Source organism: Mustelus asterias, chromosome 16, assembly GCF_964213995.1.
Source record: "Mustelus asterias chromosome 16, sMusAst1.hap1.1, whole genome shotgun sequence".
In the NCBI taxonomy this organism is placed as follows: Eukaryota; Metazoa; Chordata; class Chondrichthyes; order Carcharhiniformes; family Triakidae; genus Mustelus; species Mustelus asterias.
In genome coordinates this window covers 61584414-61707604 of record NC_135816.1, presented here as the reverse complement: position 1 = coordinate 61707604, position 123191 = coordinate 61584414, and the positions used below count along the sequence as shown (strand labels likewise).

At 43.1% G+C, this 123191-nt stretch overlaps 1 protein-coding gene and 1 non-coding gene across 5 annotated transcripts; one reads left to right on the top strand and one right to left on the bottom strand.

The window, feature by feature from the left end:
• The first annotated feature begins 29102 nt into the window (after positions 1-29102).
• Positions 29103-103071, top strand: fam193b (family with sequence similarity 193 member B). 4 transcript variants are annotated; one of them, XM_078231175.1, is made up of 11 exons: positions 29103-29422; positions 47771-48001; positions 67156-67392; positions 77335-77440; positions 81667-82192; positions 83595-83787; positions 90624-90854; positions 92259-93399; positions 99283-99360; positions 99761-99842; positions 101864-103071. In XM_078231175.1, the coding sequence occupies exons 1-11, from the start codon at positions 29237-29239 to the stop codon at positions 101955-101957; spliced, it is 3105 nt and encodes a 1034-aa protein (XP_078087301.1). In that variant the 5' UTR covers positions 29103-29236; the 3' UTR covers positions 101958-103071. The 4 variants fall into 4 exon arrangements, with proteins under 4 accessions (XP_078087301.1, XP_078087300.1, XP_078087303.1 ...); XM_078231174.1 differs by having other exon boundaries at positions 29126-29422; positions 92256-93399; XM_078231177.1 differs by lacking the exon at positions 47771-48001 and having other exon boundaries at positions 29126-29422; positions 92256-93399.
• LOC144505680 (U6 spliceosomal RNA) lies at positions 43678-43786 on the bottom strand. The gene has a single exon (XR_013499835.1). It is a non-coding gene; the product is annotated as a U6 spliceosomal RNA (small nuclear RNA).
• Positions 103072-123191: the final 20120 nt, after the last annotated feature.

The window sequence follows — 123191 nt, the reverse complement described above, 5'->3', positions numbered from 1 at the left end:
CCCTGGATGACTCGGGATATTGAGGCCCTGGTCAAGAAGAAGAAAGAGGCACATGACGTGCATAGGCAGCTGGGATCAAGTGAATCTCTTGAAGAGTATAGTGGGTGTAGGAGTAGAGTTAAGAGAGAAATCAGGAGGGCAAAAAGGGTTCACGAAATTGTTTTGGCAGATAAGGCAAAGGAGAATCCAAAGAGCTTCTACAAATACATAAAGGGCAAAAGAGTAACAAGGGAGAGAGTAGGGCCTCTTAAGGATCAACAAGGTCATCTATGTGCAGATCCACAAGAGATGGGTGAGATCCGAAATAAATATTTCTCATCAGTATTTACTGTTGAGAAAAGCATGGATGTTAGGGAACTTAGGGAAATAAATAATGATGTCTTGAGGAGTGTACATATTACAGAGAAGGAGGTGCTGGAAGTCTTAAAGCGCAACAAGGTAGAGACATCTGCGGGACCTGATGAGGTATATCCCAGGATGTTGTGGGAGGCTAGGGAGGAAATTGCGGGTCCCCTAGCCGAGATATTTGAATCATCGATGGTCACGGGTGAGGTGCCTGAAGATTGGAGAGTGGCAAATGTTGTGCCTTTGTTTAAAAAGGGCTGCAGGGAAATGCCTGGGAACTATAGGCCAGTGAGCCTCACATCTGTGGTGGGTAAACTGTTGGAAGGTATTTTGAGAGATAGGATCTACAGGCATTTAGAGAGGCAAAGATTGATTAGGGACAGTCAGCATGGCTTTGTGAGTGGAAAATCATGTCTCACAAATTTGATTGAGTTTGTTGAAGAGGTAACCAAGAAGGTAGGTGAGGGCAGTGCAGTTGATGTTGTCTACATGGACTTTAGCAAGGCCTTTGATAAGGTACCGCATGGTAGTTTGTTGCATAAAGTTAAATCTCACGGGATCCAGGGTGAGGTATCTAAATGGATACAAAATTGGCTTCTTGACAGAAGCCAGAGGGTGGTTGTAGAGGGTTGTTTTTCAAACTGGAGGCCTGTGACCAGCAGTGTGCCTCAGGGATCAGTGCTGGGCCCACTGTTATTTGTCATTTATATTAATGATTTGGATGAGAATATAGGGGGCATGGTTAGTAAGTTTGCAGGTGAGACCAAGATTGGTGGCATAGTGGACAGTGAAGAAAGTTATCTCCAATTGCAACAGGATCTTGATCAATTGGGCCAGTGGGCTGACGAATGGCAGATGGCATTTAATTTAGACAAATGCGAGGTGATGCATTTTGGTAGATTGAACCAGGGCAGGACTTACTCAGTTAATGGTAGGGCATTGGGGAGAGTTACAGAACAAAGGGATCTAGGGGTACATGTTCATAGCTCCTTGAAAGTGGAGTCACAGGTGGACAGAGTGGTGAAGAAGGCATTCGGCATGCTTGGTTTCATCGGTCAGAACACTGAATACAGGAGTTGGGACGTCTTGTTGAAGTTGTACAAGACATTGGTAAGGCCACACTTGGAATACTGTGTGCAATTCTGGCCACCCTATTATAGAAAGGATATTATTAAACTAGAAAGAGTGCAGAAAAGATTTACTAGGATGCTACCAGGACTTGATGGATTGAGTTATAAGGAGAGGCTGAATAGACTGGGACTTTTTTCTCTGGAGCGTAGGAGGCTGGGGGGTGACCTTATAGAGGTCTATAAAATAATGAGGGGCATAGACAAGGTAGATAGTCAATATCTTTTCCCAAAGGTAGGGGAGTCTAAAACTAGAGGGCATAGGTTTAAGGTGAGAGGGGAGAGATACAAAAGTGTCCAGAGGGGCAATTCTTTCACACAGAGGGTGGTGAGTGTCTGGAACAAGCTGCCAGAGGTAGTAGTAGAGGCGGGTACAATTTTACGTTTTAAAAAGCATTTAGATAGTTATATGGATACAATGGGTATAGAGGGATATGGGCCAAATGCGGGCAATTGGGATTAGTTTAGGGGTTTTCAAAAAAAAGGGCGGCATGGACAAGTTGGGCCGAAGGGCCTGTTTCCATGCTGTAAACCTCTATGACTCTATGACTATGACTCACCAATTCCCCCCTTACCTTGTTCTCAGCTCTCTCAGAATATATATAGGATTCTAGTTATTCATGTTCTCCCTCAAACTCAGTATTGTCGTATGTGAATCATCAGAGGATACAAGCTCGCTGTTCAGGTCATCTTCCTGACCTTCTGGCTAACAGGTCCAATCCACTGGTGGTCTTCCTGTAGATATGAGTGTGCTTTTGTTTCTTCTCACTATTCCATTTTTAGTCTCTACAAGGAAAGATTGCACAAATGTGTGTGGAGTTTGCACATTCTCCTCGTGTCTGCGTGGGTTTCCTCCGGGTGCTCCGGTTTCCTCCCACAGTCCAAAGATGTGCAGGTTAGGTTGATTGGCCAGGTTAAAAATTGCCCCTTAGAGTCCTGGGATGCGTAGATTAGAGGGATTAGCGGGTAAATATGTGGGGGTAGGGCCTGGGTGGGATTGTGGTCGGTGCAGACTCGATGGGCCGAATGGCCTCCTTCTGCACTGTAGGGTTTCTATGATTTCTATGATATGTTTTTTCCCCAAAACCTGGCCTTTGCGATTTTAATAACAACATACTGACTCCCTGTGACTCTCGAGTGAGCTATGCACTCGATGGCATTGATTATAGTTTCTCATTTAATTTGCATGATACTCATCCTCGTTCTCCATTACTTTTTCTATAGTTGATGTCTTGAAGCATTGCACAAGTGTGCCAGGAAGTGTAGGAAGTTAAGTCTGTAATTGTCACCCATTAGAAGCTTGCATGGAGCCAGCCCAGCACGGATTGGTAGCTCAAAAGTGCCAAGTTCCTCGTGTCTTTTTTCTTTAACAAAGCTTTACCATTCTTACTCCTCTTTCAGCCTCCCCATTAGTTTGTTGTTATCATGTGGACAAACCCATAGCCTTCTGTGAACAACTTAAAACCTTCTTTGGCAAACTGTGGGCTATCATCTGAAATGACTAAAAATTCTCTTCGTAACACAATACAGCTTCCGAGGTGGGATCATGGAGGTGCTTAACCTCAATCCATCTGGAGTAACAGTCAACCACTATGAGGAATGTCTTCCCTATGAATGCAAAAATATCCATTCTAAGATGTTCCCAAGATCTGCTCACAGATGAAGATGGCATGAGTGGTTTTCTTCGGTCCTAGTGATGGATTGTGCAGATAATGCAGATTGAAATTGTTTCTTCTATGGATTTTGAGAGAGATCACTGGCCACCAAACAGAATTTCACACGCTGGCACCACACTTTGTAATGCCCAGGTGTCCCTCGTGTAATTGCTGAAGGATCTTGAGCCTGAGGACTTTCGGTATGACCAATCTGTCTTCATAAATCAGCAGATTGTCCATGACACTAAGTTGTCTTCATTGCTTGAGGGATTGCTTCAGGATCAAGGTTATTTGGAATGTATTCTGGCCAAACTTTGATGCAGTCCTCCTGAAGTTGAGCACATTTTTCATTTGCTTTTTGTGCCTTTTGAATTTTATTTTGTGTCTGTGTTGTTGCTGCTAGAAATTTTGTGGTCATTGAAGTATAGGACTTCGCGTCTTCAACAAAATTTATGTTCTCTTGTTCAGGCTTTTCAACAAGAGTCCGTGACAATGCATCTGCTGTTTTATGTTTTATTTAGTCATATTTGGCTGGAGCATAGAATCTCATCAATCTCAAATGAAATCTCTGCACTCTCGGTGTTTTCTTGGCTAATTCTTTAGCAGTTAATGACATAACCAATGATTTATAGTCTGTCTCAATGGTAAACTTTAGGCCTAAGCCATAGTCGGCAAACTTCTCAGAGTCCTATGTAGCCGTTAATGCTTTTTTTCCGATTAATGTGTATCTTAGTTCCATTTAAATCAAGTGACTGAAATGCATAGAACACTGGTCTGCATTTACCATCTCTGAGTCTGGAAGAGTGCTACTCCTAGTCCAGTTGATGATGCAACTGTGGCAGTTCTGGACCACAGTGAGCTAATATGTCTGGTGAAATGAGCATCTCCTTTATTCGCTTGAATGAAATTTGTTGATTTTCTTCTCAACACTGTACTTGGTCCTGCCTAAGCAATTGTCGCAGTCATTAATTTACATGTGCCAAATTAGGTAAGAGCTTTCCTATTCAGTTCATCATTTTCATGACGTGTTGAAGCTCAGTGACATTCTGATATGCCTTGGTTTTTTTTGAGAATCAACCCTGACGCCTGAAATGTGAACGATTGGTTGTGAGAACTCACATTTATTATTACGGATTAGTCCTGTTTCTTGCAAGCATTGCAACACTGCTCTCAGACTACTACCATGCTTTGATGTAATGTACCCGTGGATCAGGATGTCATCTATATGACTGACTTGTCATTGTTCTCTGAAAAACCTCTAGTCCTGATGTAATATCATAGGGTGGTCAATTGAAGCAGCATCTCCCAAATGGTGAGATGAATGTTGTTAGTAGTTTGAATTCCTTGTCCAAAGGTAGTTGCCAAAAATCACTGCTTGCATCTGATTTGGTAATTTGCTTTTTGCTTGCTTTGCCAGTCTCTTATCCACAAATGCAATGAGGTGGATCTCCCTTTCCACAGCTTTGTTCAACTGTGTGAAGCCAAAACAGATTCGCAGTGAGATGTTTTGTTTCAGTACTGGAACCATATCTGATGTAAAGTTTAGGGTTTTGATGTATAAAACCCTTCTGATTAAAACAAACTCTAAGGTCTGAATTTTTAATTTCTAACACTAGGGTCCTCAGTTGTGTTTGACCTACAAGGTAAAAATAACTTGCATTTGTGAATCAAGTAGAACTTATTAAGCAAGATTTCACACATACTTGACAACAAGCAGTGAAGACAACATGGAAGTTTTCATCTCTCAAGATCCCAGGAAATCTTTGTGTTGTCAGCACAGCCAATGTCCTCTTCTTTGTCTTTGCAGTGATGTTGAACTGTGTCCAGATGTGTCATAACCCACTGTGCAACGAGAATTACGATTTCTCAACTTTTATCCCCTGTCTCCCATTCTTCCTTCCTTTTTGGAAGTGGTTCAAATTCACTTATCTTATTGGCTACAGGACACAATTCATCTCACGTCACCCCACCTTTACAACAATCCCTGCTTTATGGTTCATAAACTCCCGAAGTTTACATTGCATCTCAAACAAATGCACATATCCTTCCAGCTACAGAGACACTATAAATAAGTCACATTCTCTTGTCAATATATCTTAACCCAAGCCCACATTACAGCAATTAAAATCAACAGTTAAGACCACTTCTTATCATAATGCAGAGAATAAAAGTTTCCTCTCTGGTACAGATTAATTAAACCATGCATCATTTGTTTAAACAGTATCATTCAAAGTTCACATTGTTATAGCCATTCCTTCAAACTGATTTAACAAGAATTGTATTTTGGCCCTTAAGACAGCTTCAGCTTGACTCAAATGAACTCCCTCATAAAGCAATAAAACATGTTTATTTCTTCACAAACATCTGTTTCTCCATTTCCCCAACCATGTTGACTGTTAATTGCCCAACAAGTCAAAACTGAACCATTTAATTTAAAACTGTGATTACAGAATAAAATCCATTGATATAACCATTGATAGGGCGGCACGGTAGCACAGTGGTTAGCACTGCTGCTTCACAGCTCCAGGGTCCCGGGTTCGATTCCCGGCTCGGGTCACTGTCTGTGTGGAGTTTGCACATTCTCCTCGTGTCTGCATGGGTTTCCTCCGGGTGCTCCGGTTTCCTCCCACAGTCCAAAGATGTGCGGGTTAGGTTGATTGGCCAGGTTAAAAATTGTCCCTGAGATGCGTAGTTAGAGGGATTAGCGGGTAAATATGTGGGGGTAGGGCCTGGGTGGGATTGTGGTCGGTGCAGACTCGATGGGCCGAATGGCCTCCTCCTGCACTGTAGGGTTTCTATGACTTCTATGACTTCTATAACAGATTCTAAATGTTTTTTGATGATCAGCCCTGATACCTGAAGCATGAATGCTCAGAAGTTTAATGGTTGGTTGTGAGAACTCAGATTTATTATTATAAGTTAGTCCTGTTTCTTGCAAGCATTGCAACACTGCTCTCTGCCACCATGCTGTGATGTAGTGTACCCGTGGATCAGGATGTCATCCATAGAGGCACAGACAGGCGGTTCTGTGGGCGTGAACGAGACTCCATGATGGTAGTCTGCCTTCCTGGTGCCGGGGTCCTGGATGTCTCTGAGCAGGTAGGAAGTATCCTAAAAAAGGCAGGTAACCAGACAGACGTCATTGTCCACATTGGTGCAAATGACGTAGGCAGAAAGAGCAGGGAGGTCCTGCGAGAGCAATTCAGGGAGTTGGGTAGTTGGCTAAAAAGCAGGGCCTCTAGGGTAGCGATCTCTGGACTACTCCCAGTGCCACGAGCTAGTGAGGCTAGGAACAGGGAGATTGTACAGCTGAACGCGTGGCTAAAGGACTGGTGCAGGAGGGAGGGTTTCAAATTCGTAGATCACTGGGAAGTCTTCAAGAGAGGATGGCACCTGTACAAGAAGGACGGGTTGCACCTAAACTGGAGGGGTATGAATATCCTAGCTGGGAATTTTGCTAGTGTGGTTCGGGTAGGTTTAAACTAATGTGGCAGGGGGGTGGGGATCAGAACATTGGTCAATAAGCATAGAGGCTGGGGACAAGGTTGGGGTCAAGACAAGGTTATCTCAGAGGAAGAGCATTTTGGGGGAGGATCTTGCATTGAAGCAGATGCTTCAATGCAAGGAGCGTCACGGGCAAGACAGACGAGCTTAGAGCCTTAATGCTTGCGCAGAACTTGGATGTGGTTGCAGTGACGATGGTATTTGCTACCAAATAAACCTGTTGGACTTTAACCTGGTGTTGTGAGACTTCTTACCGTGTTCACCCCAGTCCAACGCCGGCATCTCCACATCATGACTTCTATGGCTAAGCCAGTTCTCCACCCATCTAGCGAGCTCACCTTTTATCCCGTGAGATTTAACCTTTTGCACCAGCCTGCCATGAGGGACCTTGTCAAATGCTTTACTAAAATCCATATAGGCAACATCCACGGTCCTTCCCTCGTCAATCGTTTTTGTCACCTCCTCAAAAAACTCAACCAAATTTGTGAGGCATGACCTCCCTCGTACAAAACCATGCTGTCTATCGCTAATGAGATTATTCAGTTCTAAATGCGCATATATCCTATCTCTAAGAATCTTCTCCAACAACTACCCTACCACGGACGTCAAGCTCACTGGCCTATAATTACCCGGGTTATCCTTGCAACCCTTCTTGAATAACGGGACCACATTTGCTATCCTCCAATCCTCTGGGACCTCACCTGTGTCCAGTGAAGAGACAAAAATTTCTGTTAGAGGCCCAGCAATTGCATCTCTCGCCTCCCTGAGGAGTCTAGGATAGATGCCATCCAGCCCTGGGGATTTGTCTGTCTTAATGTTTCCTAAAAATCCTAACACTTCCTCCCTTGTAATTGAGATTTTTTCTAACGGGTCAACTCTCTGAGACACTATCAGTCAACATGTCCCTCTCCTTTGTGAATACTGATGCAAAGTATTCGTTTAGGAAGTCACCTATTTCCTTTGGTTCTAAGCATAATTCCCCTCCTTTGTCCCGGAGAGGTCTGATTCTTTCCCTAACAACCCCCTTGTTCCTAACATATGTATAAAATGCCTTAGGATTCTCCTTAATCCTGTCTGCCAAGGACATTTTGTGACCCCTTTTTGCCCTTCTAAGTCCCTGTTTGAGTTCTTTTCTACTTTCTCTGTTTTCCTCCAGTGCTCCATCTGTTTTTAGCTGCCTGGACCTCATGCATGCCTCTTTTTTCTTTTTGATTAGACCCACAATTTCACTGGTTATCCACGGCTCTCGAATCCTACCTTTCCTATCCTTCCTCTTTACAGGCACATGCCTGTCCTGCAGTCCTATCAACTGCTCCTTAAAAGACTCCCACATGTCAGATGTGGATTTACCCTCGAACAGCCTCTCCCAATCAACAGCCACCAAATCCTGCCTAATCCGGCTGTAGTTAGCCTTCCCCCAATTCAGCACCTTACCCATAGGACAACACTCAGCGGTACAGAGGGTGGACAATATGGAAGGGTCAGGTAACGAGTCACTGTGGGTGGACCTCAGAAACAGGAAGGACGCAGTCACTATGCTGGGGGTATACTACAGGCCTCCCAACAGCCCACGGGAAGTTGAGGAACGGATATGTAAGGAGATTCTGGACAGGTGCAGAAAAAATAGGGTTGTTGTAGTGGGAGACTTTAATTTCCCTCACATAGTGCAAAGGGACTTGGGAGTCCTAGTCCAGGATTCTCTAAAGGTAAACTTGCAGGTTGAGTCCGTAATTAAGAAAGCAAATGTAATGTTGTCATTTATCTCAAGAGGCTTGGAATACAAAAGCAGGGATGTACTTCTGAGGCTTTATAAAGCACTGGTTAGGCCCCATTTGGAGTACTGTGAGCAATTTTGGGCCCCACACCTCAGGAAGGACATACTGGCACTGGAGCGGGTCCAGCGGAGATTCACACGGATGATCCCAGGAATGGTAGGCCTGACATACGATGAACGTCTGAGGATCGTGGGATTATATTCATTGGAGTTTAGGAGGTTGAGGGGAGATCTGATAGAAACTTACAAGATAATGAACGGCTTAGATAGGATGGACGTAGGGAAGTTGTTTCCATTAACAGGGGAGACTAGGACGCGGGGGCACAGCCTTAGAATAAAAGGGAGTCACTTTAGAACAGAGATGAGGAGAAATTTCTTCAGCCAGAGAGTGGTGGGTCTGTGGAATTCATTGCCACAGAGGGCTGTGGAGGCCGAGACGTTGAGCGTCTTCAAGACAGAAATTGATAAATTCTTGATTTCTCGAGGAATTAAGGGCTATGGGGAGAGAGCGGGTAAATGGAGTTGAAATCAACCATGATTGAATGGTGGAGTGGACTCGATGGGCCGAATGGCCTTACTTCCGCTCCTATGTCTTATGGTCTTATGGTCTTATAGACTGGAAATCGCTTAGGGCTGGGGGCCTGGACAGGGAAGAATTTATAAAATGCGTACAGGAAGGTTCTTTGGAACAATATGTTGACAGTCCAACTAGAGAGGGGGCTGTACTGGACCTAGTACTGGGGAATGAGCCCGGTCAGGTCATCAAAGTTGCAGTAGGGGAACATGTGACAAATAGTGACCACAATTCTGTAAACTTTAGGATAGTAATGGAAAAAGATTGCCCAGACCTTCCACCAAACAGAGGAAGAGTAGGAAAGCAGTGCAGGGGTCCCCTGCAGTCATCTCTCTCCAAAACAGATATACCTTTTTCGATACTGTTGGGGGAGATGGCTCACCAGGGGAAGGTGGCAGCAACCAGGTTCATGGCACCGTGGCTGGCTCTGCTGCACAGAAGGGCAGGAAAAAGAGTGGCAGAGATATAGTGATAGGGGATTCAATTATATGGGGAATAGATAGATGTTTCTCTGGATGTAAACGAGACTCTAGGATGGTATGTTGCCTCCCTGGTGCAAGGGTCAAGGATGTCTCAGAGTGGCTGCATGGTATTCTGGCGGGGGAGGATGAACAGCCAGCTGCCGTGGTGCATATAGGCGATAGAGGCAAAAAACAGGATGAGGTCCTACAAGCTGAATTTAGGGAGTTAGGAATTAAACTAAAAAGTAGGACCTCAAAGATAGTAATCTCAGGATTGCTACCAGTGCCACGTGCTGGACAGAGTAGGAATGTCAGGATAGCTAAGATGAATAGATGGCTTGAGGAATGGTGCAAGAGGGAGGGATTCAAATTCCTGGGATGTTGGAACCGGTTCTGTTGGAGGTGGGACCAGTACAAATTGGATGGTCTGCACCTGAGCAGAACTGGAACCAATGTCCAAGGGGGTGTGTTTGCTAGTGCTGTTGGGGAGGGTTTAAACTAATATAGCAGGGGGATGGGAACTGATGCAGGAAGTCAGATGAAAGTAAAGTGGGGACAGAAACAAAAGCCAGTAAGGGGAAAAGTGGAAGGCAGAGAAGCCAAAGACAAAAATCAAAATGAACAACATTACCTCATAATTCTCAGAGAGCAATAAATGCCAAAAAAACAAGCCTGGAGGCTCTGTGTCTCAATGTGAGGAGCATTTGTAATAAGGTGGATGAATTAACTGCGCAGATAGTCATTAACGGATATGATGTAATTGGGATCACGGAGACCTGGCTCCAGGGTAACCAGGGATGGAAACTCAACATCTAGGGGTATTCACTATTCAGGAAAGATAGACGGAAAAGAAAGGGGGTGGGATAGCGTTGCTGGTTAAAGAAGGGATTAATGCAATAATAAGGAAGGATATTAGCCTGGACGATGTGGAATCTGTATGGGTGGAGCTGTGGAACACCAAAGGACAAAAAACGCTAGTAGGTGTTGTGTATAGACCACCAAACAGGAGTAGTGATGTTGGAGATGGCATCAAGCAGGAAATTAGAGATGTGTGCAATAAGGGTAGAGCACTTAGTATGGGTGACTTCAATTGGCATATTGATTGGGCTCACCAAACTGGTAGCAATGTGATGGAGGAGGTTTTCTTGGAATGTATAAGGGATAGTTTTCTCGACCAATATGTCGAGGAACCAACTAGAGAGCAAGCCGTCCTTGACTGGGTATTGTGTAATGAGAGAGGATTAATTAGCAAGCTTGTGGTATGAGATCCTTTGGGGAAGAGTGACCATAGTATGGTAGAATTCTTCATTCAGGTGGAGAGTGACACATTTAAGTTTGAGACTAGGGTCCTGAACTTCAGGAAAGCTAACTTTGATGGTATGAGACGTACATTGGCTAGAATAAGCTGGCAAAGGATACTTGAGGGGTTGAAAATGCTTGAGGGGATAGGCAATGGCAGACGTTTAAAGAACACATGGATGAAATTCAACAACTGTACATCCCTGTCTGGCGTAAGAGTAAAATGGGAAAAGTGGCTCATCCATGGCTAATGAGGGAAATCAGGGATAATGTTAAAGCCAAAGAGGAGGCATATAAATTAGCCAGAAAAGGCTGCAAACCTGAGGACTGGGAGAAATTTAAAATCCAGCAGAGGAGGACAAAGGGTTTAATTCAGAAGGGGAAAATAGAATACGAGAGTAGGCTTGCAGAAAACATAACAACTGACTGCAAAACCTTCTATAGGTATGTAAAGAGAAAAGAACTGGTGAAGCCAAATGTAGATCCCTTACAGTCAGAATTCATAATGCCCAACAAAGAGATGGCAGACCAGCTGAACTTTGGATCTGTCTTCACTAAGGAGGGCACAAATAACCTTCTTTGGATCTGTCTTCACTAAGGAGGGCACAAATAACCTTCCAGAAATACTAGAGGACAGAGGGGCTAGCATGAAGGAGGAACTAAAAGAAATCCTTATTAGTCAGGAAATTGTATTGGAGTAATTGCTCGGATTAAAACCCGATAAGTCCCCAGGGCCAGATGTTCTGCATCCCAGAGTACTCAAGGAAGTGGCCGTAGAAATAGTGAACTTTGATCATTTTCCAGCATTTTATAGATGCCAGTGGATTGGAGGGTAGCTAATGTAACCCAACTTTTTAAAAAAGGAGGGAGAGAGAAAACCGGGAATTATAGACCGGTTAGCTTGACATCGGTGGTGGGGAAAATGATGGAGTCAATTATTAAGGATGCAATAACTGAGCATTTGGAAAGCAGTGACAGGATTGGTCCAAGTCAGCATGGATTCATTAAAGGAAAATCATGTTTGATAAATCTTCTGTAATTTTTTGAGGATGTGACCAGTAGAGTGGACAAGGGCGAACCAGTGGATGTTGTGTATCTGGACTTTCAAAAGGCTTTTGACAAGGTCCCACACAAGAGATTAGTGAGCAAAATTAAAGCTCATGGTATTGGGGGTAATGTATTAACTTGGACAGAGAACTGGTTGGAAGACAGGAAGCAGAGAGTTGGAATAAGTGGGTCCTTTTGAGAATGGCAGGCAGTGACTAGTGGGGTACCGCAGGGTTCAGTGCTGGGACCCCAGCTATTCACAATATACATTAATGATTTGGACAGAGGAATTGAATGCAATATCTCCAAATTTGCAGATGACACTAAGTTGGGTGGCAGTGCGTGCTGTGAGGAGGATGCTAAGAGGCTGCAGGGTGACTTGGACAAGCTGGCTGAGTGGGCAAATACTTGGCAAATGCAATGTAATGTGGATAAATGTGAGGTTATCCACTTAGGTGGCAAAAACAGGAAGGAAGATTATTATCCAAATGGTGGCAGTTTCAGAAAAGGGGAAGTGCAACGTTACCTGGGTGGCATGGTGGAACAGTCACTAAAGGTTGGCATGCAGGTACAGCAGGTAGTGAAGAAAGCTAATGGCATGGCTGGCCTTCATAGCAAGAGGATTTGAGTATAGGAGGAAAGATGTCTTGCTGCAGTTATACAGGGCCTTGGTGAAGTATTGTGTGCAGTTTTGGTCTCCTATTATGAGGAAGGACATTCTTGCTATTGAGGGAAGGTTCATCAGACTGATTCCTGGAATGGCAGGACTGACATATGAAGAGAGACTGGATCGACTGGGCTTGTACTCATCGGAATTTAGAAGAATAAGATGGGATTTCATAGAAACGTATAAAATCCTGATGGAACTGGACAGTCTAGATGCGGGAAGAACATTCCCGATCTTGAGAAAGTCCAGAACTAGGGATCACAGTCTCAGAATAAGGAGTAAGCCATTCAGGACTGAGATGGGGAAGAACCTATTCACTCAGAGAGTTGTGAACCTGTGGAATTTTCCACCACAGCAAGCTGTTGGGGCCAGTTTGTTAAATATATTCAAGAGGGAGCTCAATGTGGCCTTTGTGGCTAAAGGGATCAAGGTGTATGGAGTGCTAGCGGGAGTGGGATACTGAAAGTGCATGATCATATTGAATGGTGGTGAAGGCTTGAAGGGCCGAATGGCCTATTCCTGCACCTATTTTTTATGTTTCTAAATAAGTTTCAAAATTGCATGGTGAATTTCTTTGGTTTGCCTTGGCATCCCAATTCTTCTACTTTATAGAGGTGTTGTAAACCTGAGAAAGCACTTGGTTTTGGAACACATACAACTTTTCTGTGATTTATCTTCCTTTGTAACGAAATGTTACAGTCAATTGTCTCTTGACCTTCAGTTGAATGCCACCTGGAACATAAAGTTATATAGTTGATGGCTGGATGAAGTCTTGATTTAGCCATTGTTCTCTGTTTGAAAGAACTGAAACTCTCGCTCCAGTGTCTAATTTGAAATTTGTTTCATGTGCATTGATCATAATGTCTGTGCTCTGATAGTTCCCATTAAATCCTGTAATTTCTCCCAAAAATGGCACTTCAGTGAATTTTGCATTTTCAATTTCTTAAATGCTACTTGCTTTAATTGGTCCCTGTTTAAATTTCTGACTTGGAAGCTTTTTGCTGTTGCATACAGCTTTAAAATGTCCTCTCCTCTGGCACTCTGCATTTTTGGTATCACATTCTTAACGTTGATGCAGCTTTTACCTGCAGCAGCGAGAATACTGCATAATGGCGGTTACTCTTTCCCTGTGTTTGAGTGGGTGCACTGCTACTTCTACATACAAACATATAAATTAGGAGTAAGCCTCTTGCCCTCCAGCCTGCTCTGCCATCCAATGTGATCATGGCTGATCTAATTGTAACCCCAACCCCACATTCCTACCTACCCCTGATAACCTTTCACCCCCTTCATGGCACTGCCTTAAAAATATTCAAAGATTCCTTTTCCGTGTCCTACAAACTTTACTATCAATTACTTCTCTTCACAAGATTTCCCTGTCACCTTGAATAAATCTACAATTTTGCTTTCTCACTTCTTCCTGTCTTGTTAATTGCACAGCTTTTGATAGCATTAAATCATCCCTCAACTGTGGACAAACTGATAAAGTTTCCTTTAAGCTCCTACACAAATATAGTCCCAAATTAATTTCTTTCAGAGCTCCACATTCACAATTTTCAGTTAGTCGATATGAATCATTAATGAAGGAATCTACACTCTCTCGCAGTCTTTATGTATGTCTATTGAAAAGTTTAAAGTTTATTTATTAGTGTCACAAGGAACAAAGAAAATTACAGCACAGGAACAGCCCTTCAGCCCTCCAAGCCTGCACCAACCATGCTGCCCGACTTAACTAAAACCCCCTACCCTTCCGGGGACCATATCCCTCTATTCCCATCCTATTCATGCATTTGTCAAGACGCCCCTTAAAAGTCACTACCGTATCCGCTTCCACGACCTTCCCCGGCACCCTCTGTGTAAAAAATCTGCCTTGTACATCTTCTTTAAACTTTGCCCCTCGCACCTTAAACCTGTGTCCCCTAGTAATTGACTCTTCCACCCTGGGAAAAAGCGTCTGATTATCCATTTTGTCCATGCCTCTCATAATCTTGTAGACATGCCTCTCATAATCTTGTAGACAAGTAGGCTTACATTAATGCTGCAATGAAGTTACTGTGAAAATCCCCTGGTCACCACAATCCGATGCCTATTTGGGTACACTGGGGGAGAATTTAGCATGGCCAATGCACCCAACCAGCACATCTTTCAGACTGTGGGAGGAAACTGGAGTACTCGGAGGAAACCCATGCTGACAAGGGAAGAATGTGCAGACTTTCACAGACAGTGACCTGAACCAGGGTCCCTGGCGCTGTGAGGTAGCTGTGCTAACCATTCTGCCACCGTACTGCCCTATAACTTCACCCTTTGTATGATTGTGTTATTTCTAAGGCTGAAATTTGTTTCAAAAACTTTTATAACATCTTTATGTGACACCATTTCTTCACTTATACCCTGACAACCAATATGTTGTCTGCAATACTGCCCAAAAGAGTATTGTTCCTTGCTAAGCATCTCTACAAGTCTCAAAGTGGTTCTGTACCTGGAAAATCTACCACACCCGTTCTGTCACTTGTCGGTTTGATCTGGGCCTCCCATGTGTTCAACGGGTAAGATTTCCTCCGTGACTTTTCTTCACTCAAGCTTTTCTCTGAGTTCTGTTGGCATTTTTCCCATTCTGTCCTTCCATCGCTGTTGTTTTGCTTGCTGCTTTTGCTGGGCTTTATTTCTCAGTGTACAGATTTTTACTCTGTGCTCGTTCTGTTGTCTTTACCACTGCCACTGTGCGTTCTCATCATTCTGGGTCTTAGCTTGTCTTTGGTCAGGATCAACAAAGTCTGCTGGAGACAAGGATGTTGATAAACTTTACCTTTTACTGAACATTCTAAACAGAACAAAGCCTAGCATGAGGGTTCACATGGAACCATCCCTATTGTCATATGATCTTGCATCACTGATGACGTAAACTTTATTTACATAGTTAACATTAACCCTTTACACTCCATCGCCGTATGCCAATTTGACAGTCAACCCACATCATCCTTCTCCAGTGGCTCTCTTTCATTGACTAGCTGTTGTTATATTGTAAGGTACATATTTTTTAAAGCATAATATACATCTCCCAAACCTTCTCACTGTTTAAAAAGTGTACTTACTATGGGGAGGTGGTAGCCTACTGGTTAGACTATTAGTTCAGAAACTCAGCTAATGTTCTGGAGATCTGGGTTTGAATCCCGCCACAGCAGATGGTGGAATTTGAATTCAATAAAATAAATCTGGAATTAAGAATTTACTGATGACCATGAAACCATTGTCAATTGTTGGGAAAAACCCATCTGGTTCACTAATGTCCTTTAGGGAAGGAAATCTACCGTCCTTACCTGGTCTTGCTTGTGACTCCAGAGCCACAGCAATGTGGTTGACTCTCGACTGCTCTTTGAAATGGCCTAGCAAGCCACTCAGTTCAAGGGCAACTAGAGATGGGCAATAAATGCTGGCCAGCATTTATTGATCAATAAAGATGGCCCACAAATGAATAGAAAAAAACTATGGAAAAAATATGGAAAACTGATCAAGGAAATCAGAATTTAATGACCAGAAATTAAAGCACTGTGGTGGAGGGGAGGGGATGACAGTGACGTTGACGGGCATAGATTTTCATAACTAGATTATGTTTAACAATTCCTTGTACCAGAATTGAGCCTTAGAACTAGGTTATTAACTCGGCTACAGTTGAACTGAACTTCAAGGATTAAAGGCAAACTATTGTCTGAAAAACTGCTAAGTGGAAAGATTATGTTCAACCACACACCAGAAAGAGCAGCTGAATGTCTACCCTAGGAATGGTTGGAGCTCGAATGAGAGTGTGGTGGCACCTTTCACTGTTGAAGCTTGAAAATGGATTGGGAAAGCTGAGGTGAAAACTCAAAGTCTGGTGAGTGTTTTCAAGGGTTGAGGGAGCATTTAACTTTTGTTCTGCAGACTAAAGCAGCCTGTTCCAGCAATGAAGAGGTCTTTTTGACATCTGAGCTAGCTAGAAACAGTGAACTGCACAAAGCTGGATTCAGGCTAGTGCAATATTGGGTGGGCTGGAATCAGAAAGGAAATGTGCTTGCTGGTCAAAATAGGAGAGGAGAATCTTGGTGTAGCAGTAGCCCAGATCATTTTTGTGGAAAGCCCTCCTGGCTCCATTGAAAATAATTTAACATTTAGTTTGCTATAGCGTATTCTCACCTCTATCTCAGGTAAAGTTGGAAGCAGAGTGCACGATGCAGTTGTGTCATAAAATGGCAATAAAGGTCCGACACACATTATTGGACCTTGATGTGCATATTCAAAGAGGACTACTGACTGAAATAGGCAACATTTTGGCTGCCCACCAGATCCCTATAAAATTAGTGGCAGCCAGGACATTGTTTTAATCGGGTAGTGAGTCTTCTAAGTCTTTGAGGCCATTTCTGCCTCATTGACCGATTATGGCAAGTTATAATCGGCCCCAGTATGTGCAGAAAATATATGAAATTTTGATTGCTATTAATCAGTAACATATATATTTAAGGTAATGTAGAGAGGTGCGATTATAATTCAAATAGAATGAATTCACAAAATATATAAATGAAGGTCGATAATGGAATAGGTGTATAGTTGTGGGAATAAAGAAATTGAAAAGCAACAAAGGAAGAAAAACGTAAGCGATTGTTATAAACAACTACTGTTTGGAAAGATTGCCATTGGGCGATTTGGAATTTTCACAACTGTAATGAGCAAAAATAGCAAATGGGGAAATGTAAATGAAGGGAGCAGAGAGTAGAGAAGATGGTTGAGGTGACATTACTCAAAAGGAAGTCTGAAGAAACGAGAAAGAAAATGGAATATGCAGACCAATAACACGATAGAATTAAATTAGAAACAGCACACACAAAGGAAACAGTAAGAAGGACAGAAACAGAATAAATGCAAAAAAATGAAAAGAAAAGTAGGTTAGCTGGTTTGATAAACTATGCAGGTGAAATAATGAACCATAAAGCTGACAAGTCCATCAATCAAGATAGAAATGGGTGATTAAGAACCAACATGAAATTGCGTTAATGTGTATTAGAAAGCCTATCAAAGAAGTAAAGAGAGGAAGCAAAAGTCATATATAATGAATCAGTCACTTTGTTCATCAATATAAAAGGGCTAAAGAATAAAGTCTCCAAAAGAAATGATTTTGTGCATACATACGCCAATTATGGCAACCAGCTGGAAAACATATTCCACACCTAACAAATTACCATGTTTGTACAGAACTTCGATTGTAGTTCTGTGCAGGGATAATATTTTAGTAGCTAGTTTCAGTTTAACCTTATGACTAATTTCTAGCATTAATCTTGTACCCGAGGGCATTACTTCAATGATTAAATATGTTGAAAACAGATGATTGCATATAATTATTGCTGTTAAAAGAAAGTGCCTGCAACTAAGACCAATGGAGGAACTGAAGGACCAGCAGTATAATCTTTTTTATTACTTTCCAGAACATAATATTTAGGTCCAGAAATAGGCCATTTGGCCCAACCAGCATTTGACAGATTGATTCCAATTAACTGCAGCGAGAAATTTTTTGTCTATACATTTGGTGTAATAAAGTTATAAAACTATTCTTTATACATAAAATTATGATTTTGCTATATCTCTTGCAGAAATACAATCTCTCCCCCTGCTCCTTCAACGTATGTATACCATACATTCCAATAATTTCCTTGGTAACTTATTCCAGACCGTTTAGATGAAAGGTACAACTGACTTCTTACTTCAGCTTTCCAGGGCGCACGGTGGCACAGTGGTTAGCACTGCTGCCTCACAGAACCAGGACTCAACTTCAATTCTGGCCTTGGGTGACTATCTGTTGGGAGTTTGCACATTCTCCCCGTGTCTGTGTGGGTTTCCTCCAGGTGCTCCGGTTTCCTCCCACAGTCCAAAAGATGTGTGGGTTAGGTTGATTGACCATGCTATATTGACCCTCAGTGTCAGGGGGATTAGCAGGGTAAAATGGTGGGGTTACAGGGATAGGGCTTGGGTGGGATTGCTGGGTGCAGGCTCGATGGGTTGAATGGTCTCCTTCGGCACTGTGGGGATTCAATGATTCCTTTATATTCCCTGATTTTTGAGTACTTTGTTTTAATAAACAGTTTCATTTAAGGCAACAATGTTTATTTTGGTGGGAAATTAAATATGATTCTTAACTATTGAAGATTTTTGATTGACTAAATTTGAAACCGAGTAACAGAGTCCATTTGCTAGTTGTCTCCCAGATACGGTGTCCATTATAAGAATGCATATAGAGCTCTTCATTTATTGAAACACCTTCCAGCCTATAAACAAATTACCTTTTATCACTACTGGTGTGCTGAATTTGACACAACCCACTTTTAATTTAATATACTTATCTTCACGGATGAGGTTAGACCATCTGGAACTAAAACACAAACTGGAGTATATAACTTGTAACACCATAACAAAAACACCATCCTTGCAGACACCTGTGCAGACAGAAGGGTGGGAAGAGGCTTGTGTGCCCATAAACACAGTCATGGACCTATTGGGCTGAAAGCCCTGTTTCTGTGCTGTGAAATTATATAAGATATGGGCAGGCTACTAAAACTGATCTCCTTCAGTTCCTCGCTCTCATTAAACCCTGTGTTCCCCAACATTTCTGGTATCTTATTTGTGTCCTCCTTTGTGAAGGCAGAACCAAAGTATGTGTTCAGTTGGTCAGCCATTTCTTTGTTCCCCATTATAAATTCCCCTGTTTCTGACTGTAAGGGACCTACATCTGACTTCACCAATCTTTTTCTCCTTACATACCTATAGAAACTTTGCAATCAGTTTTTATATTCCCTGCAAGCTTACTCTTGTACTCTATTTTCCCCTTCTTATTCATTCCCTTGCTCCTCTGCTGAATTTTAAATTGCTCCCAATCCTCAGGTCTGTTGTTTTGCTTGGCCAATTTGTATGCCTTTCCCTTGGATCTAATACTATCTCTAATTTTCCTTGTAAATCATGGTTCGGCCACCTTTCCAGTTTTACTTTTGCGCCAGATAGGAATAAACAATTGTTACAGTTCACCCATGTGCTCCCAGGATGTTTGCTAATGCCTATCCACTGTCATCCCTTTAAATAATGTTTCCCAGTCTATCATAGCCAACTCGTGTCTCATATGATCGTAGTTTCCTTTATTAAGATTTGGGACCTTCGTCTCAGAATCAACTACATAATTCTCCATCTTGATGAAAAATTCTATCATGTTATGGTCATTCATGCCCAAGGGACCTCGTACAACTAGATTGCCAATTATTCCTTTCTCATTACACAATACCCAGTCTAGAATTGTCCACTCTCTAGTTGATTCCTCAACATATTGGTCCAGAAACCATCCTAGGAACACTCCAGGAATTCTTCCTCTCTGGTATTGTGTATAATTTGATTTGCCCAATCGATATGCAGATTAAAATCACCCATAATTACAGTTGTTCCTTTATCACATGCATCTCTAATTTCCTGTTTAATGTCATTCCCATCATCACTACTACAGTTTGGGGGTCTATTTACAACCCCTATTAATATTTTTTGCCCCTTGGTGTTTCTTAACTCTACCCATATAGATTCCACATTGTCAGAACTAACTAATATCCTTCCATGCCCACCATAAGAAGAAATATTTTTTAATGTCTTGCTGATAAGCCTAAATAATTATAATCACTGAATGGCTCGATAGGAGACATTGATGCATACATGGGGCTGGTTCATGTCCTCCTTTGCACTGATGTCCTTTTATAATGCCACAACCTAAATAGTGCATTCTCATTCAAGATACATGTCCTTCCTCCATCAGTACCATTACCAAAAGGGATTCGTAGAAGTCATAATCAGGAACAAATGAGCACTTTATCCAAATTATACTGCTTCTGCCATTCATTTGCCCACTCACTCAACTTGTCCCAATCACACTGAAGAATCTACAAAAAATTGGCAGGGTGTTGGGGTGGTGGTGTGATAGTGGCTGGGCATAAATATCAAAACATCCACAACTGTATGGCAGCAACTTTACAGGAAACTATCTAGAATATAGCGAATCGTCATTTGGAGCTGATACTTTCTAATCAATTTTCAAAGTGTTATAACACTGCTCAAATTTTCTACTTTCGAATTTTAATTGCGTTCTATGATAATTTAGGCTCATGAGCTGGTGATAGCAATAGATCATATGATGATCACCGGTGGAGAAAGTAGCTGAATTTGGCAATCTCGTATAGCACCATTGTGGCAGTCCAAAGTGCATATATTTGATTGCAGAGTTCTGTCTCTGAGATAGTGCTGTGGGGTAATAACAGATATTTTAAACCTGGCAACTAGCATCATAAAAACTACTTTACTGCCCTGATGCAGCGATTTATGACGACGTCAAACTAATTAATGGACATTACTGTAACAACTATAAAACTGGGCAGTTTTTCTTTTCCCTGGAGCCTAATGGGCCTGTGGGATAAGTTTTCAGCTCATGTGCTTAATCTGAATTCACAGTATGGCTGCAAATTTGAGCTTTGTAACACTGCTACAGGTGCCGGAACTTCTGAAATGTCACTCGCACTGTTTCCGGCCACTTAAAGCAAGTCATGGTTGTAAGGGTGCTATCACGGGCAGGGCATGGATACGCTGGAAGTATGCAAAACAGGCGGATCATAACATTGATAAGGTGCACAATCTGCCACCTTGGATTTTCCAGATCCTATTAATACTTTCTCTTAAATATGTTTTACAATTATGACATTTCTAAGATTATTACTTTTTGGAACCATATCCTTAAATGCCTGGTAAATGGGCGTGGTCATGCAACCTGCTTGACAGTAAGACTGGGGTTTGATTGTTACGGATCAAAAGAAGGCTTAATTTAAGCTTGTCCAACATTTTCACATGGGGAGGGGGCATATTTCAATTTTACTCACACTTGGCGCTGATGAGAACATTTCAGAAATACAAGGTTTGGCATAACATTGAACATGAACTTTTTGAAAAAAGCTGACATATGAAAAGAAACAGCTTGCTGAGCAAAAGAAAGTTACAACAATAATTAGATAATTTAAATAAATGAGTAATAAATAAGGACGACCAGTATTGAAGGGTGAGAGTGTGTCCAACTCATTCCCAGTCTGAGTGCTCCCTTGAGACTTTGAATCAGACACACACAATCCCCTCTCTCACACCCCCTCTCTCACACACATCTCTCTCCCTCAAACACACATTCTTCCTCACTCACCCATCCTCCGACTCACACCCCCCCCCCCCCCCCCCACCCCCCACCCTCCCTCACGGTGCACTAACATGGGTGCCCACCGAGATGAATGCGGCTGGAGCCAGGGGAAAGGGGCCAGAGTTGGGCCAGAGCACCGGGAGATGCAGGGAAGTGGCTGGAGCCACGAGAAAGCATGGCGAGTGAACGAACACCTCTGGTGCCCCAGAGTCTCCCTATCTTCACATAATCACTGTTCCTGTAATGACGTCCTGTTTCTCTCCCATGTTTGCTGCAAACATAGGAGTGAAACAGTCTGTGTTTGGAGGAGCGGTCCCTGCAGAAACCTTCAAACTTACTGACTCATCCAATTGGCATTTTCATCAATTGATCTTGGGGCCACATAGAGTCGCTTCATTCACAGGTTGCTGGTTGGGCAAGCCTGTCTCAGATTGTTTTACTGAGAAAAAGATGCTTGGAGACAATGGCAGTAGTCTCTGAGTTTACAATGAATCTCCCAAAATCCCAGAAATGTACTTAAGGTACCAGGTTGTAAACAGTTGTGCTTTAAATTGCACATTAATTTCAAAGATGAAAGAGAGTTAGGATGAAGGAGAGGTAGTAAATTGGATTAGACATTGGCTCAATGGAAGAAGCCAGAGAGTGGTAGTGGAGGATTGCTTCTCTGAGTGGAGGCCTGTGACTAGTGGTGTGCCACAGGGATCAGTGCTGGGTCCATTGTTGTTTGTCATCTATATCAATGATCTGGATGATAATGTGGTAAATTGGATCAGCAAATTTGCTGATGATACAAAGATTGGAGGTGTAGTGGACAGTGACAAAGGTTTTCAAAGCTTGCAGAGGGATTTGGACCAGATAGAAAAATGGGCTGAAAAATGGCAGATGGAGTTTAATGCAGACAAGTGTGAGGTGTTGGAAGGACAAACCAAGGTAGAACATACAAGGTAAATGGTAGGACACTGGAGTGCAGTAGAACAGAGGGATCTGGGAATACAGATACATAATTCCCTAAAAGTGGCGTCACAGGTAGATAGGGTCGTAAAGAGTGCTTTTGGTACATTGGCCTTTATAAATCAAAGTATTGAGTATAAGAGTTGGAATGTTATGGTGAGGTTGTATAAGACATTGGTGAGGCTGAATTTAGAGCATTGTGTGCAGTTTTGGTCACCTAATTACAGGAAGGATATTAATAAGGTTGAAAGAGTGCAGAGAAGGTTCACAAGGATGTTGCTGGGACTTGAGAAACTGAGTTATAGAGAAAGGTTGAATAGGTTAGGACTTTATTCCCTGGAGCATAGAAGAATGAGGAGAGATTTGATAGAGGTGTATAAAATTATGATGGGTATAGATAGAGTGAATGCAAGCAGGCTTTTCCCACTGAGCCTAGGGGAGAAAAAAACTAGAGGACATGGGTTAAGGGTGAAGGGGGAAAAGTTTAAAGGGAATATTAGGGGGGGTTCTTCACACAGAGCGTGGTGGGAGTGTGGAATGAGCTGCCAGATGAAGCGGTGAATGCGGGCTCACTTTTAACATTTAAGAAAAACTTGATCAGGTACATGGATGAGAGGGGTGTGGAAGGATATGGTCCAAGTGCAGGTCAGTGGGACTAGGCAGAAAAATGGTTCGGCACAGCCAAGAAGGGCCAAAAGGCCTGTTTCTGTGCTGTAATGTTCTATGGTTCTATAAAGGATAGCTAATTAGTATTTCTACCTGAATGCAAGATTAATGGGTTTCGCGTTGCCTTGGGGAACAGGACAGATAAAGCCATTTTTTGAGATCTGCTTACAGGCTTCCTTCCAAATCAATGAATATCACAGGTAAACAGCAGAGAGAAGACGTTGCTTGGCTTTGAGTCACCACAGCAGTGGCAGGATAGAGATGTTTCTTGTTGAAGAGATGCATACTGTAGCGATGTAAGGATTCTGGGACATGTATCTTGACATGGCCAGGGGAAGAAGAATCCTTGGAATAGGCTTTACTGCTGGATTTAAGAAACTCTTTGAAAAATTAGGGAGGTACCTGGAGACGGTTACCAATCGATGAAATGGGGATATGGGAATTCATTGAAAGCTGGAAGCAACTATAGACTGCTTGCTATAAGGACTGTAATTCTATGGGGTATGTGATCTGTGATAAATATAAAAGGACAATGCTCCTCTCTGTACTTTAAAGTATAAGTTGCCTACAAAAAGAAAATAGTATTTCGTCAATAGTGCTTTTAGTCATTTGTTACAGTAAATGTTTTAAAATGTGAAATCTTGCTTTACCATTCTTTCTGCTGGTAACTGGAAGTTCAAATCACATTTTTAAAGTTGTTGGTCGCTATGGAGATCCCAGCAGACGCCCAACTGAAAATACATTCCTTTGATCCCTCACCCACCTATTACTATTTAAAGGCTACACCAAGCAATTTTCAGGTGATGTATTTTTATATTTCTTTTGTTGCTGCAGAGTGAGTGGAAACGTTGTGTTGACTGTGGGAAATGTTTGGAAACATTTTTGGATTCACAGTGGAGTGGGGCTAGTCTTTGACGAAGGCCAGAAGAATTGGAAGGGTTGTCAGAGGAAAGACTGCTTTCAGCAGTGGGGATTATAGTTGCAGTTCCTCTTAGACTGCAGCACTGACAGTGAGAAGGAGCCTAGGCAGCAGAAAGAGCAAGTTGTGTGCTGAGAAGGAGGAGAGAAAATGTATCCAAAGATGTGCAGGTTAGGTTGACTGGCCATGCTAAATTGACCCTCCTGTCAGGGGGATTAGCAGGGTAAATATGTGGGGTTATGGGAATAAGGCCTGGGTGGGATTGTGGTCGGTGCAGACTCGATGGGCCGAATGGCCTCCTTCTGCACTGTAGGAATTCTATGGATTCTGTGAGGAGGAGGGCTCTCAATAGAAGGTTTTTTGCCCACCCAGGGTCTTCAGAGAACATTTCTCTGCCTCTACTTCAACCAGGAGCAGTGACCATGGTGGTTATGTTTCACCAAGGAGGTGGTTGCTGAATATTGTCACTTCGTACAACCAAGCCTACAGCTTTGAGGCCATCAAGATCACCATAGTTCTCAATTTCCATGTGAGAAAATGAGGCCTTATCAATATTTCACTGTTTGTGATTCAATACTGCATCAGGGAAGTGACAGAGGCCCAGTCGAGAAGGAGAGGAGCCTTCATTGACTTCTCCCTTACCAGGAAGAAGTGTGGCTTTGCAGTTAACAGGATTACCAATGGTACACCATTGGCTGAACATACATGATTCTGTGAGGTTCCCCTTCCCCCCCCCCTCTACTTCCTTGCCCCAGCTTGAGAAAATGTACCCCAACTTCAAGGCCTGCCATCCCATGAACGCACAATGATCATCCATCGAAACGCTACATCTGGTTCATGATGTCCTGTCTCTGCTGACGACCCCTCGACAGCACTGCATTGAGAGCCATGCTGCCTGCAGGAATGATGTAGAACAGACCATCAGCATCCAAAAATGGTTCTACTACCTGGACTATTTGGGAGAAGTCCTCCAGTACTTGCTGGAGCTGGTGTCCACCTCGGTATGCCGTTTTCTCTATAGTTTTACTCCCATCAAATTGCAACTCTTACGACAAGGCGTGTAGAAGACATTTTGGGAGAAGGAAGGAAGGAGGCATCAAATGCCACTTTGCTGTAGATGGATTGGCTGTGAGCATTTCAGCAATCCAAGAAATCTGCTAGGGCACAGATTGCTGGACTGCTGACAGAGTTTGCATCCCCCTTTGAATACTGGTATCTGCGACCATGCTGACAGGTTTCTGACCATGGCAACAAGCAGAGATCACATGATCTTATTCTGAACTTTAACTGCAGTACCCAGTCAGCAGGGGCTTCTGCTTGTGCTGCATTGGAAATGGAGACACCGCCTCGCAACATGTTTGATCCACAGTTTCCCCTCTTTTCAATCCAAAATTCTGTAATAAAAGACACTACTAGAAAACCATTCTATAATAAGTTCTTCCAACAACATTTCCAATAATACATACAAAACTGCACTATCCACCCTTGTTCATTCCTTTAGGGCTGCCCTGTCATATGTTTACCTCCTATGCAGTGCTCCTGCTGCAACTAAAGCTGGTGGAAGGCTGCAAAACCCATTGGAGGAAACTGTAGATGGCCTTGAAGAACAACTTTGAGTATCTCTGGACCTTGACCCAACTTCGGACTGCATCACCTTGCATGGCCAGAAGTGGTCTGGTCTTGTTGGCTGAAAGGCAACAGTAAAGTCACAGCAGTGGTGTGAGCACAAGTACTGTCATCCTGTGGGATGTCATCAGATCTTGCATCATCCAGCCTCTGCTTCTCTTCTGGGGGAGCGTTTCAGCAATCCAAGAAATCTGCTGGGGCACAGATTGCTGGACTGCTGACAGAGTTTGCATCCCCCTTTGAATACTGGTATCTGCGACCATGCTGACAGGTTTCTGACCATGGCAACAAGCAGAGATCACATGATCTTATTCTGAACTTGAACTGCAGTACCCAGTCAGCAGGGGCTTCGGCTTGTGCTGCGTTGGAAATGGAGACACCCACCTTCAGTCACTGCATCATGAGTTGGTTATTCCTTCACTGTTGCTGGGTCAAAATCCTGAAACTACCTTCCAAAGAGCACTGTGGGTGTACCTGCAGTGTTTCAAGAAGGCAGCTCAGCACCACCTTCACAAGGACAATTAGGGATGGGTAATAAATTCTGGCCTAGCCGGTGATGCTCATATCCCATGAAAGAATTTTAAAAAGAGAGTTTCCTGGAGCAGGTCTCATCTGTGACCTGGTCTTGTGGGAAGTTGTCATATGCATGGCCCTTACCACCTGTCCTGGTTGGAGCCAACTTGTGCCTGGTGACTCGCCACATGCTGATCCCATTGAATCCCTACAGTGCAGAAGAAGGCCATTTGGCCCATCAGGTCTGCACCGACTCTGTGAAGATCATAGTCAGCATTGATAGCTTGTATGTCTTATGAATGCTGTTCAGAGAGTCACGTCTGGTGATGATCCGGTCCAGCTGGTGCCAATGCCCTGCTCTTGGATGTCTCCAGGACGCGTCGCATGGTTTGTTCTGAAATAAGATATTAGTCACACAACTCATGGCAACAGCAAGGCTCAAGTAGTCTCTGTCCATTCTCATTTATCTTCCCCAAGCCATAATATCCAAGCCCACGGGCCATATGTCCAGATGTTCTGTCTTCAGAGATTCTGCTGATTGCAGTTTTACTCTCTTCTTGGAACTGATCTATCATCTGTTAGTGGAGCATGGATATCATGAGTTACCCCTGATCAATGGTAGAGATGTCAGTGAGAGTTGGTAAATGGTAGAGAGGTCAATGAGAGCACGCCCTCCATCCCGGACGAGCAGTCAGGTTCTGCATGGACCAGCTGGCGGGGTATTTGCAGACATCTTCAACCTCTTTTTACACCAATCTGAGGTCCCTACCTGCTTCAAGAAGATGACCATCATCCTGATACCAAAGAAAAGCCAGGCAGCGTGCCTTAATGACTATCATCCCATGGCTCTGACATCCATCATTATGAAGTGCTTCGAAAGGTTAGTCATGGAACAAGTCAATTCCTGCCTACCCGACTGCCTGAATCCACTACAGTTTGCCTATTGCCACAAGAGGTCCACAGCAGAAGCCATCTCCTTGACCCTACATTCAACCCTGGAACACCTAGATAACAAAGACACCTATGTCAGGCTCCTAGTCATAGACGACAGCTCAGCCTTTAAAGCCATTGTTCCTACGAGACCTGTGTCCAAACTTCGTGGCCTGAGGCTTGGCTCTGCCCTCTGCAACTGGATCCGAGACTTCCTAACCCACAGACTGCAGTCAGTGGGAAGAGGCAATAACACCTCCTCCACGATCACCCTCAATACTGGTTCTCCGCAAGGCTGTGTCCTCAGCTCCTTACTATTCTCCTTATACACTTATGACTGTGGCCAAATTCCCCTCCAACTCAATTTTCAAGTTTGCTGATGACACCACCGTTGTGGGTTGGATCCCAAACAATGACGAGACGGAGCACAGGAAAAAGATAGAGAATCGAGTGAACTGGTGCGACAATAATCTCTCCATCAATGTCAAGAAAATGAAGGAGATATTCGTCGACTTCAGGAAGCATAGAGGAGGTCATGCCCCTGTCCCCATCAATGGGGATGAAGTAGAAATGGTCGAGAGCTTCAAGTTTTTAGGTGTCCAGATCACCAACAAACTACTGGTCCCTCCGTGAGGGCGATATAGTCAAGAAAGTCCACCAACGCCTCCACTTTCTCAGGAGACCAAGGAAATTTGGCATGTCCACTACAACTCTCTCCAACTTCTACAGATGCACTATGGAGACATTATTTCTGGTTGTATCACAGCTTGATATGGTTCCTGCTCTGTCCAAGACCGCAAGAAACTACAAAGGCTCATGAATGAAGCCCACTCCATCACTCAAATCAGCCTTCCATCCATTGACTCTGTCTACACTTCCCGCTGCTTTGGAAAAGCAGCCAGCATAATCAAGGACCCCATGCACCCCCGACATACTCTCTCCCACCTTCTTCCGCCGGAAAAAAGATACAAAAGTTTGAGATCTCGTACCATCCGACTCAAAAACAGCTTTTTCCCTGCTGCCATCAGACTTTTGAATGGACCGACCTTGAATCAAGTTGATCTTTTTCTATACCCGAGCTATGACTGTAACACTATATTCTGCACTCTCTCCTTTCCTTCCCTATGTACGGTATGCTTTGTCTGGATAGCGTGCAAGAAACAATACTTTTCACTGTATACTAATACATGTGACTATAATAAATCAAATCAAAACATCAATTGCAGTTTCACGAGGATGCTGTCTGGTATATTGAAATAGGAATATTGACAAAGACTGGAAAAATTGGGGCTATATTTATTAGAACATTACAGATATCACGGAGTTTTATGATAGAAATCAAAAGAATGTGCAGGGCCGGTACAATCTTTTTGCTTCTTGGGGTGATGGTTGGCAGTTAATAACAAGGAGCAGTAGGGAACAAGTAGATTAAACATTTTAATAAGAGCACCGAGGCTGTGAGGCAGGAGAAACCTCTTGTGTAAGGCTGCAAAATCACTTCCAGTGTTAATGGGTGCAACTATTGTCAGTAATCAAGATTTGATGTGTGGCTTAACGGAAGAGGGAGATAAAGGACACGGGTAAACGTAATTCGGACGGAGAGGAAATGCCGACATGGACTAGTTTGTGTTGTAATGTCTGCATCTTCATGGCTGTGTGTGCTCAGTTTGAATCACTTGGCTCCATCCAGCTGCAGTTCGTGCCACCTGCTGCCTGTATGAAAGATGGCCGCTCCGCATTTGCCTGTGACACTTGGGACGCTTTTTTTTGCCTGCTTCCGGTTGACGTCCTGCCTGCCCCCCGTCCCCGTTCGCTGGGCGCCATATTGGATTGTGTTTCCCTGGAGCGCGAACGGTTTGTGGCGGAGCCGCGGGCGGAGAGAGAGGGAGAGGGAGCGGGAGTTAAACCCGGATCGCAGTGAATCGGGAGCGAGTAAAAAACCGGAGCCAGGGATGAGCTGCGCCGAGGAGAAACGCGTCGACGGCCGGAGGAAGAAGAACAAACGGGGGCCGGGGAACGGCGGCGCGGTCCCGGGAGAGAGCCGCAGCCCCAGTCCGGCGGAGGAAGCTCCGAGCCCGGCGCTGGGCGAGCAGCCGCGGGCGGGGATGGAGCCGGGCCCAGGCTGGAGCGGGGAGCAGGTAAAGAGCAGAGACCACCCCGCACTCCCGGGAAGGGGACCGTGTGTGTGTTTGGGATGGACTGTAGATTACGGCGGGCAGACCCAGCCGCCGCTGGGCCGCGGTTCAACATCATTTGAATTTTATTCCGCCGCTGTTTTTTTTTCTGGTGATGGGGAGAGTGGAGCTGGGTGGATGGTCGGGAGGTGGGGGAGGGAGGCAGAGGGTGGATCGGCTGCCTGAAGCTGGGGTCAGGTCCATATTGACTGATGGAGGAGAGAGCCCCCATCTCTACCTACTGCAAATGGAGACGATGCTGATCAACACGGCGCCGTCTAAACCATTTCACTGTCTGAAATCTGTTTTAATATTTACACACAAGAATTCCTTCAAGTGCTGTGTTTCTGACTATGGGTACTCACAACAGTGGCTAGCTGCTTCCCCTGTTTTTTAAAAAAGGTAATGGAAACTGAAACCGACTTCTTTGTTAGAAGGTGTGCCTTTCAACTTGTAAGATACACACAGACATGAGAGTCGGATGTTTTCTTTGGTCCACTTGGAGGGTTTATTGTCATCATTTTGACACGGGACTGTCTAGTTTTGAACCAGTGGAGTGTTTGGCTCCATTGGTGTGTGTTGGTAGTTCACTGTTGTCAATTCGTTATTGTGCAGGAGCAGAACTGTATCCTTGAGCAATCAGTTACTGAATGAATTGGACCCTTTCAGTTGTGGATTAGTTCTAGTGGAACTATGAATTTTGAGCTTTCTCAAGCGTATTGCTTTGGATTGACAACATGAGTAAAAATAAAAAGACAAAAGGTTGGAAATGGCACAGCAAATCCATCAGCATCTGAGACTGAAAGGTAGTTTAGGTGTTGGGCCTTCAGAGTTGAATCACTAATTTGAATGAAGATCTGCACTTAAATATTAACCATTTGTTCCTTCAGACATTGATTATTCATTCAGTGCTGTCAGATTCCAGAGTTTTAGTTTTGAATTTATAGCACACATTTTTCCCTCTGTTCACTATTAACATGGTAAATGGCATTCTAATGGACATTATCTGTCATCTAATAATTATTATAAATACTGTTGCTTATGGACAGTATGTAGTGCTACATGGTATCCGAATCCTATGATTTTGAAATTGTGTACAAAGCCTCCTTTGCTATAAATAGGGCCACGTATGGACCAGAAAAATATACGCTACTTCTTTGGATTGATTATCAATCTGATAAACTGGTTATTGGAATATATGAACATTTTTTCTTCAGCGTTGAGCAGTGGGAAGGGCCATGGATGGAATGCACCCAGTGTCTCATACTTGATCGCATGCACCCAAGACAATGTTTTACTAGTAGTTTCACTTGTCTCTGCCTCAGATGCTCCTTAAAATTCAGTTCTTTGACAAAGATTTTGATCACTACCCTGAAGTGACCGTGTGAGGTTTGGTGTTGAATTGTTTTTGATTAGGCTCCTGTTGAAGTGCTTGCGGATGTTTTGCTGCATTGAAAGTGCAATATGGTGGTGCATGGTGGCACAGTGGTTAGCAGTGTTGCCTCACAGTGCTAGGTATCCGGGTCCAATTCCGGCCTCGGGTGATTGTCTTGTGTAGAGTTTGCACGTTCTCCCTGTGTCTGCATGGGTTTCAACTGGGTGCTTCAGTTTCCTCCCACAGTCCAAAGATGTGCGGGTTAGGTTGATTGGCTATGCTAAATTGCCCCTTAGTGTCAGGGGAATTAGCAAGGTAAATATGTGGAGTTAAGAGGATAGGGCCTGTGTGGGATGTTGTCAGTGCAGGGCCAAATGGCCTCAAACGCTGCTTGGATTCGATGATTCTACATAAAAGCAAGTCAGTTTTCATACACTTTCTTTTGGGGTTTTGTCATTCAGTAAAGGAATATGTATTGCTTTACTGAATTTGGATGTTTGTCTGGTGCTGTGGCCATGCTCTGCACTTGACGGTGTGTCTGTAGTTGGGGAATGGTATTCTGCAAGTCAAATGTAACCAGCTTTGCGCTCTGTATTCTATTCTACACGAAAGTGACTGAAATAAAGCATGTATCAGGCACTTGCGCATGAGCTTCATGCCAAAAAAAGTTTGCTAGTTATTTCAGGTTGTCTGACGGTCAGATTTAGTCTGCTTCTGAATGCAGACAGTATTGTTGTGTGTTGACTTCTGGGAATCTAAATAAAATTTCTCTCTATTATGCATATAGAAATTTATCTTGTCCACTGAATAATTTCACTCCCACCTCCTTGATTTTTGAATTCCCTGTCAATCTCTTGGTTAGAAATCTATGATCCTGAGTTGTTGTATGCACAGAACTGATGTATGGCAGGATCATTGATGTAATTATATAGAAATTTGCTCCATATCAGGGTGGGTATGGTTTTTCATCTGGTGATGAGGACCAAATTGAGTTAGTATGACTCGGGTTGATTTTCAATCTCAACATGTGTATGCCGTATGTGTACTATAGTTAAGACAAGTGATCCGTCAAGGTGCAGTATCCTCCACTGTTCACGTAATCCGGTTTTTGCAGTATTCTTTCCCAGCAGCTTCTTCACTCAGTGGCATTTTAATCAGTGAGTGCTGTGGAGCTGTGTGCTTGCTGATTGTAAGTAACACCAGCTGGTTGCCACAGCAGCTGGTCTGGCAGATACAACATGTTTTATCCATACACTTTAATTCAAATCCTAATTTTAAAACAATGCTGTGGTTTGGAGTGTAGGTTAAGTTATGGTTTATTAATTGGAATATGAATTCCTCCTCTCTGCAGTCCAGTCATTGCTCTTCATTGTACCAACTGGTAACTTTCCTTAGGTTGGTGAAGTTTGAAGAGTGGCACTTCACCACAACAAGATTTGATTGAATTGGAAAAGCACCCAGTTAAAATGAGGCTGCTGGTGATTGGAGTGCTTAGCTAGCACTGACCTACATCTCCAAGAAGTGTGTGCTCCACAGCTGCCTTATTTTTTTGGCTTTATTGTGCCATTAATTTACCTGCCCATTCTGTTGGCCATTGTTCAGACCTTTGCCAGTGTTTGCCTGAGCTAGCTGTTGGAATCTGCATCACAGCAGCATTGCAAAGAATTGCCCAAGTTTTTTTTAATTATTTGGCTGTGTGGAGGAATCTGGCTTCTTACAAATTCTTATAGTTAAAAAGAGCTTGATCTCAAGCTGCTGTTGCTCTGCTGTTGCATCATGATTGGTGTCCCTATAAACAAGACATGTGTGGGTTTTGCTTAGTGATGGAATTGTGATACTGAGTTAGCCCGGGGCAAGTATGATGGCTGTATAGTTGATACCTGGTCAGCTGTACACAAATTGATTAGTTATCTCTTGTATTGGACTGGGCTGGTAACATCAAATCAGAGACCATGTTTGGTTCCACTACCTTTAATTCTGTTCGCAGAGATTGGTTTTAGTTCAGTAGTCAGTCTTTTTGGGAATTAATATTAAGCATGATCTTCGGGTAGTGAAAACATTTGCAAGAGATAAATGTGTGTTACTTTTTAAAACATTTGTTACAAAAGCTACATTATTCTAGGATACAATGGAATTGTTGCTTCGGAGTTTAGGGCTCTGCTCTCCTTTTAACTTTGAGCACCAAGCACACATGGTGGTTCCTGCAATATTGCTCGATCTAAACTTTTGTTTTTCTGCAAGGTTTTATTCTTCCAATGCCTTCTAAGACTTGCTAAAATATATACAGCCTGTGCGAAAGCATGGGATGGAAACATCTTTCTCGGGACTGGAGTGGTACAATGAGAGAAAGATCAGCATGTGTGGTCTATCGTGGTGACCCTATGGTTTTTATACACAAGCACGTTGTCTTTTTGCAACTTCTGAGAACCTGACTGAAGTCAGGAAATTGCTGAGGTCCTCTCACTTTACGGCATAACTTGTTTTTGCTTCAAAGCACCATGCCTTAATCCTGATGTGCATCTTGAAAACTAAACTGATCTTTGCAAAATGATTGCTGGCATCAGATCTGACATGCAAGAAAGGAAGTAATTTGGTATATTCTATTTATGTTATGTGTGGGGGTGTTTAATGATCAACAGGGGAGGGTGGAAAAAATAATTTGTCTTTCTTGCATACTTAGAAATAATCACCTGCAAGTAATTGTCTGAGCCAACTCAGTTTGGTTTAAGGATTCAAGAGAATAACAAATGGTCCTAACCATTAACTTATTTGGAAAGTGAAGATTTTATGAAAAAAAACATGCATAATTTAACCCCATGATATAAGCTCTGAAAAATGAGCTTTTCTACAATGCGAGGTGTTAGATTAATGGTTCATGAGTGATGCTCAACCCAAATCTGTTTCATGCTGTCATACAAATCTTTGGATTCTAAAAAGTATACTAGTACATTGGAGTTACAGCCTCCTTGTAGAGAGATCCGGTGACCTAATCTTGACTGCTGAATTGGCCCAGGTTTTTGGAGTACAAATGAATAATTTAAAAATTGGCCCAGTACTTTTTTTCTGATGGTTTGTAAATGTGTTTATAATCAGGGGTTTGTATGCAATATGAATTCAGATGTTCACACTTTGTTCACTGCCCAATGGTGGTCCATATTTTGAGTGATGGAGGAAAAGAGTGAATGAGATGTGGCATGTTGCAGCTGCTCTGAGGCCATTTAACTGTTCAGAATAGCATCAAAGGGAGACTTGGGCCAAGCTGAATTTAAAAATGTTGATAGCATATAGAGAATAAATTTCAGAGCAACCTCTGGCAATCAGATATAGGATGCTGTTCCTATTACCGTAATGAGCTTTCTGTGGTTCAAAAGGCCTGTTTTCGTTCAAGGTATTCGACCTGCAATACGTGAAATCTACCCAAATAATATGTTATATTTTATGGCTTGTATTTAACGAATGGACTCCAAGAGATGCACAGAAATGCTGTTTTGCTGTTAAATTAAGTTGTGAAAATTCTATTCTTCATGTACATGGTGGGTCAAATTGAGCAGTAACATTATCACAAGTTTGTGGAATTTTCATTCCCGAAGGAATTCTTCAACTCGATGATTTAGACTCAATGAATGTCTTCTGCAACTTGATGTTTCTGGAAAAATGCAGGTGTTGGAGAACAATGTTTGCTCGAGGTCCCAACTGCCTTGGGGTTACCTACATGACAGATGATTGAATGACTATCCTTTAGTGGAACTTCTTTTGGTTCACTTAACCTATTAAGTATTTTCTCAGGTCAGGCAGAAGCTTCCATCAACTGTAATGTGTTTGGTATCAATCTGTTGACTTTTGCATTGATATTGACCAATTCTTGGGAGAGTTGTTAGAGAAAGTCCTTTCCTTGGATTGCCTCCTTGCCATGGTAGAAATGCTTAAATGTTTATCCCAAGAGTGATGCCGTCAGGAGTTTTTAAACTCCTAGCAGGGAGTTTATGGGTAAAAGAATAACTAGGGAAAGCGAGAACCACAGTGGTAATTTGTGTGTGGAACCAGAGGACGTAAGAAAGATTCTAAATGAAAACTTTCTGTCAGTGTTCACTAATGAAAGAAATGATGTATATATAGAAATCAGGGATAAGGACTGTGATACAGTTGAAGAAATTACCATAGAGTGGAAGTTCGGTGGGGTCTGACAGGCTTAAAGGTAGATGAAATGGACTGGGTGAATTGAGGCAAGGGGGGAAATAGCCGGGGCACTGGTAATTTTCAATTAATCTCTGACTGCAGGAGAGATACTGGAGGACAGCCAAAGTGGTGCTGTTATTCAAAAAGAGAGGAAGGGATAAACCAGAAAACTACAAGCCAGTCAGTCTAACCTCAGTGGTGGAAAAACTATTGGAAGCAATTTTGAGAAACAAAATTAATCTGCATTTGGAGATGCAAGGGTTAATCAAGAAGAGTCAGTATGGTTGGGAGATCATGTCTGACCAATTGATTGAATATTTTGAAGAGGTGATTTGATTTATTATTCTCTCATGTATTTGTGGACAGTGAAAAGTATTGTTTCTTGCGTGCTATACAGACAAAGCATTGTGTACATAGAGAAGGAAAGGAGAGGGTGCAGAATTTAGTGTACATTCATATTTAGGGTGTAGAGAAAGATCAACTTAATGTGAGGTAGGTGCATTCAAAAGTCTGATGGCAACAGGGAAGAAGCTATTCTTGAGTTGCTTAGTACATGTCCTCAGACTTTTGTATCTTTTTCCTGACGGAAGAAGGAGGAAGAGAGTATGTCTGGGGTGCATGGGGTCCTTGATTATGCTGGCTGCTTTCCTGAGGCAGCAGGATGTGTAGACAGAGTCAATTGTTGAGAGGCTGGTTTACGTGATGGATTGGGCTATGACCCTGAGTAGTTTCTTGCAGTCTAGGACAGAGCAGGAGCCATACCAAGGTGTGAATATGAATTCAATGCATTTGATGTCCTCTTTGACTTTAGCAGAGAGTGATGGTCAACAGGTGTTTTTCTGACTGGAAGTGTGTCCAGTGGAATCTTCCAGGGATCATTGTTGGGGCCCTTGCTGTTTGTGGTTTATATAAATGATTTGGACGAATATAGGCGGCACGGTAGCACAGTGGTTAGCACTGCTGCTTCACAGCTCCAGGGACCTGGGTTCGATTCCCCGATTGGGTCACTGTCTGTGTGGAGTTTGCACATTCTCCTGGTGTCTGCGTGGGTTTCCTCCGGGTGCTCCGGTTTCCTCCCACAGTCCAAAGATGTGCGGGTTAGGTTGATTGGCTATGCTAAAATTGCCCCATAGTGTCCAGAGATGCATAGGTTAGAGGGATTAGTGGGTGGGATATGGGGGTAGGGTCTGGATGGGATTGTGGTCGGTGCAGACTCGATGGGCCGAATGGCCTCTTTCTGTACTGTAGGGTTTCTATGATGATCTATGAGGAGGGTTGATCAGTAAGTTTCCGGATCATATGAAAATTGGTGGGGTGGTAAATTGTGAGGAGGATAACCTTAGATTACAGGAGGATACAAAGGGGCTGGTCAGATGGAATCAATCTGGATAAATGTGAAGTGATGCACTTGGGCAGGACAAACAAAACAAGGGAATACATGATGAATGGCAGGACTCTGGGAAACACTTGAGGATCGGTGGGACCTTGGATTACATGTACATCAGTCCCTTAAGGACAGGTGGATAAAGTGGTTAAGAAGACCTACAATATACTTTCCTTTATTAGCCAAGGCACAGAGTTTAAGAGCAGGGAGGTTATACTGGAACTGCATAAAACGTTGGTTCGGCCTCAGCTAGAGTATAGTGTGCAGTTCTGGAATCCACATTATAGGAGGGATGCGAAAGCACTGGAAAGGGTCAGAGGAGATTTACCAGGATGTTACCTGGGCTGGAGTGTTTTAGTTATGAAGAGAGATTTAATCAACTGATGTTGTTTTCCTTGGAGCAGAGGAGACTGGGGAGGGGTAAACTCTCAAAACGTGAGTGAGATGTATAAAATTGAGGGACAGAGATGGGGTAGACAGGAAAAAGCTTTTCCGGTTGATGGAGGGATCAGTGACTAGAGGGCAGAGATTTAAGATAAGGGGGATGAGGTTTAGAGGGGATGTGAGGAAAAACCTTGTTATCCAAAGGGTGATGGAAACCTGGAACACTCTGCCTGAAAGAGTAGTGGAGCTAAAGACCCTCATAACATTTATGAAGTATTTAGATGTGTACTTGCGAGGCCAAGGCATATACAGGTTATGGGCCAAGTGGGATTAGAATAGTTAGGTGGCTTATGTTTGACCAGCGCTGACGCGATGGGCTGAAGGTCTTTTTTTTTTGTGCTGTATACTTCTGACACTGACACCCGTGATGGTAAAGTCGGAGGGAGGTACCAAACAGAGCGCAATCCAAAACAAGCCCTCAGTGGCAGATCAGGCAGAAGATACTCGCAGACTCATAGAATCCCGAGAGTGCAGAATGAGACCACTTGGCCCATTGAGTCTGCACCGACCGCAATTCCACCCAGGCCCTATTCCCATAACCCCATGTATTTACCCTGCTATCCCATAGAATCCATGACCAGTAACACAGACTCGCATGGTATCAGCGGCTGCAGTGGTGGATGAAGGCTGCAGCAGTAGGGAGATCCCCAGTTGTCGAGGTTTGCTTGCCACTGGAACTTGACCTACCATCTGCAAGGACAATGATGGGCAATGGCATACCCACATTAAAAGTTGTCCTACACCAGGCATCTGCTTAGAGCAAATGAATCTCGACTGGGGCAAGTCCGTGAGATCTGGAAGTCCCTGGCTTCGGAATGGCATGGAGGCAGTGAAGTTTGATTGGGTCGTCTCGCTCTTGGAATAAGAGCAAGAGAGCATTTTGGCAGCTTTCATCATAACTGAGCAGCCCTCTTCAGGATCCACCTTGCTAATCCCACATGGGGAAAGGACTAGAAATCGTGCCCCAAAAAATAGTCTGTTCCATTTGCAATCTGGCTGGAAAACCGCTTCCAGCATGCCCATCTACCTGCAATTTTGGAACCTGGAATGTACGAACCCTCATGGAAAATGAGCAAAACAATTGACTGGAATGGAGAACTGCCCTTTTTGCCTCTAAACTTAGGCACTTTAACACTGATGTTGCTATCCTGCAAGAAACCTGAAGGGCAGCTGAGGGAATATGGCAGTGGTTTACACTTTCTGGAGCGGAAAACTCAAGGGTCAGCCCAGAATACATGGGATTGGATTTGCCATCAAGAACAAATTCATCAGCCAACTCTGGGCGCTTGCCATCTCTGCTCTCTCGAAAGAGAATCTCTAAGCCATGCTTGACTTTTTGGCGGAACCGTAGAGAAGAATTGATCTCAACCTCAAAAACATTCTGTCCTTGACCAACCTGGCCCAAGGCAAGATCTGATCTCTTCCTTCATCAAGGTAAACGGAGGAGCCCTCTCACATTTCCCCTACCTGGGGAGCCAACCCTCATCTAAGGCTGACAGGAGACCCAACAACGTATCCAACCTGCGGGTGCCACCTTCAGACATCTAAGGATGAGGGTCTTTGACTGTGGCACCAAGATCCTTGTGTACAAGGCAATTGTCTTCCTAACACTTTTTTATGGCTCAAAAACCTGGACTAAGTACAGATGTTCCTCAAGGCCCTGGAGAGGTACTATCAACACTGTCTGAGACAGATTCTCTACATCAACAGGTAGGACAGGCATACTAACATCAGTCAGCTTCCTTGAAGAAGCCAAGAGCACCAGCATCAACGCCATGATCATCCAAAACCAAACCTCTGGACCATCCATGTGCTTCGGATATCAAGAGTTTCGGCTGCAAAAACAAATCTTCGCCCAGCTCAAGGAAGGCTCCCCAACAAGTGGAGGACAAGGGGAGCACTTCAAAGACACCCTGAAGGCTTGCATTAAGAAATGGAATATAGCCGTGAACCCCTGGGAGACCCTTGCTCAAAAGAGACCTAGTTGTAGGAACCTCCTGATTGAAGGGACATAATTCTTCGAGGACACCCAACTGCAAGAGGAATCCTGGAGAAGGAGCCTGAGGAAGGAATACCAACAGTCCAGAATCCAAGGATCGAACCTATCTCTGGGAAACAACTGCCAAGGTGTGGCTCTCGGATCAGGCTCATCCGCCATGCAAGGCCCCATAGAATCTATGATCAGTAACAACAGTTTCTTAGATGGATAATTATATGATTGACGAAGAAGGCAGAAAAAGTATGGACAGGATGAAATGGAAGAGAACCACCTATTTTTAATGTTAAGTTTCCTTAAATGGATAAACTGGCCTGTCCTGCTAATATAAGCAGGAGGTTTTAATTAATTTTCATATAGGAAAGTAAGTACAATAGGAACTACATTTGGCTGTCAAAAGAGACATTTGGGCACTTAGGACAGGAGCTCCAGTTATGTCAGCTCAATCTATGTGGCAGTTTTTCTAGAAATCCAGTTGTTCCATTACCTAAAATCTATCATTAATGCCGTCTGAATTTTTGTGCCATGAACTCTTGCATGTGATGTTGTTGTGTTGTCCAACATCAATTTTCTTCTGCCTGACATAAATCAGCTTCACAATGAACAAAATATTATATTCAGTTATTTCTATTCTCTTCTTTCCAGTGTCAGATAATACTGTTCCATGTGTGTAGGAGCAGCGTTTGGGGATTCCCATTAAACCATACTGTGACTTATTTTACACATTGCAAAAATGACATTAAGCCCCGACAGAATACATAATGTCACAGATGACTGCTTTTTTTCCCTGTGATGAGTTGTAATGAGGCAAGTGCTGCACGATGTGCATATGCAGAGCGGTAGAAATAAGCAGACCAAATGTTTCCCATTATTCATTCTGCGCAATAAATTAATGAGTGATGGAGTCTCCCGCCAACTCAATGAATGCATCAGCAGTAAACTTAAAAAGACAAGGAATTAATTATTGCAATTGTCTGTTCTAAGTCACATTACCAAATTGTCATTTTTATTTTTGCATTTGTGCATCATGTAATGTGTATTTTTGGGATTGAATGCAGGTTCCAGCAGCAATTTACAGCAGATGAGGGATTTGTTTGTAATTGTTTTCCACCTTGATCTTTAAAGGCCAGCGTTTTCTTTTATGGAGTTTAGTAACTCAGGAAAATTTCACAAGATTATGAAGAAAACTGGGTTTCCAGAATTCTTGGAACACCAAGTTAATAGATTTCTTAAGTAGTATACTTAGATATTCTGTTGCTGGGTTTACTCTTGAGCAGCAGACAGGATGGGTGGAGGGAGGAAAGGGGTTTCAGAAATGCACGAGGGTTTAGACAATGTCTTCAAACAATTTTCAAAAGCTATTGATGCATAGTACATTGACTACGATGTTTGTGTCTGATGAATCCAGTGACACTCTGAAGTAAATCAGACTTTTGAGAAATGTGACCAAGCTGTTGATGCTTTCTCATTCAGGGTTCCTCAGGTACTTAAGTCATGCAGACTACATATTCTTTACTTGGTGATCACAGTAATGTTCCTCACCCCACCCCTGCTCCTACCACAGGACTGGCTTTCTACATTTTGGTTTATGAACCACTGAATTGGAGCAAGCCATGGCACCAGTCAGCAGTTAGCACCAGGTGATGGTTTGGCTATGTTGAAAATTTGATTTTGTTTTTAAGATGCTTACAAGATGTAAGAAATTACAGAAATCCTATTTATCTCATGATCTTAGTCAGGATTTCCCAAACTTTGAGTGGCAGAACCCCTAGTGATCTCCCAAGAGCATCAGGAACCCCAAAAATTCTTTTAAGTTTGACACTTTTTTTTGCTGCAAAATAGGTGCGGATACAGAAATCAAATGTAAACAAGTATTTTCTAGCTATGATGTATGCATATGTTAGGAATTAGGAAGAAACACAGTAACAAATATATTCGCCAATCCCTGGAAGCCGTAGTCACTTTAGGAGTGAATAATATTGTAATAAGTTTTCATGAAAAAAAATACGGAAGTCTCATGTATTGTCATTTTTAATGGGGGTGGGGTGCTGGAAAGCTGATTCTCATTAGACACGCACCCCTCTCTCATTCACATACATACACACACATACACACTCGTGTCTCGTGCGCCAGCCCCCCCACCTGTTCACCCACCAGTGTTATGTGTGTCATACTGCTCCAACATAAAAATGGAAAACTTTTGTACATAATTTCTGATCAGGGCAAACTGAAACTAATCCAAATATGTTTTCTATATGTTAGCTCAGAGCATTGTTCGGAAGTCCATTGCCATATCATTTTGATTAACCAAGCATGATGTAAAATGTCAGATCAGAATTTTAACAAGTTGTACATGACTAACTGGCTTATGCATCATACATACAGGATGACATGCCGCCTCAGTGTATTATGTAAATGAATGGGTGACACTTAATGTTGCATATAAGATATCAAAGTCACAGTGTTTACTGCAAATGTGTACATGTTGTATAAGTGTCTCAGATTGGGATCTGTGGTCTTTTTATTTCTTGGTCTTTTTCCCATTTTACCACAAAGGAAAGAGCCCTTGTTTGGTCGTGGTTCTGCCACAACCTGTATTTCCCTGGTATCTCATCTAAGTGGATACACTTTTGTGTTTCCCAAAAGAAACTTTGACAGTGGACTATTCAGTCATATAAGCATTATATTGAAGTACAAATTGACTGTTGCCCTTGCATGTGCATTTCCCAGGCATATTACTGGATAGCAATTGAGATTTTATATTGAATTTTTCTTGACCTCCATCAAACTTGAAGCCCAGGTTAATGAGGCAAATGTTAGAACTCAACTGGTGCCCTAATTGACACATAATCGAAAACCTGTGTTTTTGATTTGTTACTACACTGGGAGGTGGAGGGAGGAATGCACAAGTGTCTATACAGTGTTTTCAAATGATTTGTAAAAGCCACTGATGTGTGGTCAGATCACAATCTGAGACTCTTCTGCACCATGCACACAAGTGCAATAAACGCCATTGGTGATTTTGATATTTTGTACACAAGATTAAGCGTCATCCATTCATTTCACTGACTGAGATGGTTGCTGGTTTACCCACCTGAGAAAATGTAAAATAAACTGAGCTTTATTGTAATATTTTAAAATGGAAGTTCCATGAAAGCTAACTGGGGCATAACTGAACTCGGGTGTTTAATATTCATAATACCACTTTTAAGGGAGATGAAATTGGAAAGGTGTGAAGAAATGAGGGATGGTACAAATTAAATGTCTATCACAGAGCCATACAGATATTTATCTATCCATATATCAAAGCATTGAACCTGATAATTTCATGAGCGGTTAAAGAGAAATAACAAAGTATTAGATAACAGATTAATAGTGTTGTGGTCCATCTATCCCCTCATAATCATGAGGGTATTCACTCCTTTTGATCAGTGCAGTCATTTAGCTGCAAAGTTTTAATAAGGGCAGCTATATGTTTGGGTAAATTCATCAACAGCAGTAGCTTCAAACCGATTCACCTTTTGTCCCTTTCTTCACTTCCCAGCTTCAAAAACAAAATTAGAACCATTACCCCAGTTATTAGCTCAGCATTTACTCAGTAGCAAAAGCATCTAATGGGTTATCAGGAAGGAAGCAATTCCAAATAATTTGCAGAGAGGAAGGGCTATACAGTTTGTTGAATTGTGCCCAGTACGATTAATGATCTTTCACGCGATGAGCCATTGGACTGAGGTTCATAATATGTTGTGGCAGAACATCGAACAGTGTTAGACTTGAAGTTGCATGTTAAGGTTTCAAATTTTTTTGCATGGCAAGTTGTTGATATTACTAACATGGAATGTGGGCATTTTTGGCAAGCCAGCATATCACAATCCTAATTGCCCTTGAGAAAACAGTGATGAACCACCAATGTTCATGTATCTTAGACACACCCACAGTACTGTAAAGGGGCAAATTGTAGAATTTTGACCATGACAGTGAAAGAATGACTAACTAGTTCCAAGTTGGGTTGATGTGTAACTTGGAAGGGAACTTCCATGCTTCTGCTGTCCTTGGACTTCTAGATGGTTGAGGTCAGAAGGTGCTGTCAAAGGAGCCCTGGTGAGGTGCTCTGGTGTGTCTTGTATGCACAGCTGCAATTGTGCACCAGTGGCCAAGGCTGTGTATGAGCAGATCTCTCACTCACCTGACAAAGGAGCAGTGCTCCGAAAGCTAGTGGCGTTTGCTACCAAATAAACCTGTTGGACTTTAACCAGTACCTGCTCTTGTGGCTATAGTATTTATGTAGCTGGTCCAGTTAAACGTTGGTTATCAGTTATTAACTCTAAGAATGTTTATGGTGGGGGAGGCTAAACAATGGTAATGTTGTCAAAAATATATATTTAGATTCCCTCTTGTTGTCCAGCACTTCTGTAGTGCAAATGTGACTTGCCACTTTTAACTCCGAGCCCGAATGTTGTCCAGTTCTGTTGTATTTTTGCAAAGACTGCTTAATTATCTGAGGAATTACAGATGGGACTGAACACTATGCAGTCATCAAACATCATTGTTGCTGACTTTGTGATGGAGGCAAGACCACAATGAAGCAGCTGAAGATGGTTGACCAGAGGAACTCCTGATGTCTAGGGCACAGTATCATCACAACAGAGCAAATGAATCATCGACGAGGATGGGTTTCAAACTCATGGATGCAAAGCACAATGGATTAGCAGTTCATCGCCTTAACCTCTCGGCCACCTCGACATCAGGAGCTAGATTTGGATAAGCACATATAATTGCATTTGGTTAGCATGGGGATTGAATGGTGTTATCACACCATGCTCTAACCATTTGAGCTAACCACCAAACTGCATGGAACCGTCACAAATGTGCGTGTCTTCCTCGCACAGGGGTCATGCTAATCTTCTCCCTATCACTCCAATTTTTTAGGATAGGTGTTGCCAAACAGAGCAAAAGCCTGCTGCAAGTGATATTCCCAGGTGGTGTCCCATCCATGTGCTTGCCAGGCCTGGGTCAGTTCAGCTTCCGAGATCAGGCATTTTCAAACTAGAGTGGCCAGAGGCTAAACATTGCACTTCAACTGCCAGCGCAACTTTGAGAAACTTCCCAGCTCCCCGTCAGGGAATTGAATCCGTCTTCCACGTGACAAGTGGGGATTCAAACCACTGTACGTATGAGGAAATCTAAAAGCTCGCACCAAACCAGCCAGGCTAAGATGATTGACCTCAACGACCACAATCATCATCCTTTGTACTCAACCAGTGGAGACTTCTCGCCAGATTCCTATTTGCTTCATTTACTCAGGCTCTTTAATGCCACACTTGATCAAAAGCTGCTTTGATGTCATGGGCAGTCACTGTCACTTCACCTGGGAAATTCCGTTCTTTTGTCCAATTTGGGCCAAGATTGTAATGAGATCTAAAGCTGAATTACTCTGTTGACAACACGTCGCATCCATTTGCGATGATTGGGAGTAGGCTGATGGGGCAGTAATTGGCTAATTGCATTTGTTCTGCTCTTTGTAGACAGGAGATACCTGGACAGTTTTCCACATTGTTGGATAGTTGCCAATGTTGTAGCTGTACTGGAACAGCTTTACTAGTGGTGCAAGTTCTGGAGCACAAGTGTTATGCATTACAGACAGGATGTGGCTGAGAATCACAGCCGTGATTCGACAGCCGACACAGCTGTGTCGAGTGAATTCTTGATATCACATGGAGTGGATTAAACTGGCTGAGACTGGCATCTGTGATGCTGGGGACCTCTGAAATTGGCATCTGGGATTTGAGTGCACCAAGTTTATTGGGAATAGAGATCTTAGAGAATTGTACGGCTGGAGGAGGTAGCAGAGAATTAGATGACTACAAGTTGTGGAAAGTGGGAGGCCTGCCAGGAGAGCATTGGAATATTCGAGTACAGAGGCAACAAGACCTTGTTAAGGGTTTCTTTAGCAGGTGAGCTGGGGCAAGAGTGGAGTTGGTTGATGCTATGGAGGTGGAAATGGTGGCAATGCAAATGTCATGATCATGATTGCAAATAGTCTGGTTCAGCTGCAGGTTGTTGCAGGCAGAGGTTTAGAATTGGTGTCGTTATCAAATTCAATACCATATCAGAGATGGAGAGGAAAAAAATGATTGGATTGAGACAGTTAAAAAAGACAAGAAAATATAAATGTTTTGAATTAAATTTTATATTTTTACTATTAAATTTTGAAGGAATAAGATTCTGCTTGTGCAGTAGTTAATTTTCAGTGCCAGACGGACTAAGTAATTCCTATTCCTATCTTTGTGTATATGTTCATGTTGCAAGCACCAACTTCACAATGTTCCATGCGACCACTAATGTGAGGCCCATTTTCATGCAGCTGATGGCAGAGCAGTACAATTTAAACAGCAATTTGGTTGTAGCCGTGCGGTGTTGTTTAACTTGAACTTAGTATCATAGAATCTTTACAGTGCAGAAGGAGGCCATTTGGCCCATTTGAGTCTGCACCGACTGTTGACGAGTATCATACCCAGGTCCACTCCCCTGTCATATCCCTACAACTCACCTCATTTACCACGGCTAATCCATTTGACCCACACATAAGAACTAGGAGCAGGAGTGGGCCATCTGGCCCTTTGAGCCTGCTCTGCCATTCAATAAGATCGTGACTGATCTTTTCGTGGACTCAGCTCCACTTACCTGCCCGCTCACCATAACCCTTCATTCCTTTACTATTCAAGAATTTATCTATCCTTGCCTTAAAAACATTCAATGAGGTAGCCTGAACTGCTTCACTGGGCAGGGAATTCCACAGATTCACAACCCTTTGTGTGAAGAAGTTCCTCCTCAACTCAGTCCTAAATCTGCTTCCCCTTATTTTGAGGCTATGCCCCCTAGTTCTAGTTTCACCCGCCAGTGGAAACAACTTCCCTGCTTCTATCTTATCTATTCCCTTCATAATATGTTTCTATAAGATCTCCCATCATTCTTCTAAATTTCAATGAGTATAGCCCCAGTCTACTCAGTCTCTCCTCATAAGCCAACCCTCTCAACTCCGGAATCAACCTCGTGAATCTTCTCTGCACCTCCTCCAGTGCCAGTATATCCTTTCTCAAGTAAGGAGACCAAAACTGCACACAGTACTCCAGGTGTGGCCTCACCTTATACAGTTGCAACATAACCTCGCTGCTTTTAAACTCCATCCCTCTAGCAATAAAGGACAAAATTCCATTTGCCTTCTTCATTACCTGCTGCACCTGCAAACCAACTCCTTGAATTCCTGCACAAGGACACCCAGGTCCCTTTGCAAAGCAACATGCAGCAATTTTTTACCATTTAAATAATAGTCCATTTTGCTGTTATTCCTACCAAAATGGATGACCTCACATTTACCAACATTGCACTCCATCTGCCAGACCCTTGCCCACTCACATAGACTATCTATATCCCTTTGCAGACTTTCAGTGTCCTCTGCACACTTTGCTCTGCCACCTATCTTATTGTCATCTGTGAATTTTGACACACTACACTTGGTCCCCAACTCCAAATCATCTATGTAAATCGTAAATACATATTGGACTGTGGAAGAAAACCAGAGCACCCAGAAGAAACCCACGTAGACACGGGGAGAACGTGCAGACTCCACACAGACACTCGCCCAAGGCCGGAATTGAACCTAGGTCCTTGACACTGAGGCAGCAGTGTTAACCATGCTGCCACTGTGCCACCCTGCTTACCTTTTGTACATAAATAACATTGAATGCGATAAACCTCTATTATTTAGACAGCAAATTATGGCCTGACGTGACTACTTTGCAATCAAGTTACTTGCATAGCAGGAAATGTTTGAGGTTGCTGAGCAGAAAACTGCAGTTGAAATGACGGCATTTAAGTAATTTTATGGGTGAGAGGCTAAGGATAGCCTTTAGTTAATAGTTTTAATTGTAAAGCAGTTAAGGGAGCAGTCCTTAAATCATTTCATCTGTGATCCTGTACCGAATATCCCTGGATATCCTTGTCTAACAAATGTGTTGAAGATTTAATTTATCCTGGCATCCACCATCAATTAAGGAAAATAGTTTCAGTTTTTCCACTGTTATATGCTTAAAAAGTAATTTTTGAATTCCCTAATAAATAGCCAAACTCTGATATCATTGTGTCCATTTGTTCTGAATTCCTACCCAGAGCAAATAGTTTCTCTACATGTGTAGTATTGAATTATTTTATAATTTAAAGCATTTTGATTAGATCAACCATTTAAACTCACTGGTAAAGTCCCCCAGCAGTTGGTTGTGACACATTATTTATATCCTCGTGATTATGATTGAAGTAAAATGGTTAAGCTTTTGGATATGAGGAAATAACTCAGCAGAAAATTAAGAAGTATAGAGTAATGCATATTCGTGGCAAACATTAGATATCATTATCATTGGATAATCTGGAACAGGAGCAAGTTTCAGGTGTGCAAGTTGACTGAACACTTGTGGTGTTGTATTACAGTTATTGCTGATGAAACGATGTTAGTGTATAAATAGCTCTGCAAAATACAAATTGCACAAAGTATTGGTGAAACAGCACTTGAAGTGTTGGCAGTTTTGGTGATTGCAATTCTGAAATGCATACTGATGGACAGATTGCAACTGCATTGTGATTGTTGATACAAAAAAGTTAAATAGGAAATGTCAACATAATTTGTAATGGGGATTATTGAAGCAAGGATGTATGACACCAGGAAATATAAGGTGCTCGTTGCATTAGTTAATAAATATAGTTATTCTGTATATACAAATCATATGTATGGTCCTTACACTGACCACAATGATATGGGGGGGGGGGGGGGTACTTTCCGTATTTGTAGCCAAGTTTAGCACACAACTCTTAAAAGTAATTATTGCTATAATCAGTAATATAAAGCTGTAAGCTCTCTGGTTACGTCTGGTTATTTCGTTTCAGCCATCTCTTCCTGTCCACCAGCCAGCAAAGGACTGTTGTTTGTTGTGCCACCATGAACGTAAAGACTGGGGAACGCAACAGAACGGGATTGTGGATCTAAAGAAGTTGGCACATTCAGTGCCTGCATTGACACATGGCCTGCTCGAACGCATGCCACTTTGGATATGCCAGACCTGTCAAAGAAGAGTTGAGGAAGAGGAGCAACGGGCCATCCTTGAACAGACCCTTTCGGTAAAACTTAATCTCGATTACTGTGTATTGCCCGGAAAAAAAAAAAAATCTGTCATTTTTTTTGCAAGTAAAAGGTAATTTTTATGTTCCATTTAATTTTGTTCCTATCAGAATATGTTTTCTTGGTGGAAATCTGAACTCTGGGAATTTCATCTATTTCCATTTCTCTGGGTCTTTCAGATGTCGGAATATCCTGTAAAGTCAGAGAAATAATAATTGTTGTGTCTGCAATCATTGTCATATTGAACCTTTGTATTTGTTAGCTTGCATGAGTTAAAGTGCTAACATGTTAAGCAGTAATTTCTAACTTCTGTGATTTAAAAAAAAAGTTCCTTGCACAGCAGCACTGGATGGTGATGTGAGTCAATGTTTCTTCCTTTCATTACTTTTAACTCAAATTGATGTGGGCTGGGATAGAAAGTAATTCAGCACTTATTTACTTTTTCACTTTTTGTTGAGAAACATTTGCAATGGACTGTGCTTAAATGAATTTGCAAAACTCGGTGTCATTGGATAATGCCAGTAACATTACTGACGTTTCCTTTTTGTATAGAACTCCATTGTGGTTAGTTTTGTTCTTTATTGTTCGGTATGAAATTAGCCTTTCTGAAGTACTCAAAGAATGTAGGAATTGCCTTTGGGAGCTCGTGTTATATGCAACTTTGAGGAAAGAGAAGGAAAAAGTGTGTGTGGGAATTCCAGTTTTGTCAAGTACTCTCTGAAGACCAGACCATTGCACGTGACTTAGTGTTCAAAATTAAATTTTCATCTTTTTCTTCATCAGAACTTGGGTTTTAAAATAAAACCAAAATACTGCAGATATTGGAAACATGAAGTAAAAACAAAGTGCTAGAAATACTCAGGTCTGCAAGCATCTGTAGAGAAACGGTTAATGTTTGAGTCGAATACAGCCTTCTGGACTCAACATTAGTCCTTCTTTATCTACCCATATTCTTGGTCTCACTATGTAATCTGGTCTAAAATTTAATTCTTCTGTAAAAACTTAGGAACATAGGAATTAGGACCAGGAGTGGAGCATTCGGCCCTTCGAGCCTCCTTCACTATTTGATAAAATCATCGCTAATTTGGTTGTGTTCGCAACTCCTTTCCTGTCTACCCCCTCAGAAACCTTGACTCCCTTGTCAATAAAAATTCTATCTGTCTTGGCCTCGAATATATTCAACCACCCAGCTGCTGCTTTCTTCAGCTTTCTAGGGAAGACAGATCCACACATTGCTGACCCCTTCAAAACAAAATTTGCACGTTCTCCCTGTGCCTGCATGAATCTCCTCTGGGTGCTCCGGTTTCCTCCCACAGTCCAGAAATGTGGCCATGCTAAATTGACCCTCAATATCAAGGGGGTTAGCAGGTAAAAACGTGGCGTTACGGGGCGAGGGCCTGGGTAGGGATTATTGTCAGTGAACTAGGGATTCTATATGGTCTCACGGATGCCCTGTACAGCTGCAGTGAATCTTCCCTTTTATATTCCATTCCCCTTAATAAATGACAACGTTCCATTTGCCTTCCTAACCACTTGTAGCTGCATACTAATTTGTTGTGATTCAGATACCAGTGCATCAGATTCCTCTGTACCACCGAGTGTTGCAATCTGTTTCTATTTAAGTAGCATACTGCTTTTCTATTCAAGTTCACATTTCTCATTTTAAGCTCAAATTTTTGTTCACTCGCTCAACCTATCTATACTCCTTCGACAACTTACTTTCCTAGTTATGTTGGTGCTGTCTGCAAAATTAGCTACCATACATCATTCCCTTCATCCAAGGCATTTATATAAATTTTAAATAGTTAAGGCCCCAGCGCTCTGTTGCACTCCCATCAGTTACAGCTTGCCAACTCAAAGACCCAATTTTCCTTACTCGAGGCTTCCTGTTAGTTAATCAATCCTCTACCCCGTGCTATTACATTGCCCCTAACATCATATCCTCTTGATTTGTGTAGCAACCTTTGGTGTGCCATCTTATCCAATGTCTTTTGGAAATCCAAGACACCACATTTACAGGTTCCCCTTTACCCTCTCTTTATTTTCTCAAAGATTCATAAATTTGATAAACACTTTCCCTTTCACAAAGCCATGCTGACCCTGCCTGATCACATTGTTTTTCTAAGTATACTGCAATGACTTGTCTTTCTCATTCATGCCAAACACACTTCCCCTCAATTTGGAACTCCTAAAGCCCAACTTTTAAGACTTAAGTACAACTTTCTTAGCTTCAACTTTCTCTGAACTTTTGTCTTTCCAAATTTGCAGTGAGGGAACATGTGGCGAACAGTGACCACAATTCCGTAAGTTTTCGGATTCTCATGGAAAAGGGCAAGTGTTATCCTAGGTTAAGGTGCTAAATTGGGGGAAGGCTAACTACAATTGGATTAGGCAGGATTTGGAGGTTGTTGTTTGGGAGAGGCTGTTTGAGGGTAAATCCACATCTAGCATGTGGGAGTCTTTTAAGGAGCAGTTGATTGGAATGCAGGACAGGCATGTGCCTGTGAAAAGGAAGGACAGGAAAGGCAGGATTCGGGAACCATGGATGACCAGGGAAATTGCGAGTCTAGTCAAAAAGAAAAAGGGTGCATACATAAGGTCGAGCCAACTAAAACATGAAACATTTGAAGAATACAGGGAAAGTAGAAAAGAACTCAAACAGGGAGTTCGGAGAGCGAAAAGGGGTCACAAAATGTCTTTGACAGGCAGGATTAAGGAGAACCCCAAGGCATCTTATACATATTTTAGCAATAAGAGGGTAGCTAGAGAAAGAGTTGGTCCACTCTGGGACAAAGGAGGGAAATTGCGCATAGAACCAAAGGAAATGGGTGAGATCCTTAATGAGTACTTTGCATCGGTATTCACAAAGGAGAGCAAGTCATCATTACGAGGGAGGAAGTGTTAGATGTAATAAAAAGGTAGACAAATCCCCAGGGTCGGATGACATCTATACCAGATTACTGAGGGAGACAAGAGATGAAATTGCTGGTCCTCTAACAGAAATCTTTGTTTCCTCGTTGGCCACAGGTGAGGTGCCAGAGGATTGGAGGATAACCAGTATTGTCCCGTTATTTAAGAACAAAGAACAATACAGCACAGGAACAGGCCCTCCAAGCCCGCGCCGCTCCCCGGTCCAGGATTGAATCCTGAATCCAGGATCCCCGCCCAATTTTCCAGCCTATCTACATACCAAAATCCTATCCACCGAGCTGTCCCTCACAGCTACGATGCTTTGTTCATTACAACCTATTAACTCACCCCCACCCCCCCCCATTCCAGACCATGTGATCTCCAGGGAGAGGCGAAAACCCAGAGTGAAAAACCCCAGGGCCAATATGGGAAAAAAAAATCTGGGAAATTCCTCTCCGACCCCCTGAGGCGATCGAAACGAGTCCAGGAGATCACAATGGCCCTGATCGGGAAATGCTTCCCAACCCTAGTCATTTCCACTTCCACGAACACCATCTGAATTCCCTGCCCCCGAGACAGGTTCCCAACTATCCGCAGTCTCGCTCTGTACTGGCACCAGCAAGATGATCATAGAATGAAGCCTTGAAACGAGAAACAAGGAACAATTAGCCCGCGCCGCTCCCTGGTCCAAACTAGACCACTCTTTTGTATCCCTCCATTCCCACTCCGTTCATATAGCTGTCTAGATAAGTCTTAAACGTTCCCAGTGTGTCCGCCTCCACCACCTTGCCCGGCAACACATTCCAGGCCCCCACGACCCTCTGTGTGAAATATGTCCTTCTGATATCTGTGTTAAACCTCCCTCCCTTCACCTTGAACCTATGACCCCTCGTGAACGTCACCACCGACCCGGGGAAAAGCTTCCCACCGTTCACCCTATCTATGCCTTTCATAATTTTATACACCTCTATTAAGTCTCCCCTCATCCTCCGTCTTTCCAAGGAGAACAACCCCAGTTTCCCCAATCTCTCCTCATAACTAAGCCCCTCCATACCAGGCAACATCCTGGTAAACCTCCTCTGTACTCTCTCCAAAGCCTCCACGTCCTTCTGGTAGTGTGGCGACCAGAACTGGACGCAGTATTCCAAATGCGGCCGAACCAACGTTCTATACATCTGCAACATCAGACCCCAACTCTTATACTCTATGCCCCGTCCTATAAAGGCAAGCATGCCATATGCCTTCTTCACCACCTTCTCCACCTGTGACGTCACCTTCAAAGATCTGTGGACTTGCACACCCAGGTCCCTCTGCGTCTCTACACCCTTTATGGTTCTTCCATTTATCGTGTAGCTCCTCCCTACATTATTCCCACCAAAATGCATCACTTCGCATTTATCAGGATTGAACTCCATCTGCCATTTCCTTGCCCAAATTTCCAGCCTATCTATATCCTTCTGTAGCCTCTGACAATGTTCCTCACTATCTGCAAGTCCTGCCAGTTTTGTGTCATCCGCAAACTTACTGATCACCCCAGTTACTCCTCCTTCCAGATCATTTATATAAATCACAAACAGCAGAGGTCCCAATACAGAGCCCTGCGGTACACCACTAGTCACAGGCCTCCAGCCGGAAAAAGACCCTTCCACTACCACCCTCTGTCTTCTATGACCAAGCCAGTTCTCCACCCATCTAGCCACCTCCCCCTTTATCCCATGGGATCCAACCTTTTTCACTAGCCTACCATGAGGGACTTTGTCAAACGCTTTACTAAAGTCCATATAGACAACATCCACGGCCCTTCCTTCGTCAACCATTTTGGTCACTTCTTCAAAAAACACCACCAGGTTAGTGAGGCATGACCTCCCTCTCACAAAACCATGCTGACTATCGTTAATGAGTTTATTCCTTCCTAAATGCGCATACATCCTATCTTTAAGAATCTTCTCCAACAACTTCTCCCCACCACGGACGTCAAGCTCACCGGCCTATAATTACCCGGGTTATCCTTCCTACCCTTCTTAAATAACGGGACCACATTGGCTATCCTCCAATCCTCTGGGACCTCACCTGTGTCCAGTGACGAGACAAAGATTTGCGTCAGAGGCCCAACGATTTCACCTCTCGTCTCCCTGAGCAGCCTTGGATAGATTCCATCAGGCCCTGGGGATTTGTCAGTCTTTATATTCTCTAACAAACCTAACACTTCCTCCTTTGTAATGGAGATTTTCTCCAACGGTTCAACACTCCCCTCCGAGACACTCCCAGTCAACACATCCCTCTCCTTTGTGAATACCGACGCAAAGTATTCATTTAGGATCTCCCCTACTTCTTTGGGCTCCAAGCATAAGTCCCCACTTTTGTCCCTGAGAGGTCCGATTTTTTCCCTAACAACCCTTTTGTTCCTAACGTATGAATAAAATGCCTTGGGATTCTCCTTAATCCTGTCTGCCAAGAACATTTCGTGACCCCTTTTTGCTCTTCTAATTCCCTGTTTGAGTATTTTCCTACTTTCATTGTACTCCTCCAGAGCTCCCTCCGTTTTTAGCTGCTTGGACCTAACATACGCCTCTCTTTTCATTTTGACCAAGAAGGGTAGCAAGGAAACCCGGGTAATTATAGGCCAATGAGCTTGACGTCAGTGATAGTGAAATTGTTGGAGAAGATTCTTAGGGGTAGGATCTATGCACATTAGGAACTGAATGGTCTTATTAGTGACAGACAGCATGGTTTTGCACAATGGAGGTCTTTTCTCACTAATTTGATGAGTTTTTTGAGGAGGTGACAAAAGTTATTGACAAGGGAAGGGCCGTGGATAGCTAGATGGATTCAGAACTGGCTTGGTCATGGAAGACAGAGTAGCGGTGGAAGGGAGTTTTTCTGAATGGAGGTCGGTAACTAGTGGTGTTCCACAGGGATCAGTACTGGGACCTCTGTTGTTTGTAATATATATATAAATGACTTGGAAGAAAACATAGTTGGTCTGGTTAACAAGTTTGCGGATGATACTAAGATTGGTGGAGTTGCGGATAGTGATGAAGATTGTCAGAGCATACAGCAGAATGTAGACAGGCTGGAAAATTGGATGGAGAAATGGCAGATGGAATTTAATCCAGACAAATGCAAGGTGATCCAACTGGGAGCTATAAAAAAAATGGCAGAACCACAGCGAGATCTGGGAGTACGGGTCCACAGATCCTTAAAAATGGCAGCACAGGTAGAAAGGTGGTGAAGAAAGCAAATGGCATGCTTGCCTTTCATCGGTCGGGGCATCGAGTATAAAAGTTGGTAAATTATGTTATTGTTAGATAAAACGTTTTTGAGGCCACATTTGGAATACTGTGTCCAATTCTGGTTGCCACACTACCAGAAGGATATGGAGACTCTGGAGGGAGTACAGAAAAGGTTTACCAGGATGTTGTCTGGTATGGAGGGTATTAGCTATGAGGAGAGATTGAATAAACTGGGATTGTTCTCCCTGGAAAGATGGAAGCTGAGGGGCAACCTGATTGAAGTTTATAAAATTATAAGGGGCATAGATAAGGTGGACAGTTGGAAGTTTTTTTTCCCAGAGCAGAAATGACAATTACAAGGGGGCACAAGTTCAAGGTAAGAGGGGAAAGCTTCAAGAACAAAGAACAATACAGCACAGGAACAGGCCCTTCGGCCCTCCAAGCCCGCGCCGCTCCCCGGTCCAGGATTGAATCCTGAATCCAGGATCCCCGCCCAATTTTCCAGCCTATCTACATACCAAAATCCTATCCACCGAGCTGTCCCTCACAGCTACGATGCTTTGTTCATTACAACCTATTAACTCACCCCCACCCCCCCATTCCAGACCATGTGATCTCCAGGGAGAGGCGAAAACCCAGAGTGAAAAACCCCAGGGCCAATATGGGGGAAAAAAATCTGGGAAATTCCTCTCCGACCCCCTGAGGCGATCGAAACGAGTCCAGGAGATCACAATGGCCCTGATCGGGAAATGCTTCCCAACCCTAGTCATTTCCACTTCCACAAACACCATATGAATTCCCTGCCCCCGAGACAGGTTCCCAACTATCCGCAGTCTCGCTCTGTACTGGCACCAGCAAGATGATCATAGAATGAAGCCTTGAAACGAGAAACAAGGAACAATTAGCCCGCGCCGCTCCCTGGTCCAAACTATACCACTCTTTTGTATCCCTCCATTCCCACTCCGTTCATATAGCTGTCTAGATAAGTCTTAAACGTTCCCAGTGTGTCCGCCTCCACCACCTTGCCCGGCAACACATTCCAGGCCCCCACGACCCTCTGTGTGAAATATGTCCTTCTGATATCTGTGTTAAACCTCCCCCCCTTCACCTTGAACCTATGACCCCTCGTGAACGTCACCACCGACCCGGGGAAAAGCTTCCCACCGTTCACCCTATCTATGCCTTTCATAATTTTATACACCTCTATTAAGTCTCCCCTCATCCTCCGTCTTTCCAAGGAGAACAACCCCAGTTTCCCCAATCTCTCCTCACAACCAAGCCCCTCCATACCAGGCAACATCCTGGTAAACCTCCTCTGTACTCTCTCCAAAGCCTCCACGTCTTTCTGGTAGTGTGGCGACCAGAACTGGACGCAGTATTCCAAATGCGGCCGAACCAACGTTCTATACATCTGCAACATCAGACCCCAACTCTTATACTCTATGCCCCGTCCTATAAAGGCAAGCATGCCATATGCCTTCTTCACCACCTTCTCCACCTGTGACGTCACCTTCAAAAATCTGTGGACTTGCACACCCAGGTCCCTCTGCGTCTCTACACCCTTTATGGTTCTTCCATTTATCGTGTAGCTCCTCCCTACATTATTCCCACCAAAATGCATCACTTCGCATTTATCAGGATTGAACTCCATCTGCCATTTCCTTGCCCAAATTTCCAGCCTATCTATATCCTTCTGTAGCCTCTGACAATGTTCCTCACTATCTGCAAGTCCTGCCAGTTTTGTGTCATCCGCAAACTTACTGATCACCCCAGTTACTCCTCCTTCCAGATCATTTATATAAATCACAAACAGCAGAGGTCCCAATACAGAGCCCTTGCGGTACACCACTAGTCACAGGCCTCCAGCCGGAAAAAGACCCTTCCACTACCACCCTCTGTCTTCTATGACCAAGCCAGTTCTCCACCCATCTAGCCACCTCCCCCTTTATCCCATGGGATCCAACCTTTTTCACTAGCCTACCATGAGGGACTTTGTCAAACGCTTTACTAAAGTCCATATAGACAACATCCACGGCCCTTCCTTCGTCAACCATTTTGGTCACTTCTTCAAAAAACACCACCAGGTTAGTGAGGCATGACCTCCCTCTCACAAAACCATGCTGACTATCGTTAATGAGTTTATTCCTTTCTAAATGCGCATACATCCTATCTCTAAGAACCTTCTCCAACAACTTCCCCACCACGGACGTCAAGCTCACCGGCCTATAATTACCCGGGTTATCCTTCCTACCCTTCTTAAATAACGGGACCACATTGGCTATCCTCCAATCCTCTGGGACCTCACCTGTGTCCAGTGACGAGACAAAGATTTGCGTCAGAGGCCCAACGATTTCACCTCTCGTCTCCCTGAGCAGCCTTGGATAGATTCCATCAGGCCCTGGGGATTTGTCAGTCTTTATATTCTCTAACAAACCTAACACTTCCTCCTTTGTAATGGAGATTTTCTCCAACGGTTCAACACTCCCCTCCGAGACACTCCCAGTCAACACATCCCTCTCCTTTGTGAATACCGACGCAAAGTATTCATTTAGGATCTCCCCTACTTCTTTGGGCTCCAAGCATAAGTCCCCACTTTTGTCCCTGAGAGGTCCAATTTTTTCCCTAACAACCCTTTTGTTCCTAACGTATGAATAAAATGCTTTTCAGTAGAGATGTGCGGGGGAAGTTTTTTTTACAGAGGGTGGTGGGGGCTTGGAATGCACTGCCAAGTGAGGTGGTTAAGGCAGACATATTAGCGACATTTAAGACTTATCTCTATAGACACACGAACAGGCGGCGAATCGAGGGATACAGGCGGTTGGCCTTGATAGGACAACGTGATTGGCGCAGGCTTGGTGGGCCAAAGGGCCTGTTCCTGTACTGTTTGCATCCATTCTACTGTGATCAGTGCTCTGAAATGTTTTTTTTGCATTTCTAAATTTGGGGTCTACGAGAAAGTTTCAAAACGTCCTGTAAAAAATTGTAACTGGCTACCTAGCACCAAGTTTTATCATTGACTCACAATGTTGCCCTTTGCACCCTTGTAACATGAGGGCAGAGTGCAGCCAACAATAGTTAAGGGTAAGGAACACAGAAACTAGCACAAGTTGGGAGTATTTTGACTGGTTGTACATGCTAGTATACACAACCTGAGTATTGATTGTCTTCGTGCAGCTGCAAAATGTCTGTTGGTTTGTATGAATTCTTGGGACTACTTGTCCTGACCAAGGTGGGCAAGAAGCCTGCTGAGCCCCTCTATATCAGAAATGACCAGGACCCAGGCACCGAATTGAGAGCTGAATGACAGGAACTCCTGGTGCGTGCAACAAGTGACAAAATAAAGGATAAACTAATTTGCGTCTGAAGTGCCAAATGGCATGTCTGGGAATCAATCCAACAGCTGGAAATTAATAATACTGATGGGATGCTTATAATAATGCTGTCAGGCTGACCTTAACATCAGGCTTCATGTTTGTTACACTGTAACACTTTTGACTTCTGTTGTAATTAAAACTGAATTTCAGTTTAATAGCTATTGGAAAGCAAACCGAATCAATACTTTTTTAAAATTCTGCTGCTGCAGAACTGGCTGCATCTTGTGTACTGCTGACAAAAGAGACATGTCGAAGCTTTTGTCTTGCACTCATCAGGGCGCTATGTAAGAATACCAATATAAGGTATCAATGTTCTTGTGTAATATCCTGATGAGTGCAAGATGAAAAGCTTCGATGTGTCTTCTTTCAGCAATATTTTTTGATTAAATTATCAATCTCCATGTCCCGTCTAACCTTTTATTCTGAAATTTCAAACTTGCTAATGTCTTGTACCATAATCTTTCCATTCATAAAAATCGCCAGCCGTCCATGTGACATCTTGGAGGCAGCTAGTCATTTAGTGGAACCATTATTAACACAGTTAGATTTAGAATTCTTCAGTTCTTGAATAATTTGAAGTGCTTGAAACAAGCCTTTTTAACTTTATGCAGAAAAAGCTGATAACATGGTCTTTCCTGATCTGTTTTCCATTAAATCTCGGCATATACCTTTCATTGATGCTTCTATAGAATAAAAAGGCTTTTATATTCCTTGTATTTATAAACATTGTAAGCCTGTTTTCTTCTGTTTTCTGTATTGCATAAGTTGTCTTTTTTGTGTTCTGTGGCCTTTTGTCATAGTAAATGCGGTAGCAGCCTGAATTGGTGGCACATGGGGATAATTGGGCACCTCCACCTTACCATGTCAATCATGCCTGCAGTAAGTTAGATTGATTTAATGCGCATATGTTCGTATCATCCATCCATTGCATTTTGATGTGGAAATGTTCATAGAGCTAATGCAACACTGAAGGAGGCCATTCAGTCCAGTGCTCCATTCATCAGCTCCATTCTCTATAGAGCAGTCCAGTCAATCTCATTCATTCACTGTTTCCTCTGTAGTTCTACAAGTACAGTTATGAACAGGAGGTAAACAGGCAAGCAAGTGTACTTAATGCCTCTAAGCACCTGTCTGTAAGGAGAAAGTGTTTTGAATTTTTATTTAATGTTTGCGATGGTGTGTTTTTTATGAGGCTGAAGATCTAATGTTAAAACTGTCCAAAACGCTAGAGGCCTGGATAATGTGAAATGTAATCTTGTCCAGCTTGTCCAGCGGCAATACCCCTACGTCTCCCCTTGTGACTGACCAAAATAGGCAAGGCTCATTTGGAAAAGCAGCTTAACACCAAGACCACACAGAGTGGGACTTGAGGCATCAGAGGAAATGCACAAGCCTCCATTCAACCTATCTACCCAACATTTCACACACCATCTTCCCTACATGTGACAGAGTTTGTAATCCAGAGATCCAGGATAATGCTCTGGGGACTGGGGTTTGAATCCCACCATATCAGATGGTGAACTTTGAATTCAGTAAAAATCTGCAATTAAAACCTACCATGAACCAGTGTTGATTGTCATTAAAAACCGATCTGGTTCACTCATGTCCTTGCCTTGATGTGACACCAGACCCACAACGATGTGATTGACTCTTAGCAAGTACCTCAGCTCAAGGACAGTTTGGGATTGGCAGTAAATGCTGGTCCAGCCACGTCCCCATGAACGAATTTAAAATAAAAGCCAGGCTTGCCCATGGATCGGCAGATATATTTGATCTCTTGAAGGATGCTTTGTGCATATCCCCAAAGTGTTTCACTATCTTCCTTTGTCTCCTGCCATGGCCAAATTCAGATTAGAGTAGTTGCTTCAACAATCTGATGTGAGGCATGTGAATGTCATATTCTGTCTTTGCCAGCTCAGCATTCAGACAAAAAGAGTATTTGAGGATTAGGATTTCAAATCCGAGAATAAGGCCGTGGTATCCTTCAGAGACTAGGACAACTTCTATCAGGCTCCTCAAAGTACTGGAGTAATCACACCAGCCGTGTCTTCACAGGATCCTCCAAATCCGGTCTCAAGAAAGCCAGTCCAACAGTAGCATCCTTCCCCATGCCCTTAAACCCAGTATCAAGGTGCTAATTACTTAAAACTTTGTACCGTCAGCTAATAAGAACTTTTTTGTCCATTAGACCGTAAGATGTAAGAGTAGAAGTAGGCCATTCAGCTCATCGAGTCTACTCTACCATTCAATGAGATCATAACTGATCTGATACGATAATCATCAACTCGACACTGCCGCCTTATCCTTGATTTCTTTACCAATTAAAAATCTCTATCTTAGCCTTGAACACACCTGACAGCTCAGCCTCTACAGCCCTCTATGGGATCAACCTAAGTGAATCCAGGTATGAAGGGATTTTCTCACGAGGAGAGGTTAAGTAGGTTGGGCCTGCACTTACTGGAGTTTAGAAGAATGAGAGGTGACCTTATTGAGACATGTACGATTCTCCAGGGACTTGACGTGTTAGATACTGAGAGGTTGTTTCCTCTTGTGGGAGTCTCTAAGACCAGAGGACATAATCTCAGAGTAAGGGATTGTCCATTTAAGACAGAGATGATGAGGAATTTTTTTCTCTCGAGGGTAGTGAATCTGTGGATTTTTCTACTGCAGATCCCATCCTCCTTAGCCAAACCAGTCATAACCTGGTACATCTCTATCAGAATTCCCCTCCACCTCCATTTGCTTCAAGGAGAACAACCCAGCTTCCCCAGCCTTGTCTTGTAGCTAAATTCGCTCATCCCTAAAACCATTCTGTTAAATCTCCTCTGCAGCCTCGAGGCTCCTCGCATCCTCCCTGAAATGTAGTCACCAGAACAGGTTGCAATACTCTAGGTGTGGCCTAGTTAGAGCTTTATAACGATGCAACATTGCTTCCTTCTCTTGTACTTAAGCCTATATTTATGAAACCCAAGATCTCGCATCCTTCTCTAACTACTCTCTCAATGTGATCTACTGCCTTCAAACATCCATGCACATGAATCACCAAATCCCTTTGTCCCAGCATGCCATTTAGAATTCTATCATTAGATCTATATTGTCATTCTCTAACTCCTCTGCCAGGAATTCATCAGCTCAAACCCCTACTATTAAATGGCACCTGCCCCATTCTGCCATGATCTATGTCATTATGTAGTTGATTTAGATTAAATTTATTTAGAGTCATAGAGGTTTATAGCAAGGAAACAGGCCCTTTGGCCCAACTTGTCCATGCCGCCCTTATTTTTTAAATCCCTAAACTAATCCCAATTGCCCATGTTTGGCCCATATCCCTCTATACCCATCTTACCCATGTAACTGTCTAAATGTTTTTTAAAAGACAAAACTGTACCCGCCTCTACTACTACCTCTGGCAACTTGTTTCAGACACTCACCACCCTCTGAAAGCATTGCCCCTCTGGACCCTTTTTGTATCTCTCCCCTCTCACCTTAAACCTATGTCCTCTAGTTTTCGACTCCCCTACCTTTGAGAAAAGATATTGACTATCTAGCTGATCTGTGCCCCTCATTATTTTATGGACCTCTATAAGATCATCCCTCACTCAGCCTTCTATGCTCCAGAGAAAAAAGTCCCAGTCTATCCAGCCTCTCCTTAACCATCAAGTCTCCATAGCACCCTAGTAAATTTTTTCTGCACTCTTCCTAATTTAATAACCTTTCTATAATAGGGTTACCAGAACTGTACACAGTATTCCAAGTGTAGCCTTACCAATGTCTTGTACAACTTCAACAAGACATTCCAACTCCTGAATTCAATGTTCTGACCAATGAAACCAAGCATGCTGAATGCCTTTTTCATACTCTGTCCACCTGTGACTCCACTTTCAAGGAGCAATGAACATGTATCCCTAGATCTCTTTGTTCTCCCCAATGCCCTACCATTAACTGAGTAAGCCTTGCCCTGGTTCAGTCTACCAAAATGTGTCACCTTGTATTTATCTAAATTAAACTCCATCTGCCATTCGTCAGCCCACTAGCCCAATTGATCAAGATCCCGTTGCAATCAGAGATAACTTACTTCACTGTCCACTATGCCACCAATCTTGGTGTCATCTGCAAACTTACTAACCATGGCTCCTATATTCTCATCCAAATCATTAATATAAATGACAAATAACAGTGAGGGAATTTGTGTTTTTGGGTCTTTTTTGTCTGTGATTTTGTAAGTTAGCCCTTAAGACCTTTGATTGACTTATGATTGTGATATTTAAGACACAGAATATACCAAGAGTTGATGTATTTGGTCCTGCCTCGAGATGGGTGGATTCCCATTGGGAGACAGGCAGAGTGAACAGCAGCCCTTCGAAAGTAGGTGGAGGAGGGTTGGCTCCATGCAGCTGTGAGGGTTGGAGTCACTTGTGGCTCTGGAGCTGGTACTGTGCTTGTGCTTATGTTCTGGAGTGCAGCCTGGCCAACAAAATGGGGCACAGTCTCAGTAGCAGGTCATCTTAACTGAAAAAGACCAAGAAGGCTGGACCTGGGAACAGAGTTGAGAGAGATCTGGAATATTAGGGAGAATTATACTCATGGAAACCATGGTAGAGTTGAGTTGCTGTCAGTAGAGGATCAGTTTAGCTCTTTGAAGCAGAGGAGCTGAAATTCCTTGGGCGGGATTTTCCAGTCCCACCTGCCCTGAGACCGGAAATTCCCACCCAAGGTCAACAAACCTTTCAATAGACTGTCAGATTTTCTGTCCCACCCACGACTATTCCCGTGGTGGATGAGCCCAGAAAATTTACTCCCTTGTAAGGAAGACAGAGTTTAAAAGAAATTTTGCAACTCGTGCTGATGGCTGACATCTGGGTTGGTTGCTGAGAAAATTGTGCTTGCCATTTAAAGTACAGTTTGTGGTGTGTTCGACCAGCTTACTTGTTACTTAATGTTTACCTCCTGTTAATTCAAGATGTTAGAGCACTAGATAGCAAAACAAACTAGCATTGACTGTTTGCTGAGTTTTTGTATACTAAAAGTTCCTTTGTTTAAAACTGTGGAATCTTGGTGCCTTATTCTTTCAGGAAGTAACTGGGTTTCAAATTTTGTCTACTTTTTAATTTCCTTTTCCCTAATCGGATCGTAATAAATTTGGGGGCCTTGCCTGGGACCGCAATTAAATTTGGTGAGGATCTGTTCTGCGTTTGTGACCATATTTAATCAACTTATATTGCGCAACTCCACCCTGCATTTGCTGAAGATGTCACTACATTAATCGAAGGCTTTGCTGTAGTTTCACTCAGATTCTGTTTGTTGCAGTTTGCTGAGTTTTGCTGTATGTCTTGCCCCACCAAAAGGAAATGGCAGAGACTTTAAACAAGTATTTCGTATCTGAATACACAATAGAAGACACAAAAAGCATCCCGCGTATAGTAGAAAATCAAGAGGTAAAATAGAACTTAAAGCAATCATGACACCTAGAGGAAAAAGTGCTGGGAAAACTAATGGGACTAGAGGCTGAAAAGTCCCCTGAACTCAAATAATGAATTAATCTGCAATATTAATTTTTTGAATAAACCTGACCAGTTATTCAGAATAAGTTGATGATTGTGCTGATTGGCAGCATTGTTGCTTTGGCTTGATTCAGACTAACCTACAGATTCCCATCTAAAATTTTTATCTAAAGATTTTATCCTTTATTCTTTCACAGGATGTGGGTGTCGCTGGCAAGGTCAGCATTTGTTGCCCATCCCTAATTGCGCTTTGAATGAGTGGCTTGCTAGGCCAATTCAGAGGGCAGTTAAAAGTCAACCACATTGCTTTGGGTCTGGAGTCACATATAGGCCAGACCAGGTAAGAACGGCAGATTTCCTTCCCTAAGGGACATTAGTGAACCAGATGGGTCTTTACGACAATCAATTATAGTTTTGTGGTCACCAATATTGTGACTGGCTTTCAATTCCAGATTTATTAACTGAATTTAAATTCCATCAGCTGCCATGGTGGGATTTAGATCTAAAGATCGAGAGAAGCATTGGCATGCCTCCAGGCAATGTACGCTATTTGAACTATAATCTTACATGGTATGTGGCTATACTGTGGATAATGATTTTTAGCAGCTGTTATGGAGTATTTTCTTTTGATTTTTAAACCATGTGTCCTTCAATGTATATGTTGGAATTTGATCATGTCAATGGGTTGTCTTTTGGATATGGCTTGTCATATTTTGGATCTTGTCTGTTGCAGAATGTTCCTCATTCAGCCATTTGCTTTTCCTAATGTTGTCAAATGACTGTGTGGGGCTCCATGTCTCTGATTTGCAGGTAGCCAGCCAGTGTACCTAGGATTAGTCATTCCAACTGGGTGCATTTAGTTAATATAAATTTGTAGCAGGTGGGGATGGTCTGCAAAACTAAATGTTTCTACAGAAATAGACTGGGCATGAAGTTGACTGAGGAGAGGAGACAATTAATTATTGTAGAGAACAAAGGAACATTGTGATCAGTAATCCTCCTAAATAATTAGAAAATTAACATCCACCCTTAGTCTGCTGATTGAAATATTTTTATTTTCTACAATGTTAATCTCATCAAGGGAGCTAGCTGACTACTGAAGGAGCTAATTGTAAAACGCTTTTAAAGCAGGAGTGTTTGCATTAACTGTAATACAGTAAAAGAGTGGCGAAAAGAAAAGTGTTGCTGATTATCGACCTAAGAGGGGATTTACACATCTGAGGTACTAAATGAGTATTTTGCATCTGCCTTTTCCAAGAACCAAGATGTTGTTTTTAAGTCTGTTGAGCAGCTGTTCCCCTTAGTTGAAGGGTCAGTCACGAGGAGAGACAGGTTCAAGGTGAGGGGCAGGAGGTTTAGGGGGATGTGAGGGAAAAAAATTTTACCCAGAGGATGGTGACAATCTGGAGTTCACTGCCAGGGAGGGTGGCAGAAGTGAGTTGTCTCACATCCTTTAAAAAGTATCTGCAAGAGCACTTGGCATGTCATAATATTCAAGGCTATGGGCCAAGTGCTGGAAAATGGGATTAGGTGGGAGGTCAAGTGTTGCTCATGTGTCGGTGCAGACTTGAAGGGCTTCTTCTACATTGTATGATTCTAAGTCATAGTGAAAGAAGAGATAGCTGAAATAATTAATGGGTTCAGAATTGATGGAGGATTTATTAAGCTGGCTGATTTTAAATTGATAAGACACAGAACTGTATGAGATGCATCTAAGTCAAAATTAGGTAAGCAAGAGTGGGCATTGTGTGGACACTGGTCATAATTTTCCAGTCTTCATTAGAGACAGGTGTGGTGTCAGAGGACTGGAGAATTGCAAATGTTACATCATTTTTCAAAAAAGTGTGCAAGGATAAGCCCAGAAACTACAGACTGGTCAGTTTAACTTTGGGAAAGCTTTTAGAAAAGGTAATTCGGGACTTCGGCAAATGTGAGTTAATTGAACAAATTTGTTAAGGGAAAATCATGTTTAATAGATTGAGTTTTTTGATGCCATAACAAAGCAGATGGGTGTGGATAATGTAGTTGATAGATGTATATGAACTTCCAAAAGGTTTCTGAAATTGCCACATGACAGGCTTGTGAACAAAGTTAGAGCTCGTGGGATTGAATAGTAACATGGATGTGAAATTGGCTGAGTAAAGTAGTGGTGAACCATTGCTTTACAGACTAAAGGAAGGTTTATAGCAGAGTTCCCCTGGTGTTGGTTTTAATCATAGAATCCCTACAGTGCAGGAGGTCATTCGACCCATTCTGTCTGCACGACTCTCCGACAGAGCATTTTACCCAGGCTCTATCCCTGTAACCCCAAGTAATTACCCTGCAAATCACCCTAACCTACACATCATGGGGACACTAAGGAGCAATGTAGCATGGCCAATCCACCTAACCTACGCGTCTTTGGACTGTGGGAGGAAACCGGAGCACCCAGAGAAAACCCACATAGACGCGGGGAGAATGTGCAAACTGCACACAGTCACCCATGGCTAGAATTGAACCTGGGTCCCTGGTGCTGAGAGGCAGCCGTGCTAATCATTGTTTTAGGATCCCTGCTTGCTGTGTATTAATAACCTAGACTTGTGTGTACAGAGCACATTTTTAAAATTTGTTGATGACACAAAACTTCGAAGTAGTTGTGAACTTTGAGGAAGATCATGATCAACTTCAAAAGGACAGGTTGGTGGAATGGGTGGCCAAATGACAGATTAAATTTAATGCCGAGAAATATCAAGTGATACATTTTAGTAAGAATAATTAGGAGAGTCAATATAAAATTAAGGATACAATTCTAAAGGGATTGAGGAGCAGATGGATAGGACCTTGAGCTTTATAAATAGAAGCATAAGAATACAGAAGCAAAGAAGTTATGAAAAACCTGTATAAAACATTGGTTCAGCCTTAACCAAAGTATAGTATCCATTTCAGCGCACCATACTGAAAGATGTGAAGGTACTAGAGAGGGTGTAGAAAAGATGGACCAGATTGGTTCCAGGAATGAGAAATTTCAGTTCCACTTGTAAGGCTAAATCTGTTCTTGGAGAAGATTGAGAGAAGATTCAATGGAGATATTCAAAGTTATGAGGGGTCTAGACAGAATAGATTGGGAGAAACTGTTCCCATTGGTGGAAACGTTGTGGACCAGAGGGCATTGATTTAATGATGAACAAAAAAGGTAACAGTGGCATGAGGGAAAACTGTTTTATGCAGTGAGGTGTTAGGATCTGGAATGCACAGCCTGAGACTGCAGTGGAGGCAGATTCAGTTGTGCATTCAAAAGATAATTGATTATTTGAAGAGAGGAAATGGGACTAGGTGAGTTGCTATTGCAGAGGGCTGGCCAGCTGAATGGCTGCCCCTTGTACTGTAACCGTTCCATGATTCTACATGGTGTTCTGTTTTTACTTAAGGATATGTGATTAAGGATGATTTAACTCTCACTCTAACAAATGGGTTTTCAAATTGACGTTTACTGGACCTGACTTGTCCAGAATTATCAGTTGAGTTCGTAACGCACAGTACATACAATCTCAGACAGACAGAAACCACATTAAGCAAATGAGTTCCTGAAACTCCGTCTTCTGATCAGTTTATGGAGTTCTGTAACTGACTAGTCAGTCAACAACTATCCCCAATGGCCATGTAGCCATTCTTATCAGAGAGCTTACGATTCTTACAGTTAAAAGTTTATTTATTAGTGTCACAAATAGGCTCACATTAACACTACAGTGAAGTTACTGTGAAAATCCCCTAGTCGCCACACTCCGGCGCTTGTTTGGGTATACGGAGGAAGAATTTAGCATAGCCAATGCACCTAACCAACATGTCTTTCGGACTGTGGGAGGAAACCGGAGCACCCGGAGGAACTCCGTGCAGACACGGGGAGAATGTGCAGACTCCGCACAGACAGTGACTCAAGCCAGGAATTGAACCCAGGTCCCTGGCGCTGTGAGGCAGCACCACTCTGCCACTGTGGATTCCTGAACACACACTATCGCCTTTTCTCTGTGTCTGTCACTGGATCACTCTTGCTTTGCAACAATAATGTTTTTATTCTACTTTATGATTTTCTCCCTACAATCACTAAACTCTGGTAATAAATGAATATTTGAAAGTACATGTTTTGTTGTTGTTCCAGGTGGGACAAGGTGAATGTCAGGCACATGAAGAGGTGACTGATGACTCAGTAAGAACAATGGCAGAAGGAGATGGTGTCTCCAATCCGCAAAGGTTACCAACAGAAAAGTATCACCACTCTGCACTCCACTGCTGCCATCAGGTGCATAGGCAGACATTGGTATCCAATAATTCTCATCAACAGCAGCTACAGCAACTTCAGCCATGCACAGCCACTCCAAATGGCACATGTACAAAGGTATGGATGCATATTGGAATTAGAAGGGAGAAGAGTGCTCGAAGTATGGAGTTGGGAAAACCTACTACAATATTGTATCTGTCTGATGTCCAGCTTGATGGATTAAAGAGTGGGGAGTGGGGGAAGTTTTGGTGAATTTTGTTCTTGCAATGAATTACTTTCATCATTGTGAGTGACAGTGGGTATTAAATATTTTCCTGCCTTCCTAACACCCATAAGAAACTTGAGTGTGCTGTAAGAAAGGAAATGCTGAGAATCTGAAGGTATCCTTGGTAAATAACAATGCTTTCAGCCGTTTGGAGATTCAGAGCTTCATTCCAGTTGACACTGATCATGTTCTTTTTTAAAAATTCATGCACGGAATGTGGACGTTGCTGGCTTGGCCAGCATTTATTGCCCATCTGTAGTTTCCCTTGGGAAGGTGTTGGTGAGCTACTGTCTTGAAACGCTGTCGACCCTGCAGTGCTAATAGTGAGGGGTTTTCAGGATTTTGACCCAGCGACAGTGAAGAAATGGCAATATATTTTCAAGTCAGGATGGTAGTGACTTGGAGGGGAATCTCCAAGTGGTGGTGTTCCCAGGTTTCTGCTGTCCTTGTCCTAGATGATAATGGTCATGGGTTTGGACGGTGCTACTAAAGAAGCCTTCGTGAGCATCTTGTAGATAGCTGCCACTATTTGTTGGTGGTGGAGGGAGTGAATATTTTGTTGGAAGTGTGCCAATCAAGTGGGATATTTTGCTCTCGATGGTGTCAAGCTTCAGTGTTGCTGGAGCTGCAGTTATCCAGGCAAGTGAAGAGTATTCCATCATACTTCTGACTTATAAGTGGTGGGCATGTTTTCTGGAGTTGGGAGGTAAGCCACTCCCTGCAGGATTCCCAGCCTCTGACCTGCTCTTGTAGCCACGGTATTTATATGATTCACCCTGTTAAGTTTCTTGTCAATTGTAACTCCTAGGATGTTGATAGTGGAGGATTTAGTGATGGTGCTCATATATTGCTTATGGACATTTTTCCAGCAATCTATTTTTGAATGTTTGAAAAGAGGGGGTGGCCTAGTGAACTGTCCTTCTCTCGACCACCAGATATTGAGGCTAATTCAGCACTTAAAACCAAGCGTTGGATTTTCAGCCACTGCGCCCAGTTCTCCTAATTCCTTTTCACTTTTATAAAATCTGTCATATATCCTCTCTCCATGAAGTCACCATATAACACCAAGTTATCTATGAAGAAACTCAGCACTGTGGTGGAGTTGGGCTTGTCCTGAAGCCTGCACAACTCCTTATTCAGCATTTCCGTGTTCATAAATTGTCTTCAAAGTGAAAGTCCTCGAATCTAGAGATGAATATGAGGAAATGGACCAAATGGGAACAGTAATGTTGATAATATACTAACAATTGCAGTTATTTATCACAGTGATCCAATTTGTGTGCAGCCTGCTTGGTTGGATCAAACTGTTTTGCCTTGCATTTGACAACCTCTATTCTGTGATTTTACATTAATATTAATCCACTGATAAGTTCTTGGAAGATTAGCAAATGTTCCTGCATTTACTGAAATCATTTAATTGAATTTGGTTTATTATTGTATAAATCTAGAGATAAATGTTTGAGCATGCAGATTTGTTTCAAGATGGCGGTACCATTACATTGTGTGCTGCTATTTAGCTCATATTGAAGAATCTTTCTATCTCAGAAATTTTCCATCTCCTTTGGTAAGGCATAGATAGAAACTGGAACAGCAGTTGCCTTAATGCTAGGCCTGAATTAAAATATGAAATGTATGCAGTTTGAAAATATGAACATAAAAATGTACTTGAATTAAATGCCTGAAAATGTAGAAATTTTATTGAGTTAATTTACTGATTTATCCCAGGATGACCAGGTGGTTTCTTGAAACCGATGTGGGAGTGTTGCCCATTTGGCATTGAAAAATCATGCTGGCAACATTATCAATTTGTGAAAAAGCACTACCTGCAGATAAAAATCAATTTTTTACAGGAGCCCAGAACCTGAGGGTACTTAATTAAGAAATGGTGTGGTTACAAAAAACTATCTTTGTGTAAATAGTGAAGAAATTAGTTATTTTCCCATACAAATATTCATAAACAAGTGAAATGAATTTTTGTTCATCTGTAAATCTCTTGACTCCTAGGAAATGTGAGAGCTTGGCTATACTTGAAAAGAATGACAATTGTTGGATTGGGTGCACACAAGCATTTGTGTTTATAGACACTGGCACAATTCTTTGTATGTAGGATTTAAGTTTTAAAAAAGAAGTGTAAATGAACTATTATAAGCAAATATTCGTTATTGGTGTTTAATTAAACCATTATGATATTTCAAATGGGATTTGTTAGAAATAATTATTGGTGACAGTTGCCTATAAAAAAAAATTTCAGTAGATTAACAAAATTGTTTTGATGTCCTAAGACAGTACAGCACAGGAACAGGCCCCTCGGCCCACCACATCTGTGCCAACACAGATGCCTCTCTAATCTAATATTTTCTTGCCTCTACGTGGTCCATATCCCCCTATTCCCTGCCTATTTGTGTATTTGTCCAGATGCCTCTTGAACATTGTTACAGAATCTACTTCCACCATCTCCTCCGTCAGTGCATTCCAGGCATTCACCACCCTCTGTGAAAAACTTGCCCCTTAGATCTCTCTCAAATTTTCCCCCCTCATTCTCAACCTATGCCCCCAAGTAATTGATCTTTTGACCCTGGGAAAAAGATTCTTGACTGTCCACTCTAGCCAAGCCTGTCATGATCTTATAAACCTCTATCAAGTCCCCTCTCATCCGCCAATGCGCCAATGAAAACAATCCAAGTTTGTTCAGTCTTTCTTAAAACACCAGGTTAAAGTCGAACATGTCTATTTGGTATTATGAACTTTCGGAGCGCTGCTCCTTCATCAGGTGAGTCTTTCTTCATAGTCTATATCTTCCAAACCAGGCAACATCCTGGTAAATCTTTTTTGCCTCCTTTCCAATAGATCAACATCCTTTCGGTAGTGTGGTGATCAGAATTATACACAATACTCCAAATGCGGCCTAACCAAAGTCTTATGCAGCTGCAACATGATTTTCCAATTCCTATACTCAATGCCCCAACCGATGCGTCTTCTTGACCATCTTGTCTGCCTGAGTTGCCACCTTCAGGGAACTGTGGATCTGCATGCCTAGATGCCTCTGTATGCTAATATTTCTAAGGGCTCTACCATTTACTGTATACTTTCCCTCTGCGGTAGACCTTCCAAATCGCATCACCGCACATTTGTCCGGGTTAAATTTCATTTGCCATCTTTCAGCCCAGATCTCAGGCCGATTTATATGCTGCTGTATCCTCTGACAATCCTCATTATCCGCTCCCCCAATTTTTGCATCATCTGCAAATTTACTAATCAGACTACCTACGTTTTCCTCCAAATCATTACATACATATATACAGAGGTCCCAGCACTGATCCTTCTGGAACACCACTTGTCACAGACCTCCAGTTAGGAAAGTACCCTTCCACTCCTACTCTCAGCTTTCTATGCCCAAGCCAGTTTTGTGTCATTCTTACCAGCTCAGCTTGGACCTCATGTAACTTCACCTTCTGTATCAGCCTGCCATGGGGAACCTTACTGAAGGCTTTACTAAAGTCCATGTATACAACATCCACTGCCCTACTCTGGTCAATTTTTCTTGTCACTTCCTCAAAGAACTCAATCAAGTTTTAGAGACCTGACATCCCCTTCACAAAACCATGCTGTCTATCGCTAATAAGCCTATTCTCTTCCGGATGTGAGTGCATCCTGTCCCTAAGAATCTTCTCCAATAATTTCCCCATCACTAATGTAAGGCTCACAGGCCTGTAATTTCCCAGATTGTCTCCTCTGCTCTTGTTAAACAGAGGAACAATGTTAGCTACACTCCAGTCCTCTGGTGCCTTGCCCGTGACTAAAGAGGATACAAAGATTTTTTCCAAGGCCTCAGCAATTTCTTCCCTTGCCTCTCTCCGTATTCTGGGATAGACCCGAGCTGGCTCTGGGGACTTGTCCACCTTAATGTTTTTCAAAACCTCCAATACCACCTCCCTTTTTATCTCAACATGTCCTAGAATGTCAGCATCCTCTTCTCCATTCACCACCACATCATTCTCCTTTATGAATACTGATGCAAAGTACTCATTCAGGACCTCACCCACCTCATCTGGCTCCACACACGCATTCCCTCCACTGTCCTTGAGTGGACTACCCTTCCCTTACCTACCCTCTTCCTCATATACGCAGAAGGATGCTCCTTAATCCTGCCTGCCAAGGACATTTCATGGCCCCTTTTTGCCTTCCTAAGTCCCTGTTTAAGCTCTTTCCTGCTATCTTTATATTCCTCAAGAGCCCTATCCATTTTCAATTTCCTGAAATTTATGTATGCCACCTCCTTTTTCATTGATCTCACAATCTCTCTCGTCACCCAGGGTTCCCAAATCTTGCCATCTTTTTCTTTCATTTTTACAGGGACATACTTGTCCTGAATTGTTAATAACTGACTTTTAAAAGACTCCCCATATCGGATGTACATTTAGCCACAAACAACCACCCCAGTCTACATTTCCCTCGCTCCTGCCTAATGCTGTCATAGTTAGCCTTCCCCCAGTTTAGTACTTTCACTCTGGGACTACTTTGATCCTTTTCTGCAAGTATCTTGAAACTTGTAGAATTATGATCACTGTTCCCAAATGGTCCCCCACTGAGACATCAGTCACCTGCCCAGACACGTTTCCCAGAACGAGTTCTAAGATAGCCCCTTCCCGAGTTGAACTGTCTCCATATTGCCTCAAGAAGCACTCTTGGATACACTGAACAAACTCTGCCCTGTCCAAGCCCCTCTAAAGAATCCCAGTCTATGTTGGGGAAGTTAAAATCACCCATCACAACAACCCTATTGTTTTTACACCTTCCCAAAATTTGCTAACATATCAGTTCTTCCACTTCACGCTAGCTGTTGGGAGGTCTGTAGTACAACTCCAACTGTGATTGCACCGCTCTTGTTCCTGAGTTCTACCCATATGGCCTCATTGCAGGATCCCACCAAGGTGTCCTCCCTCTGTTTAGCTGTGACATTTTCTCTAATCAGTAAAGCAACACCCCCACCTCTTCTGCCACCCCCTCTGTCTCACCTGAAGCATCTAAAACCTGGAATGCTAAGCTGCCAGTCGTGCCCTTCTTTCATCCAAGTCTCCGTAGTTGCCACAACGTCATAGTTCCATGTAGTAATCCAAGCTTTAAGTTCATCCACCTTACCTGTCATGCTCCTTGTGTTAAAGCAATCACACCTCAAACGATCTGTCCTGTCATGTTTTATACACTCTCCTTGTTTTATTTCTTTAAGTCTTACTGCACCGATTCACTGAGTTCTCCATAGTCTCTGTGCTATGGCCCTTTTTGATTTTTGTCTTTAGTTTCTCTGCCTTCCACTTTTCATCTTACTGCCTTTTGTTTCTGTCCCCACCCTACTTCCCTCTGACTTCCCATCCCCCTGCCACATTAGTTTAAACCCTCCCCAACGGCACGAGCAAACCCTCCCGTTAAGACATTGGTTCCAGTCCTGCCCAGGTGCAGATCATCCAATTTCTACTGGTCCCACCTCCCCCAAAACCAGCTCCAATGTCCCAGGAATTTGAATCCCTCCCTCTTGCACCATCCCTCAAGCCATGTATTCGTCTTAGCTATCCTGACATTCCTACTCTGTCTAGCATGTGGCACTGGTAGCAATCCTGAAATTACTACCTTTGAAGTCCTACTTAGTTTAATTCCTAACTACCTAAATTCAGCTGGTAGGACCTCATCCTGTTTTTTTACCTATATCGTTGGTGCCCACATGCACCAACATCCTCCCTCTCCAGAATGCGCTGCAGCTGCTCTGAGACATCCATGACCCTTGCACCAGGGAGGCAACACACCATCCTGGAGTCTTGTTTGCATCCACAGAAGTGTCTGTCTATTCCCCTTACAATTGAATCCTCTATCACTACCATCTCCGCCACTCTTTTTCCTGCCCTTCTGTGCAGCAGGGCCAGCCATAGTGCCGTGAACCTGGTGGCTACCGCCTTATTGTTGGGTGAGCCATCTCCCCCAACAATATCCAAAACGGTATTTCTGTTTTGGAGGGAGATGACAACAGGAGACCCCTGCACTGCCTTCCAACTCTTCTGTCTGGTGGCCACCCATTCCCTATCTCCCTCAGTAATTTTTATCTGTGGTGTGACCGAGTCACTGAACATGCTACCCATGACTTCCTCAGCATCATGGATGCTCAAAGGTGAATCCATCTGCAGCTCCAGAGCTGTCAAGCTGTCTCGCAGGAGTTGCAGTTGGACACACTTCTTACAGGTGAAGGAGCTAGGGACAGAACGGTCCCTGAATTTCCACTTTGCACGAGGAGCATGTGACGGGTCTAGGATCTCCTGCCATGAATTAACCCTTAAGTTAACTTAAAACAAGAACTACAATGGCAAGGGAAAAAAGAAAAGGAAAATACTTACCAGTCACCAGCCAATCACTTACCTGCTGGCTGTGATGTCACGGTTTGATTTCTTTCTACTTCTTTCTTGTCCTCGAGTCTCCCTTGCAGGCCCGCCTCTCCACTCCTCCCGAAGGTGAGCACCTCTTTCCCCCCCCCCCCCCCCCCCACACCAAATTCCCACTCGGCTCCAAATTTTTGATACACTCACTCTGTCTGAATCTCACTCCGGCTGCAGTCTCTTTCCCACTGGCGTAGTGTCTCTCCCATTGGTGTGCGCAAGCTCTCAACAAATCCTCAGACATTTAGTTGTGTGTGTACATATCATGGACTTCATTTTATTTAAATGTGCACTTAATCTAGGGAAAAAAATAGCTGGAACCAAAAGGTTATTTTGAGGTCTTGCAAATTGATTGGATCTCTGTGATTCTACTGTGGTGCGCAGCTGTTTGCAGATGATCTATGCCTGAGATAAAATGTGCCATAATGCTGCAGTTTTGTTGAGTGAATAGTTGAAATTGGCTTCCTTACAATGTACATAAGAACTAGGAGCAGGAGTAGGCCATCTGGCCCCTCAAGCCTGCTCCGCCATTCAATAAGATCATGGTTGATCTTTTTATGGACTCAGCTCCACTTGCCGCCCACTCACCATAACCCTTAATTCCTTTACTGTTCAAAAATCTATCTACCTTTGCCTTAAACACATTCAGAAGTAGCCTCAACTGCTTCACTGGGCAAGGAATTCCACAGATTCACAACTTTGGTGAAAAGGTTCTTCCTCAACTCAGTCCTAAATCTGCTCCCTCTTATTTTGAGGCTATGGCCCCTAGTTCTAGTTTACCTGCCAATGGAAGCAACCTCCCTGCTTCTACCTTATCTATTCCCTTCATCATATATTTCCAAAAGATCCCCCCCATTCTTCATGTAGTTGAACCATGCATGCAAAGTTGCAGGTTCAGCTTTTAGTGATCTCAGCTGGGATGATATAACCATTTTCCCCTGCTGCTAGTCCCTTGAGAAAGGGACAAGAAAATCAGGAAGGACGGGAGTTCTTGTTGGTAATTCATCCAGTTTCTATTCGCTAGAAGTGTGCATATATGAATATCGGGCAAGTGTAGGATTGGTTTCAGCTGTGATGCTCTCAAGATCAAAGTCTCAGTCAAAGTTTGTATGTGAATTATTGATTTGGAAACTAGGCAGTGCGCACAGATGTGTAACTCAAGAGTCAATAAATTGAGGGTAGGGAACACATTTGGCAAGAAAAGGTATTTTTTAAGCCATTCTCCTTTTTGTTCGCTACAATCTGAATTGAATAAGCAAATGTGCTTTCAGTATGTTGAAGTGTTAGAATCCTAGAATAGTGCAGCACAGAAGATCATTGAACCAGTCAAGTTTGCATCAGCTCTTTGAAAAAGCAATCAGCTTAGAGACCTATTCCTTCCCTATTCTTTCTCTATTTCCCTGTATTTTCTCTCCTTCAGTAATTTATCCAATTACTTTAAGTCTTCTGTTGAATTAATTTCGAGCTTTTTTGAAGGACTAAGACCTCACGCTGTACATTTTTATAATATATAGATAGGTATGCTCATTGTTATTTGTTAAATTTTTGAAACTGAACAAAGACCATTAAAATGACTGAAACTGTGTCTGTCCTGTGACCCCTGAACAAAAGAAGCCACTGGGCAGTTTTAGGAAAACTCCCATTTTGTTATCTGAGTAGCCTCTGACCCCTGTGGACTGGAGAGCTGTAAAAAGACCACCTGCTAACCAGAAGGAGATGGATTGTCTGCTAAAACAAAGGCCCTGCAACTTTCCTTTCAACGGCTAATGGCTGAAATATTTAAGTTTTTGGAATCCTTTGTCAAAGATGGTAGAGAGGTAGCAGTCATGTGACATGGACCTCTGGCTTGTGGAACAAGCCTTGCTGCACTGAAAAGCCCAGTCTGCTGTTCACATCTGACTAGCAGACCACACCGAAGAAGCTTGGGGCCAGTTTGACACTGGCCCCATCTATACTGCTTCTGCTGGAACTTCACCTACAAGACTAATTCATCTCAGCATACCTATCTCATCAGATGAAGTCAACACCGGAATTATATGACATTGGGTTTTAGTCCCCCGACTTCCGTGAAGGAAGAGTTTATTGGACTTTGATTCTAGACTTTGGAGCCTGTGTGAACCAATTTTTTTTTCCTGTGGTTTTTGTACTTTAAGTCACTTTCTCTATCCATCTCTATTATTTAAATGCAAGGGGAATGATGTGAGCCCTCTTTTTGCATTTTGGGTGTGTAAATAAACCAACCCTCGAGTTCCTCCTAACTCATGTTTGCTGTGGGGTTATTACTAGAAAATTGGATTTCTCAAAAACTGAGGGGTTTGGGAAATAAGCCACTGGTTATAAAGTGGGAAGCAAATTAAACAATCTTTCTGTTCATGTAAGAGCGGTGAGAGAAGAAATTAATGATAAAATTAAAGCCCCGTCCTTGCCATAACACTTTCTATCGGTGATTGCGCTGTGAATCCAAAGTTGGGAGCATAGATAATGTAGCGAGTTAAGTTTGAGTATAGAGGAGCTCAAGGTAGTCCTAAAATTAAGCTTAAATATATGTATTGTGTTTTTCTCTGCTGTGGAATGCTTAAATTTGATTTGCTGTAATGTTTCGTGTCCCCCAGGGACATCAAACGAATTTGTGAAAATGAGTCCCTATAAGGTAAGCTAACTAATCTAGCAAGTGGTGGGCTGGATTATGTTTCTTTCAGTAGTGTTTATTTTCAGGACACTTGTTGGTTTGGGAGAAACATGTTGCTTCCCTCAAGCGAGTAGCAAGTGATGTTGGCCCGTTCTCCTCAGTGACAATGAACTGACTGAACAGGTTCTGGAAATACAGAAGTTGAATTAACATTAATTTTATAGGCTTGATCAAAGTGATTTAGAAATTACTGAAACTTTGAGAAGTTTAAAATGACCAGTTCAAGCCTGATACAAATGCCAATTTGATGGTCCAGTGGATTTTGTCACTTAGTCAACAATCACCATATAATAGATGATGGATTTAGTTTTAAAATCTATCAATTATCATACAACTTTGCCATATCTGTTTAGATATGGTGATGGAATTAGTCAAATTTCTTGAATTTTAAATGCATTGTCGCAGAACAGGCTTTCATATTGGTGATTGAACCACAGAATGATTTGGATTTTCTCTTCATGATTTGCACATTTGACACTAGTGACCATCTTGCATAATACAACAGTACTAAAAGTATTGAACAGTTTCTATGATTGCTACCCATATTATATTTTTTAGATATTTGACTTTTATTGTAGTTGTCTATCTCGGGGCAATTTATCTTTTGGGTATTACATGTTCATATGTTCCGATTAAATTCTAATGTTGAGTTTTCTTCCTGTACTTTCTGATTTGTGTTTTACCAGGAATCAAGCAGGGTAACTAGTGATTGTTCAAGATCGCCCTCCTGTGTCTCTGTAAAAACCAGTTCTGTGCAATGTAAGAACATGTCCAGAAGGCCAACGCCACCAGGTAATGTCCTGTAAACTCTTTACCGGAGTCCTGTCGAATGGTATTTGTTGATGCCCTATTACGTTGCAATCGGCTACCTTGTTTAATGCATTCTGTCCTGGAGTTGGAACAGATCAAAGGTACAGTGAAACTCATTTTAAAATGAAATTAAAGGTTGCTTTTATAAATATTGTGCATGATATCAATGATGCATTATATATTCTTTCTTTGGGAAAAGTAACACAGGTACCATGAATCTGCATGTAAATGCAAAATTCTTGTCCAGATATTTCAAGCTCACCCCTTCAAAAATATTACCATTGGGTGGAACTGTACAGATTACTTCTGAATTCTTGTGGATTGCCATTGACAAGGGAATTGTATAAGATTGTTTGCGAGCTTAGCAATAGTGAGCTCGTTTGCGAGTTTGCCCATTTTTACTGCAGTGTAGGGCTTTCCCTACTTCATTTGAAACAATATAGTATTGAGTTTTGAATTGTCCAATTTATCTTGTGTGTCATGGTGAAAGAGGAGGTAATTCAAACACTTGAAAGGTTTGAAATTGATAAAGTGGAATTGGGTAGACCGTCTACTTAAACTTGATAAGGCACCAGGATGATATCCAAAGATACTGAGGGAAATGAAAGTAGAAATTGCAGACGCACTGGACTTGATTTTCCAGTCTTCCTTAGGCTCAAGGATTGTGCCAGAGGACTAATGAATTTGTAAATGTTACACTCTTGTTTAAAAACAATGTAAAGATTAACCTAGCTACTATAGGCCAGTTAATTTAACCTTGGTGGTGGGGAAGCACCACTAAACAGTAATTTGAAGCAAAACTAATAGTCGCGTAGGCGAATGCAGGTTAATTAAGGAAAGTCAGCATGGACTTGTTACGGGCAACTCATGTTTAACAAGTTGCTGGAGATTTTTGATGAGGTAACAGAGAGTGATGTGGGTAAAGCTGTTGATGTGGTGCACATGGACTTCCAAAAGACATTTGATTAAGTGCCACACAACAGACTTGAGAAAAGTTGTAGCTCATGGAATAAAAGGAGCAGTAGACACACGGATACAAAATTGGCCGAGTGACAGGAAATGGACAGTAGCAGTTAATGGACATTTTTCAGACTGGAAGATGATTTGTAGTGGAGTTCCCCATACTTTTGTGTTCGCACCTGTTCTTTCAGGCACACACACTAATGACTTTGACGATGGTGTACATGGCTCAATTTCAAAACATGATTATATGAAATTTGGGAGCACTGTGAACTGAAAGGATAGTGTAAGACTTCAAAGCGCATGGACAGATTGGTGGAATTGTTGGACAAGTACCAGGTGAAATTTAATGCAGAGAAGTATTAAGTGATTCATTTTGGTAGGAAGAATGTGGAGAGACAATTAAGGGCAATTCTAAAGTGGATGCAAGATCAGAGGGACCTGGGTATTTATGTGCATAAGTAAAGGAAGGTAGTATGACAAGTTGAGAGAATGGCTAATAAAGCAAATAGTATCCCAGACTTTATTAATAAGAAGTATAGAGTGCAAAAGCAAGGAGGTTATGTTAAACGTGTAGAAAACATTGGTTCAGTCTCAACTGAAGTATGGTGTCCAGTTAGAAACATAGAAAACTACAGCACAAAACAGGCTCTTCGGCCCCGCAAGTTGTGCCGAACATATCTCTACCTTTTAGGCCTACCTATAACCCTCCATCCTATTAAGTCCCATATACTCATCCAGGAGTCTCTTAAAAGACCCTATTGAGTTTGCCTCCACCACCACTGATGGCAGCCGATTCCACTCGCCCACCACCCTCTGTGTGAAAAACTTCCCCCTAACATTTCCTCTGTACCTACCCCCCAGCACCTTAAACCTGTGTCCTCTCGTAGCAGCCATTTCCACCCTGGGAAAAAGCCTCTGAGAGTCCACCCGATCTATGCCTCTCAACATCTTATATACCTCTATTAGGTCTCCTCTCATCCCTCGTCTCTCCAAGGAGAAAAGACCGAGCTCCTTCAGCCTATCCTCATAAGGCATGCCACTCAATCCAGGCAACATCCTTGTAAATCTCCTCTGCACCCTTTCAATCTTTTCCACATCCTTCCTGTAATGAGGCGACCAGAACTGAGCACAGTACTCCAAGTGGGGTCTGACGAGGGTCTTATATAGCTGCATCATTATCCCTGGACTCCTAAACTCAATCCCTCGATTGATAAAGGCCAGCACACCATACGCCTTCTTAACCACTCCTCCACCTGCGGGGCCGATTTTAGAGTCCTATGGACCCGGACCCCAAGGTCCTTCTGATCCTCTACCGTACTAAGAGTCTTTCCCTTTATATTGTACTCCTTCATCCCATTCGACCTGCCAAAATAGACCACTACACATTTATCTGGGTTGAAGTCCATCTGCCACTTCTCCGCCCAGTCTTGCATCCTATCTATGTCCCTCTGTAACTTCTGACATGCCTCCAGACTATCCACAACCCCAGCAACCTTCGTGTCATCGGCAAACTTACCAACCCATCCCTCCAGGTCATTTATGAAAATGACAAACAGCAAGGGTCCCAGAACAGATCCCTGAGGCACATCACTGGTGACTGACCTCCGATTAGAAAAAGACCCATCTATACACACTCTCTGCCTCCTTTGGGCAAGCCAGTTCTGGATCCACAGGGCAGCAGCCCCTTGGATCCCATGCCCTCTCACTTTTTCTAGAAGCCTTGCATGGGGGACCTTATCGAACGCCTTGCTAAAATCCATATAAACCATATTTACCGCTTTCCCTTCGTCAATGTGTTTAGTCACATTTTCGAAGAACTCCACCAGGCTCATGAGGCACGATCTGCCTTTGACAAAGCCATTCTGAGTATTCTTGAGCATACTAAACCTCTCTAAATGCTCATAAATCTTGTCCCTCAGGATCTTCTCCATCAGCTTACCAACCACTGAGGTTAGACTCACCGGTCGGTAATTTCCTGGGCTATCCCTATTCCCTTTCTGGGCATCACACTTTGAAAGGTGTGGAGGCATTGGAGAGTGCAGAAAATATTCATATAAGTGGTTCCAGAGGTGAAAAACGTCAGTTATGCAGATAAGCTGCAGAGGTTGGGACTGTCTCCCTTGGGAAAGAGAAGGTTGAGCGGGGATTTGATGGAGGTGTACAAAGTCATGAAGGGTCTGGATAAGGAAGAAAGACGAGGAAAAAACTATTCTCATTAGTAGAAAGTAAGAGGACACATGAAGAGGGCAAAAGAGAAAATGCTGGAAAATTTCAGCAGGTCTGGCAGCATCTGTAAGGAGACAAAAGAGCTGACGTTTTGAGTCTAGATGACCCTTTGTCAAAGCTAAAAGGCATAGAAAGTGGGGGATATTTATATTGAAGGGTGAGGGAATGAAAGATGAGTCATAGCCTTTCCCCTTGTTTTTGTCACTAAGTGGTGCTAATGGCAGGCCATAGAGAGAATAGAAGGCGTAAATGGCTAAATGGCAGAGAAGCTGAAATCAGAGGGTAAGTAATCTGTGACCGATGACGATGTGGAGGGAGAGTGGAGATGATTGGGAGAGAAGTAAAATTGAGAAAAAGGGAAACAAGGGGGGAGGAAAGAGTTAAAAAAGGGGGGGTTGGAAAAAGAAGCAACGCAAGCGTGAAGAAAATCAATTTTGCATAGCAAGTAATTGGGTTCTGGAGTTCACTGCCTTAGTGTGGTGGAAGCAGGATAATTTGAGGCATTCAAGAGGAAATTAGATTGTTTTCTGAAAAAGAAGAATGTGCAGGGCTATAGGGAGAAGAAGGCACTAAGTAGATTGCTCCATCGGAGTGCTAGAAGAGATACAATGAGCCAGATGGCCGCCTCCTGTGCTGTAACCATTCTGTAATTCTGTGATATCGAATCCTAGACTTTGAGGAAAATATATTCTGACGAATCAAAAATATGGAAGTCGCAGTTCATAATAGGGACTAAAATGGGAGATCAATTTTTAGATGTGTTATCCCTGATTTCCCCATTTAAACAGCATCATGCACTAGTATGTATTTGAATTTTGCGATTTCCATGCTTGTTTTCCATCTAGTTTTGTATGTTCACGGACATCGCTAACTTCTGTTAATTCTGTAATGCGTACCAATATCAGTGTAAATACAGATCCAAAATCAGCAATTTTGACTAAATTGGGTGTTACAATTCTTGAGTTAAACTGATGTTCAGGCAGCACCCTTTGTATAACCTACAGGGTTTTGTCTTCCAGGCGGAGAATTCCACTGCTCAGAAGATCACAGGTACTCTGTCCTAGCGGCACCTCCTAACAGTCCCACTGGCCTGTCCTCGCATCAGCATCCGCTAACGGCACCAAAATCTCCTTCTCAAGTTAACAATGAGCCATCGGTTTCCATTCATCAACATGGACATGCAGCTTCTGCAACCTCATGCACCATGCCACACAACACTGTAACCTCCACGAATTCAAATCGGAGGCCATCTATGACATCTGGTATCCCACAAGTTCTGCCTCATATACCCAAGACTTCTGCAGTTGCTGTGGCAACTGCTGCATCTCCAGATGTGTCCTTGATTTCGAAAACCTCTGCTGCTGTTTCTACAGGTGTGCTTGTGACTCCAGTGCCTCCAAGTGCTAGCCCTCATATTTCTAACAATGGGTTATCTTCTTTCCCAAAGACTACAGCAGCTTCCCCTATTTGTACCAGCCACTATAATGGAGCTTGCCCAGTAACCGCCTCACCAAACCCAGCTGCTCCAGGCAATGGCATCTGCAGGTTAGTATTTGCCTCCTGTCTTGTCTCGTACAAATGTAAACATTAGATATTGCAGTTAGAGTGAATGGATGCTCCAATTTGAAAGAATCATTGGCAAAACAGAAGTGAAGGACTTTTCTTCTGCCCCTCTGAATTTAAGTACACACTGGGTAAAGTGGATGAACTGAGCACCTAAGTCTCCATCTTAAATGCTTAGCTTGAACAGCACCTAATAATGGAACAGTAACATGTGCAACACAACGAGAGTTGGGCGGGGGCTGGATACATCTGCTGCAATCAGTGAGTGGATTACATATGATTAAAGCATTCGCGATCAGGCCATGGTTAAACACCATGTCAAACATTGCTTTCTTTAATAAGACATTTCCATATTTATTAGAGGAGCCATTAGTACACTTTCACAATACCAATATTTGTAATCATCTCTGTCTTCTCGATGATTAATTTAATCTGTATTGCTATTCACGTGAGAAACTTGTGAGAGTTTCAAACATTTAATCAGTGATTCCAAAAACCTCTGAGCCTTCCGTATAGAAATTCCAACCTCCCCTGTCTGTCTGCAACAATGTTCACTTCTGTCTGATTTTGTCAGCTCCTTTGCTGCTTTTTTTCACTGAATTTTGCATAATTTCCTCGCAAGTTAATTCAAAACTGCATTTTCAGTGCCTAAAGGATTTTGAACACTTTTTGCAGTCCAAAACATCTGGAACCTTGCTCCTGTGTTTGTGTACTGTGCAGTAATACTGAATTCCATTCTTTTAAGTGGCAAATTTAAACAATGTTTCTGTTGTGTCCATTTGCTGCCTCTAGGTGGTGCTGAGTAGCAGCAAGGTTTTAACCTATTAGTCTGACCATTAAAGAAAAGTGCTGAGGCCTGAAAAAGGGGAAAATATACAAACTAACAAAACCTAATAGAATTTTTTGAGCAAGTAACATTGAGATTGATGAGGATATTGTTTGCATGGATTTCAGTGAAGGCATTTGACAAAGTCCCACATGGCAGACTGGTCAGAAAAGTAAGATCTCATGGGATATAGGGGAAGGTGGCAGGTTTGATCCAAAATTGACAAGAAACAAAGGTTAACGGTGGATGGTGGTCTGGGTATGATGCTGTTTTGGTAAGTCAGCGCAGACTCAATAGGCTGAATGGTCTCCTTCTGCACTGTCGGGATTCTACAGTTCTGCATCTGAAAAGTCTTTAAAAGAATAATGAACGTAACAAGAATAAATGGTGCTGTTTGGCTGTGCAATTGAATGTTGAAGTCAGGATAACTGATGCATTGTTTTTGGAGCATTTGTTAGAAATTAAAATCATCGATCCTTGTAGAGTTTGCTGGTGATGCAAATACTGCTGCAATTGCAATTTTCTTTATTTTGAAACTTGGTTTCTTGCTTCATCTAGGGACCAGTCATGCAAGAGTCGCCTGTGTACAAATGAAACTGCCTACAGCCCCACACAGATGCACAATGCAGATGAAAGTCTGGAAGAAGACGATAGCTGTTCAGAGCACAGTTCATGTACATCTCACACTGCCAATCAGAAGGAAGGGAAATACTGTGATTGCTGTTATTGCGAGTTCTTCGGTCATGGGCCGGTGAGTGCAACCTAGTTAGAAAGATAATATTGTACATTTTTTAGCTGAATTGAATTTATTTACAGAACGTTTTATGCAGAGTCTGAAACATTTTAGGATAACCCGTAGATCTGAAAGCCACTAAATTGGAGATATTTCACTTGGACCAAGAAGTTCAAATGTCAGAGAGACACTTCAAAATTGTATATTTGCAATAGCTATTTTGTACGATTCTTTGGCAACTTTCAAGCGTACGTGATTTTGATAATTATCTAAGTCTTATGATTGACATACTAGATTCTACTTGCCAAAACCGCAGTTTTCTCCAAACCTTCCTTTGATATTTGATTGTAATGATGTTGTGATAAAAGTAGAACTACTGAAGCGCTGTTTGGAAAAAGATGGGTTAGATCCATGGACAGTGTTAGAATTTGTATGCGTGTGAGATTGACATCATCCAAGTGCCTGTTTAGAATGGTTGGTGCTGAAAGCATTGAGCTTATTTACTGGGAGAGGAAAGAGAAAAGACATAGGTCCATAGCTTCCCGGTTCCCCAGTGTCGGATTTGGGAGACACCCCAAAGATGCATAGGGAAATCCCTCTTGGAAGTTCGCAGGTAAGGGTTTACTTGGCCATTGTCCAGAAGCTCTAACTTCATTTGGACAATTGTGCTATGCTAGGAACCATCCGACAAAGTGACTTAAATCTCAAAACTTCGGATGGCTCTGCCAGTTTTACACCAATAGTTACTTTGAAAGAGTTAGAAGGAATACAAACACTTCTAACTTCAGCATAACTCGATTTCCATGTTTGCTGATGACACCACCGTAATGGGTTGGATCTCAAACAATGATGAGACGGGAAGAGATAGACTATTTGGTAAACTGGTGCAATGCCAATCATCTCTCCCTCAATGTCAACAAAACGAAGGAGATAGTCATCAATTTCAGGAAGTGTAGTGTAGGGCATGCCCCTGCCTACTTCAACAGGGAAGAAGTAGAAATGGTCGAGAGCTTCAAGTTTCTAGGTGTCCAGATCACCAACAACTTGTCCTGGTCTCTCCATGATGATGCTACATATAAAAAAGTCCACCAATGCCTCCACATTCTCAGGAGGCTAAGAAAATTTGGCATGTCTACTTTGACCCTCACCAACGTTTACAGATTCATCATAGAAAGCATTCTTTCTGGTTGTATCACAGCTTGGTATGGCTCCTGCTCTGCCCAAGACCGCAAAAAACTGCAAAGGGTCATAATGAAGCCCAGTCCATCACGCAAACCAGCCTCCCATCCATTGACTCTGTCTGCATTTCCCAATGCTTTGGAAAAGCAGCATAACCAAGGGCCTCACGCACCCTGGACATACTCTCTTCCACCTTCTTCCGTCAGGAAAAAGATACAAAAATCTGAGGACACGTACCAACCGACTCAAGAACAGCTTCTTCCCTGCTGCCATCAAACTTTTGAATGGACCTACCTTAGGGCTGCAGGACAGGCATATGCCTGTAAAAAAGAAGGATAGGAAGGGTAAGATTCGAGAACCGTGGATAACCAGGGAAATTGAGGGACTGGTCAAAAAGAAAAGAGAGGCGTATGTTAGGTCCAGGGAGCTCTGGAGGAGTACAAAGCAAGTAGGGAAGAACTCGAACGAGGAATTAGAAGGGCAAAAAGGGGTCACGAAATGTCCTTGGCAGACAGGATTAAGGAGAATCCCAAGGCATTTTATTCATACGTTAGGAACAAAAGGGTTGTCAGGGAAAAAATTGGACCCCTCGGGGACAAAAGTGGGGAATTATGCTTGGAGCCCAAAGAAGTAGGGGAGATCCTAAATGAATACTTTGCGTCGGTATTCACAAAGGAGAGGGATGTGTTGACTGGGAGTGTCTCAGAGGGGAGTGTTGAACCGTTGGAGAAAATCTCCATTACAAGGGAGGAAGTGTTAGGTTTGTTAGAGAATATAAAGACTGGCAAATCCCCAGGGCCTGATGGAATCTATCCAAGGCTGCTCAGGGAGACGAGAGATGAAATCGCTGGGCCTCTGTCGCAAATCTTTCTCTCGTCACTGGACGCAGGTGAGGTCCCAGAGGATTGGAGGATAGCTAATGTGGTCCCGTTATTTAAGAAGGGTAGGAAGGATAACCCGGGTAATTATAGGCCGGTGAGCTTGACGTCCGTAGTGGGGAAGTTGTTGGAGAAGATTCTTAGAGATAGGATGTATGCGCATTTAGAAAGGAATAAACTCATTAACAATAGCCAGCATGGTTTTGTGAGAGGGAGGTCATGTCTCACTAACCTGGTGGAGTTTTTTGAAGAAGTGACCAGAATGGTTGATGAGGGAAGGGCCGTGGATGTCGTCTATATGGACTTTAGTAAAGCGTTTGACAAAGTCCCTCATGGTAGGTTGGTGCAAAAGGTTGGATCTCATGGGATAAAGGGGGAGGTGGCTAGATGGGTGGAGAACTGGCTTGGTCACAGAAGTCATGGTGTGGAGATGCCGGCGTTGGACTGGGGTAAACACAGTAAGAAGTTTAACAACACCAGGTTAAAGTCCAACAGGTTTATTTGGTAGCAAAAGCCACACAAGCTTTCGGAGCTGCAAGCCCCTTCTCAGGTGAGTGGGAATTCTGTTCACAAACAGAGCATATAAAGACACAAACTCAATTTTCATGAATAATGGTTGGAATGCGAATGCGAATACTTACAACTAATCAAGTCTTTAAGAAACAAAACAATGTGAGTGGAGAGAGCATCAAGACAGGCTAAAAAGATGTGTATTGTCTCCAGACAAGACAGCCAGTGAAACTCTGTGGGGGTTACAAATAGTGTGCCATGAACCCAATATCCCGGTTGAGGCCGTCCTCGTGTGTGCGGAACTTGGCTATCAGTTTCTGCTCAGCGACTCTGCGCCGTCGTGTGTCGCGAAGGCCGCCTTGGAGAACGCTTACCCGAATATCAGAGGCCGAATGCCCGTGACCGCTGAAGTGCTCCCCAACAGGAAGAGAACAGTCTTGCCTGGTGATTGTCGAGCGGTGTTCATTCATCCGTTGTCGCAGCGTCTGCATAGTTTCCCCAATGTACCATGCCTCGGGCCATCCTTTCTTGCAGCGTATCAGGTAGACAACGTTGGCCGAGTTGCAAGAGTATGTACCGTGTACCTGGTGGATGGTGTTCTCACGTGAGATGATGGCATCCGTGTCGATGATCCGGCACGTCTTGCAGAGGTTGCTGTGGCAGGGTTGTGTGGTGTCGTGGTCACTGTTCTCCTGAAGGCTGGGTAGTTTGCTGCGGACAATGGTCTGTTTGAGGTTGTGCGGTTGTTTGAAGGCAAGAAGTGGGGGTGTGGGGATGGCCTTGGCGAGATGTTCGTCTTCATCAATGACATGTTGAAGGCTCCGGAGGAGATGCCGTAGCTTCTCCGCTCCGGGGAAGTACTGGACAACGAAGGGTACTCTGTCCACTGTGTCCTGTGTTTGTCTTCTGAGGAGGTCGGTGCGGTTTTTTGCTGTGGCGCGTTGGAATTGTTGATCGATGAGTCGAGCGCCATATCCTGTTCTTATGAGGGCATCTTTCAGCGTCTGGAGGTGTCTGTTGCGATCCTCCTCATCCGAGCAGATCCTGTGTATACGGAGGGCTTGTCCGTAGGGGATGGCTTCTTTAACGTGTTCAGGGTGGAAGCTGGAGAAGTGGAGCATCGTGAGGTTATCCGTGGGCTTGCGGTACAGTGAGGTGCTGAGGTGACCGTCCTTAATGGAGATGCGTGTGTCCAAGAATGCAACCGATTCCGGAGAATAGTCTATGGTGAGTCTGATGGTGGGATGGAACTTGTTGATGTCATCATAGAGTTGTTTCAGTGATTGTTCACCATGAGTCCAAAGGAAGAAAATGTCATCGATGTATCTAGTGTATAGCATCGGTTGAAGGTCCCGTGCGGTGAAGAAGTCTTGTTCGAACCTGTGCATGAAGATGTTGGCATATTGAGGTGCGAATTTGGTCCCCATGGCTGTTCCGTGTCTCTGGATGAAGAACTGGTTGTTGAAGGTGAAGATATTGTGGTCCAGGATGAAGCGGATGAGATGTAAAATTGCATCTGGAAACTGGCAGTTGTTGGCGCTGAGCACTGAGGCCGTTGCAGCAATGCCATCGTCATGCGGGATGCTGGTGTAGAGTGCCGAGACATCCATTGTGACGAGGAGTGCTCCTGGTTCAACTGCTCCATGTGTGCCGAGTTTCTGTAGGAAGTCCGCCGTGTCGCGACAAAAGCTGGGGGTTCTTTGTACAATGGGTTTCAGGATGCCCTCGACATAGCCGGAGAGGTTCTCGCACAGGGTACCATTGCCCGATACGATGGGACAGCCGGGTGTGTTTGCCTTGTGTATCTTCGGGAGGCAGTAGAGATCTCCAACGCGGGGAGTACGTGGGATGAGAGCACGGAGGGTGTTCTGAAGGTCCGGATCAAAGGTCTTGATCAGAGTGTTGAGTTGACGGGTGTGTTCTTTGGTCGGATCTGCAGGTAACTGTCTGTAGTGTTCCTCGTTGTTTAGTTGTCGGTACACTTCTTTGCAGTAATCCGTTCTGTTCAGTATGACGATGGCCCCTCCTTTGTCTGCTGGTTTGATGACAATGTTGCGGTTGGTCTTGAGAGTGTGGATGGCGCTACGTTGTGCTTGGGTGATGTTCGGGGCTGTCTTGTGAGTGCGGCTGATGAATTTGGTGTTGACGCACCTCCTGACGGCTTGGGCATACATGTCAAGTCGAGGGCAGCGGCCTTCCGGAGGAGTCCAATTCGACTCTTTCCTCTTCGGATGCACTGCGGATCTCTCTGTCGGCTGTTCCAGTTCATTGGCTGTCCCATTGTGTTCGTTGTTGGCCTCTTGGGGTTTGTGGAAGAACTCCCTCAGCCTCATTCGCCTGATGAATTCAACTTGATTAGTTGTAAGTATTCGCATTCCAACCATTATTCATGTAAATTGAGTTTGTGTCTTTATATGCTCTGTTTGTGAACAGAATTCCCACTCACCTGAAGAAGGGGCTTGCAGCTCCGAAAGCTTGTGTGACTTTTGCTACCAAATAAACCTGTTGGACTTTAACCTGGTGTTGTTAAACTTCTTACTTGGTCACAGAAGACAGAGGGTGGTAGTGGAAGGGTCTTTTTCCAGCTGGAGGCCTGTGACTAGTGGTGTTCCGCAGGGCTCTGTATTGGGACCTCTGCTGTTTGTGATTTATATAAACGATCTGGAAGAAGGTGTAACTGGGGTGATCAGTAAGTTTGCGGACGACACAAAATTGGCAGGACTTACAGATAGTGAGGAGCATTGTCAGAAGGATATAGATAGGCTGGAAATTTGGGCAAAGAAATAGCAGATGGAGTTCAATCCTGATAAATGCGAAGTGATGCATTTTGGTAGAAATAATGAAGGGAGGAGCTATACGATAAATGGCAGAACCATAAAGGGTGTAGATACCCAGAGGGACCTGGGTGTGCAAGTCCACAGATCCTTGAAGGTGACGTCACAGGTGGAGAAGGTGGTGAAGAAGGCATATTGCATGCTTGCCTTTATAGGACGGGGCATAGAGTATAAAAGTTGGGGTCTGATGTTGCAGTTGTATAGAACATTGGTTCGGCCGCATTTGGAATACTGCGCCCAGTTCTGGTCGCCACACTACCAGAAGGATGTGGAGGCTTTGGAGAGAGTACAAAGGAGGTTTACCAGGATGTTGCCTGGTATGGAGGGGCTTAGTTATGAGGAGAGATTGGGTAAACTGGGGTTGTTCTCCCTGGAAAGACGGAGGATGAGGGGAGACTTAATAGAGGTGTATAAAATTATGAAAGGCATAGATTGGGTGAACGGTGGGAAGCTTTTCCCCAGATCGGTGGTGACGTTCACGAGGGGTCATAGGTTCAAGGTGAAAGGGGGAAGGTTTAACACAGATATCAGAAGGGCATATTTTACACAGAGGGTGGTGGGGGCCTGGAATGCGCTGCCAGGCAAGGTGGTGGAGGCGGACACACTGGGAACGTTTAAGACTTATCTAGATAGCCATATGAACGGAGTGGGAATGGAGAGATATAAAAGAATGGTCTAGTTTGGACCAGGGAGCGGCCGGGCTTGGAGGGCCGAAGGGCCTGTTCCTGTGCTGTATTGTTCTTTGTTCTTTGTACCTCGTATAAAGTTGATCTTTCTCTACACCCTAGCTATGATTGTAACACGACATTTTGCACTCTCTCATTTCCTTCTCTATGTACAGTATGCTTTGTTTATATAGCGTGCAAGAAACAATACTTTTCACTATACTAATACATGTGACAATAAATGAAATAACTATTTTAAACACTTAGACTGAGCCCCGTGTAAGCACACGCACACACACACACACATCCTCCCCCCCACTGCAGCCGGGCTCCACCTGACTCAGCTGTACCAAGTTCCATCCACCGAGCTGGACATATTTCTCCCTGTCAGTTTTACTTGGTTCTTTAAACCTACCTGCTTTCTGGCAGTCAGTACTGTAAAAGATGTGGCCTCCTTGGTTGTGTTCTGCACTATGGCCTTCTGGGACTCTTTGGCTGCAGGTCCCAAGCGGCTCCAAATGGCAGAGATTTCGACAAGGAATTCCAGAGTAGCTAAGTGCTCTTTACGCTGTTGTAGTTCCAGCGGGCCAGGACTTTATGCCACTGAATGGAAATTATGGCCCATACAAAATTGCTATTAAAGAATTAAAAGCTTCAACGCATGCAGTTCCATTTTGAGACCCATTTCAAAAATCAAGAACGCATGCTAAACTTGGCTACACTTGCAGTTAGCTATAACAATTTGTTTTCATGTTGACAAAATAATTACATTTACAATTCTGTTTAAGCCTCCTGCAGCTCCGACGAGTAGAAATTACACTGAAATCCGGGAGAAGCTAAGGACGCGGTTGACGAAACGCAAGGAGGAGCTCCCGCAAAAATCGAGCAATGGATCCATCCGGGAACCACCCGTGGATGAAAGGAATGTTGAAGATCTGTTAAACTACATTAACAGCTCAGAGCAGAAACCAGTCAACAGTGCCAAAGCAGCTAAACGGGCACGGCACAAACAGAAAAAGGTACGCTTTGTTTTGTCAACATAAGAGGAGCTGAGCTTAAAAAAGAGATGTTTAATTGTTGCGTACCACAAAGAATCCAGTTTGTGTATCCTTTGGATTTTTTTAAATGTGGGATACACTTGGATAACTTCGCTGTGTTAGCTAGTTTGTACTAAAAGGAGCTGCAAGTTGGTGTTGGTAGAGATTTATTCCACCAGCAATCCTATGACAGTTGATTTAAACACAGTCATGTCAAGAAATTGGTACCTTTGAGTTTTCATCCTGCAGCCTGGGTTTGGTTCAAGTTCGATGAGGAACAAATAAGATATGTTTGCTGCTACGTCTGTCACCCAACCCAATTTATTGATTAAGTAGGAGTCAGGACTTGCAGGTTTGAGATTGTGACAATTCTAATGAACGTAGTCAACTCTTAATTAAAAATTCCTTTATTTAAATTTATTGAGTTCTTCCCTTTTTAGAATCAAAAGATTGACTGCATAGTCAGGAGTGGACTGCAAACGTAATACTGCTGGTGTTATGTTTTAAGCACAGTTTTACTGCTGTTTCACTTCTGTCTTGAATTCAGTGAACTAAATTTTTTTTACATTTCATGTAAACCTTGACATGTTCAGTTCTCAATGAGACTTGATTCATTATACCTAGCTGCACACAAGGCTATTATAACTTTGAAAGTAGTTTAGATTTCTTTGGATTACTCGCATGATGAAGTAGATACTTAGGAGCCAGGTTCGGATTTTGTTTTCTGTAGTAAAAGTATAAAATGTTTAGCTTGCTGAGAATTCTATTGTCTGTATAGTATCGTGCATCACTCCCACGATTCTCCTCATTAGTACTTGGTCCCACATGCCTCAAATTTAAATTTTTCATGTTTCTGTATTTCTCCATAGTGTTTTTCATTCTATAATCTCATCTAACTCTAAAACTTCATCTGCACTGAACCTCCAATCCCTATATTGTAAGATTCCCCCACACATGCACATACCTGTCCTCACCCAACCGTTGGCAACTGTGCTTTCAGTAAACCTAGGTTTCACTTTGGATTTCTCTTCTAGACCTGTCTACATCCCTTACCACCTCTTAAGATCTAAAAATGCAACTCTTTGACCAAGTGCTTGATCTTATTTCCCAATTGCTCACTTTGGCTCAATAAAGACTTTCCTTACAGCTCTTACGAAACGTCTTGAATGATCTTCCCACATTAACAATGCTATATAAGTGTCATTTGTTATTTTGAGCTGGGAATCCTCCACAATTAAATGGGCACTTCTACAAATTATTACGTTTATATTTAGTGCCCGCTGAAATTCCAGCCTACACTGCAAGTTCACACCTAATTTTAATTGTGCAGCTGATACAAGGTGCAGGCTTGACTTTAATGTTTCACCTATTTTTGTGCTCCAGCAGGAGAAAGCCCGTTCAGAGGTTTGTGATCAAAGACCAGAGAAACCATGTCCATCTACAATGCATATTCAGGATCTGGAGAAAGTTTCTGTGATAAATCAACACATTCAAGAGGGCATAGAGGAGAAAGTCTTGATATTCAATCAGCATGTCCAAGACGATATAGAGGAGAAAGTTTCAAAGCTCAACCAGCATATTCAAGATGATATAGAAGAGAAACTGAATCAGCAAGAGCTATGGCACCAGGTGGAATTGCAGCGAGTGAGCAGCATCTTAACCACCAGACTGGAACAGCTTAAAGACAGAATCCGAGATTCCATCAAAGCAAACTTCAGTCTATGTGATCTGCCCAAGGATGACTTTCCAGAGCTGACCTCTGTGGAGAAGGGCTTACTGATAGAGAGTAATGGCATCATGGACAAAGAAGAAACCAGAATAATAGACCATCAGAAACTCAATTTGAACTTGTCCTTAACACCAGGGATTGTGCAAAATCATCTGTTGAATGGAAATAAGCATGCGGTCATCACAAATCAAGAGCACAATGGCTCTGATATGGTTTTACTGGAAAACTCATTAGGAAAGAAGTCAAAGGGCAGCTGTTCATTACCTTCAAAGGCTGAAAATATTTCCACACTACGAGTAGGGGACACTGGTGCAGTAGTACTGCATAAACCAGCTTCAGAATCAAAGGTAACGCAACAAGCATCAAGAAATGGGAAACAAGTAAGGCAGCCCAAGCAACAGACCTCTGAGGAAACCAAGGGTAAAACCGTGGTTTCAAGAAAGGAACATGAACACCCTACAGCTCCCAAAGTACAAGGTTCCAAACAGCATGCACCTACTTCCAAACACAAGACAAATCAGAATCAGGATGGCAAGCCAACAGAGGCTTCAAAGACCATGACTGCCAAATGCGATGAACCCAGGCAAGGCAAGTGGAAGGGAGTCAGCATTCTTGGCAACTCTGAAACTGGTGAAGACAGGAAATGTAGCATTAAATCTTCAAGTACTGAGAAGGTAGAAGGCTCTGAAATTAGGGGAGTCAAAGAAGAACAACAAATGACAACTGACATGTCTCAGTCAAAAGGCAAGAACAAGAAAGGAAAAAAGAAGAAACACGACAAGACCAACAACTGTGTTGGTAAGTTAACTCAGGAAATACTTTATTGTTTAATGTTTTCAAGAGGTCCTGTGGCTACGTAAATGGATAACTAGTGAAATTTTAAAGTCTGGGATTTGAACCTTTGCTTGTGTGGAAGATGTTTGAAGTGACTGTTATAATGACACCTTCACTATATTTAAATAGTGAACAGAAATATGCACATTGCTGGAAGAAAGCTATTCAGTGGAAGCAGCTAGCATTAGTAGCTAATGAAAAAGATAAAGGATATAAAGGGAGCAAAGTAACCAAAATGCGTAGCATGATATCCATGGAGAATGTAATAAAATGAAAACAATTCAGCCTTTAAACCTGTAAGCGAAGAGTTTAATGCATTGGTTTCCAACCTTTTCAGCAACATCACACACTTCAATGAGACAAATAATTTGATGGTGTACCCACTTTTTTTCAACTGAATCGATAAATATCATTTTTCTACTTGCATTACTATGGTTAAGGTCTTTTAGAGCGGTAGTTTGGCAGGAATGTAACAGTGAGTGCAGTACTTGAATGCCTGTGTTGATCTGTCAGTTTATACCCAAGTGGCTATGAGAGATAATGCTATCTTTGTGCATGCCAATTGTGGTCTGAGATCCTTCCTACTGTCTTTGTAGTTCTGTCCATTAGTGTAGCTTCACAAACTGAAGGTGTTGGAGGGAGGGCAAATGGGGACAGGAAGGAGAGCAGCCGCCAGGCCTGGCCTGGGAGCCCAGCCTCAGACACCTTTGGGGCTATCTGGCGGCTGCATTGAATAAAAGCAATAGGATAACCCAGATTCACCCTCAACTTCCACATGGCTAAACCAATTTATCCAAGTATGTGGAAATGATGTAGTTCAGTCGAACACAAGGGGCGGCACGGTAGCACAGTGGTTAGCACTGCTGCTTCACAGCTCCAGGGACCTGGGTTCGATTCCTGGCTTGGGTCACTGTCTGTGTGGAGTTTGCACATTCACCTCGTGTCTGCGTGGGTTTCCTCCGGGTGCTCCGGTTTTCTCCCACAGTCCAAAGATGTGCGAATTAGGTTGATTGGCCATGCTAAAAATTGCCCTTAGTGTCCTGAGATGCGTAGGTTAGAGGGATTAGTGGGTAAATCTGTAGGGATATGGTGGTAGGGTCTGGGTGGGATTGTGGTTGGTGCAGACTCGATGGGCCGAATGGCCTCTTTCTGCACTGTAGGGTTTCTATGATTTCTGTCTTTACCATGGAGCCACTTCACTGATAAGTGCTGGCAAAAGATCTGTGTGTGACACTAAAGATAAAATGTAAAAGTGGAGTATTCAAATACTCCACTGCCAAAGAAACTTCAGGTCGTGTCTCAGACTTGGGACTGAAAACCTAAAACTTGCTGAAATAATGTGTGAAAAAACCCTGGATCCTCCTAGTACTTAAATTCCTTTAAAAATGCCACTGTATTGTTTGACAGATGATTAGAAGATAATTTTTAGGGAGGTTTCCATTGAGATGTAGATATTAAATTTAGAGGAAAGAAAAATAGACTTTTGTTATCTTTTGTTATGAAATGAGTACAATTTGTCTAATGAACTACTGTGTTACCCAATCATGATGTGGAGATGCCAGTGTTGGACTGGGGTGGGCACAGTAAGAAGTCTCACAACACCAGGTTAAAGTCCAGCAGGTTTATTTGGGATCACGAGCTTTCGGAGCTCTGCTCCTTCATCAGGTGAGTCATTTTCATCAGAGTCATCTCTTGATGAAGGAGCAGCGCTCTGAAAGCTCGTGATCCCAAATAAACCCATTGGACTTTTACCTAATCATGTTTTGTCCCTCGTGGGTGGTAAGCAAGTGCTGCTGCATACTTTTAAAAACTAAATCACGAATGCTGGTTTTATTGTGTAGGTAAGATTTTACAAGACTGAAGAGCAAACAGTCAGAAAGACAGACAGGCTTGCATTTATATAGCACCTTTTATGACTTCAGGACATCACAAAGTGCTTTGCAGTGTTAGTACCAGATCAGATACTCCAAGGTATATTATGAAGCCAGACTAGTCAACAATTTATTTTGTGAGGATAAAATGTTTCAATCCCAGGGAACGGCACGGTAGCACAGTGGTTAGCACTGCTGCTTCACAGCTCCAGAGTCCCGGGTTCGATTCTCGGCTCGGGTCACTGTCTGTGTGGAGTTTGCACATTCTCCTCGTGTCTGCGTGGGTTTCCTCCGGGTGCTCCGGTTTCCTCCCACAGTCCAAAAATGTGCGGGTTAGGTTGATTGGCCAGGTTAAAAAATTGCCCCTTAGAGTCCTGGGATGTGTAGGTTAGAGGGATTAGTGGGGGTAGGGCCTGGGTGGGATTGTGGTCGGTGCAGACTCGATGGGCCGAATGGCCTCCTTCTGCACTGTAGGGTTTCTATGATTCTATGATTTCCATGAACATAGTTTAACTATAAAAAATAAATTTAGCTTGACCTTTAACAATTGAACAATACTTAATCATGACAGGATACAAGTCGCAACTGCTAATCTATCAATATGAGGTCCAATTCAAGAAATATTCCTCTTGTAGACTTAAACACTCTTTTTAAAATTAGTTAGCAAAACACAAGCATACTTATTGTGACTTAGGTTACCAGCTCTGGAGCTCCCGGAGAGGCCTTTTCAGAGAGAGAAACACACTGTTTTCTTCTGGCAGTCTAGGCAGCAAATGCTTGTATTTTAAAATGAAACTGAAACAGTATTTCTTCCCTGTAAGCTTAGCTTCTCCCATTAACCATGTGACTCGAACCTAAATAAACAAAGGGTCCATTAACTACAAAGTAGCACATTCCTAGCTAAAATGAATTATTAGCTTGCATTCTTTGCATCTGCTGCATGCTTATCAGGCAAATCAATTCTTGTAACAACACATCGCCTCTTAAAGAAACCCCACCGTAAACACAGAATATAGCAAAGTAGCACAGTACCATCACAGCAGCCAGTAAAGTACCTTTTAATGTGGTCATGATTGTACGGTAGGAAGCATGGCAGCCAGTTCCCACAATCAGCAATGTGATAATGACCATAATCTATTCTGTGCGATGTTGAGGGATAAATATTCCGTTCTCTTTAGAATAATGCTATGGGATCTTTTATGTCTGCTTCAGTGTGTAGATGGAGGCTCAGTTTAATACCTCATCCAAAAGATGATGAGGAAGAATTCAAATGTTATGGATAAATCTTTGGCATTGCTACTTTCATTCCAAATGGAAATAAGTTTCTGGCAGATGCTACATGACCTGCTGAGTATCTACAACTTTTGTTTTCAATTTCTAGCATCCGCAACATTATACTTTTTGTGTGTGAATTTAACAAAGGCTTGAACAAAATCAGTTTTGATATCTGGTATATTGCACAAGGTTTAGCGGAATGCAGTAAAACCTTATTTTACAGTAACAAGTTGCAATGTTGCAAACACACAATGGAATAGTGCTTAATTAGACAGTGAAAATATAATTATGTTTATCTACAATCTCAATTAAGGTTGCTGCTAATTTGATCAATCATTTGCTTGCTTCCTTGTTCCGAGCAAAATATTTTCTCGCTCTCTTTCCAGGGACTATGTCTAATATTCCCCTGTTTTAAATCCTTCAAGTTCAAGGGATGCAGACTTCAGCGTATGTAGTCGGCATTGGGCGGCAAGGTGGCACAGTGGTTAGCGCTGCTACCTCAGTTCCAGGGACCCGGGTTTATATCGGGTCTCGGGTGACTGTCTGTGTGGAGTTTGCACATTCTCCCCGTGTCTGCATGGGTTTCCTCTATGTGCTCTGGTTTCTTCCCACGGTCCAAAAATGTGCAGGTTAGGTTGGCCATGGTAAATTGCCCCATAGTGTCAGGTGACGAGTAAGGGTAAATGCGTGTGGTTAAGGGAATTGAGCCTGGGTAGGATTGTGGTCGGTGCAGACTCGATGGGCCGAACAGCCTCTTTCTGCACTGTATGGATTCTATAAAGCATAGAATGGTTAAGATCGAGAAGGAGATCATCAATTACTCAACCAACTTTGTGTCCTTGCTGCCACTGTTGATTTCTTTTTATTCTGTGGGCTTCAACTTCTGTGGGCGAGTCTATTATGTGGCATTTTATTAAATGCCTTTTGGAATTCCATGTATCCTAGACCAACCATGTTATCCTCATCAATGATCTGTACCTCAAAAGAATTAAATCAAACAAATCTCAAAGCTTTCCAACCACTGAGATTAAAGTGACTGGCCTATAATTTGTTTTTATTCATTCATGGGACATGGGTTTAGTGGGCTAGTCGGGAGGCTGGGAGAGGTACTGGGGGAGGTTGTGAATCAGGGTAGTTTTTTTAAAAAAATTCATGCGTGGGACAAGAGCGAAGCTGGCTGGCCAGCATTTATTGTCCATCACTAGTTGCCCTCGAGAAGGTGGTGGTGAGCTGCCTTCTTGAATCGCTGCAGTCCATGTTCTGTGGGTTGACCCACAATGCCCACATTAGGGAGGCAATTCCAAGATTTTGACCCAGCGATAAAGTTCCAAGTTAGGATGGTGAGTGGCTTGGAGGGAGCATGCAGGTGGTGGTGTTCCTATTTATCTGCTGCCCTTGTCCTTCTAGATGGAAGTGGTCGTGGGTTTGGCAGGTGTTGTCTAAGGATCTTTGGTGAATTGCTGCAGTGCATCTTGTAGATAGTACACACTGCTGCTACTGAGCGTCAGTGGTGGAGGGTTGAATGTTTGTAGATGTGGTACCAATCAAATGGGCCGCTTTGTCCTGGATGGTATCAAGCTTCTTGAGTATTGTTGGAACTGCACCCATCCAGGCAAATGGAGAGTGTTCCATCACACTCCTGACTTGTGCCTTGTAGATGGTGGATAGGCCTTGGGGAGTCAGGAGGTGAGTTACTCGCCGCAGAATTCCTAGCCTCTGACCTGCTCTTGTAGCCACTGTGTGTATGTGGTGATGATGTGGAGATGCCGGCGTTGGACTGGGGTAAGCACAGTAAGAAGTCTCACAACACCGGGTTAAAGTCCAACAGGTTTATTTGGTAGCAAATACCATAAGCTTTCGGAGCACAGCTCCTTCGCCAGATGGAGATATGGAGTGGATGCACTGTGACTGCTGTGCAAACTGTTCACAAATGCTTTAACTCTCGATTCCCAGACAATTAAAATGACATCAAACATTTCATCTATCTCAAGTCCGCTGTCTCACTTTATATTTAGTTCCTGCAATTGCCTCTAACTTAGAACACTTTGTTTACTCGTCCTTGAATTCTTTTGAACAATACCCTGGTCTCTGTTCTCTTAACTTCTGGTGTCTTAAACTTTCTGTCCCAATTCCCTGGTTATCTGGATTGTACCTTATTTCTGAGGAAATTTGTATCTTTGCAACTCCATTATTCTGTTCACCTTCTCCTGGCAGAGTTGAGAGAGGTCCACTCTTAAGGGTCCTGTCTCTAACTGTCCACAAATTCAACTGAAACTTAAAAGCTTCCTTACTTTAGAAGGCCCCAGTTGCTAAGCAACCACTGCTGGTTTATTTATTTTTCATGCCGTAGTCCTCTCATAATTGGAATTTAACCAACTTCTACACATAGAAACACCTTTATCCAAACATGAATCGAACTATAGGTTTTACCCTTCTAGGCACATAAATACTAAACACACTTAAAACTATACCTTCTTTCTAATGTTTATCAATGCACATCTAACTTCCTTAAAACTACCTTTGTTTTCTAAACAACCATTACATTTGTGGAGCTATGGGCCCACACCCAGCCTGTCTTTAAAGATGATGGGTGCAGGGAAATAACCAAAGTAGAATGTTACAAGTGCATTGTCATGATTTTATGAAGTGAATATCAGTGATATTTCCTGTAGGTAATTTTGTCCTGTTTTAATGTCCGTAGTACTGAGAACTGATGAATATGCTGAAGGTCAAGACAATGTGCTGGCTTCCTCTGGCACTCCAAGAGCCAAACACAGTGGTAAGGGGTCGCCAATAAAATTAGTTTCTCAGTGTCTTTAACTTTTTCATTTGTGTACTTTTTATAAAATCCAACCTGTCCCGCACATCAGTGATTTAACAGTTGCCTGTTTTTGTGACAAGATTAACAAATGTGTACGCTGAATAAGCAGACTTCACATATTGGTATCAGAGCAATGTAGAATAATTCTGTGAGCACTCCAGCTGCTTCTGCTGTCTGTGTCCTTTGAAACACCTCCAGGATGATAGGAATGCAATAATTTGCTGAATTTTGCTAAATTTAATGAGTGCATGTTTGACTAGTCACATGACAAGTTCACTGTCGATTATGTTTTATTATGGAATTTATTCAACATTTGAATTGCACATTCTCACTGAGTAGCTTTTTCTTTGGCTTGTAGATGATGTGTTTCTCCCCAAAGACATTGATCTTGACAGCGTGGAGATGGATGAGACGGACCGTGAGGTGGAACATTTTAAGAGGTGAGTAAAGACTGATGTGTCCAACAATTAAACAGGGATTGGGACAGGAACAAACTTGATCAGTGTTCTTTATGTGAGAAAAGAAAAATTCTTTACTGCTTTCCTAATTAACAGAAATATCCAGCTAATCTGCATATTCTTAGTTGGCTACATTGCTCACAGAAAAGAAAAAGCTCTGCAATTACTTGCCTTTTCACTTTCTTCCCCCTCATCCTTATAGCCGTTCACTGGCCCTTTGTTATTTTGGCTTGAACTCTAACTTGTTCTGTCTCACTCTCTACTTTGCTTTTTACTTTCTTCTTTCTTTCCCCTTGGCCCCCTCGCTGGCTCGCCCGCCCCTTGGCCCCCTCGCTGGCCTGCCCTCCCCTTGCCCCCCCCTCACTGGCCCGCCCTCCCCTTGCCCCCCCCCTCGCTGGCCCGCCCTCCCCTTGCCCCCTTCCTCGCTGGCCCGCCCCCCCCCCCTCCTCCTCCCCCCCCCCCCCCCCCCCCCCCCCCCCCAAGCTGGCCCGCCCTCCCGTTGCCCCCCCCCCCCCCTTAGCTGGCCCGCCCTTGCTCACCCGCCCTCCCCCTGGGCCCCCCTCGCTCGCCTGGGCCCCCCTCGCCCGCCCGCCCACCCTCCTCTTCCCCCCCCTCGCTAGCCCGCCCTCCCCCCGGGCCTCCCTCGCTCGCCCATCCACCCTCCCTCCCCTCGGGGGCCCCCCTCGCTTGCCCGCCCGCACTTCCCTCGGGGGCCCCCCTCGCTCGCCCACCTGCCCTCCCCCCGCCAAGTGTTGGCACTCACCCATGCTCTTTGTCCAAAGGTTCAAACTAACTTATTACAAAAACCCTGGTCAGTATTTCCCTGAACGATAGGAGGATTCCCTCAGGGATTGGGTCCTGGCCTAGTTCTGCCATGTACTGTAAAATGAAATAAACGGTCGAGCACGTGGATAGAAGCCATCCCATAGGACTTGTCAAAAAACTGACTGGAGCAGTTTGCACGCCCAGAAAATGCTTTAAGTTGTTTAAGTAACAGTCATTTTTACAACACTACTTGTGTGCAGGCAGTAATTTAAAGTGATTTAAAAATGAACACAAAAATTCCAACAAATATTTTAGTCACATAAATGATATCCGAATCATGTTTAAATAATCACCTAAAATTAATTATTTAAAAAGTCAGTTAAATATTCAGGATCATGTTAAAAAGTTGGATAAATTTGAGGAGCGTTGTAGAATCTCATCTCATCTCACCCATTTTGAAAGTTGATGTCACCTTTCCTGAACCAACCCTTATTGAATATTTGCAAATTGACAGAGGTGGCTCTTTCCACCTCAAAACACCAGCCCTGAAATAGTGTGGTGACAAATGTTGGCTATAAGTGGGCGATTACTCCAAATTCATGCCATTGCCATTCCCTGTTAGCATCGCAGAGTTAAATTTGGAGCAGCACAGAATGACCCACCACAGCTTTCAGGTTTCCATGCGATGCACCCCTGAAGTTGCTGGCACTTCTGCATCATTGTAATGATGGCCACGCTAACAGCTTTTTGAATTTTACCCCACAATTCGACTCTGATTCCAGAGGGATGCCACGTCATAGGAGGAAATAGAATTGGTCAAATTTTCAAGGAAACGTTTTAGTTCCAATGGAAGCATTTAATAAAAAAGAAGCAGAAGCATTGTAAATATAAATTGAGGCCATGATTGATTGCTGTTGGGTAGGTGCCTCAACAACCTTGTTAGAATACTTTTCACTGTATGCTAATACATGTGACAATAATAAATCAAAACAGTTGTTACTCTGTTCCTCATTTATGATTTCATGGTTGAAGTTTTTCATTTCATTTGAGATGTTACTTTTATCCTTGTCTTGGTTGAAAACTGCCAAGCTCTAACTATTTTTGTCTATTTATGTGGGAAATATAGCTGTGCTATTTCAGAAATCTATTTGTGAACAACACTTTCATATAACAGCAGCTGTGACTTGACAGTAGTCTTCCATTATGCTCTGACACTTTCATTTTCTTTCCGTTTGTAGGTTTTGCCTTGATTCTGCCAAGCAGACAAGGCCGAAGGTCTCTGTAAACTGGTCAAACTTTAGCCTGAAAAAGGGCCCAAATACAGCTCATTGAACATGACACCACACTCCTGCCTAGTGGAAACTGGAATTGTCCTGCAGTTAACACATTCCTTACTGTAATGGGTATTGGCCTGCTCTCCCAACTCAAAGCAATTTGCTGTGATGTATAAACAACTTGCTGTGATGTCATCCACAACCAGTGCCTTAGCCAGAAGAAGTGCACATTTCTAACTGGGTGGCACAATTATCTCTTGGGTTGGTTTATTGCGCTTTATGGTCATTGTGAGAAAATGTTTGTCAATAGTTCTGACACCAGTGGAACAAGTCTGAATTTCAGTAGAAACCAATAACACAATTTTATAGACGGACAATTGATTTTTCCTAAATGTTTTTTGGGGGAAGAGTCAGATGAAATGTGAAGTAGGATTTTATCTTTGTCTGTCAAATAGACAATAAGACAAGGCAGGCAAGTTTCATGGCACTTACGAAAGGGATTGAAATGTATCTCTTGTACCTGTGAACTATTATGGGATTGACTTTTAGGAGAATGTTGTACTCTTAATTATAAGCAAAATCGGCCAGCGTAAAGATCAAATAAAATACTTCACTACTCAAATTTTGCACTGCCGTAAATGTAGCTTTACCTAGTCCCCTGTGGCAAGAAATGTATGGTAAGTGCCATCTTGGAAATGTTTAGTGAGAAGGGCTGTAAAGGTGGCCAGTAGATGTAATGGTCATCTGCTACATGGTTCAGCGATGCAGCCAAAGTCAACAGTCAATACCTTCGGGTTTTTTGTAATAAACTGGGAAAATAAGTGCTTTGATTATCACAAATTATCTTCCCAAATCTAAAACTCGGACATATGTGTATTTGTAGAATTAAAAGTAAATAAAGGGGGCGGTGAGAAAAGTTTTTATCATTACTTTCAAAACTGACATCTAGGTTAAAGTTTGCCACCTATTTTCCTGACTAAGCATAAATGAGCCTCATTATGAAACTCTGATAAAATTGAATAATGATGAGGGATGGAAATTGCTATGGTCCCAATTAAAACTAACATTTCAAATTAACTTTGAAGGAAAATATTCTGACCCTTTTTTGTTGGCCTTTAGGTATATTACCCAGCAATATTGTTGACAATAGTTAATGGAGAACCCAAATAGTATGCTGTAAAAAAAAAAAGGCTTGAGGCTAATAGCACTAATTGTGCAATGTGCCCATTATTGTTCAGGGTCATATACTTAAATTGAAAGCCTTACTTCAGCATTTTATCCCATATAAAAGCTGTCTTTCCCTTAATTACAGCACCAACTCAAAAGTGCACGTTTCTTATTTTGATGACAATCTTTTTATTAAAAGCTACTTTTGGCACCAAACCAATATGGGTTGTCAATCCATTTGGAGAGTTAATTTCTGATGACTGTTATCTGTTGCATTGAGTGCCAGCATTAATCGCAAATTGCTTGGTTATGATCTGAAAATCAAATGTTGCCAATGTACTGTGGTTGGAAATGATGAGCAAATATGAAAAAGCTACACTTTTTAGAAGGAAAAGTTGCAGCTACCGTTTTGAATTACAGCATTGAGTTAATAGAGCTCACCTTCAGTTTGTGAGATCATCCAATCAGTTGTGGTGCAGTGCTGCTCTCATCCAGTAAATTAATTGCACAATGATCTTGCACATTGATCAGACACTTTGATCACAAGCCCATTTGAAATGCATTCAGTACAAGTGCTGCATATGTCTGCCAACATTTGAGCACGCTTTTAATCTGATGATCTCGCTATAATCCTGTAAACCTGATGCTAAAATTAATTCTCACTTTTTAATTAATCCTGTTCCTTGAGTTGCTGCCACATCCCGGCCAAGTATAAGATTGCAATTGCCAGAAAGAAAGGAAAAGATATGGGCCATGTAGTATCTTCATGGCAAGTAAGTATTAACTGCTGAAATTAATGGTGACAACCAGCTGGTTGGTATCTTCCGTATGTCATGGAAAAGACCACATTTTGCAGTGTGTTATACTGTAAGTTAAAGGCTTCCTACTACACCACCATATTGGAGTGTGTAGTGGTGACTTATTTATATATATATATATAAAAAATATACACACGCATAAATACATATATATATAAATAAAAACCTGTAGTGGCCGATCCACTTTCATATCATGGTCAATTTCAAACTTGAATGGAAATTGATCATTTACAATAAACTTTATATATGTGTTTAGAAACCACATTGTAAATATCTTGTGCATAGTGGTGTCGGGTGCAGAGTGATGCACATCTGCACATTACAGACTGACAAAAAACTTTATATTCAAGTGTTTTTATCTACTTCAATAACTTGGTAAAATAAATCGGCTATAATCGTTGTAAAGTTCATTTTATGTGAAGATTTAAATAAAGTCGTCACCAATGTGATGGAAACTGAATGAAAACTTTTCTGTTGTGTATTAGTGACTGTGGTTGGATTTGCATTGTAACAGATGACTCATTTCATCCTCTACTTTTCAGTGCTGTCAACAGTTCATACTTGTCACATTGCCAGGGTATGCACGCCAGCATCACTCTAACTTGGTATTTACTATACTTGATTTGGTTTGTTTTTAAAATCCTGCGACTTGGTTATGTGACCTGTTTATACCGCAGCCTTATTCTGTCCTTTTTCGAGAGAGTTTGCTTGTTACATTTGTAATTTTCTTTTAATATACTCTAATGAATATTACTATTAAAAAAAAATCAGTTTAGCCTGCATCAGGTGGCCCTCGTTTTCAATTTTAGCTCACCTTTGCATTGTAGAGATATCAACATATAGGTTGGTGTATAATTTTCACACCTTACTGACCTTGCAGGAAAAAAAGGTTTAATTTGAAATATAAATTTAACTTCAGAATAATGTCATTAGTAGAGGAATGTACCTGAGAACATGAAAATCTATTTTAAGGTGTGAGATCTTTCTCAAACTTGCAACACAAATGTTTGGGGAAGTGACGCCCACCTACTGAAGTAGTTTCACTTATGGGTCACGATATCAAAGCCTAATTCTAAGTAGTTCCTTGCAGTTTCCAAGATGTGACATCTTACCATATTGATTTGTCATTAATTGTCTGTTTAAATTGTATTTTGTTTTTTTTTGTTCTATTATATGTACCTTTATTTTATATTGTAATGAGAACATTTTTATCTACTTCAAACCAAAAATTGTTTTATATGATTTCCTGGCATTAGCCAGCTTTAACAACAACAGAATGGTGTAAATTGTTAACTATGAAAATGATGTAGGTTTGTACTATGCCAACTGAGTCTTTCTGGCATCCTTTTTTAAATTATGTATGTGAATTGTCTTTCTTTTGAAAGATAAATATAATAACTTGATGAAGATATGTGTGCTTGTTATTTAGAGATTTCTTGTGCACCCATTGTAGACCAGAAAGATACGAAATTATAACCCTGTAGGTTTTGACAAGTGCTGTTCACCGACAAGTGGGAAGTTGGGGAAGAGGAATGTTGATTTGATGTCAAGCTCGCTCTTTAATTTGAATTCAGTTTAATTCTCTGTATACTTGCTCTTTTAATCTGATATTCCTGAGACCAGCATTTAGAGGTGTACATAGAGGGAAATGACTACTTTCCTATTGCAATAGGTTAAACCCAATATTATGAGAACCAGATGTGGTTGACAGCAGCCATGAAGGCCTCCACTTCCACCAACACAAAACATGTAGGTCCTGATGTATTATTGTGCAACAACTGAAAATTTCTCTTTCTGGAGAGGGGAAAGAGAAGTGAATTGTAACTTGCTGTATCAATTTGTTCAAGTGGGATGAGTGAAATTATTAGGAAGGTCATGCTCTCTTTGGACTCCCTAAAATCTTTTCCTGAAGTCAACATTTTCGGGGAAGGTGAGAAAAAATTACACTTTCCATTGGTTTTGAATATAGTCTTGAACAACTTCGTATTCAAGATATTTGGATTTTGTGCATTTGTATAATTCTAAGTATGTATACTATACAAGAGTTTAATTGACATTTTCAAAAGTAAATTTCACTATCACCCTGTTAAGAAAAATGAAGGCTTCATTTTTCTTAGCCAGTTTAGTTCCCAGGGTGAATAACCCTTGGATTAGAGTCTGTTCTACTTGTGTGGCTATTTCTCAGGTCAGTGTGGAGTTTGTTTGAGTGGCACATGGCATGTTCAGCAGCCAGGTGGAAGAAGTGTCCGTGCATTTGGTTCCCAGTATTCCAGCCTCAAGTTCGTCCTAGGGGTTAGGTTTTCAGAATATTGCCTGCAGTTTGCATAGCCTTTTAATATGTACCACAAACTTGATTATTTTCTGACCTAGTTGTGCTGGAGCTCTTTGGAAATATTTATGCGTGTGTTTTAGTCCTTGTTCACTTACAGGCTCAATGCAACTGCTTTTAGTCAAGAATGGAGTAAGATTGAAGTAGAATTGTAGGTTGGTTGCAGTACAGAGGGATGCTATTTGGTCCTTTGTGTGCATGCACCTCTACAAACTCAACTAGTTCCACTCTCCCACCCCTGCCTCATTACGCTCAAGTTTTTTTTGTTATGGTGCTTATTCCAATTCCATTTTGAAAGCCCAAGTATATCTGCCTCCACCACACTTGAGCAGTGCATTCTACATCCTAACCACTTAATGTTTAAGTATTTTCCTCATTTCCTTGTTTATTCTTTTGCCAATTAGTAAACTCTGGTCCTTGACCTTTCTACCAATGGAATAGTTTATCTTTATCCAAATCTCATGATTTTGACCTCTGCCAAATCTTCTCATCCTTTTCTTTAAGTCGAACAACCTAGTACAATATCTATCTATACAATTGAAGCCCCTAATCCCTTGAATCGTTCTCGTAAATCTTTGTGCCGAGAATTGAACAGAGTACTCTAGTTGCAGCTGAACCAGTTTGTTTTTACAAAGGTTCACTAATTTCCTGCTTTTGTACTCTCTGGCTGTATCATAAAGCCTAGAATCCTATATGCCTTTTAAACCACCTTTGCTCAAACTGCCCAGGTACCTCATTGATCTGTCCAGATAATCTCTCAGCTCCCTCTGTTCCTGTACCTCATTTAGAATTGCAACCTTTTATATAACCTTTTTTATTACCAAAATGCATCACTTCACACTTAGAAAGAATCATAGAAACCCTACAGTGCAGAAGGAGGCCATTTGGCCCATCGAGTCTGCACCGACCACAATCCCACCCAGGCCCTACCCCCACATATTTTACCCGCTAATCCCACTAACCTACACATCCCAGGACTCTAAGGGGCAATTTTTTTTTTTTAACCTGGCCAATCAACCTAACCCGCACATCTTTGGACTTTGCACAAGGTTTCATCTGTTTTATTCCACTAGTCCCTCTTGAAGTCTGTCACAATCCTCACAGTTCACAATGCTTCCAAGTTTTGGGTTATCTGCAAATTTTAAAATTGTGCCCAGCACACACAAGTCTAGGTTATTAATGTAGATCAAGAAAATCAATGAATCAAGAACTGACTTCTTGAGGCGGATTATAATCCAGGCCCCTTTTTGGGACTTTTCTGGATCAAGTGTACTCCTTGGATGATCACTGTCACTCAAAGTTGGGAAAGACCAGCCTCGTAAACACAAAAATAGATCTGAAGAGCTGATCTAACTAATTCTAAAGGAAAGGAATCATCCGAGAATATTACTGTCTTGCACATAGTCTTTATAACATGTTTTAGCTGGAGTATGACAGCCCACATATAAGGGTCTGGGCATCTCTCAAACGTGTATCTCCACTGAAGAATGTATGGAGATGGGTTGTCGAGTTAGGATACAGAAGACTATGAGACAATATACTTTCTAAATTATATGAAAATTTATTAAAGTACTGAAGATGCTACAGAGATAATTAAAATACCCATCAATATTTAAACAAGTATTTACTTAAGTCCCCAAGCAGAAAGTCACCAGTCGAGCAAGATACCTTTGATTTTGATTTGATTTATTATTGTCACATGTATTAACATAGTGAAAAGTATTGTTTCTTGCACGCCATACAGATGAAACATACCGTTCGTAGAGAAGGAAAGAGTGCAGAATGTAGTGTTATAGTCATAGCTAGGGTGTAGAGAAAGATCAACTTAATGCAAGGTAAGTCCATTCAAAAGTCTGACAGCAGCAGGGAAGAAGCTGTTCTTGAGTCGGTTGGTACGTGACCTCAGACTTTTGTATCTTTTTCCCGATGGAAGAAAGTGGAAGAGAGAATGTCCGGGGTGCGTGGGGTCCTTAATTATGCTGGCTGCTTTGCTGAGGCAGCGGGAAGTGTAGACCGAGTCAATGGATGGGAGGGGGCTGAGAACACAGCCTTGTGGGGCACCGGTGTTGAGGATGATCGTGGAGGAGGTGTTGTTGCCTATCCTTACTGATTGTGGTCTGAGAGTTAGGAAGTTCAGGATCCAGTCGCAGAGGGAGGTGCCGAGGCCCAGGCCACGGAGTTTGGAGATGAGTTTCGTGTGAATAATAGTGTTGAAGGCTGAGCTGTAGTCAATAAATAGGAGTCTGACATAGATGTCCTTGTTATCTAGGTGTTCCAGGGTTGAGTGCAGGACCAGGGAAACTGAGTCTGCTGTGGACCTGTTGTGGCAGTAGGCAAACTGAAGTGGATCCAGGTACTCCGGGAGGCTGGAATTGATTCGTGCCATGACTAACCTTTCGAAGCCCCTTCATAATGATGGATATCAGAGCCACCGGCCGATAGTCATTAAGGCACACTGCTTGGTTTTTCTTAGGTACCGGGATAATGGTCATCGTCTTGAAGCAGATAGGGACTCAGATTGTTGTAAAGAGGGGTTGAAGATATCTGTGAATACCTCCGCCAGCTGATCCGCGCAGGATCTGAGTGCACATCCGGGCCAGTTGCTTTCCGTGGGCTGACCTTCAAGAAAGCTGCTCTGACATCTGCAATGGTGACCCCCAGATAGGGGGTTCATCCAGGGTGGGGGGCATGCTCCCACTGATCTCTTGCTCAAAATGGGCGTAGAATGCATTGAGCTCATCAGGGAGGGGTGTGTTGGAGCCAGCGATTTTACATGCCTTCATCTTGTAGCCTATTATGTCTTGCAGACCTTGCCATAGTCGGCGGGGATCGGTGTGGCTAGCCTGGGACTCTAGCTTGGTCCAGTATTGTTTTTTGGCATCTTTGATGGATTTCCTAGGATCGTATCTGGCTTTCTTGTATAGATGATGTGGAGATGCCGGCGTTGGACTGGGGTAAGCACAGTAAGAAGTCTCTCAACACCAGGTTAAAGTCCAACAGGTTTATTTGATAGCTCAAGCCACAAGCTTTCAGAGCGCTGCTCCTTCATCAGGTGAGTGGGAGTTCTGTTTACAAACAGGGCATATGAAGACACTCAATTTACAAAATAATGGTTGGAATGCCAGTCTTTACAGCTAATCAAGTCTTAAAAGGTACCGACAATGTGAGTGGAGAGAGGGTTAAGCACAGGTTAAAGAGATGTGTATTGTCTCCAGCCAGGACAGTTAGTGAGATTTTGCAAGCCCAGGCATGTCGTGGGGGTTACAGATTGTGTGACATGAACCCAAGATCCCGATTGAGGCCGTCCTTGTGTGCGGAACTTGGTTATCCGCACCGACCTCCTCAGAAGACAAACATGGGACACGGCGGACAGAGTACCCTTCATTGTGCAGTACTTCCCCGGAGCTGAGAAGCTACATCATCTTCTCCGGAGCCTTCAACATGTCATCGATGAAGACGAACATCTCGCTAAGGCCATCCCACAACCCCACTTCTTGCCTTCAAACAACCTCAAACAGACCATTGTCCGCAGCATTCAGGAGAACAGTGACCACGACACCCCACAACCCTGCCACAGCAACCTCTGCAAGACATGCCAGATCATCGACACTGATGCCATCATCTCACATGAGAACACCATCCACCAGGTACACGGTACATACACTTGCAACTCGGCCAACGTTGTCTACCTGATACGCTGCAGGAAAGGATGTCCCAAGGCATGGTACATTGGGGAAGCCATGCGGACGCTACAACAATGGATGAGTGAACACCGCTCGACAATCACCAGGCAGGAGTGTTCTCTTCCTGTTGGGGAACACTTCAGTCACAGGCATTCAGCCTCTGATCTTTGGGTAAGCGTTCTCCAAGGCGCCCTTCACGACACACGACAACGCAGAATCGCTGAGCAGAAACTGATAACCAAGTTCTATATCATAGAATCCTACAGTGCAGAGGGAGGCCATTCAGCCCATCGAGGCTGCACTGACCCCTATCCCCATAACCCTATGCATTTACCCTAGTTAGTCCCCATGATTTCTAGATACTAATGACAAGGAATGGGGGAATAGTGCAGGAAGATGGAGTTGAGGTACTAGATCAGTCAATATATGGTTAAATGGCAGAGCAGGCTCAAAGGATTGAATAGCCTGCTCCTGTTCCTATGCTCCAATGAAGTACTGTCTTGAGAATAGGAATGCTATAATTCAGTTGCCTTGATTTATTCATGTCTACAATGGGACAACCTAAGAATTGGTTTTGAATGCATAAAAGAGGCTGCTGCTTTTCTCTTATCCTTGCCAACATATGTTGGGCATCATAATGCTCTAATAATTAAGCTATTGCCCGTATGCAGTAAACATGGTATAGAAAGTGTAGTTTACCTTCTGGAGCAGCTATTAATGGAAATATTGGAGCACCTATCTTGTCTGATTCTCAAATTCCAGAGTTCCCATGTTAGATCGTGGCACAACTTTTAAAGTTGCCCATCATGCTGGTAGAAGTAGGAGCAGAGGTTATTTTTGTCGGAGGTAAATTAAACCAAGGTCTACTGCAGACAGGAGATGCTGTTTTTGGGCTGCAGATAGTCGTGACTTTTTGAACTCCTGCAGATTAGTAGAAGCAGAAAGTCCCATCTTTGAAGCCAGAAAAAACTCTTTATTCTAAAAGACTTTAAGCTTCCTTAAAAGCCAGGTGGAATATTGGGGTTGCTATGTGGATATGATGTAGGAGTTAAGCTGTTTGTTTTATGTTATTAGAAAATGTCTATGTAAGCTTTTCACAGAATTGAAGAGTCTCGCCCCATCTTGAAGGAGAGGGTGGGGTTGAGGAAAGAGAGACAATCTGGGCACCCATTGAAGCTCGTAACTGCCTCAGGAAGCGACATGCCAAGTACAAAGTACTGGATATTGAAACAATGGCTGCCACAGATTGGCCACATCCAAAACAGATTTTTACAGTTGCACCATCGCATCCTTTCTGGATGTATCACAGCTTGCTATGTCTCCTGCTCTGACCAAGACCACAAGAAACTACAAAGGATTGTGAATGTAGCCCAGTCCATCATGCAAACCAGCCTCCCATCCATTGACTCCGTCTAAACTTCCCACTGCCTCGGAAAATCGAGCACCTCATGCATCTTGGACATACTCCCTTCCATCTTCCATCGGGAAAAAGGTACAAAAGTCTCAGATCATGTACCAACTAACTCAAGAACAGCCTATTCCCTGCTCCCATAAGACTTTTGAATGAACCTACCTTGTATTAAGTTGATCTTTCTATACACTGTAGCTATGACTACATTCTGCACCCTTTCCTTTCCTTCTCCCCTATGCATTCTATGAATGGTACGCTTTGTAGTGTTGTGAGAAAATCACCACTCAGAGTCAGATCTAAAGATCGGACAAAGGTTTGGGAGAAGCGCTGGGCTCTCCGCAGTGCACGCAGTCACCTTCTCAACTTCAAACATATTTTATACATTTTCAAATAATGGACAAGTACAGACATTAGCCATTAGCACATCGTTATACATAGAGTAGACAAGTACGGACATTGGTAGTTATCACATCATAATACATAGAGTAGATACATTTATGCCCCCCATCAACGACTGATCTCGTTACAAAAACTCATTGTTTTGGTTCTGCTTTATCTCAAGCTAAGGTGCCTCGAGGTCTGATTTATTTCCTGCAGTAATTTAGACACCAACAGGATTTAACTCATTGTGCAATGTCTGTGCCCAAGTCAGCACATCTTAATGTCATTTCCCAGAGTCCATTTTGTGCCAGGTAGCCATCTTGTATCCTTTAATTTTGAATTTACTCCAACAACTCCCCCTTTTGGTCAGGATTATGATCTAATAATCCGATGGACCAACAATAGCAGCATCGTGGATCCGGCAATTGATATGCCTGACCCATAACCAACAGGTCACGCATTCACAGCTGGACTTTCACCTTCTCATCCTTTCCTTCATCGTCGTCGTCCTCGGTGTCTTCAGGTGTTCCCATTAGATGTTGTTCTTCGGTGACCACACTGGCCCCTGGCACAATCCGAGTCATCATTACTTTACAGTAGACATTAAGACATCCGACAATTAGGCAACAGACAATTATTATTGCAACGAGAATGATCAGTCCATGCATTAAATAGGACCCCCAGGATCCCCCCAATAACTATTCGAGCCAGCTATTCCCCTTCTTGGGCCTTGTCTAAAGTAATCGAGCTGCTTTCTTATGTCATTAATGACGGGTGATGTAGGATTCATCTGTAACATGCGTTATACATTTGTCTCCTATTATTGTGCATACTCCCTCCTGTTGGGCTAACTGATAGTTTACGGCATAGCGGGTCTGCTGCGCGTATAATCTTAATTCAGCCAGTTCTTGGTTGACGGCCTCCAGATAAGATGGTTTCTATTTTTGGCACTAATTACTCCTGCTGCCCCACCAGAAACAGGTTCCCAAGGAACCCGTAGCCAAGTGACAATCCCAGTGTGACCGGGACCTCCCAATTGGCACAGAATTCCTTGCTGATGGCCCGGGTCAGTATCTTTCTCCGGGTATGGCCTATTGTTCCGATTGCAAAAAGGATCGGGAGAGTTGGTGTTGCCGTCATGAAGGTGCCGTTGAGGAGGAGGAGGAACACAAATCCCTTCTTGGCTCGGTAACATTTAATACCCTGGTTATTGGTCTGTACGAACTGTATATATCGCCAATTGCTCGGTTCACTTGACTTTCTGCCTGATCCTATTAATTGGTAAGTATCAAACGGGTTTGTCTGTGTGGCTGAGCTGACATGAGTCCCATTACACTGACCACAAATGAGTTGCCTCCCCGCAGTTACGTTCAGGCATCTTTGCTTGTTACAGGTACAAGTAAACTGGCCTCTGTTTACCCGACAGTGCTGATGGGCACACTGCGTCTGTATACAGGAAACATTCTTGGGGACCAAGGCATATGCACACCCACATCCCTGTCCCGAGGAGCAAAGCAGGTAGCTTGCATCATCTGAGCATACTCTCCCTCCCACTCCCTGGAGCCCCCTGCACACAGGATCTGTGGGGTTTATTAGTTCCACACATCTTCCCTGTATACCCCTTTTTATATTTGCCTGTTTGTCCTTTACAGGGTGCGTCCGAGGTATCTATAAGTCATGGGGGGTCCACCCAGGGGTGGCCACAAATAGGCCCTCTACAGATTGGGCTAGCGGGTAACATACAGTTCGATTACCGTGTAAATGTACATGAGCCTTGTAGAATAAGTTATTCTCTAGCCCTGTCAATCTTACAATCGCGACAACATAGAGTGATGCAATTTTATACGCGATCTTAGACATGTTCGCAACAGGCAAGTATCAATCTTATTACTCTATGTTAACAACTTCCTAAAGGCTGTATTGCCAACCCGAACGCGTCAGTTAATCTTGCTTGTAGTCGTCACCTGTTTTGGGGAAAGCACTCTGGTTACTTTATGGCTTACTTGTCAATATTACTCATTCATTTCTTTGTATAATTTCAGCTGGGTCCAATGTTTCCATACACCTTTCCCCCTTATGTCCAGACAGGCACAGGTATCTCCACTAATTATGACCTCATATGGCCCATTCCATTTTGGTGCAAACCCTGGTTTTTCAGGTAATGTTTTTACCATGACGCGACTTCCTGCTGTTGGGACGCCAGGGAGCATTTCAAGCTCTCTCTGTGCGTCTCTTTCTTCCTGATTATCCTTTACTACTTTATGCATCCCTTTTAGTTGGGCGCTTAGTTCCAAAACATATCGTTTAATTTTGTCTTTTAGTGGGCCTACATCGGCTTCACCTGTTATGTTGCTTTCTGGTAATTGCATCGCCCTCCCTGTCATTAGTTCATAAGGGGTTAATCCGGTTGTCCGGTTGGTCGTGGCTCTTAACTTCATTAATATAGTAGGTAATACTTCTGTCCACGTTTTTCCTGACGTTTGCATGGCCTTGGCCAGGGCATTCTTAAGGGTTCTGTTCATGCGTTCCACCATTCCAGAACTCTGCGGGTGGTAAGGGATGTGGAATTTTTGTTTTATTCCCATCAATTGGCACACTGTTTTTACCACCTTTTCCGGTGAAGTGTGTCCCTTGATCCGAATCAATTTGTATGGGTATTCCCCATCTAGGGATTACCTCCTCCGCCAATATTCTAGCCACCATGGTAGCAGTACAATCCCTGGTAGGGAACGCTTCTACCCACCTGGTAAACTGGTCTATGACAACCAAACAGTAGGTTTTGCCGTGGGATTGTGGTAGTGGCCCTGTGAAACCTATTTGCACATGTTCCCAGGGCCCCTTTGGTCGGGGCTGGTGTCCCATCTTAATTTTTATGGGTTGACTGGGGTTGTACTGCACGCATGTCACACATCGATGACAATGTCGGGCTATGTCCCTTCCCATTCCTTTCCACCACCATTCTTTTCCTATACTAATTGCCATGGCCTCTCTTCCCGCATATGAGAGTCCGCGGTGTAGTTCCATGAGGGTGTTTTGTATGCATTCCGGCGCCATTACCTTGTCATTTCGTCTCCAAACATCATCAGTCCCTCTGCTCGCTCCTTGTGCTTCCCACTTCTCCTTTTCCTCTTTCGAGGTATCCTCGTGTAAGTCCCGAATATCTATTTCGTCTCCTGTCCGGCCCGTTACTGCTATTGGCAGCTTGCCAACTGCCTCCTGTTCTAACACTAATTGCGCTGCTCTATCTGCAGCTTGGTTCCCTTTGTAATTTAACCAATCAGGCTTATCCCTTTCTGGTTCCTTCTGATGTGCTTTGATTTTTATTACTGCCGCTTCTCGGGGTTTTTTGCTGGCTTTTAGTAATGCATCGATCCTTTGTTGGTGTTTAATAGGAGTTTCTCTCGTGGTTACAAACCCCCTCCTACCCCATGCCGTCATATAATCGTGTATTACCCTGAATACATACCTACTATCGGTATATATATTTACCGTCTTTCCTTCGGACAATTCTAGTGCCTTTGTGAGTGCCACTAGTTCTGCCACCTGCGCGGATAGACCTCCGTCAATTCTTTCTGACTTTAATGTTTCCAATCTGTCATTTACTACTGCCCACCCTGTCCGGGGTGATCCTTACACGTATTTACGTGAGCCATCTACAAAAAGTGTCTTCTCAGCTGTTGCTAAAGGTACATCCTTTACCCTACCTTCTTCTATATCCGTATCTACGTTTCCACAGTTATGTGGTTCTCCTGTATCCAAAATTCCTTCTGCTGGGTTATCTCCTGTGTCTCTTACTATTATAACTGATTTGCTGGGAGGTAGGAGGACGGCTTCCCATTTAGCCCTTCTCATGTTCGAGACGGATCTTAACTTTCCTGTATTTAGCATTTCCACCAAGGTGTGTTTGGTGTGGAGGATTATGTTCCCTGTCGTTATTATCGGTTTGCTAACCTTTACGGCCCAGGCGGCACAATCTAAGGCGGCTATGCACCTTGGCAGTCTGGTTACTACCGGCCCTTCTGCTGTTGAATAGTAACCTATGGGTCTCCGTTTATCGCCATGATTTTGCGTTACTACTGCAGAGTAGAACCCCCCTTCATTGTTACAGTGTATGTGGAAATCTTTATTGGAATCTGGTATTCCCAGTCCGGAGGCTGATATCAGTTCTGCCTTTAACTTATTATAGGCCTCTTCTTGCTCAGGTCCCCATTCTATGGAGTTTAAAGCTGGCTTTCCCCCTTTAACTAGCCTCTGTATAGGCTCTGCCAATTTTGCGAATTCCGGGATAAAACTTCGGCTATAATTAAACAGTCCCAGCACCTTCCTGACTCCTCTTATGGTGACTTGCCGCGGCATTTGTTGTACCGCCTTCTTTTGGTCTGTTGGCATCTCTTTAAGCCCTTGTGATATTAAGTGTCTGAGGTTCATGACTTGTGCTTTCCCGATTTGTGCCTTTTTGGGGCTCACCTTTAACCTTGACGTTTTCAGTTCATTCAACACTAGGTAAAGTGCCCCCTGGTGTCCTGACTTAGATTCTGAGGCTATTAATATATCATCCACGTATTGTAGAATCATGCTACCCTCTGGTAGTTCTACCCTTTTCAGGATGTCACTCATTACTCGATGGAAGATGGCGGGGCTATTGTGGAATCCCTGCGGTAGGCGAGTCCAGGTGTACTGTTTGTCTCCCACTGTAAAGGCGAATTTGTCTTGGGATTCAGGATCCAAGGGTAGGGACCAGAATCCATTCGCTATATCCAATACGGTAAAGATTTTATGCTCCGGTGACGATCCATTCAGGATTGTCAAGGGGCTTGCTACAATGGGGTGCAATTTGGACGTGACTTTATTGAGGCCGGTGTAGTCTATTGTGAGTCTGTAACTTCCGTCGGGTTTGCTCACTGGCCAGGTAGGGGAGTTAGTGGTACTTGTAGTTTCCCTCACAATTCCTTTCTCCACTAACCCTTTAACTATTTCTACTACAGCTGAATGCTTTCTACTTTGCTTCCGGTTTTATCGGATATTGTCGGTGGGGCTTGTGCTCCGGTCCAGGCACCTTTATCGGGTCAGTTTTGGTTAGGCCAGTGTCTAATTTCATTTCGGCCCATACTCTGGGGACGGAGGCACAGATGGCTCCAAACCCCTCTGTTTCTAGTCGCCAATCTCTGGTGGTGGCTGTGGCTACCTTGATAGTTTCGAGGTGACTCGTGAGTTTTCCCATTCCGGTTTTCTGACTGTCCCGTTTTGGCCAGACTAATTCTCCCTTCCCACAGTCACTCAAAATTTCATACTCCTTCATTAAATCATTTCCCATTATTGCACCCTCGTTATTTTTACATACATAGAATCTCATTGGTATATACAAATCATTTATTGCTACTAATGTGGTCTCGCTCAGGTAGGCGGGTGTTTTGTTCCCTCCTATCCCTGTTAGATAAATCATCCTACTTGTAGTGGGGAAGGGAAGGTCGGTGACAGATATGGATGCCCCTGTGTCAACCAGCATCTCACATTGCCTGCCCCCTACTAGTGCAGACACATAAATCCTTCCCTCCTTCTTACCCTTATGAATGAGGGCTGCAGGCCGTCAGTCTTGCTGATCTCGGAGGTTCCTTAGTTCCTCCAATCCTGCTGTGGACATGGATCGGGGCGGGGGTCTCCCATGTTTGTCCCAACATATTGCTTCCATGTGTCCATTTTTATTACAATAATTACAATGTCTCCCACTGTTTCCAAATTTATTTCCTTTCCTTGGGACCCAGAACTCCTTTGCAAAATATCCTTGTCGGCCACAATTGTGACAGGTCAGTTTGGGCTTAGTTCTGCTCCCGCTACCGTAGGTGGCTACTCTTTCCTGTTTTATCTTCGTCTGAGATTTCTCCTCCCCGCCTCCAAGTACACCACTAGCCCATTCCACCAGTTCATCATAATCCTGGCACATGATCACTCCCATCTTTAGGATGGTTTGGTGAGCGCTGGAGAGCCCATCCTTGAAAGCCTGGATGAAGGCTCGATCCCCACGGCCTGGGTTTCCTTGCCCTGAGCATTCCTGGTATACTTGGAACAACTGTTCCCCATATTCAGAAGCCCCTTCCCCCTTTTGTTGCTTGGTCGTTGTGATTTTACTCCAATTGGAAGGGGCATTTCCTAAAACTCTCTGGACTTCTGTTTTAAACAGGGTGAAGGGTGCCTGTTGGGCATCTATTTCTGCTGTTAGGGCTACTGTGTGTATCCAACGTCCCCCACTGTAGTCTTGTGCTGGGGGAATGGCGGGCCCTCCGGCTACCTGCCTCTATTTATCCGCTGGACATGCAGCCCTAACCAATTGGTGTATATCCCTTAAGTGCAGTTGGTGTCCTACCCTAACTGTATCTAATTCTTCCCAAAATTTCATATTTGCGCTTCTAGGTTGTAGTTTACCCAGGGAGGCCATGATCTGTTGTCTTTCGCCCAGGGTGAATGGTTTGTAATTTGCTGTCGGCTGCGCATCCGTTCCCCCTCAGGTTACTGGTGCCAAGTTGTGTTCTAGCGCTTCCCCTTCCTCTGGAGGGACGGTTGGTCCCTGTTGTGTGGACTCATAAGGGGGCAGAGGAACAGTTTCTCCTCCCCATTGATTCTCCTCTAATACTCGATTCCTTTTCTCCAATTCCCTTACTCTGGATTCTAATTTTTTAATCTTATCCTTATCTTCGTTCCACTTTTTAGTGGAGGCGACTACTTGTTCAATTAGTCCAGCTTAGTTTCTCTACCTGCCATCCTGCAGACCTCGACACCCCCGGCCACGATTACCTCCTTAGCAACGTGTTTTCTCTACCGTTGGGGTTTCTATTTATACTCATGGCCACGATTACCTCCTCGGCAACGTGTTTCCTCCACCGGAATCCGGCTTTAGGTCAGAGTGATCAGCTCCTTACCGCACCGCTTTACAACGTGACAGGCAGGTACACAAACTACACAAACTTTAATGCAAACAGGTTTGCCACTACTGAGTTTGATGTTAAATGACCTTTATCACTTGTGCTTCACAATCCTAAGTGCCTTGGTGCCTCTACGCCCTTGTGATATTAAGTGTCCTAGGGACAGGACTTGTGCTTTCCCGATTTGTGCCTTTTTGGGGCTCACCTTTAACCCTGCGGTTTTCAGTTCATTCAACACTAGGTATAGTGCCCCCTGGTGTCCTGACTTAGATTCTGAGGCTATTAAGATATCATCCACGTATTGTAGAATCGTGCTACCCTGAATAGTCTTGTGAAAAGAAACTCAAACCTTGGGTGGGACCAACAGAGGAGGTTGAATAGAGGGAAGCCAGTTCATCCCTCAACTGCTCATAACAAAACTGGGAGCTCATGTCCTGAATCGTTCCCATAGCCTGATGAAAGAATTGGAGTGAGGAAAATAAATGATGCCTTCAAAAACAATTTAAAATCTGCAATCTATAATACTAAAGTACTAAGATGTCTATCTATATTCCATGTCAATGCTTTCATATAACAGGGCAAGATAACTGGCAAGCAGTGTTAATGGCACTGTCCTCGGAGGTAAAAGGTTTAGCTAGGCATCTAGTGATGGTGTTCTGGTCAAAACCCAGGGAAATGGAAATTTTCAAAAGGGGTGGAAATTGAGCATATGAATACACAAATTAGCAGTAGAGAAATTAAGATTGGAGCAGCAGAAAATCTGAGGAAAGGGAGAAAGTGAGACAGGAACAGGAGAAGAGGGAATTCCAGGAAAGGAAAGGAAGCTCCAGTTAAAATAGCATGAGCTGGCAAGGGAGAATCCCATGAAGACACCCCTGGTCAGGAAACATCTCTAGCTCAGACTCGGGGGCTGAGGTATTCAAGTTTACCCATCTAATCCTTAAATTGAAGGCTTCTGCAAGTTCTTTTCCAGGAATGACATCTCTTAAAATATCTCTGAATTCTTATTAAATTATCTTCTGAGCAATTGTCAACTAGGGGTCCACAGCCCGCTACAATCAAGTCAGCAGGGATGAACCGATTCCTCTCTTTATCCCTCTTCTGTGATGGTTGTAGCAGTTTCCATTTAAAAGGGAGGTGATATTGCCAAATGTTTAACAGTATATAGCTTGGTGCAAAAAAAGAGCCAGGTTTTACTGCTAAAGCTCAGATAAAGGTGCAGAAATTATTAATAAAAGGTTTACAATGTACAAATATGTCCAACTGTGTCTGCGTGGGTTTCCTCCGGGCGCTCCGGTTTCCTCCCACAGTCCAAAGATGTGCGGGTTAGGTTGATTGGCCAGGTTAAAAATTGTCCCTTAGAGTCCTGGGGTGTGTAGGTTAGAGGGATTAGCGGGTAAAATATGTGGGGGTAGGGCCTGGGTGGGATTGTGGTCGGTGCAGACTCGATGGGCCGAATGGCCTCCTTCTGCACTGTAGGGTTTCTATGTTTTAACTATCCACGAATGTAAACACAACACAATACCCAAAGCACACAAAATAAAGTAAAATCCTACAGCATATCAGATATTTAATGGTTGGTCAATTATCAAGTCAGAATAAAAATATTTGTAATGCATTGCATGTTTTGTCTGTCTGTCTTGTACTTTACACAAAATAATTAGAAATAGGAGCAGGAGTAGACCATCTAGCCCCTCAAGCCTGCTCCGCCATTCAATAAGGTCATGGCTGCTCTGATAGTGGGTTCAGTTCCACTTACCCCCCGCTCCCCATAACCCTTAATTGTTAAAAATCTATCTATCTGTGACTTAAACACATTTAACGAGGTAGCCTCTACTGCTTCATTGTGGGGTTTCAGGGTCCATTGACCTGAGACAGCAATAAAGAGCAGTTGCAATGTTAATCATATCCTGTGTCTGCTTGTGTACTGATTGATCTTGAAAGATACCAGGACTGAAAACACAACATTCACAGATGGGCGAGAGGCTTGTTTACAGTGGAGAGGTTATCCTGCAGTTTTGGCTAATTGATTGGCAGCTGTAAAGTTGGGCTGTGCAGGAATGATGACAAAGAACTACAACCTAAAACAGTTTGCTATAAGATCTTCAGCAGTTCTTGCATGCCATGCATGTAGCCACACTGGTGAGAAATCCCATACTTCCCACACGTCACTTCTGTGTGCAAGTCATGGCAATATATACATGAATACACTTCTACATCTTCCCTATTTTAGTTGGGACAATCCATACACATGCAAAGAACAATGTTGAATGCAGTAACTGAACATTGAATACTTAGATTGCATAAAGCATAAGCTTGAGGCGCAAAGCGCAAGTGTGTCCCTTCTCCCCATGTCTCTTTTAAAAAAACAACACCTACATACAACTAAGTCAGTGCGTGGTCCATGAGCTTGGGGTTTAGGCTGCTCAGCTGCCCCAAGCATGTAGTTACACCAGTTGGCTGTGCTTGCATTCAGGATATTGTTTACATAGTGGATGGCATCAGCCTTACCTGGGGTGTGCCTAGAGGACTTGCTGCAACTGCAGGAGGGAGCTCTATCTCCACCAGGGCAGGGGACAAAGATCGTGGACTTGGTGTATCAACCTCTGTGGCAGTTGTTGATGCTGGTTTGGGTAGCTGTAAAGTTTTAAACTTTAAAGTTTATTTATTAGTGTCACAAGTAGGTTTACATTAACACTGCAATGAAGTTACTGTGAAAATCCCCTAGTCGCCGCACTCCGGCACCTGTTCGGATACACTGAGGGAGAATTTAGCATAGCCAATGCACCTAACCAGCACATCTTTTGCGTCGGTATTCACAAAGGAGAGGGATGTGTTGACTGGGAGTGTCTCGGAGGGGAGTGTTAACCCGTTAGAGAAAATCTCCATTACAAGGGAGGAAGTGTTAGGTTTTTTAGGGAATATAAAGACTGACAAATCCCCAGAGCCTGATGGAATCTATCCCAGGCTGCTCAGGGAGACGAGAGATGAAATCGCTGGGCCTCTGACGCAAATCTTTGTCTCGTCACTGGACACAGGTGAGGTCCCAGAGGACTGGAGGATAGCTAATGTGGTCCCGTTATTTAAGAAGGGTAGGAAGGATAACCTGGGAAATTATAGGCCAGTGAGCTTGACGTCCATGGTGGGGAAGTTGTTGGAGAGGATTCTTAGAGATAGGATGTATGCGCATTTAGAAAGGAATAAACTCATTAACGATAGACAGCATGGTTTTGTGAGAGGGAGGTCATGCCTCACTAACCTGGTGGAGTTTTTTGAAGAAGTGACTAAAATGGTTGACGAGGGAAGGGCTGTGGATGTCGTCTATATGGACTTTAGTAAAGCGTTTGACAAAGTCCCTCATGGTAGGTTGGTGCAAAAGGTTGGATCTCATGGGATAAAGGGGGAGGTGGCTAGATGGGTGGAGAACTGGCTTGGTCACAGAAGACAGAGGGTGGTAGTGAAAGGGTCTTTTTCCGGCTGGATGCCTGTGACTAGTGGTGTTCCGCAGGGCTCTGTATTGGGACCTCTGCTGTTCGTGATTTATATAAATGATCTGGAAGAAGGTGTAACTGGGGTGATCAGTAAGTTTGCGGACGACACGAAAATGGCTGGACTTGCAGATAGTGAGGAACATTGTGAGAGGCTACAGAAGGATATAGATAGGCTGGAAATTTGGGCAAAGAAATAGCAGATGGAGTTCAATCCTGATAAATGCGAAGTGATGCATTTTGGTAGAACTAACGTAGGGGGGAGCTATACGATAAATGGCAGAACCATAAAGGGTGTAGATACGCAGAGGGATCTGGGTGTGCAAGTCCACAGATCCTTGAAGGTGATGTCACAGGTGGAGAAGGTAGTGAAGAAGGCATATTGCATGCTTGCCTTTATAGGACGGGGCATAGAGTATAAAAGTTGGGGTCTGATGTTGCAGTTGTATAGAACGTTGGTTCGGCCACATTTGGAATACTGCGCCCAGTTCTGGTCGCCACGCTACCGGAAGGACGTGGAGGCTTTAGAGAGAGTGCAGAGGAGGCTTACCAGGATGTTGCCTGGTATGGAAGGGCTTAGTTATGAGGAGAGATTGGGTAAACTGGGGTTGTTCTCACTGGAAAGACGGAGGATGAGGGGTGACCTAATAGAGGTGTATAAAATTATGAAAGGCATAGATAGGGTGAATGGTGGGAAGCTTTTTCCCAGATCGGTGGTGACGTTCACGAGGGGTCATAGGTTCAAGGTGAGGGGGGGGAGGTTTAACACGGATATCAGAAGGATGTATCTTACACAGAGGGTGGTGGGGGCCTGGAATGCGCTGCCGGGCAAGGTGGTGGAGGCGGACACACTGGGAACGTTTAAGACTTATCGAGATAGCCACATGAACGGAGTGGGAATGGAGAGATACAAAAGAATGGTCTAGTTTGGACCAGGGGGCGGCGCGGGCCTGTTCCTGTGCTGTATTGTTCTTTGTTCTTTGTTTTGAATGTGGGAGGAAACCAGAGGCATGGACAAGTTGGGCCGAAGGGCCTGTTTCCATGCTATAAACCTCTATGACTCCATGACCCGGAAGAAACCCATGCAGACACGGGGAG

Excerpts from the sequence above, each read along its gene's own strand:
- fam193b (XM_078231174.1), top strand. The coding sequence starts at position 29,237 with ATGAGCTGCGCCGAGGAGAAACGCGTCGACGGCCGGAGGAAGAAGAAC. Across the intron at positions 90,855-92,255 it reads CACGGCACAAACAGAAAAAG|CAGGAGAAAGCCCGTTCAGA; the intron begins GTACGCTTTGTT and ends TTTGTGCTCCAG. Across the intron at positions 93,400-99,282 it reads CAAGACCAACAACTGTGTTG|TACTGAGAACTGATGAATAT; the intron begins GTAAGTTAACTC and ends TAATGTCCGTAG.